This window comes from Diplotaxodon limnothrissa, linkage group LG6 (genome assembly GCF_057381915.1).
Source record: "Diplotaxodon limnothrissa isolate DT_005_m linkage group LG6, D_limnothrissa_male_GT1.1, whole genome shotgun sequence".
Lineage (NCBI taxonomy): Eukaryota > Metazoa > Chordata > Actinopteri > Cichliformes > Cichlidae > Diplotaxodon > Diplotaxodon limnothrissa.
This window is the reverse complement of record NC_140601.1, coordinates 6509760-6632928: the sequence shown is the minus strand read 5'-3', so window position 1 is coordinate 6632928 and position 123169 is coordinate 6509760. Positions and strand designations below refer to the sequence as shown.

The window sequence follows — 123169 nt, the reverse complement described above, 5'->3', positions numbered from 1 at the left end:
AATCGTAGGACAAAACTTGAATGATTTGTTTGTGCACTTTTATCTTTCAACAGAAAGCTCAATATCAAATTAGAGCATTAATTGTTGATTGAATTAAGTGTTGCTGATTGCGTACTTAGCACTTTGGTCCACCTAAGCAACTCTACAAACTCTACAAAACCTGACTTGACAAGGTGAACCTACATGGATAAAAAGTATCTCTATCTTTAGAAGTTGGTTTTGAAAGCAGGCAGTCAGGGAGCAACTCCTAGTAAGCTGGTAAGCCAGCCTGTGGATTCATTGTGAACCTGGTGGAGTCTCCCCCACTGGCAGCCTCCTCTAATAGAAGCTGACAGGACCACCTGGACTGGATTAGACCAGTTTATTTAGCCTGTGTCTCTTCACATGAAGGCGCGCCTCTCTCACACCTCAAGAAGCAGGAAAAGCAGATTGGTACACTTTCATTGGTTTAGCAAAATCTCATGTGCAAACTGTAAGTAAGAAAAACATTTACAGCACTTTACACACACAGACTGCTCAGCACACACACAATATGCATTTTGTATTTTCATTTTCAGGAGTTTTAACCCACTTTTAACAAAACTCTAAAAGTGACAGTCAGTCAAAGTTTACTATTGTAAATGTTAAATATATGCGTGCACACATATGTGTAAATATACAGCTATAGTTCATAAAAATAATTAATCCAGTGATCAGAAATGTGGGAACTACGGGAAAGAAAATGAAAGAAAAAATATACTTTATTAGAAAATTGTAGCATGTAACCAGAAGACTAAAAAGCTCAAATTAATACAATTCTATTAAAAGTTTATTGTCAATGTTTTTAATCATTAGGTAAAATAAAAGTAAATTTTTAGCATATGCTACCTAGATGTTTATTCGACTAGTTTATTGCCTTCTTTTTATTTCATTTACACCACTCGGCAGCATGCTGACCAGAAGTTTAACAGGTAGCCTGACCTGACCTGGCCTAAATTCCCCAGCACAGAGGCACAAACAGCTTGGGAGATTTTACAGGCAGGTGTTGTGATTCGCTCTCTGGAAATCTGGGTGCTAATGCTCATCCCCTGAGGATTTCTCTGAAGAACATATAGTCCTGATTCAGCAGACTGTATGAGACCTACCCATAATCTATTTGAAAATTTACACAACTTCCTGTTTCAGTTAGAAGAAGAAGAAGAAGCCTTTCAGAAATATCAAGTTTAGGTTTAAAAAATAATCCTGATTGAAAACTTTGCTAACTTTTTCAGGCTGTGATATTTATTAGGGGACACACAACGTTGGACAATGTTTGGCACCAGAGCAAACATGTTAATAACAAGATGCTAAAATATGTACGCATGTCAAGAACTGGACCCCAAACGCAGACTCACGGAGACAGACTGAACTCAAAAAACACCTTTATTGCTGAACACCAAAAATACAAACTAACTAAGCTGGGAATACACACAAACTAAATGAGCAAGCAGGCAGACAGAGACAGAACGAGACACACATAAGGTGCTGGGGAAACATGGAAAAATGTGATAGAAGAGGCGAACAGGGAATGAAACGCAAAGAGAGGAACATGGCAGCAGAGCAGGGAAGAAGACACAAGGACAGACCCATAAACACTGAACACACCGAGAGGGACACAAAGGACAAAGACACAAGGGGAACCTAATAGACAAGAACTAAATGGGGAGACAATTAAAAATATTGAATAAACTCGTGACTAACAAAATGAATGTAAACTATAATACAAAACAACATCAAAACACAAGAACTCAAAGCACTGGGTCAAATGATCCTGGACATTGACAATGAATGCGTTTTGTTTGAAAAGTCTGAGACTGGAACCAGCACACTTTAGAAATAATGATAAAAGGCAGCCCTGAAGAAGATATGCTTTTCGAAGTCAAGCCCAGTATCTAAAATCACACCCAAGTTTCAGGTGCTCAAGCAGTTTTAGTGTCAGTAGCATTAACAAGAAGTGAATCTGGTGCTTTGAAACCTTGGAATTTGCTGAAATAATCTCTGTTTTGTCTTCCTTTACCTGTAAAACAGAAGATTGTTGTTGCAAATACTTATAAAAATTATGAAAATGCATTTCAAAATCCTTTTATTTTGATTAGACGTTATTCTGACGTCATCTATAGATTATAGAGGATGTCAGGATGGTTGGAGGCCAGCAGATGAAGAGACTCTACTGAACAGGTGTCAGAGTAATTGGATGTTCTTCACTAAAGTTTAGTTGAGTGAGTAAAAGGGGGACGACATCTTGTGCCAAAGGCCAAGAGTTACACACTGACCAGAGAATGAAGCAACAAACTGCAGAGCCTTCAGTTCAGGCCCCTCTTCTGTGGAACCAGCTCCCAGTTTGGATTCAGGAGACAGACCGTTCTCCTGCAGCCAGTTAGGGCTCGATCAGGTGACCCTGAATTCTCTCTTAGTTACACTGCTTAGAGCTGGGTTTGCATCACTGCTACTTCTGCTGCCTCCTCGCAGGGACTCACCAGCAAAAAAGGAGGTTTCAGAGAATTTAGAGCAAACATGTTTAGAAAGATGATATAATTGAAGCACGATCAGTTATATTGTAGCCTCTAGTCTGATCATTTTAAATGTGCTCTAATAATAATTTGGCTCAACTTTAACAACTTGATATTTTGTCTTCCAGTTTAAACTCCATCAATAGTGTAAAAATTCACGATATACTTTTAAAACCAACTGGTAACTGATCTGCTGTTTACTGATGTACTGTTTACTTACACCGAACTTCTATGAACACAGACACAGAGAAGTAGTGTCTCTGCAGGTCAAGATTCCTCTTTCATTTGTACAAAGTGTAATTAGCTGCTGCATTAATGGCTGCCTTTAAAGCATGAACCTCTCACATTGCAAACACACATTGTTGACGTGTTGCTGGAGACACAGTGAAGTGAACTCACACACAGATGGAGAGCGGTAATCCTCATATCCTGTGAAAGCAAAGGAGATGATGTCTCCAGGATAAAAGCAGTCTGTATAAGTAGAAGTTTGAACTCTAGATCCACCTGCGTCATAAAATTCCTAACATGTTTCTGAAAATACTGTCAGTGTGTGTTCATCACTTCCTGTAACGGTCTGAGTTGTAAGCTTGTAAACTAATAAACTAATGGAGAAGACCTTCATTACACTGAGACAACGCGTTTTGGGCTGAAGATGGCACCAGAGCTCACTAACCTGAATCTCCTCTTTCAACTGGCCACTCTACAATTTGTTCGTTCTTTGAATTCTGTATCACAGCAATAAAAACACAACTTTAAAGAAGATACTTCCATGACAGTTAACACTAAACTGCCATATGTTTCTGGGAAATAAAATAGAATCCTACTGAAAATTTTCTAAAATGAGCTTTATGCTCATGGTGATGAGTTACATTCATCGCAGGTCGGGAACTCCCAAAGAAACACACAGCAGATCCAGGCTGTGTTCACACTCTGAGATGTTTGTTTACTGTGCAGTGCAGAGGCCTCCTCCACAGAGGCTTGATGTTTTGATCTGTGAAGTAATAAAGCGACACAACTACTGCAGAACAAATATTAAAAGGTTAAACTTGAGGTACAGTATAGAGTTTAAGAACAGTTCTCCTGTGTAAAGAGCTGCTCACCTTCTAGTACTGCTGACATTAGTGGTGGAAAATACAACACTTTCATCCTGGTATCTCTCACGCTGACTTCGGTTAAAGTTGGAGTTAGTAGAGTCTGGCTGGGTTGAAGCGAATTGTACAGCAGCGTAATGAATCTCATCCATCTGATGGACACATGGGTCTTGTTGACACTTGAAAGCTCCAGTGAGTAGCATTGTTAATTAAGTGGAGGTGAATAATATGGGTGAACAAAGTGTCCATAGATACAGTTGTTGTAATCAGCCTGTGTGATGAGTTTGAGCCGATGGGTGACACAGCATGACTCACCTGTGCTCTGTTGTCTTGCCTCTCTGCAGCCTCTGATTGTTGTTTCAGTGACCTTCTGAGTAGATAATAAAATACATGTTAAACAAAAAACAGGATAGATTCATGTTTTAAGCATGCGAATGTCCAATGACATAAGACTGGACAGTACGAAGAAGAGGAATGATTAAAGCTAACAGAAACTTTATACAACATTATTGTTGCAGTTTAAATTATTAAACCTACCTTATGTACAAAAAAGTGAAGTTGTGAGGATAAACTGTAACGTAAATATACCAGATAAGGTCAGGATAAACATTCAAAAGAAGTCAACATTAGATATGAGGCCATGTTTCATCTGTATGCAGCTCTCGCAGAATCTTAAAATTCTAGCCAGCTTCTCACGTAAAAGCTTTTTGCTCACAAATATTCTGTAGTTTCCTTGCTGATGGTGTTTTTCTTACATTGTGCTAAAGATTTTCAAAAGGAGTTAAATCAATGCACTGATATGGTCACTCATATCTTTTAGGCTAGAGTCTTTAACAAACTTTTGGCTAATATGTTTTTGTAGCAAGTACACTGATCATGTTCTCATAATCTGTCCTAATTTATCAGTTTCACGATATGTACTAGGATTTTTAAACTTGTGAATGATACTGCCAACTAAGCGTCAGTGGACTTTAAATTTCTCTGGATGAGAAATCAAATAACAAACATCCCACCTACTTCAGAGCAAGAGAAAGAGTAATGTGACGACCAGAGCAGTAGCAGCGACTGAGAGAGTGATGGGGAAGTTTCCGATTAAAATATACATTTGAAAATATACATGTGTATACATTATCACTCTCACTGCACTTTATGTACATAAAAAAAATAAAAAAAATAAAATCTATATTTTCATGCATAACCATTTGCCCATAGTATAGCTTATCTTATAAGTATATTTTAAAAACGTGTCTATGATTTTAATTTTTTCAAATTGTTACTTGTCTGTATTCAGTTTGAACCTGGACCATTAACACAACATGAGTCATACAAAACACATAGAACCAAAGTTACATTTTAAATCTACACCTAAGTCATTCAAAGTGATGGGAAGGCAAAATTCAAACTTTTGTATAATCAGCTAACATTTCACAGCTTGATCACTGACACACATTCTTAAGAGTTTCATATGTGATGAATGATGAACTTATGGATGTTCACAGAATAAAAAGCAAGAGTTCATGTTATCTTAAAGTCATCATATGTAAAATTTTGGTAAACTGCATTTTTTTTAGAACTTAGCTGATAGCTGGACTTAATAAATACACTCGTCTAACCTCCTAAATGTTGTGATTTCAAAGTTTGGATGGGTGAAACTGTACAATATACAAAACATGATCCTCAACTCAGATAGCTACTTAGTTTTGAAAGTGAGACTATAACTGTAATAAATGTTGTAAAGAGGAAGTGATCTTAAGGTATTTCTTCATTTTCAACTCACTGTTGGCATTTTAACAGTTTCATTCCAGGACAGCTGAAAATGCTGCAAATGTGTACTACGTAAGGGAACACTATAATCAAGTTTATACTGTTTAATGCTGGTAAATATCATTATAAGATCAAGCTAATGATTTGTTTTATCATTTTACTTCTGCATGTCCAGCCGCTGACTGTAGTGCAGCTCACAGGCAGCTTGCCATGTCAGGTCTTGTGTTTGGAGATCTATTCAGCTGCTGAAGCTTGGCAGAGTTAGTGTAATGAAGTATTACATTGTTAAGTATAGTCCTTTAACTAATGAAGGACATATGATAGGTTTATTAATTCCAACAGTTTATTTCAAGCTGAAAATTAAAAACGTGTTGGACGCTGTCGCCCTCTGCAGCAGGGATGTGGAACTAAAATGTGTGTGTTAAAAAATGAGTTTCCATCTTCAAAGCTAGACAGATAGCTTATACTATGAATTTTTCTGGTGAGCCATAACATTCTTAGTTCTTGCCAGACGACCTTGACTGCAGCTGTAATGCTGAACAGAGTTGCAGTACAAATCTGCCCTGCATGCTCTGCAGACTCCACTCCGAATCACTTTATCGTCAAATCCATCTCTCCTTCTTGATCTGAAAGTATAAGCATTTGTTGCATTTTGAAAATCCATGAATAATAATTCTCTGGACTGTCAACAAATTGCAAAGTAACTACATTAAAATGTTCTTCTGCAAAATATATTTTGTGATGTTTTGGACACCTTGACTTTGGGATGACAGCTCTCTTTAGGGATAAAATTGTGGCTGAGGTAATCTGGTGGCATTTGTTTTATCTATGAATTCATCTTTTTCTTTTTTTAATTCCAGCTTTGCCTTTACCAGGAACCACTCCTGCATTCATCGTCCTGTCACAGTGCTTACGTGCTCTCTTGTGGAAACTAAGTGGATCAACTTTGACTGAAATTTCCCCTGAATATCTTCAGAGCTTCAGAACATATTCAGATGTCTGCTGGTGCTCTAAATTGCTGCCACTGAGCTCAATTTTACTAGAGCTGTCTGCTTCATCATCAGCTGCAGCCTCAGCAGTATTAACCCTGATTCTTTTGTCCCCGTGATAGAACAGAGAAAACCGACTCATAGTGTGTTAAAACATTTATATTTCTTTTTATTCAGTCATCTTCCGGAAGAGAGAGACCCCTGCACAGACCAAACGCCAGTTGCAGGATCTCTAACATTAGAATCATAAACTGTGCCTCATATAGGTTTTATTTTGGTACTTTACAAAGTTCCTCTTTTCTGTGTCTTATCTATTAATATGCCTGTGCACTACAACTTCCTGTTTTTCAGTCTGGCTGAGCACTTAGTTTGTGAGTCAAAAGTGGCCTTGCTCTACAAGCCTTCATTATTAAAGTACATAAAACAATCTAATGAGCAGATACATATTAAAAATATCTCTCTATTTCTTAACAGCAGCCACCTCTTTGGCTTCTTAAAATATGAAGGTTAGATTTCAGCTTTCTAGGTTCTATTTCAAAATTATCAAAAGAAATAATAACAAATAAAACATTTTATTTTCATATGGAATTTGAAACTTCTTGCACATTATTGCCTTCTGCAGCAGTGAGACGCAAATGAAACACTTTTAATCAGAGTATAGCATCCAGTCAACTAAATTTGGGATATTGATCTGGTCAGTTAAGTAGCAAAGGAGGTTGTTAGTCAGTTTCAGCTGCTTTGATGTTCATGAAATTAACAACAGCTGCACTCTTATCCTGTTTAGTTTCTTATCCAGAAAACTGAACTCCAGGCTTTTCTGTGTTAATCATCATTTGATAACAGTTTTGTCATGATAGGAGTCATTATCTGTAGAAGAAAAGTATGATCCATGAAACACCCAGTTTAAATTGGTTGGATTTGGCTAGCACCATCCCTTTCATGTGAATGAGCAGAAGAGAAATGTCCCAATCATGCCCTCTCTCTTTAGTGGGCCACTGGGATCGGAGGAGGTAGGTCCTAGCTCCGGACTGTAACATCACATCGTTAGTATTGTTATTGCTGTGTAGGTGAATAAACGTACTCTCGTCCTGAATGGCTGCCTATGTGGTCCTCGTCACAATGTACTACACAAAGGAAGACAATAGAGTTAAGTTTAGTATTGTACGATGCAAGTAAATACCAAGATCATGGCTCACTCACTCTCATTCTCACCTCCATAGTCTCCACGAGTTCACATAGATCATTAATCTAGATTTAATACAAAAATAATAAATAAGTAAATTTTACATTTAAAACCTTTAAATCAGTTAGTAAAAGACTGTCTCGGAAGATGCTAGGATTTGTCATTCTGCTGAAAGATAGAAGTCAATCAGTCATCGTCAAATGAGGGAAGGTCATCGTTACAGAGTATACCTGCATAACTTGTCTTTGGAAAACCTGACAGGGAAAGACACAGTGCTAGTTTGTTCTTGGCATATCAGTGAAATATGACATGCATAGCTTTGTTCCCTTCAGCACCCTCTGCTGGTTATAGTGGGACTACTCACAAGCTAATATTTTGGTGGAGATTTTTTATGTTCCTGTTGGTGGAGGAAACAGGAAGCTGGCTGCGTTGCTGCTTTGCAGACTTGTTGCTTGTGAGTAGTAATGGTACAACATGTTTACAAGTTTAGTTAACTTCTAAACAAATCTGTGTGATAGAAATGCACTATTTATTCTATCTGCAGTCTTATTCTATACAGAAAGTTAAGCTAAGTATTTGATCATAGTCTTGGGCCCCTTCCTAATGCTTAATTGGCTTTTTTTCATTTTCACTCTTCATTCAAAGGCCCCATATCTACTCATAATGCAATATTATAGGTTTGTGAGATTTTGATCAATTTGAGGTGTTAAGTGTGAGCTGTGAACATCTGGAGTTGCTTGCTGCTGGCATTTTACCATTGTGCAAACAGCGGGGATTCTTTTGTAAGTTCAGTAACCACTACTGTTACTTGTTTTCTTTAAACATGTTTCACTGTTTCAAATGTGTTACTAGATTTTATCATTTTAATGAAGATCACATGTTATCAGATTTCAGACACCTCCACCAGCAAAACCATTCTGGGTAACTGATGCTTTCCACTCGCCTTCAAATTCTCCAGCTAAAAAGGTATTCCCCCTCATTTTCTGTTTTATAACCGTAGTTTAATTTCACTTTTCAAACTTCTTTTCTTTCCAATAATAGCCCCACTTTGCACAAGTATCATCACTTTGTAAATTGTGTCTTTAGCTGATCTCGTTAAAAAAAGAAAAAAAATTATAGCTTTGAGCTAACAGGAGCTATAATGGTTTCACACATCTATCTGATGACAATTCCATTTAACTCCTGATTTGAAATGTTGAAACCCAGTATAAGAAATTCCCACGTGTTAACAGATGGCCAGGACACCTCTACTATTGTAACACATCTGGAAAGTGGATGAAGCACCATCCTGCACCCATTTTCTTTCTGGAAAGGTATTTCTGAATATCTGACTGTCTCCATCTGCTTCTCTCTGTGTCGCTCTCAGAGGTGGCAAAGGTCAGAGGTCGCTCTCAGAGGTGGCAAATTACAGACACTCTGTACTTTAGTGCAAGTACAGATACTCGTGTTAAAAATACTCCTGAAATATACTTAAAGAAAAGTAGTTCCTTGAATTTCTAACATTTCTACAAACCATTTTATGCAAAGCTAACTGAACCTCAGGCTATATTCATGTAATGATAAAATATATTAGTAGATAGAATACACACTTTATTTCAGTCTAAATTTTAATTCTAATAAAGGCTCCCAGCTTGAATCAGTAAAGTAGAACATGAACAGAAAAAAGGGAAAATACATCTATTTTCTTTTGCCTCCATTGTAGAGGGTGACTTTGCCCCTAAACAGGAAAATGAGAAGGAAAGAGATGACTCACAATATATTGCGATATATTCTTTTCTGCTGTCAAAAATGACTGAACAGTACAGAATGCCATTTTAAGAACATTGTGCAAAACTTTTTTTTTCCCATTTAAATTACAAAATTATTCAAATAAATTTTAAGATGTAACAGATCTTTTTCCAAACAATGTAACACACACACAAAAACAACAACAACAACAACAAACAAACAAAAAAACCAACACACAAGTAAAATATCAGTAAAACAATTCTAAATAGTTTTTTGGGTTTTTTTGGTTTTTTTAAAAAGTGCAAAATGTGGCTTGGGAAATATCAGTTACTGGTGTGTAAGGCTAGGTAGGACTACCTTTTTTCTTTCCACTTGAGTGACTGGGCGTCTGTGGAGCGTGCAGTTTTTGACTTTAATCATATTCCAAAACAAGCTTTGTTATGAGGTGATAAAACAAATTACTTGTATTCCCTCTCTTCTCTATTACTGTCGCCCGGCATAATTTGCAGATGATATTTTTCTGCTCAACATCCGACTGCTTAAACCCAAACCAGGTCGATATGACAGACGTCGTACTGGTCTTTTTTATGAGCACCACCTCCTCCTCCCCACGTGCAATCTAACCCGTTTTTCCTGCACGAAACTACACAGTATTTTCATGCAACTTTTAAATATCACAGTGAGTGTGCCTCAGTTTGTTCACAATATGAAACATGTCATATGTCACACACACACAATAAATGAAATATACCAAAAGTAATGAGTCTGCTTTGAAAATGTAAGACATTTGAAACTTCGTTGTAACAAGAGAAAATACATTATATTGCTTAACCTTGAAACACATTTCATTAAATGCTTAAGAACAACATGTGCCCCCTCTATCATTCCTTGAACAGCCTCTCCACGACACAAATGAAGACCTACTGACGGAGGAGCTACAGAGCAACAAAGTTCAGCACTTTTGGTGTGTTAGTGCAACTCATTGTCAAAGTGATGAAAGGTTTAAATCGAGAATTCTCTAGAAATTATCAACGCACATGTAATTCCCTCAGATTCCTGGCCTACCACAATAAGGAATGACAATTCAACACAGCCCAACTTGATAAGGTGCTCAAACAGGGAGATGTACTCTATGGTTGGGTTAAAGCAAATCTTCTGCAGGAGGATCATTATATGCACAATCTGACAATAGAAGAACTACCCGATCAAGCTCCTACAGACACAAATGTCTACAGTGTGAACGTGGAAGATGTGCGGTATGGATACCTGAAAGCAGCAGAAAAAAAGTCCTCAAAAACAAAAGAGGTGGTTGCCTCAAGTGTCTGTCAACAGATGTGAACCATGCTTTGGTCTCACCTGAGTGCGTTGCAGTTTTCCATGACAGATCAAGGAGGTATGGATTCTTTGACTTACACTAAAGAAGTGAAGCAGGTTCACTTTCACTCATGAATGACCTGATCAACTCCCTGTGACCTTTAAATTTGTGGCAGTTATGAAAGATATGAGTTTGCACCAGTTCAAAAGTATCAGCACTCACAGTGAACATCCTGGACAGTCAACTCAGGTAACACAAAGAGCTACTGCTACAAGTGCCTCAACCAGAATCAGGCCAAACCTACATGACAATGTTACAAAGTACTTTAGACTCATCAGAAGACAAAAGGGCTACAAATCAAATCTGAAGACCAACTTGAAACATCTGTTGAACCAACAGGCAGCATCAGGAAAGAACAAGAACATCTTGAACTAAATGAAAGACAAAGTCACAGATAAAAACCCCAAAACAGCAGAAAATGTGTGCAAACTAAATAAACGACGTAAGTAAGCGATCTGCCAAGCCAAAACAAGTCAGAGGCAGCATGTACAACCTGAAGACAAATCTTCATCTGATGAAGAGGCAAAGACAAAAGAGAAAAAAATAAAAAGGACATGAGAACAACGATATGCCAGCTGTCCTGAATTTCAGATGAGATGGCTATGAAAACTCATTAGGCTGAAAACTGTCATTACCACAAACAAAAATTATTATTTTGCAAATCCTCATATTCAAGGAAAAATAAAAGCCCATAAGGTGACGAGGTACCAAACCGATCCTCATTTTCAAAACAAAAAGAGACTATCATCAGAAGATCTACCACAGATCCTGATTTTCAAAGCAGACAGAAAAGAAAATACATGGACCAGAAATACAGAGAGGATGGTGTCAGAGAAAGGAAGAGAGCATAAAAAAGAAGGTACGCATCTGATCCAAACTACAGGCACAAACAAAAACAATTCATGTCAGGTATCACAATGACCCACAATTCAGACTGCACCATATACAGTGTCCTGTACCAGAGACACAAAATGACCACAACTGGATTTTTCTCCATACATAATAAGTTGCACTGCGCACTGAGAATGAAGATAAAATACAGCTGGCTCACAACAATGCCAGCAAACTCCAGTCTGAAGCACAGCCATAGGGTGTAGTGAACACTGATGCAAGCTGCCATATTAGCTTTCCGTGAAAGAATTCGATTAGGGCCCACCCATGTCTGTACAGTGTGGCACAGAACTGTTTCCTGATCAAATTAAACACTGCAACAAGTGTTAGAAATAGTCACGTTGTTGCTACTTGCTTGACAGGGAAATGTGTCCATGTTTGTGACAGGGAAAGCGCAACTCTTTGTAATTTCCAAAACAAAGAATGCAAGAGTGGATCTGCCACAGTTGTGACAGCCACCTAAAAAAAAAGCAGTGGCACACATTGTAGCACTAGTACCCATTCCAGCTGAACTGAGTGAATTAAATATACTTGAACAACAACTGATTGCTAAAATTCTTCCATTTGCCAAAATCATCGCATTGCCCAAACGACAGCAAAGAGCAATACGTGGGGCTGTTTGTTTACCATCAGATGTAGAAACCACAGTAAACTTGCTCCAAAGACGCAGCAATGAAGGCCAACTCCTGCAGGTAAAACTGAAAAGGCACACCAGGTACAAAGGATACCAGCACTTCTACACTGAACACAAAGAATGTGTTAGCAGGACTATCAAAACTAAAAGAAATATATTCAGAATACAAAGATGTGTCAATTGATGAGGAAGCTACTTTATAAAATCCCACAGATAATCAGGTAATAGAGACAGAACATTGCACTCCTGATGCAGATATACAGGGTGCACAGCCCAGAAACTCAGAACACCAAATTGTGTCAGAAAGGAGAACCACTGAGGATACAGCAGCTGAGCTGCTTCAGCCATCTAACAACGTAAATGAACAAATAGAGCTTGAACAGTCAAATTCAAATGAAGAGCCATTAAAAGATATGGAGAAGGAAAAGGAGGAACTTCGACCTGGTCTTTCTCTGGATACCTGTATGCAACCACCAGATATAGCACAGGAAATGTTATCATATGGCAAAGGAATTTTTACCTTTGCACCTGCCCAAGGAAATAAACCTGTTAGCTTTTTCTCTGTTCCTAAACTTGAACCTTTCTTGAGCAGTTTGCAACTGGACAGAACAGATTAGATAAAGCCAGACAAATTAAACTGTCCCCAAGCATGTACTTTAATTCACGGATGTTCTCTGCAGATACACGCTTTGCAACTTATTTTTTTCACAGTTTGTGACAGAAACACACATGGCTACAAACAGCATGTCAATTCAATTGCACAAAAGTAAGGCAATCACCAAAGATGAATCTAAAACTCTAACAGAATGCTTCAGAATAAAGATGAAGTGGTGAAATTGATAGATAACAAAGATGAACACGCTTCATCAAACCTCTGAGAGGTACTCCAGTCTATTGGGAGAAGGTCACTGAAAGATATCCATGCTATGGTCAGACAGCTAGGATAGCCAACTTTTTTCCTGACATTTTGGACTGCTGAAATAAAATGGCCTGAGGTTGTTGAAGGCATAAAAACTCAACAAAGTGAACAAGTGGAGTTTTCAGAGCTTGACTGGAATTCAAAGTGTGAAATTCTCTGATACAAACCTGTCACTGTCATGCGCATGTTTGAAAAGAGAATCGATGCCCTAATGGCAAATCTGATCCTGTAGAAGGTGACTTCTATAGAATGGAGTTTCAGGCTAGAGGTAGCCCTCATATCCATTTACTGGTTTAGGTCAAAGATCCACCTGAATTAGGAAGTGACCTCAAAGACCATGTGTACAAATTTATTGACAAGTATATAACATGTAAGATGTCTGACCAAAATACCCAACTTGCTTCTGAGAAACACACTTGTCTGGATCCTCTCATTCTCCCTCCAGCTGGAACAATACAGCAGACACGTCTCTTACACAAACCATACAGACACGGCAAAGGTAAATGGTGGTGGATTTACACTGTACTATAAGAAAACTCTTAGAGCTGAGGCCTGAAAATACCTGCAAAATGTGACTGACCTTGAATTTGTTGTCCTCAAAGTTGAATCACCAGTCAGAGCTTTGATTGCAACTGTATACAGACCACCAAATTACAGCCACAACAGGTTTTTACCACAAATGCAAAACCTGTTGGACTCATTGAACATGACGAATCACCAACCAGTCATTGTTTGTGGAGACTTATGAGAAGAGGGAAAAAAGCATCTATGTCAAGAGGATATACGCAACTTATTGCTCCTGCAACTACTGAAAAACACATGCTGATTGATCGCCTTTACATATCACAGACATACGCCTGCCTCCAATCAGGTATTCTCAATACATATCCCAGTTATCACAGCTCCATTTACTGTGTTCTTCACTAAAATAAATCATCAATTTCATTTATACGTTTCACTTGTTCAGTGGTTCAGAGCGTAAAGTTGGTGGGTTTGTTTGTTTTGCCATTTGGTTCAATTGTTCACTATGACATTGTGTTCTACATGATGATGTTCTATTCCACATGATTATTTACCATGCTAGACAATGAAATTCCATTCTGCATGATAAAATGCCATTCTATACAATGACATTCCATTGTATATGATGACATTGCATTCGGCACTGTGACATTCCATACTTGAGTATGTTTCATTGGACAAGTTGAAATTTTCTTGCATATTTTGACATTCTATTTTAGACGATAATGTTACATTCTGCATGATAAAATATGATTCTTCATGATATTCCATTCTAAATGATAACATTCTATTCTGATCGAAGGAGCTTAAAGAGAAAAGTGAATCGACTTCTTTAGTTTTTTGAAGATGTTTCAAGAAACCTTTTAACGAGAAGTCTCTTCTGTCACATTTGCTGGTACTACACTCAATAGGCAGGACTCTGTACTGTGCAGTCAAACAGTCAGTTATACTTTATAAAGTCTCATTTTTCCCCATGTGACCTTTTTCCTAGCTGTCGACATTGTTCCAATATATGACCATCCTGTACACAATACAGACAGGAAAAAGCTTGATTTGACAGGAGACTTGTCATGTTTGAAAGAAGCAATTTTACAGTCATTCTTAAGAGAAACATGAGTGACAAAGGTGTTTCTTTTAAACTGCAATTTTATTTGAGATTTAATAGGTTTTATGATTCCCTTTGCAGCTGTAAATCCTGTATATCTCCAAAAACTGGGTCTGGTATAATCCTAATCTGATGTTCAATAAAGTTACCAATATCTAGAAGACATGCTCTTTGGTCAGTCCTCTCAAGAATCTTGTTTGTGTTTATTCTCCATTTTTCTCTCAGTTTGAATGGAAACTTCTGAATCTGAATTTTCATGTCAGCTAGCATGCTTAATTCTTCCAAGTGCTACAATTCCTCCATAGCATTGCAACATTCCTGAAGGAAGAGTCCATATGCTTTTAATGTTTAAGCATCCTCTCCTTTAATATTGGGCCAACCAGTGACCTAGTTTTAAATGCTCCAGTCCAAATGCTGTCAGTTGTTACCAAAAGTATTTTTTGCCACTGGCCTCATGGCATGTGTATTTGTCAGTTTCACTTTCAGGAGAAGAATATTTAAATTATATTTAAATTAAAGTAATTCCAAATAGGAATTAAAAAATCTGTGGCACACAGTTACCTTGAAAATTGTATATGTTTTATGACAACGTGATCCACAGACAATTTTGAATTTAGTGTGGAATTTGTCACCAGAAAGACATGCCATCCAACCACCACAATAGTGTTACTCTTTCAACAGTTTGCCTAATGCGCATTGTGACAGTGATTACTGCACTCTGCAAATGTCTCACATGGTCTTTACCTATGTAAATTTTAATAAAAGTGTGTTGAATTGAATGAATCTATTCTTTTAATTTTCATTTGTTCCGATCTTGCGCTCCTGGCTGGTGTAATTTGAGAGAGTTACTTTAATAGGTAGGGATAAAAAAAACAAAACTTAACAATGAATGGATTTGACTACAGATCCACTTTGTCACACTGTGGACATTAAACACACACTCATCAGAAGTGATGTCTCGAAGCACAGAAAAGCAGAGAAGTAATTGCATTGCAAAGTGCACAAATGCAACAAAACTAAACAGTCATGTTGCTGTGTCATAAAGACTTTTTATGAGAAGGAAATTAACTTCATAACTTAACAACTAGTTTGTTGTTCAGCAGCAGCTCTGTCACAGCAGAGCAAACCTCTGACGCAGCTCTTCAACAACAGCTACAAAATATTTTCAAATCTTTATTTGCATGTTCTGTGTAAGAAATATATGAAATCCAAGGTCACTTTTTTACTGTAGAAAAAATATATAAAAAAAAGTATAATCACGATCAAACATTATACAGAACACCCTAGATATAGAAGGGACTACATTCGGTGCTTTGCATTGCATTTAAGGCTTGGATGCTGCTTGGCCATGGAAACCCATTCTGTGAAGCTCTCTACGGTTGTTATTGAGCTAATCTGAAAGCCACATGAAGTTTGGCGGTCTGTAGTGATTGACTCTGCAGAAAGTTGGTGATCCCTTTGGCCACTAACAGTTGAATGTTTAGTAGCGAGGAAATTTCATGACTGAACTTGTTGCACAGCTGGCACCATATCACGATGCCACGCTCAAATTCTCTGATCTCCTGAGAACAACCCATTCTTTCACAAATGTTTGTAGAAGCAGTCTGCGTGCCTAGGTGCTTTATTTGATACACCTGCAGCCATGGAAGTGGCGTTTCTTTTCTTTCTTTTCATCACTTCCTGTAATGTTGCTGTCGGGGTTGTTTAAATGCACTTATGGAGCGTCTTAGAGACTGATAATGGATATTGTTGAATTTATGAAGACTTGTACCTGCTGCTGAATTATATGGAGCTGTTACATGCTGTTGCCATTTATGGAGAATTATATGGAGCACTGATATAATACTGCTCTGAATAATCCAATGGTTTTGGATTATATATACTACTACTAATACTAAATGGTTTTCAAAGAATTTCTGTCACTTCCTCATTATGTTTAATATGCACGTGTGTATTATTATTATTATTATTAATATTTACAGCTCATGTCACCCTTTCATTAAACCAAAATACAATAAATTTAGGTTGTTCTCTTTCCAACTCTTGTCCACTTAATTTGAGGTTGATACTATTACCAGCTCTTTTCCTCGTAAAAAACATTATTTTAGTCTTATCAGTTGAAAATTTAAACCCCCATTTATATGATCACTTTTCAACTTTTGTAACTGCTCCACATAACTTCTTCACAACAAACTAAATTTCTCTTCTTCTCCACGGTGCCCAATCATCTGGAAAAAATGAGAACCCAATCTGTAGGCTGGAGCCTATACCAGCTGCAATAGAACAAGAGGCTGGGTACACCAGGTTGCCAGTCTGTCGTGGCAGAGATCCATTCTCACACCTATGGGCAATTTTAAATCATATATATATACTACTACTAATACTATCACTACTACTACTATTAATAATAAGGTCATACTTGACAACGCAAAAGTAACTGTAATTTTTAAAAAAAAGAATTGACGCCTGGCTGATATTTTGTGTAAAATTTGCGGATATATAATAGCTGAATGAGCTGAATATTTAGTTCATTCAGCTCTGTTTGTTTACTGATATCGTTTTCCTCTCTATTAACCCCTACATTCAAACTGACCAATCATAGTAAGAGACATGCAAATCATGGCCCTCGTGTCACGCCCCGAGTTCGACAACCACCAATGGTTGACGACGTAGGCGGTGCCCAGAAGACAACAGCCGAGCATTCAAACTGAACATGGCTACAAGTAAAGCTGCAGATGAAAACACAGAAAAAAGAAGGTAAAAACGAAATAGATTTTTTATATTTTGTTGGTATTAACATAGACGAGGAGTTTCTTACGCTTATTGCTGAACTATGGAGTTTTTAAACTGCTGAAAACGCGTTATGTTAATGAGAGTGATAAACTGCCACTCACAAGCTTGGTCATTTTAGTGTAGTGGCACAGCAGCGTGTCATCAGCTTGTCGTCGTCGTAATGCAGTTTAAAACACCCACACATTATATTAGTTACAGTTTTGGAGCAATTTAAATGTATAGCTACGTCTAAAAATATTATCGGATACTAGTGGGAACATAAAGCACTGGCAATGTTAGCTGAGTTGCTTGAATGTACATAATGTGTTTGGGCTGATCTACTTCACATCAGCTAAAATGGATCTAGGTTAACATCTATAATATACACGCTATCACTGTCTGTGTATGCATTCAGCTTCTTCAGAGGGTAAAACGAGCTAAATAACAAAGTAATCTTGTTTGCCGTAGCTTACTGTCTTAAAGTTCTTATCAAACTTTGCTTGAGATGTTGAATTTTGAAGATCAGATCTATAAGACAGTTTGTGTACACCTTATTGCTGTTTATGTTAACATTTCTTTGGGTGAAACTGTGAATCCCACATAGTTAAGGCCACCTTGGATGGTGACTCACTGTTATGGGTGTATCAGCAAATAGTTGAATGAGACACCAATTCCAGAGCCCTTTGGATAAAAGTGCTAAATCTAAATGTAAAGTGTCCTCCTCACACTTGCATACATGTGTTAACCTTATGCATCTCCTCCTCAGCAATACAGTGTACAGTATGGTGATCAACCATGAGGAATCTCCTGGGGCTTCTCGTGCTGGCCGACCACCAGTCATCTTCAACCCAGACTTTTTTGTTGAGAAACTCCGCCATGAGAACCCAGATGTTTTCCTGGAGCTGGTGCTCAGTAACATTACTAGACTAATTGATCTTCCTGGGTCAGAGTTTGCACAGCTTCTGGGAGAGGACAGCCCCAAGACCCCAACAGGCGGAAATGGAGGATTTTTCCGTTCTTTCAACTTTCTTAAACGCAAAGGTCAGACACTCAGCTAGGTTACGACTGTGGTGAAAACTGAAAGCGCATGCAGAATATGCAAATTTGTTGAGAGGTCTTTAATTTTTAGTATCTCCTTTTTCATGCTTTCACAGATAAGAGCCTTGTGTTTGGAACCTGTCTGACAGAAAGCTGCATGGCCCAGATGTACAAGCTTATTGATTACCTGAGTAAAAGTGAGTGATTTAAATGATATTCGCAGATTCCTTAATCAGTTGTTAATACATCCGTGTCCTCTTCGCTCATGTAGAAAGCAACTACACTGGCTGCAACATTGGCCGTGTTTCATTTGTGAAGAGGCTTTCTCAGTTTGTGCACTCTTTTAGACAAACTCTCCTGAGGTCACAATCATGCAGTACATTTTTGGATTCAGAGCAGAATAACAAGATAATCAGTTTTGAAAGTTTAGCACTGCAAATTTTATTTGATATGTACTATATGTTAACTCTTACTACACGTTTGCCACAACTTCTTCATACTGTTCAGATACATTGACAAAACACACTGAGTGCAAGCGCAAAGAAAAAACTGACTTATTTTTAAAGCTTGAAATATCCTGCTAAATGTGGTGATTATTAAAAGACTTTAACAGTCAGCATATTTTCAAATTGAATACATGTATGCACCATATGCATTAACTGTTCCAATCAGCCATATTAAATAGGGTTGCACAATTATGTGCAAAACGATTACCATGATCATTTTGCATAGAGTAGAAGTATTTCCATTTTCGGAAAAATAATTACAGAACAGGATAACGTCTGTTTTGTCTGAGTACATTGACCATTTTATTGAAGCCTTTGTGTCTCTGTGTGAGTAGTGGACACATCTTTGGCCACGTGGAATGCAATTGCATTGGGGATTTCAGTTCATTGTTGCAAGCTAGTTGTTCTTGGTTAACATCACTTGCCCTAAATCCAAAATATTTCTGTACAATTCGGAAAATGATCTGTTTTGAGGGACAATCATTTTTCCTTCTGCAGTGCCAAACATTTGAATTCAGTTTTTTTGTAGCGGATCTGACTTTTATTTACTTGTTTTATTTACTTGTGTTATTTGTTTTGATGCCATCCAGGAATGGTGAATCCGTAAACTGATCCAGAATGATGACATTCGATTATTCTGGTCTTGCACACTTAGATCTGCACGTTGAGGGACTGTTTCGGGTGCCTGGAAACAGTGTTCGACAGCAGGCCCTGAAGGAGCTCCTCAACAGTGGGGCTGATTTCAACCTGGAGTCTGGGGACTTTCATCCCAATGATGCGGCCACGCTGCTGAAGACTTTCCTGGGAGAGCTGCCGGAGCCCCTGCTGACACACAGACACTTTCATGCTCACCTCAAAATAGCTGGTAGGAATATAAACAAACACACGTTTGGTTATACCTTTATTTTCTCACTTTAGAACAGAGGTACAATTCTCATTTAATAATTCTGTCATGTTTTTGGTGAAACATTTGTGTTTTTTAATACATAGCCACTCTAATCTATTTTGTCTGTTTTAAATAACTTTTTTTCTAGACATGACTCTGTTTGATGAACAAGGCAACAAGACCACGATACCCAACAAGGAGCGTCAGATTGAAGCCCTGCAGCTTCTTTTCCTGCTCCTACCTCAGGCCAACCGCTCACTGCTCAAACTGCTGCTGGACCTGCTTTACCACACCGCCAAGCAGCAGGACAAGAACAAGATGTCCTCCTTCAACCTGGCCCTCATGTTTGCTCCACACGTCCTCTGGCCTAGACATGTAAGAGTCATAATTTACTCCATATTAAAGATTCTCAGAAAAAGAAATAAAAACTTTGCAAATTATAGATCAAGAGTGTCTTGCTCATTTTGGAAGCTAAATAGTTTTTACATCAGTCATTCATGCAGTGGAGGATGGCGAGTATCCTGATGGATCCCACTGAAAACACTACGTTCACATGAATAGAATCAAATGTTTGGGATATGCTGATGGATTTTAAGGGAATGCACATGTTTTGTAACACAGACTAAAAAACCCACATTTTGTCTTTATTGGAGGGGCTTATATGTTGTTAGAACTTGGGCAATTTAAAAAAGCAGCATCAATGAAAATAATAAATTAATACATTGAGGCTGATTCAAACCTGGAAAAATGTAACATGTAATCAGATCTTATATTACAGAGATTTGAAAAGCTTGTTAAATACATTTTGTTATTGAGTCTACATTTTCATGACAATATCCTATGAAGGTTAAAAGACCTGCATTTTTACACTGGTAAGATTTATATTTTCTTCATTCTGTTCTCCTGCTCTAGATGACAGCTGGTGACCTTAAAGACAATCTGAAGAAACTAAACAGCAGCATGGCTTTTCTCATCAAACACTCACAGAAACTCTTCAGGGTGATTATAGACAAACGTGTGACTTAACAGCTGAACATTTTGAAAATGAATCAGGGTTTTAAAAATGTCATGTTACTGGTTTAGTGAGGCACATCTTTCTGCTGTATGTTGTTCAGGCCCCAGTCTACCTGCGGGAATACGCTAGAATGCATTTCATTGGGACCAAGGCTCTGCAGACCAAGGTTAGTGAACCAAGTTCACATTATGTTGCATTTCTCCTGCTTTTGAATTTTGGAACAATAAATTAATTGAAAAGACAATAAAAACTAAAAGACAACTTTTAAGTTGTTTTCTTCACTTCCTCTTACTTTTTACAGTCAGTGAAAAGTATGACGATGGTTATGCTAAGGTTTGGTTTTAGCAGGGCAGGTTTGATGTCAAATTGAGGCCCCAAATTGTACCTGATACATCCAAGTGTGATTATGTGTGAAACCTTAAAAAGCATTTAGAATAAATGGCTGCATTAATGTGCAGTAATGGCTCTAATACAAACGGTGTGCCCTCAAGTGTACAGTCTGACTTGTCCTGTGCTCTGTCAGGATGATCTGGAGCTTCTGGCGACCAGCAGCTCCCCTGCTCAGCGGACAGTACTACCTCTGAAGAGGGCAGCTGCTCTGGGCCCCGGCTCTCAGGAGCAGTGTCAGTCACCAGCTAACCAATATACAGAGGAGGCTTTGAAGGAGCTCTTCAGACACGTCCACCACAACATGCCAGACTCTGCCAAGAAGAAGAAACTTGTTAGACAGGTTCGCTTAAGGGTCTTCATACTATACTAAAATCTGACAGCTCAGTTTCTTTTGAAATAAAATGTAATGTGATGTTTTTGTGTGCAGTTAGTCAAACAGACAAACTCTGGGACACGTACCAATGAGGGCAGCCAGGTCCCTCCAGCTCCCAGCAAGAAACACCCGCGTTCCCGCTCCTTTGGTGGCTTCATCAAGGTAATAAATAATTCTGGGAAGTCTTGAGAAATGAAGTTTAATAATTAAACTTGATTTTTATGAAAATTTATATGCATTAACAAAAAGAAGGAAGACAGTTCAGAAAACCTGTGATCACCAAATATTATATAAATATTAAAAAAGGCATTACTGGAAAAATCAAAGAGCTTACAGGTTGATTTTTAGTGCTAATAATGAAGTTGTACATATCCATATGTAACTTTTGCTGTCTCTTACTGTTGCCCCGTGCTCCTCTGGTAACAGCGCAAAGCTCGAGGTGAGCAGCTGACTGCAGAGAGACGAGTCAGACACATCTCTCCTGATGCTCTCACCAGAACTGTAAGAAAATCTGATAAAGAGAACGACATCTTACAAGCAGTAAGTCTGTTTTTGTTTTTCTAACACTGACATTTTTGTATTAACCACAAAACGGGGGATCCCAAAATTTCACTTTTCCTTGGAAATATGATAACATCATGTGCTAAATGGTATTTAAAGCCAGGACTCTGTCATGTCAAACAGTGATACTTTTGTTTCCTGTGTGTGTGTGTGTGTGTGTGTGTGTGTGTGTGTGTGTGTGTAGGTGAACAGTCCTTTGTTGGGAAAAGCAGGACTGGTAGTAAAAAACCCAGATTTTGCTTTTCACAAAGACAAAGCTCTGAAGGTTTCCAAGGTATTTCATCATCCACTCGTCTTTGCTTAATATATATTTAAAAGTCAATGTTCAAATTTTAATTAATTATTTTTCTTCCAGGCACTAATGAAAAACTGTTTATTGCAAATAATTCAATTTTGTGTGTTAGGACTGTCATTTTCCATATTTACTTTTTTTTTGTTTTTGTAGGAAGTTGCACAGGCTTAACTTTAAATGTGTTTTCATTTCCTATCTTTAATACTATGTATGAAGATTTATTACGTGCATTAGAGCAGCGGTCTCCAACCTTTTTTGCGCCACGGACCGGTTTATGCCCGACAATATTTTCACGGACCGGCCTTTTAGGTGTCGCGGATAAATACAACAAAATAAAACTAGTACCGGTACCGAAAAAAAGATTTATTCATAACACACGTGAAAAGACCCAGGAAAACCGAGTTAACGATAAAAACGATAACAAAATAACGCTGAAAACCGATTAAAAACCCTGAAAACCATACATTTCACACCTGAGCCTCTCTCGCGGCCCGGTACCAAACGACTCACGGCCGGTCCGAGGCCCGGGGGTTGGGGACCGCTGCATTAGAGTCTGTCACGTCTAAATGGGAATTTCATCTGCTTGTCTAGTTCATCTACTCTTCTCCAACCTAAAAGACTGGGCTTTTTAATGCGGATCCATCAGTGTAAACAAAGCATATTGGGCTTCATTACTAAATTGGGCTGTGGAATTAATCATGTTTTAATTTCATTTATGAATTTGGCTTTTAGTGACTATAAAAATGAGACTATAAAGAGGACGTGTCTCTTCTTCCTTCGGTTGCTCCCTTTAGGGGTTGCTGCAGCAGATCATCTTCCTCCATCTCACCCTATCCCAGCCGTCTGCATGTTCTCCGTCACTACATACTTGACTCTTCTCTGTGGTTTTCCTCATTCCTGACAGCTCTATCTTTAACATCTATTGCGCTATACATGCACTATTCGTCCTTTGCACATGTCTAAACCATTTCAAGCTCGCCTCTCTTTGTCCAAACCACTCAGCTGGAAATGTCCCTCTCATACACTCACTACTAATCCATTCTGATCTCTCCCAATAAAAATCTGCTACTTCCTGTTCAGCCTCCTGTGTTTTTTGTTAGTGCTACTGTCTCCAAACCAGGTCTTGTAAACTCTTGCTGCTCTCCTTCTGTCATCCTTGACGTATGTGTTCACTCACTCCACCCTACCTGCTCTCTGATCTTCACCTCTGTCCACTGTCCATTGCTGTGGATGGGTGACACCAGTTAGACACGTCATCTACCTGCACCATCTCTGCTTCTTGCAGAGATAATACAAGAAGCAGATAATGAATAATCATAATCGAATCCATTTTAAACACTGATGGTTATAATTTTGTAGGTAATTGCGTTATTAGAAAATACTTATTAATTCATAAAGGCACGCATTTTGTTTTTGTAACGTTTCATTCTGCTTTTGCGGTTTTCATGATTCCTCTGTATTATTGGTGGTTGTATAGGTGAAATAGTATTATGATTGAATGCCAGCATTAACATCTTTTATCCTTCCACCTTCTTTCCACCTCTTTTTCTTCCATCCATCTCTCAGAAGGACTCGCCCTCAGATTCCAGGCTGTGTTGCTCTCCTTCTCAGGAGATCTCCGTGTAAAGCCCCACACCGCCTCATCTCAGACAGGACTTTGGCAGTATTAACTTTATTGTTGCTTTTTTTTTTTTTTTGGTTGGTTTGTTTTCAGAGCATTTTTGATGCATAGCAGTGAAAAAATTAGTCAGTACGGCCAAACCAATGTCAGAAAGTTTCTTTGTCTACTGCACTGTTTACAAACTATTACAAACATGCATGATAGGGTTTTTTTTTTCTTTCTTAGCTTCCATCAGTGAAAACTGTTGGTCCTTCAGTTTATTTGTTTGAATTGATTTCAACTAATTCAGGTGAAACAAAAGAGCTGAGATTAGCTGTTTATTTTGGTTATCAAGTGCAATATGAGCAGACTTGATAACCAGTTGCAATGTGTTACAATTTGAACAGGGAAAAAAAAGTCTGCTCCTTCCAGTTTGATCTGCTGAATAATCAAATTTGCACATAAGTTTTAAACCATTCGAACAGTGTCGCTTGCCACTAACCTCTGGGGTTATCACCCAGCTCTCCCTGAATGTGAATGGTATCAATCAATAACAGGATCCTGGCTTTGGTTTGGCTCTGCTGTTGGAGCTGCTTGTGGCAGTCATCACTTAACATTCTAGCTACTGTATCAAAATACATGACCACTAGATAGCTGTGTTTACAGTCTGTTGTATAGAATATGTATACATGTTGTACAGTATGTTGTTTTTATATGTTTTTAGGCTTTGTTTTTGTAAACTTCATTAACATGTTTGGTACGTCGTATTTTAACTCTTGGGTTACAGTAACTGGGTCATTGATTTTTTTTTTTTCCTGTGCTGTGCTGCTGATCCAGAATCAGTGAGCAGGTCACCTTATTTTTCCCCCCAAATATGGAACCAGTGACTGGGATACTTCTCACTGGTCAAATATGAAATGCTGCATTCTCTGAATGCTTTATGGGAGCTAAAATATATATTTTTTATTCTTCATATATATTGTGGCAGGTTCTTATTCTTAAAGGTGCTATACTAATTCTATTAACTTGAAAGTCCAGATGCTGCTTGCTTCATCTTGTGTTTTCCTACACTTGTCAGTGTGGTGGTCTCCTGCTGCAGACAGACCCCAAATCCACAGTTTGCAGGGAGGGAAACATGGGAACTGCTGAGCAGTCACTAAACTTTCAAAATAAAATATTTGCACAGCGCCTTTTAATAAAGGTGGTCAAAGATTTGTTGGTCTAAGGAAAGTTGAAAGGATGGAGGTTTTGGCTTTGTTTGTTTGTTTTTATTATTTTTTTTTAAGGTTATTCTGATTAAGATGAGTAGTAATCTTTTACAGTCAGGTTCTTATTGTAATGGGTTTAGTGTCTTTGGCCTACTCTTGGGAAAGTACTTACTCCACTATGACTCTTATTACAGTAAGAAAGCAGCTACAGTTCATTTCTTTACCATTTTAATATCACAAAATGCTAAAACATAAGACTGCTTGCAGTCACGTGCCAGCACATAAGTGTGATTTACAGATGATTTATTTATTTTAGCACCAACGAGTCTGTAAACATGTTCGTCTTCAGAATATTTTTAAAAATCTGTTTGTGATGTCATAACACACATGACTTAACTATAACTCACACAAAAGTTAAAAGTAAAATTTAAGCAATCTTATCTTTCTATAAACTTTTAAAAAGGGTTGGTCAGTGTTCAAAGATCGGACATACACAGGCAATAAGTAATGTTATTTGCTTTGCCTTTTATTTGAGTGCATAAGTTGTTATGTTCCTTTTATTGTTTATTCTCTGATCTGTCGAGACAAAAGGAGATCAGCTTAACTGCTCAGTTCATTGTATTGTGAGTACGAGCCCAACAGTTCCAGATTTTCAGATTACATCACTAGATTTTTTTCATTACAAGTGCTGGTTTAAAATTTAAAAAATGGTGTTGGAAAGCTGTTTCTGCTGTATCTTGTTTTGAAAGTACCGTGGATGTTGTTACAATGGGTTTGATGAAAGTGTATGAACTGTTGAACATCACTGATGGACACTGAAACCTTGCCTTCTCTTTGCTTTATAGAATTAACAGTCTTTAGAGACTAAATTGGGATTTCCATTTCACTTTTCTACAGTTTAAGGGGGGAACTCCATTGAATTTTTTAATATTTGCTTGTTTGTTTTGATTTCAGATATGCCTCTGTGTTGGAAGAGCGTCTTCATGATGTGAAACTGTTTTATATGTGAAACACAGCACAATAGATGTTTTAAGTCTCAGTGTTGCGTGTCTGTTAGATAATACATGTCACATTTACATCAGTCAGACAGCGCACACAGTCATATAAGATACACACACACTTAAGCCAAGCCTACTCATATTAGTAACTATGCATACACAAAGTCAGACTCAGGGAGCATCTCGCCACACATTTTTTCTCTCTCTCCTTCTCTTTATTTATGAACAAGTGACGTATTCTCTCCACCTGTCTAAGCGACGCACACAGCATACATCCCTAGTTATACACAAACATCTATGGGTACACTGAGGTTCATTACATGGAATATAAATGGAGCTGGCTCCAGAGAAAAGAGGTTAAAAATATTTAACCAACTCAAAAAACTACAGGCGGATATTGTCCTATTACAAGAGACCCACAGACCTCTTAGAGGTTCGAATGAACTTAAAACACCTGAGTTTCCCAATGTGTTCTCAGCTTGTTATAATTCTAGACAAAGGGGAGCAGCAATTTTAATACATAAAAATATTAATTTCACAGTACTCGATACAATTATAGATCCAGAGGGTAGATTCTTAATCATTAAACTATCTATACGTGATAAAAAGCTATGTATTGCAAGTGTATATGGTCCAAATGTTGATGATCCCTCATTCTTTCACGGTTTTTTCAGTGCACTCTCTGAACACTTAGATGGCACACTTGTTCTTGGAGGCGACCTCAACCTTGGACTAAATGAAGACATGGATAGGCTCAATACAGCGGGAACTCAGCGTAATTGGCAGTCCACAAATATAATCAAACAGTATATGAGCGACTTTGGTCTTTGCGATGCATGGCGCTCCCTTCACCCCACCAGTAAGGAATATACTTTTTTCTCACATGTCCATCACTCCTACTCTCGTCTGGATTATTTTTTGGTCAGCAGCTCACTGCTGAACGACATTTCAGACACTGAGATTCACCCTATAGCTGTCAGCGATCATGGTCCTGTATCTTTAACACTAATGCACAAGAATAATACTACGCCAAGAAAAAACTGGAGATTTAATATATCACTACTTAAAGATGAAGACTTTATTAAATATTTAAAAAAAGAGTGGACTTCATATTTGGACTATAATGACACTCCCGAAACATCAGCTTCTGTTCTATGGGAAGCAGGGAAAGCTGTGATGAGAGGTAAAATAATTTCTTTCTTATCACATAAAAAGAAAAAAGAAAACAAAAATATTCAGGAATTAGAAAAAAACATCAAATCACTAGAAGAAGCCTACGCGTCCCACCAAGATCAGGAAACATTGAACAAAATACGCAAAACAAAACTAGAATTAAATGAGATAATTGATAAAAAAAACAAAATTCTTAGTACAAAGACTACGCCTACAAAATTATGAACATGGTAATAAATCCGGTCAATTTCTAGCAGACCAGCTAAAAATAAAGAAAGAAAAAACAACTATATGTGCTGTTCAAGATTCATCTGGGAACACATTATATGAACCGATACAAATAAACAACATTTTCAGGGATTTCTATAAAACGTTGTATTCACCACAAATAAACCCATCTAAAAAATAAATTGATCAGTTTTTGGACAACATAACTCTTCCAAAATTATTGGACACTCAAGCAATGGCACTGGATTCACCACTGACACCAGGTGAACTCCAGGAAGCCCTGATAAGTATGCACAATAATAAGGCTCCAGGTCCAGATGGCTTTCCTGCAGAATTCTACAAAGAATTCTGGTCGATTCTAGCACCAGTTTTCTACAGAACGTTGTTGGAAATTAAAGAAAAGGGCAGACTTCCATCAAATATGAATTCTGCAAACATTAATCTCCTGCTAAAACCAGGCAAAGACCCTGTATATCCCTCAAGCTATCGTCCAATATCCCTTATAAATGTAGACCTTAAAATAATCTGCAAAGCTCTCTCAAAGAGACTGGAGAAAATAACCCCCCTCTTAATTCATCCTGACCAAACTGGTTTCATAAAAGGTAGGCACTCATCAACAAATACACGTAGATTACTTAATTTGATAGACTACTCATACAGTAAAAACCTAGAAACTACAATATTCTCTTTAGACGCAGAAAAAGCATTTGACAGAGTTAACTGGAAATTTCTATTTGCAACTTTACACAAATTTGGTTTTGGATCCTCTTTCATAAACTGGTTAAAAATATTATATAATTCCCCAACAGCTTGTGTTAGAACAAATGACCAGACATCCTCCAGCTTCTGTCTCTTGAGGGGCACCAGGCAGGGATGCCCACTCTCCCCTTCACTGTTTGCAATTTTTATTGAACCACTAGCAGCAGCAATTAGACAGAATTCAGTAATTAAGGGCATAAAATGCAAGAACGTGGAACATAAAATCAGCCTTTATGCGGATGATGTGTTACTCTTTCTCCAAAATTCACAAACCAATATCTCTGGGGTGATTGAATTGATAAACTCTTTTGCAAGAATATCAGATTACTCAATTAACTGGTCAAAATCTACAGTCCTTCTGATTAATTGCTCCTTCCATAATTCCTCTTCTACACCACTGCAATCGGGAAATATAAAATATTTAGGTATTAATGTTTCTCCCAAGCTTGCAGATCTAACTAAATTAAACCATATCCCACTTTTAAAGAAGGTAGAAGATGATCTGGCTAGATGGAAATGTCTACCCATATCACTCATGGGAAGGGTTGCCGCTATAAAAATGATGGTCTTACCAAAAATAAATTATTTATTCTCAATGATCCCAACTAAACCGCCACAAGATTGGTTCAGATCTCTAGATTCATGTATGTCCAAATTCCTTTGGAAAAATAAACCCCCACGTATAAGCTTAAAAACACTACAAAAGACCAAGGATAAAGGAGGACTAGAACTGCCTAACTTTCAGCACTACTTCTTAGCCAACAGGCTTCAGTTTATCTCAGGATGGCTAAAACACACCCTCTTAGATGAACCTTGGCTAGATGTAGAACAAGCACTCTGCAATAATCTAGAGATCTCAGACCTACCATTTATCAGCTCAAACATCCAACGACATGAATGCTTTAAAAGCATCAACATCAGCTCTTCTCTGACAGCATGGTGGGAGTTTCTAAAATTGACGGCGTCTTCATTAATCCCATGCAAACGTACACCTATCTGGAACAACCCTGACATATTACAAAACAATAATATGATAAACCTTTCAGATTGGAGTGATAAAGGAATCAAATATTTAGAACATATACTAGAAGGAACAGAATTTATTTCATTTGACGGACTAGTTACACAATATGGGATCAACAAGAAAAGATTTTTAGAATATCAACAAATTAAATCCATAGTAAAAAAGAAATTTAAACCGGGTCAAGTTGAACTACAAACACCACCAAGTGTGGTTCAATTTCTTACTCTTAAACCCCCCAAATTACTATCCAAAATATACAGAATGCTTTCTAAAACAGATGAATCAATATCACTTCCTATTGCAAAATGGGAAGCGGATTTATCAGTTAACTTAGACCTAAACTTCTGGTCTCAGATTTGCTTAAAAACCTTTCATCTAATTAGAAATCCCAGTCTTCAATTAATTCAATACAAAATATTACATAGAGTACACTATACAGGTCATCGGATGTTCAAGATGGGCTTTACGTCTACCAACAACTGCTCACACTGCCAAACCAATTCACCGGACAATTATATCCACGCTCTTTGGTTCTGTCCACCAGTTCAGAAGTTTTGGCGCGAGATATGTGAAGACTTATCGAAGTGTCTGAAATGTAACATTCCAACTTCCCCCTTAGTGTGTTTGTTGGGCAGCTTAGATAATGTCACTTCAGAAAAGAATATAGCCCATATGGTTTTCACTGCCCTATGCATAGCCAAGAAAACAGTCCTCATGAACTGGAAAAATAAAAATAATCTTAATTCTAACCAATATAGAAATTATCTATTAGATTACATTAGTCTTGATACAGCCTCTGCCACCACATCAGATCAATTGCTCTGGGCTCCTTTGATCAGCTCCATCACCTAGTGGGGGTGGGTGGTCATAGTTTGGTCCCGCCTTCACTGTTGTGATTGGTGTGGGGGTAGGGACAGGCTTAGGGCGTCGGGGGGTTCCCCGGAGGCATCTTCCTTGGGGGGCTCAACCCGGGGTAGCGGTCATGTCCGGTTAGGGGCTCTGTTGGCTCTCAGGTGACTGTTTCCTCGCGGCTGCGTGCAGCGGGGCTAGGGGAGGGTCTGTGCTGACGGACGTGGGTTACTGACCTGGTAGCCTGGCTGCCCCTGGGTGGGTCCGGGATGGGCGTGAGGTTCTGGGGGCGCTCCGTCTCTGGGCTGGGACCCGGACCGGGCCTCGGGGGCTTGGGTCCTGGTTGGTGTGTTGCCGGGGTTGTGGGCGGGTGGGTGCATGGGGGCCCAGCCCTGGAGCAGGGTGCCGCCGGTGCATCGAGCCACCTGGGGGGCTCTTCAACTGGTGGGGGAGATTGTCACATCTTGCAGGAGCTTTCCTCTCCTCAGGAGCTCCCTCTGCAGGAGGGGGAGATACAGGAGAGGTGGAGGAAGATCTCAGCCTGGGTGTTTATTGTCTTATGTAGTCTGGAAGATGAGTGGATGGTGGGGTAGGTGCAGTTTTCTCTGTGGTGGGGTTGGGTGGACTGTCCCGGGCTCTGTGGGGCCGGGCGGCGCTGCTGCACTGGGCCCCGGTCTGGATGGGCCTGGGCCCCCTTTCCCTGGCGGGTCGCGGAGTGTGGGGGTGCCTACTGGGGTCAGCGGGGGAGCTGGCCCCAGGGAGGGGTCACTTGCCCCTCCCTTCCTTCCCTCCCCATCTCCAGCTGCCTCCCTCTTCCCGCTCCACCACAACCACCCACACATGCAGGGCCTTGGAGTAGGGGTATGTCACCAGGGTGCAGAGGAGGCTACCCCCCCCCCTGTCCCCTTCTGGCTGCCTCTGCCTCAATTTTATCCCACAACTTAGACATTCACATTACTCACACTCTCATTACACATACATATAGGATCTTGGGGGTGGGCACGATACACGGAGTCCAAAGTACCATCAGGGTGTACACCCCACCCCTGGCATCGTTGCCCACCTCTCAATTTTAAATACACATAGACATTGAGGGCTAGCAGGAGGGACCATGCGCTTACCTGCTGCTCTCTGGCAGGTAGCTCCAAGCCCTCCTGGGTTTTAAATGCACCTTAAAACACACATGCATCAACACTACAATGAGCGGGTGGAGGGAGGTTTGGAGTCTTCTCTCACCCCCATTCTCTGCGACCTGCTGGAGCAGGGGGGCTAGGAGGAGGAGTTGGCCGTCCGACTGCGGTCTGGAGTGTGGAGCCTTCCTGCTGCTGCGGAGTTGGGGCGGTCTGCCTCCCCCCACCGCAGGGAAAAGGGAAACACCACCTGGGTCTGGGTGCAGTTCCCCCCTCCAGGGGCGGGGGCACCTAGACCCGGTTTGTAGAGTACGCTTAGGGAGTGTGATCGTGTGTACAACGTCTCTTTAGGTCTGTCTCCACGTTGGTTGAGTGTGGAGTAAGTGCATATGAGAGCATGAGGGTGGGAATGGATGTTTGTATCTGTGTGTGCCTGTATGTCTGTGTCTATATGTCAGGTTGGGTGTCAGGCGCCACCTCTCTGGGGACATCTCAGGCCCTCCAAGGTTTGGAGGCCTATCTCCCCCTACCACCACTTCCCCTGCCAGTGGCGCCAGTGCATTTTTTTTTCTCTGCCCGTTCTGTTGGTTTTTGTCTTTTGCCCTTCTCCCCCATCCCTCTTCTCAGCTGTTTCTCTTTCCCTCTTTCTTTCTCCCCTTCTTTCCCCCAGTCAAGTCTGTCCCGTATTCAGTAAGTGAAAATAAAATAAACAATAAAAGGTGAATCAAATGGACCATTACGGCAAGGCTGGGATGGTCAGTTTGGTAAAGTAAATCCGTTGGGCATCTTTCTTTGCCTTTAGACAACAATTCTGAGGGCAAAAGAGCCAAACGGGACAGGCCAAAAAAAAAAAAAAAATACAAAAACTGAGCGAGAGGGGCTGCTATTGTGTGTGTGTATGGATAATAGCAAACACTGAAATACATTTTTTGCACGCAGCAATGAATTTTGTTCACTCAAATTCAGCTTTTCTTCGCTCAAAATAAATTTCTCCTCAAAATGCAACACTTGCACCTGCAAACTTTTTTTTACTTGCGCTCAAATTTTTTTTACGTGCGCTCAGAATAGTCCCCCCTCCATCTGTCAGACACTTGAAAGTGACCCGTGTGTGCTTCGCAGCAATCACAGCAGTACAGACACCCAGCCTTCCGTTTCCACTATACTCTTTCATTCACATACATTATTCTCTTGCATACATATATTTTCTTCAGACATGTATGCATTCTCTTCTTACATACATATATTATTTGTGAGATTAAATGCATATTGAATGTTTTGCATGTAAATGAGAGCAAAATGTAGGAATGCATAAAAAAATGCATGTATGTTAGAGTGAAAATTTGTAAATATGTACATTAAAATACATGTATAAGAGAGCACAATATTGCAATGTGTGTGTTAAATATGTGTAAACATGAGAATAAAAATATCTAAATATAAAAATTAAAATAAAACTATGTGAGAGTGAAAGTATATGTGTGTGAAAGAAGAATGTATGAAAAAAAAAAGACAAGAAAAAAAAAAGAGAAGAAGAAAGAAAAAAAAAGAAAAAAAAAGATAATACATGTGAAACATTTAGTTGACTGCTTGCTTGCGGTGCATGGTCACTGATGAGTTCTTTGTGTGCTGTGAGAAAGCTGGAACACTGATAAATCCAGGTTTTACTAAAGTGGGTGGAGCTTTAGTTTTTACTCCAGAAGTTCGTGTGCACCTTATTCCTTTGTAATGGGGTGGGGGCAAACACACACACACATGGTAACAGGTTACCTTTTCCTACTGAATTCATTATTGGGTTAAGTTTTCTCAGTTGTCCAAGCGCTAACTAATCCATGACTATTGTTGTATCATGTGGTGTAAACTGTGGTAACCTGATTGTTTTTGTATTTTAGTGTAAAATAAGCTCAGCGTGTACAGTGGGTTCCTTGGTGGATTATCCACTTTGCATTAAAACCTCTGTTTTCTACAGAAAACTTGTCTGAGTTAATGTTTCAATTAGTGTTTCAGTTTCAGGCTGGAATGAATCTGAAATTGAAGCCTTCGTTGCCCAGCAGCAAACACACAGCACCCTTAAATGCAGTGACAGTATTTACCCACTGAAGGGTGCTGTTGAATAATGCAGATGTCTGTCTCCAATTATGTTTTCAGATTAATGACATTATAATAGCTTCTTGTGTCTTGGAAGGACTCATGAGCCAGTTAAGTTTTTTTCTACATACAAATACACTTTAGCTTGTTACATATTGTTCACTGTTGCCATGAACAGTTTTTTCATGGCAGTATTACCTAGTATATTTCACTTCCTGCCCTCAGCGTACTCGGTAATCAGTTGTTGTTATCAAGAAGTAAACGTAAGCCCATATTTCCCATGAGATTGCCCTTTAACATAAGATGAACTAAACAAAATGTTAGTATGGAAAACTAACCAAGCTTATACCTGCAGTAATTATTCTATTAATTACAAATACAGATTTGTGATTGAAGATTACGACAAATTGAAATACAAAATTCTCAGTGCCATCTTCAAAAGATGTTTTAATGCAGTTTTATAGTAGAAGGATTTCCTGTTTGCATGTATTTCGTTAACTGCGCAGTGTGCTCCTTTAGTCCTGCACACAGATGAGTCAGAATATCACGACCGCCTGCCTATGTTGTTCATGTCCCTGATGTGCAGTCCACACAGTTTGGATATGGGACTGCTGGGGGTCCTGTCCTGTTTCCTGACCAGTGTTGGTCAAGTTACTTGAAAAAAGTAATCAGTAATTAATTACTGATTACTCCCCCCAAAAAGTAATCCCGTTACTTTACTGATTACTTATTTTCAAAAGTAATTAATTACTTAGTTACTTAGTTACTTAGTTACTTTTTAAAAACACGATTTACAACCTGAAGAGGTGATAAAGTGATAGATCTTTCAGCCCAATTCTACTTTTTCTACATAATCCATCATACAAAATGTAATCAAATGGAAAAGTCTCTTTTTTTAACTTGTTTTATCAGTTTTAATCTTTTAACTTTATGCATCAAGCAAAACATTTAATTATATGCAACATTCTCTGACTTGAATAAATTAGTTTAACATTTAAACCTATTTTCTACACATTCCAGCACATAAAATAAAATATTTTTTGTGTTTTCACTCACTCTTTCAAACAGATGCAAGTAAAACACAGCAGAAAATAAATAAAGTCAAAGACTCAGCGGTCCTTTTGCTCTATTTTCACCTGTAAAGCAGGAGCAGGGTAGGCGGAGGGTTACCCTGGTGTAGGTGTGCTGCGGTCAGTTGAAGAATCCGCGTGAGTGTCTCTGTGAGTTTCCCATCACGTCGTAGCTACTCGGTACTTGCTCGGAAGTTTAGGGGTTTTTTTCGCTGTAAAAAGAAGTTTTCTTCCCACGCACGATGGACGCTAATGTTTTTGTCACTTTTTATGGAATCAAACTCAAAGTAAGGTCAGTACTTCCACACTTTAAACGCTGCACGCTCATACTCTCTCCCGCACTCGATATATTATCCATTGTTGATCTGCACACAGCTGCTGTCACCAACGTCGCACTTGCTTACGTCACTGTCATGAGACATTCTCGCAAAAAAAATCACGGTTTTAGTAACGCAGTAACGCAGCGTTCCTACGGGAAAGTAACGGTAATCTAATTACCGATTTTGCAATAGTAATCCCTTACTTTACTCGTTACTTGAAAAAAGTAATCAGATTACAGTAACGCGTTACAAGTAACGCGTTACTGCCCATCTCTGTTCCTGACACCAGGACTTTGGCAGTGTATCTTTTGGCTCAGTCGAACTAGATTCTGGTCATCTGGACGGTTTCAGTGGGAGAAACGTTTCGTCACTCATCCAGGTGACTTCTTTAGTCTCAGCTGACTGCAGGTTTCCCCAATCTTATAAACAGTATATTTGCAAAATGACTGAAGCTAGACCACTAAATGAACAATGGGCTGTGAGGTCAGTTCCTTGATCATTAATATGCAAATTGTCATGACCATTGATCAACAACCACTGATCAAAGACCATTGCTCCATGGCCATGAGTACCATTCACAGAAAGTTGGGGAATGGCTGCAATCACAGCATTGTAAGATGGCAAAAGATGCACCCTTAGGCCACTTCCTCGCTTCAGAGATGGTCTTTCCCTTTTCACGTAAATGGTTTTCCCAACCATTTACGTGAGACTGAAGAAGTCACTTGGATGAGTGATGAAATGTTTCTCCCACTGAAAACGCTACGTCCAGATGAGCAGAATCAACCTTTTGGGATTTGCTTCGCTGGATGACTGAGCATGCATCAAGACATAGATTCGGGGAAATTTGCCTTTGTTTCCTGTCATTTCTGAGCAGTTTTGTTGACCCACCTGAACATCACGTTGTAATGAAATAGCTGATGTTGCTTCACCTGTGAGTTTTATGTGAATGTTTTGGGGACTGCATCATTTATACCACCACATATTCATACATTGATTTAGATTTCCAATGTTTGTGCAGTATGTGTTCTCTAATTTATCAGATTTACCAAACAATTTAATGGGCAAACTAATTTCTTCAACATTTAAGTCTTCCCTTGTTTTCAGGATTAAAACTTTTATTGACAAATTGCATTACATGTAGGGAAAAACACTAGCGCTTTTGGGAATTGATGCCTTTGAGACAAAAGCATCTGCTCTTTACTTCCAGAAATCAATTCAGACGCGTCTGCAGTAAAAGCTCCCTCCCTGCCTCGACACCCACCCCTGCCTCAGACAGCTATTATGACCCTAGAAATAAGGGGGACCACCCCCTCGAGATGTCAACATCTTGTCTCCCTCTCTTTGTTACCGAATATGGCCAAATGAGTCATTCAATTCAGTTGCACAAAGGAAGCAGCCGGCCTCTGCCTGTGGCCAATTTGTTTTCCATCACTTCTGAAGTGCAGCGGGTTAAATTAACCCGTCACTCCGAGTCTGCCAGGAGAAGACAAAGTGAGGCCACGAGCAATAATCACTCATGTATAGTGGTAAATAAAAAGCTGGGTAAACTGTGCCCTCCGGGTGTTAGCAGTCACACTGAAAAGTAATAACAAACCAGATCTATCTCTGAGAGAAGCTCTGACTACACTCCACAAAACTGTTGTATAAAACAGTGTGAATCAGGAATACATTTAAGAAGGGATACAAGCCAAAGAACAGATTTTTTCTTCTTATAATGCACCAATAATGCTGTGCCTGAAAACCATTTAAGACTAACTTATAATACAGCTGATTGGCAGAATATTACATTTAACAACAACTTCTTCTTCTCCTTTTTAACATTTTTTATTTATTTTTTGCTGTAGAAATCTGGGGTTTATTTTACTGTTAAACTGAAGACCTAAATAATTCATAACTTAGAAGAACAAATCAATAAATGAGCAAACACTGTTTCCTTGTGGATTTAACACCTTGTCACTGGTTTTACTGTAGATTTCCAGCTGTAAGTGGTTTTTCTTCACGGTATCCCTGATAGCTTTTTTTCCCCCGCTCCTTTTTTCCTTGGTAGTATGGTGATCACAAAAAGCTGAAGCCAGGGTTTCTGTGGAGACTGGGGAAAAAAACTCTGCCAGGCTCCATTTGAATTTCAAAGCCTTGCCAGTGAATTCATAATAGACTTCTGAGTAAGCTCTGGCAGCTTATGGCATTCCAGTTATGCCAGTCTCACCCCCCCCCCCCCCCCCCCCCCCCCCACTTTCCCCAACCAACCCAAGTTCCTGCAGCTCAGTGTGCAGTCTTGGCACTGAGCCGTGGCCAAAATAAATAAAATAAAATATCCCAATTAATCCGCAGTACAACTTCCAACCTCTCCTTTTATGTCACATCTATTGTTCTTCCTCTCCACAAATAGTTTCTCCTTTTCGGTTATATTTTCTCGTGCTTCGTGGTGATCACAATTTACTCTTCCTCTCTCCTTTCTCATCATGTTCATGCAGCCTCGGGCTCTTTTTTTTCCCCCAAGGGAGGAGACCGCATGTGGGCGAGCGAGATAGACAAAAAGAAGGAGAGGGCAAGAGAGAGAGAAAGGCTGCTGTCACCTTCAGTGATGGTGGCGGCTCCCGCTACGGCTGCCACTGAATAGATGTGAGGTCACTCTGGGTACTGGTGTGTGCGTATGCGTGTATGTGTGGAGTTGGGGGGGGGGGGGGCATAGGAGGAGTCTTGCTGCTGTTATTTGTAAAAGCTTTTGATGGATGATTACTCTGTGTGTGTGAGATAGAGGGAGTGAGGGAGTCCCCCCTCCACACCCCCTTTCTTTTTCTTTTTTTTCCTAGTGGCTCACTGTTCAGTGCACAATGACTCAATGAAAAGTAGAGGGGAGAGGCGAGCACACTGTACAGCTGCATGAGAGAGAGAGAGAGAGAGAGAGAGAGAGAGAGAGAGAGAGTAGAAGAAGAGAAGCCAATTGGAGGGAGCTCTAAAGCTGGTGACAAGTAGAAGAAGAGGACATACTCGTATTTTTTCCCTCCTCCTTTATTTCCCTGAAAGGCCACTCCAGGATCAAGTGGCAGTCGTTCAGTTTGAGCTGAACTTCACTTGGCTATGCTGCTGTCTCAGCCCCTTTAAACACTCTCCTGCTGGTTCTCACTTCTTTAAGGAGGTAGTACTGGTCAGTCATCCCGGGCAGAAGGAAGAGGGTAGGATCTGTTGGCTGGTTTCTGCAGTGTTGGGGAGCTCCGCAGGAGAGCAGAATGCCTGCTGGAAAAAGAGGGGATGGAGCTGGGTCAGGAGGCTGTGGGATGATTGCAGTGGACACAGGCCGGGCTCCTCAATCTTGGATGCAGGTGGTGTTGGCGTGGAGTGTTACGGTGCTGTTGGCAGGTCACGGAGGTGCAGAGGCGTGCCCCACTCCCTGCAGCTGCCTGAGCAACACGGTGGACTGCCATGGCCTGGGGATCCACACTGTGCCCAAAAACATCCCCAGAGGCACTGAGAGGCTGTGAGTACATATGCATTTATATTCTACTGCATCTCCGAGGACCAAATGTGTATAGACACATAGTAGGATGAGGGGAATCCTTCAAAGTGACGGCATATAGCTGCTCTTCACTTAAATAAACAAGGAGCTATTTAAATCTATGTTAATTATGAGTTTGGGTAAAGGTTTGCTTTATAGGTCAACATATCAGTATCTGCAGGAATATGATCTCACGTGTATAATTGTTAAAGGGCAAAAATGAGAAAACAAGGATGGAGTTTCAGAGTGAACAGGGTCTACAGTGGATGATTTAATTATCAGTATAGCCCACTCTTTTGAGGCATTTCACAGTACGCGTTGCATATTATTTCTTGTTTGTGTCAGTGTATATTCTGTTGTGGTGTCTCTCTTCATCTGTTGCCTGTTTAACCTCAGAAAACATGCACACATGATTGATCCACTTGAGTTTCAGGATTCAGTTGCTGCTCAGCAGCATAATTTCTCCACATCTCATGTTTCCAGTTATATGTTTAACTTTTTTTTTTTTTTAAATCTACATCTTTTCAAAAAGGATGTATCGTAAAACTTCAAAAAACTTCTTCTCTTCCCCGGGACTTGTTTTTAATCCATTTTCTTCTGTTTCTCTTTTTATTTACTATAATATCGTGTCTTAATTTTTTAGTGGGTTTCTTTTCAGTAGGGCAAATGCACTGTGGAAGGAAAGCAGTGATAAAGAGTTCTCCTGAGCGCTGCACACATACCTCAGTCTAATGCAGTCAGTGCACAAATGGTAGGCAGTGGTAATGATGTGCTGGCCCACATCACATTAAAATTTACAGATTTGCTCAATATCGAGGCACCTGAAAAATAAGCACAGGAAGAAATTTGATAAATCTGAAAATTTGTCCTATGCTCCTCGCTTGCAAGTCATAATCTGCACTGTATTTTCAGACCAAATCTATCGTTTAGGCCTCTGTAATTAAAAGTATGTATTTTTAGCTTTAATAGAGTGTCAGGGCTGACCTACTGATCTGATTTTGATGAAACCAAATTATAACGACCCTTACATACTTACATGCTGTACAAACCTTCCTCGAGTGATTGTGGTTTCGTTGTTGGTTTCTTAGGTTTATAAAAATGTCTAGAAGTGTCTGTTTTACAACAGCCTGTGAAACACCATGGTAGGGTTTATCTTCTAATGCAGTAGATGATGACTGCTGGTAAAATATTGCTGCATATCTTTGCTAATGCCGTCTTGTGCTCGGTGTCTCGGTGTGTGAATGCTACATGGTGCAAATTATCACCTTTACCAATGAGCCCTGTTTTTGCCTTTGATGGACTGCCTCTGCTATGACTCTATGGTACAGTCAAATATTAATTTCTGACATCAGGTTTGTGGTCTGCCTTTTTTGGCAATTATTGGTGCAAATAAGCACAATGCACCTCAACAGTGGACCCATGGATGCAAAGCAATGCTCCAGTATCAGCAAACAAACTCCGCCGCAGTGAGGACAAATAAATTAGGAGGTACTTAATCTGTTTCTCTCCGCCTCTGAAGGTATGAATTGACTGGTTGTCTCAGTGCCTGGTGAACATGTATGTGTTTGTATATGGTGAGTGTATGTGTTTATTTCAGGTTGTTGAGTGCCTGTGTATGAATAATTGATGACTTTCAGGGGTGCCAGTAGAGAGATACATTATCCTTGGTCCTCTCTGGTTTACTGTAGCGTGGAGGATGTTTTCCCCTCTAAGGCTAATAGCTTTATGATCGGGAATGGGGGCTTGGGCTCTCGGTCAAAGAGAAATGGCCTGGAAAAAACTGTGAGCCTGTAGACACACTTGCCCATTTTTCTATTTATGTGAGATGGTGAGATATTAGATGGTGCTCTGCAGGGTGAGAGTAACTGACACAGTGGTGAAACTGAAAATTTTCACATAATTTTATTGCCATGAATGCCGGCACAGGTTCATTTAGATGAGCAGAAATGGGTAATAATATAAATTCTGCCTCCAGCTTGGTAATGTGGAAATGAATGCAGCTGTAGAGTTTTTATCTTCAAATGTAAAGCATGTTGAGGCAACTGTTGTTGTGATTTATATACTTATATGCATAAATGTGTAAATGACACTGGTGCTCTGGATAATATATGGAACACACTGTTTTTTACTTTCCATAGAGATTGTGTGTTGGACAGAAACTGATAGATACTCATGGTGGGATCTATAACCAGAGTAAAACAAAGACACTTTGATGTTTAGTTTTTCAGTCTTTGACTTCCAGACTCAACATTTTACATCTATTTTCTTTGGAAGGAACCCAATTGTTTTCTCTCCTACTGGAGGTGGGATAACCTGGACAGCTTCTGACTCAGCTTCACTAATGCAATCTGATCAATAGGGTTGTTGGTTTAACCTGTGCCACTGTCTGAAATGGGTATCATGCTCTTATTTCAATCAATCAATCAGGCTTTCTATACATAGCCAATGTGACCTTTTGACCCCTGAGTTGCATCTTTATTCCGCATTCTTCCCATCACGTGGTTATGTAGACTCAGGAAGACCCTGCCCTGCAGTGGAGAGGAACGACTCATTAGACAGCTATTTGTTAAAGGTCTTGTCGGCCAATTAGCATGTAAAGTGATCTGAGTGTGTGTGTATCAGCTGGACAGCTAGCCACTGGGGGAAAGAGAGTCGGCGTGATTGTGTGTGTGTGAGGGAGCAAAAGAGGGAGAGAGTGTATACAGTAATCCCTGGGCGACAGCCAGCAATAAGAGGGTCATTTATCAACGTGACTGCACCAGTCAAACTAAACACCCCTCCTCACTGGGATTGTCATGGCAACACTGAAAAATGGATGCCCCTTTGGGCCCTGATGAGCATGGTTATTTGAGAAGAGGAAAGTGTGTGTGAAAGCCATAGAGAGGAAAATCTGTGAAGAAATGCCGATGAGTACAGGAACGTGTGCGCTGGTACTAGACAAAACACTGCACTTATGAGGTTTTTGTGAAGGACTTTACTGAACACTTACAGATTGTTTTTGGAGTTTTCTGGTGCTGATCCGTTTAGTTTGTGTTTAATCCAGATTAAATTATCGTCATAAATCATAAAAACAAAACTTGTGTTTTTCCTGCTCTTGCTTTCATAACCAGGGCTTAGAGTGAAGTGGATCAACTTATAAGAAGGGCAGCATGATAAAAATAACCTGTCTGACAAAAATAAATAAACAGTCAGTTAGGTACAGTTAGTCAGTGTGATTCCTGGCTCAAAACTGATCTCTGGGGGCTACATATAAGCAGAATCGGTGCATGTACATTAAAGCCAATAAGCTACCACACAAGTTAAAAAAAAAAAAAAAAAATGTTTTCATGTTTCTTCTGATATGAAAAAAAGTCTGTTGTGCTTGAGTTCAACTGTAATTAACAAATCTCACTAAGAAGATAATTTATTTGTATTGCTGTTCATTTTTAAAGGTGTCTAAAAATTCTTTCTTTACTAATTTCACTGTAAAAAGTGTCTCTGTGAAGTCTTTAAAAGGAATTGTGTGTGATTTTATGGAGAACACAACTGAAGTAAAAACAGAAATTGAGAAACAGCATGATTACTTATAAAGGTCAGGATGGTCCATTAAATATTTCATGGCACTGAAAAGTCAAAACTGTCGCTCCCTATTAGGAAATTTACTTAAATGTAGCAATTAATGCACTTAAAATGTCCGCTTATACCTTAATACATGATGCAATATTAAATAATGTGTCAAATGATCAGTTTAACCCTTGTATGGTGTTCGGGTCTGTGAGACCCGTTTTCAGTTTTTTTCAAAAGAACAATTAAACAATGAATTATTTTTTCAACCTGAAATTCATTGGCTTTGGCTTATTTTCTGTGAAGAACATAAATCCGAACTAATTTTCAATGACCTCATACTGTACCTCCCCCCACGCATTTACATTACATACAAGGTGTTCGGGTCCACTGGACCCAGGTCTAATAAAAGTGTTGAAAGTGTAGGTCCTGTGTTCCCACACTCTGTCTTCCTCCTTTCTGGTGCTGCTGATAATGTTTTCTTCCCCTCCTGCTCGCGCACAAAGTTGCAACATTGTTGAAAATTCAACAATCAACACTGTCTGCTCTTACATTCCTGCACATTTTACCCTCTTTCTTGAGGGATCCCAATTTTATTTTCTCATACCGTGTCCCACCTGCAAATTAGGGGCATAATACTATAAATAAGACTTTGCCAGTGTGGTTCTTTATCACAACTGATCAAGATGGCAAAAGATTATCTGCTGCGAGGGCCATCCAATTGATTTTGGAAGAGAGAGGGGCTTCGGATGATGATGTTGACAAAGAGGGTTCAGAATATTTCACATTTCTGAAAATTCAGAGTCTGACAGTGACTTTGAAGAAGAGGATGAGGTTGAGCACCATTTAGTAACAAAACAAAGACGAGTACCCCATCTGCAGCCAGCTCCCGGACCAGAACAAGCCCACCAGACAGCAAGTGAAGAAATATGGATGTTAATAACTGGTGAAATTGAATGGTCTTCTTGCCCAAGAAATGAGCCACCCTGCAGAGCTGTTACTGTGATCAGCCAGGGCCAACACGGCTGACAGTTACTCATGTGCAGGACATCAAGTCTTCATTTGAGCTTTTCATCCCAGATTCCATCCAGAAAATTATTCTGGATTGCAGATCTAGAAGGAAGGTGTGTTTTTGGAGAGAGGTGGAAGGAGATGGACCAAATTCATCTAAGAACCCCAAAGGCCTACTTTGGGGTTCTTATCCTTGCAGGAGTTTTCAGGTCCAAAGGGGAATCCACAGAATCCCTGTGGGATGCAGAAACCTTTCCGTGCATCAATGTCTCTGGAAAACTTCCACAAAATTTCCAGGATTATCCGTTTTGATAACCGAGACGACAGACCAGCTCGACGGCAGAGAGACAAGCTATCTGCTTGGACAGTGTGGGATAAGTGTGTGCACCGCCTCCCCCTGTTTTACAACCCTGGGCCTAATGTCACCATTGATGTGCAGCTGATCCCATTTAGTTGTGAAACATATTGCTTCACGTGTAAATGTGTTGTCTTTCCACTCACTCCACTTGATTATAACTTATTTATTTTTTTATAACATTTTATAAAAAAAAACCAAAACACGAGAAGCACATTGATTCATAAATGTGATCTAACAAAGGTAAAGGGAAAAAATTAACCATGTTTGCTGTTCATTTGGCTTGTAATTGGGATTAAGCAAACATCTGTTGAGTAATTTAACATAAAATTGTTTGATAGTGTTAATTTGGAAAGCCAAAACTCTAGCGGGTCCACCAGACCCATGAACACTGGCTGAGTAACAAAAATATGAACACCACACAAGGGTTAAAAAAAACAAAAAAAACAAAAAAAAAAACTAAATTGAAAGGATGGCTAACTTGTTTGACTGGACAGAATGTGGTGAGTTTATGAAAATCAATGGTCCAGTAATCTAATAAGCCACCACACCAACTACCTTGAGTATTTCTCGTTATGTTCCTTGTGGATATTTACAGTGTGGACATCACTCCACCTTTTAGTTGTTGGCATGAAACTGATGTTCATGTGACCGAACTTACTATTTTCACGAGTCATGACAGAAAATGTATCGTAATATAAAACACATTATATTCTTTGGCAACATCAAGGTGTGACCTCACTGAGTTTGTGTCTAGTTTGTCTGTAACACTGAAAAGAGTTTGTTCCAGGACTGGCATTTCTTAATTAGAGATAATGCACATTTCTGCTGGTTTAATCAGCCAAACAAAAATGGTCTACACTCTTTAAAGTGTCTCCTTGTGTCACTGCTAATGAATCCAAAACACAATTAGAAACACGAAATCTTAAAACAAACCTTAACTCAGTGTGCTTGTATGTGGGAGAGAGTGTGAGAAAGTGCAGGTTAAGGTCTGTGTCAGACTCAAGTTGATGGTCTTTGTGTCTAAAGGAGAGAGAGAAAAATAAATGTGTGTGTGTGCGCGCTCACAAGTCAAATGTAAACAACTGAACGAGCCAGTCTCCTGCCACGCACGGCAGCCAGTCATGCACTGCAGATTTAAAAAGCACACTCCTGGTCTGTTCATTTCTTTTCCTGGATGGCATCATTATATAAATTGGGCATAAATCACTGATGAAAATGTTAATCAGAATGTCTACTTTCATAAGTATGTGTGTGTCATTACGGGTAGCTGCCAGCAAGACTGCTAATTGAGTGTGCGCAGGATTACTGTTAGTGCCCGACGCAGTGAACAAAGAGCAGGAAACCAAGACTCACACACCTCACACACCACGTGTGGCAACTGGTTTTGCCACTAATGAGGGACTCTAACACTGATTCAATGAAGATTTACCTCTCACCATAAATCCAGATAGAGATACAGATTTAGCTCCAATGACCCTAACCTAACCTGGATAGCTACTTACTTTAGTTACAAAGAAGTGAAGAGCTTAATTGTGACTAATAATAAAACTACTTACAGGTGGAATATTTTCCTGTCACGATGAGTTGTGTGGCTGTCAGTGGCTGGACCCACGTGCAGGACTTGGAGACAAAACATTAACTTAAACGACAGCTTTATTTGCTGGAGAGTCACCCTTGGCGATAAATAAACAACAACTTAAACTAACTAGACAGGAGATGCTGAAGGTAGACGACAATGGATACACACAACAAACGTGGAGGACGCAACAACTGACAGGGAAAAACACAGGGCTTAAATACATACTGAGGTGATTAGGGAATGTGAAACAGGAGGAGAGCACAGCTGGGACTCATCAGACGTGACAAGACAAGGGGAGGCAAAACTCAACACATTGACATAGTACACAGACTTTCAAAGTAAAACAGGAAACTAAACAGACGTGGACTAAACTAGGGGATACAGTGACAGAACAAAAGACACACTGACAGAGACGACTGTATACTAACAGAAGTAACACAGAACCACGACCTAAGAAGGAGAACACAAGAAATGCCCAGGACCTAGGGGTTAGGAATACTAGCGACAGAAATCAAACCCAAGAAAATCAAAACACATCATGAAATCAAAGATAACTAATACAAACAGAAAAACACTAAGTCCACAGACTCAGGACCGTGACATTTCCCCTTCAGTATTTGTTCTGTTTTACTGTCAATTTCATATTTTCCAGTCCTTTCTTTTTCATTTACACTGACTGCCACCTCAGCTTTTCCCACTGCCCCTCTTTCTCTCTCGTTCTCTCTCTCCACATCTCTCATCTAACCATTCTTCCTGCGGCCCCTCAGTGGAAAAGGTGCCCCTAATGAAGTGCCATTAGACCTGTGCATGTATGCTTGACTCTTAATATTAGTCTCATTCACCTTGGTGTGACTGAGGAGAAAGAGAGTTAACAGGAGAAAGGAGCAAAAGAAGTGAGAAGGAAAGCAGGACGAGAAAGAAAGAGTTTTTTTTTAAAGTTGACAGTAAAAGAAGAGAAAATGTGAAGGACAAGAATTGGTGAGGATGGGAGATGATGAAAGGCATAAGAGTGATAATAGAAGAGGGGAGGAGAGAAAACTGAAATTGCCTTTTACATCTGCAGTACAGTTTAGTGTTGACTCGGTAATCTTTCACAAAGTTGGTTTTAGACAGATTGTAATTTATCAATAAAAGCTGCCTGGTTTTCTTTTCATGTCAGGAAATGACTTTGTTCTGAACAGCAGAATTTTTTGCTGCCACTCTTTATTTCATGTATCCGTGAGTCTCTGGGTGGAATATTGGTCATGGTCAGATCTTGGGCCAAATGAAGCACTTGAGGGCTGGCTGGAAACAACCCGTGAAACCTGCTCCGTAGCATCTTGTACAGATTGTTCTGTTTTCATTTCACCAACAAAAGAAAGAGCCCACCCTGGGTTGCAGTGAGAAAGGCAGGAGGGGACATGCTTGGAGTTCTTCCAAACTTCAGTTGATTTTCTACTTCTACCTCAGTTTTTTTTCAGCTTCTCTTGATGACAATTAAGCCAGTTTGATGTTTGTTTAGACTTATCAACATCAAGATCCTGACAATTCAAACTTAGCTTGATGGATCCCTCCATTTCTAATAGAACTGTGGTTTGTACATGGCCAGCTGAATATGATCCTAGTCTGTAACACACCATTGGCACCAGCCTAGTCTCACAACAAAACATGAAACAGTCATGAAAAAGCAATATGATTTTCTGCATCCATGTACAGAGCAATCACACTGTATAGCCTAGTGTTCACAAATTTATAAGTAATTGTTTCAGTGAGCCCCGCTTAGCACCCCAGGAGACATAATAGCAGTTGTATTTTTACCCAATTTTTACCCAAGTTGTTGCTTATGTCTATGTTTAATCCTAACCAAGATATATACTACAAGATAAGGGGCGATCGTGGCTCAAGAGTTGGGAGTTTGCCTTGTAATCGGAAGTTTGCCGGTTCGAGCCCCGGCTTGGACAGTCTCGGTCGTTGTGTCCTTGGGCAAGACACTTCACCCATTGCCTACTGGTGGTGGTCAGAGGGCCTGGTGGCGCCAGTGTCCGGCAGCCTCGCCTCTGTCAGTGCGCCCCAGGGCAGCTGTGGCTACAATGTAGCTTGCCATCATCTGTGTGTGAATGGGTGGATGACTGGATATGTAAAGCGCTTTGGGGTCCTTAGGGACTAGTAAAGCGCTATATAAATACAGGCCATTTACAAATGATGTGTGAGGTGTATGACTTGACCTTGGGTGTTTGATGTAAGTAGCAAAATGATTCGCCTGACCTCTGACCGATTGACCCCTGTAAACACTTTTCGACTGTGTTTAAGTCCTTCATTCATCTCTTTTGTAAATTCTGCTCATATGATGCTTTAAAAGGATCATCTGTGGTATGCTCATTGGCTAACGACTTGTGATTGATAAGTTATTTGCAAGCATTTTCACAGTCAGCCCCACTCTTCTTTATCACATCCATTTGAAAAAACGTGTTTTGGCATTAAGGAAAACAGTTATTTCAGAGGTTCAGAATGGGACTTCATACACCACGAGAACTACATTTCTCTTTTATACTTTTAATGATTGAGATGACACAACATCCTTGGAAACGCACCTGGCTTAATTAGCTCCTTTAATGTGATGTTTATCTCTAATAAGGTCTGGAATTCAATCACAGCTAACCTAAAACAAAATCAACAGACGAGTTTAAACCAGGACCAAAATGTACAAGAGCAATAACTGAGGACAGCAAAGCAGCAGTATATTAATAAAAAGCAAACAATAAAAAACAACAACCCCAACTATAAATCTGCAGCCACAAGTCTTTTTGTGTCAGTGTGATATAAATGTCATAATCAGACACTGGACTTGAGGGTCTGTGCAGATACCAGTACACCTTTTTTTTCTGACTGCATGGGCTTGTCCATGAAGATTTACATTACAGTCCACCATTGAAGGCGCCGGACTTCAAAGATGTATAACAGGATTGGCCAGTGGGCTGATGTGTCTCCAGTTGTCCGCGTCTGTGTCAACAACATTTATGATCAAGTCTGAAAGGGGGGCTACCTGGCAGTACACAGAAGCAACCTCATGTGTTGGGTTCTGAATTCCAACTCATAACAGCTGCACTGAAAAGATGAATTTAGCGACCACGTTTTCTTGGGTTCAACGACAATAACAGTCTAACAGCATAATGTAAGGCTTGTACCACTGAAAATCCTCCAGTGGACCATTAGTTTCTGCTGGGTAAATTAAAACGGTGCCCCCTTAATTGCACTGCAAAGGCACAAATTCTAGTAAATTATTGCTCACATATTTTAAAAAATAAAATGAAAATGAAATTCAACTACCGAAAAATAAGAGAATACTTCTTGGAGTCTTCAAAATTAAGCATCATTGGCCCTAAATTTGCCTTTTCGACCAGTACCTACTCAGATCGTCTCGACAGGCTTTTCTGTTGGGTGGCTAGGGTTCCAAGCAATCAGAAAATGTGATGCCAATAGACTAGATGCCACCGATTGGCTAGTAAGTGGGGTCACTTGATGAGTCACGAGAGCATCTCCTTCACAAAACCCAATATCTTTTAAACTCGACAACATTACAGGACTTTTGGCCGTGTTGCTATAATTGTAATGCAAAACGATCGAAACCAAGTAGAGTCGAGTCACATCGAGCTAAGTAGGTACTAGTGGAAAAGGGCTATTAGCTATCATGCTCCATCCACCTGGAAATACAGTTTCTGTTAGTTTCTTTTAATTGGTTTGGTACTATTTTCACAACTAAAGTGTGCATTTTCAAATCTCTCAGTACAAAACTCACATTTGAAACACCACTAGTCATTCTTTCAAATCTGATGTCATGAGTTCATTGTATTTGCACATATTTTCATTCCAGTTAATCATTGTTGCAGAACATATGATCATTGTGATATATTCTGAGAACATTTGCTTTACTCACCCAAACAAAACAGTAAGATCTTTTTTCAACGTAGTACTTTTACCAATCATTTCATACAGGAGCAAATAATACAAGGTAAGCGTTTCAAATTGTCCTTGGTGATGAATGAGTGTAACTGAACTGTAAAACTTTACACAGCAAATATTACACTTATGTTCAGTGTTACGACCCGGCTCAAAAGCCGCAACATAAAAACAGAGATGAATAACAGAGTGTGGGTGAGAAGAGGTTTCATCCTAAAATGGAAAACCAGGTTGGCTAAAATGGCTGGTGCCACCAAGGCAAAGACTAGTGCACTGTCGGGAAGCTTGCCTCAGGTATGCTTTTATCCACACCTGACTAGGTGTGGCCAATTAGCACCAGCTGAAAACACTGAGACGATTAGAAGCTGCAGAGGGACGTAACATAACCAAAATTTATATATATATATATATATATGCTCAGTGAATACCTCAGGCAGCAGAAACCCAAGAAAGAGGAGGGAGACGAGGAACCATCATGGAAGGGCAGGCCCCTGCACGGTATGTACCACCGGCAGATAGAGGAGGTGGCTGATATCCAGAAATCCTACCAGTGGCTGGACAAAGCTGGACTGAAAGACAGCACAGAGGCACTAATCATGGCAGCACAAGAACAAGCTCTGAGTACAAGATACATAGAGGCTGGGGTCTATCACACCAGGCAAGACCCCAGGTGCAGGCTGTGTAAAGATGTCCCAGAGACAATCCAGCACATAACAGCAGGGTGCAAGATGCTACCAGGCAAGGCATACATGGAACGCCATAACCAAGTGGCCGGCATAGTGTACAGGAACATCTGTGCCGAGTATAACCTGGAAGTCCCGAGGTCAAAATGGGAGATGCCCCCAAGGGTGGTGGAGAATGACCGAGCTAAGATCCTGTGGGACTTCCAGATACAGACGGACAAAATGGTGGTGGCTAACCAACCGGACATAGTGGTGGTAGACAAACAGAAGAAGACGGCCGTAGTGATCGATGTAGCGGTTCCGAATGACAGCAACATCAGGAAGAAGGAACACCAAGAAATACCAAGGGCTCAGAGAAGAGCTCGAGAGGATGTGGAGGGTGAAGGTAATGGTGGTCCCTGTGGTAATCGGAGCACTAGGTGCGGTGACTCCCAAGCTAGGCGAGTGGCTCCAGCAGATCCCGGGAATAACATCGGAGATCTCTGTCCAGAAGAGCGCAGTCCTGGGAACAGCTAAGATACTGCGCAGGACCCTCAAGCTCCCAGGCCTCTGGTAGAGGACCCGAGCTTGAAGGATAAACCACCCGCAGGGGCGTGCTGGGTGTTTTTTTTTTTTTATATATATACATATATATAAACACCCAGCACGCCCCTGCGGGCGGTTTATCCTTTATCCTATGTTGGTTAGCCACCACCATTTTGTCCGTCTGTATCTGGAAGTCCCACAGGATCTTAGCTCGGTCATTCTCCACCACCCTTGGGGGCATCTCCCATTTTGACCTCGGGACTTCTAGGTTATACTCGGCACAGATGTTCCTGTACACTATGCCGGCCACTTGGTTATGGCGTTCCATGTATGCCTTGCCTGCTAGCATCTTGCACCCTGCTGTTATGTGCTGGATTGTTTCTGGGGCATCTTTACACAGCCTGCACCTGGGGTCTTGCCTGGTGTGATAGACCCCAGCCTCTATGGATCTTGTACTCAGAGCTTGTTCTTGTGCTGCCATGATTAGTGCCTCTGTGCTGTCTTTCAGTCCAGCTTTGTCCAGCCACTGGTAGGATTTCTGGATATCAGCCACCTCCTCTATCTGCCGGTGGTACATACCGTGCAGGGGCCTGTCCTTCCATGATGGTTCCTCGTCTCCCTCCTCTTTCTTGGGTTTCTGCTGCCTGAGGTATTCACTGAGCACTCGGTCAGTTGGGGCCATCTTCCCAATGTATTCTTGGATGTTCCTTGTCTCATCCTGGACTGTGGTGCTGACACTCACCAGTCCCCGGCCCCCTTCCTTCCGCTTAGCGTACAGCCTCAGGGTGCTGGACTTGGGGTGAAACCCTCCATGCATGGTCAGGAGCTTTCTTGTCTTTATGTCAGTGGCTTCTATCTCCTCCTTTGGCCAGCTTATTACCCCAGCAGGGTACCTGATCACGGGCAGGGCGTATGTGTTGATGGCCCGGATCTTGTTCTTACCATTCAGCTGACTCCTCAGGACTTGCCTGACCCTCTGCAGGTACTTGGTGGTTGCAGCCTTTCTAGCGGCCTCTTCATGGTTCCCATTTGCCTGCGGGATCCCCAGGTACTTGTAACTGTCCTCTATGTCTGCAATGTTGCCTTCTGGTAGTTCAATCCCCTCAGTTCTGACTACCTTCCCTCTCTTTGTTACCATCCGACTACACTTCTCCAGTCCGAACGACATTCCAATGTCATTGCTGTATAGCCTGGTAGTGTGGATCAGTGAATCGATGTCTCGTTCACTCTTGGCATACAGCTTGATGTCATCCATGTACAGGAGGTGGCTGACAACTGCTCCGTTCCGTAGTCGGTATCCGTAGCCAGTCTTGTTAATGATCTCACTGAGGGGGTTCAGGCCTATGCAGAACAGCAGTGGGGACAGAGCATCTCCTTGGTAGATCCCGCACTTGATGGTAACTTGTGCTATGGGCTTGGAGTTGGCCTCTAGTGTTGTACGCCACATCCCCATTGAGTTCCTGATGAAGGCTCTTAGGGTCCCATTGATCTTGTACAATTCTAGGCATTCCAGTATCCAGCTGTGGGGCATTGAGTCATAGGCCTTCTTGTAATCAATCCAGGCAGTGCACAGGTTGGTCAGTCTGGTCTTGCAGTCTCGGCTGATTGTTCTGTCTACCAGTAGCTGGTGTTTTGCACCTCTGGTATTCTTGCCAATTCCTTTCTGTGTCCCGCTCATGTATTGACCCATGTGCCTGTTCATCTTAGCCGATATGATGCCTGACAGGAGCTTCCATGTAGTACTGAGGCAGGTTATTGGTCGGTAGTTGGAGGGGACCGGTCCCTTCTTGGGGTCCTTGGGGATCAGGACCGTCCGGCCTTCAGTTAGCCATTCCGGGTGTCTTTCGTTAACTAGCAGCTGGTTCATTTGTGCTGCCAGACGCTCGTGGAGTGCAGTCAGCTTCTTCAGCCAGTAGGCGTGAACCATGTCGGGCCCTGGTGCTGTCCAACTCTTCATACTGGAGACCCTTTCTTGGATATCTGCCACTGTGATGGTTACTGGACCCTGTTCAGGGAGGTCGCTGTGGTCTGCCCTCAGATCCTCTAGCCACTGAGCATTGCCGTTATGGGTTGCATCCTTCTCCCATATGCTCTTCCAGTATTGCTCCGTCTCCAGCCTTGGTGGTGCTGTTCTCTTATTGTTCCCTTGCCACTGAGAGTACACCTTTGCTGGTTCTGTGGAGAACAGCTGGTTTATTCTCCTGCCTTCTATCTCTCTGGTGTACCTCCTCAAGCGGCTGGCCAAGGCTGTGAGTCTTTGCTTGGCAGTTTCCAAGGCCTCAGGTATGGACAGCTTGCTGTATTTCTTAGGCACCTTATTTGTCGCACCTTTCTGCAACTCCGTTAGTTGGCTAACCTCCCTCCGTGCTACTTTGATCTTGCCCTCTAGCCTCCTTCTCCATGGAGGGTACTGCCCCTTGTGGCTGTTCAACTTGTAGCCAAGCATCTCACTGATCACTGCTGCCGTATTGTAGATCAGCTTGTTAGTGTCGGTAATCGTGGTTGTAGGTATTGCCCGTAGTGCTGCATTAACATCATCTAGCAGACCTTCTGAGGGTACTTCACGTAATCTTGGTAACCGGCTACGGGGGATCCAGGTTTCAAGCTTGGCCATGATCCTATTTTTCAGGTCAGTTCCTCTCGCACTCAACGATCCTTCTCCTATCGCACTTGGGGCTATGTACCCAATCTCGGGTGGGGGTGATGATATCTCCCCCCTGACCTGGCGTCCTGACTCCTCCTTGCCGTAGCATTTGTGTTGTACCTCGTCAATCTCTAGCTGTGAGAGCAGTCCCTTCTTTCGAATGTTGGAACACTGAGCTACTAGTTGTTTCGCCGTCATTGTGGATGTTGGGTATCGAAGAATCCATAGGTCCCTCATCCTATTCATGTAGCCCCTTCCGCCGGGGTTACTTGCGTAGTAGCATTCCAACAACGCCCTGTTTTCGTCCCTTGCCCACCGATGCCTTCTTGTACATATATACATATATATATACGTACATACATATATATATACACATATATACATATATACATATATATATACATATACACATATATATATATACATATACACATATATATATATACATATACACATATATATATATATATATACATATACACATATATATATATATACATATACACATATATATATATACATATACATATATATATACATATACATATACACATATACACACACACACACACACACACACGAAAAAGGGAGAAAAAACAACAAGTCATTTACATAAGCACAATATATTTTGTATTTTATTTTCATCACTTTTACACAATTAATCAAGCCGGTCATTAACATTGGGCCATAAATTTTCATCAACATCACAGTGGATGTCTTCGTTGTTCAGGCACCGTGGGAAAAATCTCCTGGCATGACGAATCCAGGCTTGACATTGCTCAGCAGTTATATCACCACAAGCTTCACACATGGCTTGAAGAAGGGAGACATGCTCATGGGGATGGCGATCATACACCTTCCACCTCCATGTAGAGAAGAATTCCTCAATTGGGTTGAGGAAAGGGGAATATGGTGGAAGATAGAGTGTCATGAAGCGAGGATGTGTTTGAAACCATTCCTGAACCAGCTGTGCATGGTGGAAGCTGACATTGTCCCACACAACAACATAGACAATGTCTTCTCCCTGACAGGCCTGCTCCAGTTCATTTAAAAAAACTATCAGGTGTTCAGTGTTGTATGACCCTAGAACTGGTCTACAGCCTACCACACCATCTTCAGATATAGCTGCACCCATTGAGATGTTTCCTCCACGTTGTCCAGGGACTTGGATGGTAGCCCTTTGTCCAATAAGGTTACGTCCTCTGCGTCTAGTTTTTGCCAGATTGAAACCGGCCTCATCAACAAAAATATACTTGTGATGATTCACAGCAGTGTCCAGCTCCATCACCCTCTAAAATGATAATTTAGTTAGTTTTTTTTACAACTAATAGTTGTCAGTACTGTTACAGTAATTGCATGCCAGTTTAGTGTTGTACCTGAATATATTCTGAACGCAGTTGTTTCACCCGGACATTGTTCCTCTCAAAAGGAACCAAGTAAATTTGTTTCATGGAAACCTGGTGCTTCTTCAAAAGCCGGGCAATCGTTGGAAGGTTAATTGATGGCACATTGGCAAAGGTGTCATTGTTGTTCTCAATAGCCTGTTTGATTTCAGACAGCCGTATGTCATTCCTTGCCCTGACCATTTCCACCACAGCCAACTCCTGCTGGTCAGTCAAAACACGTGGGCGACCACCACCAGGTTGTCTCCTGTTAATTCTGAGGACAATCATATACTGTCAATATTGAAGTATTACAAATTACATTAGTGTAAACTGACAATTACATGTTGTTCATCTATACAATAGAGTACTATATTTTAGAAGGGAAGTTGCTATAGCAGACATACCGGTTTTCTTGGCGAAAAGTTCTGATGATAGAGCTGACAGTTGACCTTTGTAAATTAGGCTGTACCAACCTGGCAGCCTCAGCCATGGTAAGGCCTCTGTTAACCACATGGTCAACAATGATGGCCCGGACTTCATTAGAGATGATGGTGCGTTGTCTTCTGCCTACATTTCTCTGAAGACCACCTCTCTGTCGAGGAGCACCACCACCTCTTTCTCCTTGTCTGTGTCCACCTCTCTGTCGGGGAGCACCACCACCTCTTTCTCCTTGTCTGTGTCCACCTCTCTGTCGAGGAGCAGCACCACCACCTCTTCGATGAAGGTTTCCTCTCCCTACGAGTCTATCCTGCTCCATATTTGAACAGTGCAAAGTCTCAAACACAGTTCTACTTACATGGTAACTAATTGTGATCATCAGGGGGAAACAATTAGCAATTAGTATTTCTAGATTGAAAGCTCTTGCAGCAATGTGTAACTTACAAATGACCAGACAACAATCAGTCAAGTTGAAAATCCATGGACATAATGGATGATTCATTGATTGAACATTAAGATCAGTTGAATTAAATGATAGACAAATGTATTAAACTGAATAATAAGAGATGCAAATCAAAAATTTGATAGTGATAACATTATGAAAGGCAGTAACTGTGAACAAAACATTTATTTAGATGAAACACTTATTTTGTGTAGTGAAAAGGATATTTTGTCATTATGTGTATTGTACTGACACAATTGAAAATATGCTGAAATGTTTGAAAAACGTGCACTTTTGATGATCTGTTGTGATATAAGTACTAAGAGTTTTGAAAATGTACCAATTGCTTGTGAAAACTGCGCCAAACCAATAAAAAAAAACTGTAGTGGAATACAAAAATGGAGGCTTGCTAGTCCTGAGATTTTTATTTTACATTTAAAAAGACAAAGCAACAAAAACATATTTGACTTTTTAGCTAATATATGCCTGTTACCTAGTCAAGGTAGGCAAAACAATTCATAGCTGCATTTAAATAACTTAAGTGCATTTCTAGGTGCAGCAGTTTTTTGGTTACAATGCAGGCTTTTGCATTGTTTTATTTCAGTGCTGTTTTTATGGTGTATCTGATATCCTGCTGTTAGTGTTGTTCCTGTGTCATTAAAATAATGTTAGAGGATCAACATCTGACCAATTACGTTGTGATGTCATAGCTTTGGAATTTGGAGGGGAGCGAAAGCCTTTGCCATACGACAACTCTCTTCTAGAACAAATGGTTGGTATTCCTAATGTTTTCTTTATTATTTTATATATAATATAATAAATATATTATCAGATTTACTGTTAGTCAAATTCAGGTTACTAATATTGGTTTGCTAGAGATAGTTTATAATACCATTTGCTGACTTTATTGGCTAATGCTAACTGAATACTCAGACATGACTAGTCAGTTGCAATATCTTGATGCAGCTCAATCATCCAGGTAAGTAAATTCCAAAAGGCTGATTCGGTTCATCTGGACGTAGCATTTTCAGTGGGAGAAACATTTCATCGCTGATCCACATGACTTCTTCAGTCTCAGCTGACTGGAGGTTTCCCCAACCGCAGTCTATTTACACTTACAGGCCAGTGGACACTCTTTCAATGATGAGGATGTACACATCCTGGACAGGAAGGAGCGCGGAGTCAAGGAGGCCATATACGTGAAAAGGGAAACACCGTCTTTGAATCAAGGAGGAGGCCTAAGGGTACATCTGTCACCATCTTACAATGTTGTGATTGCAGCCATTCCCCAACTCTCTGTGAATGGCACTCATGGCCATTGATCAGTGGTTATGATAATTTGCATATTAATGATCAAGGAACTGACCTCCCAGTCCAGTGGTGCTGGTTTCAGTCACTGTGCAAATGTACTGTTTATAAGATTGGGGAAACCTGCAGTCAGCTGAGAATGAAGATGTCACTTCGAATAGTGACGAAACGTTTCTCCCACTGAAAATGCTACATCCAGATGAACAGAGTCAACCTTTTAGGAGTCACTTGCAAAAACACTTTTATGATGATGCAAAAATAACAAAAACACAAGCACAGAGTTTCTGTTTGCATACTGGTTTGCAACTTCTTTTTCTTTCTTTCTTTCTTTCTTTCTTTCTTTCTTTCTTTCAAATAAACACAGTTTTATAAATTTGAGGTTTTCACGATTTTTCAAACTAAAATGACACCCACACCCTCTCGACGCCCCCCATCAATCATTCGTTAAAATACATACAACATTTAGCAGCTGTTAACTTGCTTTTGCTGTGTGTCATGGTAAACGGAGATTGATGCTGACACTTTGTTGACAGTGGTTTTAAACTTACCAGAAATAACAAAACAAACTTAATGTAAACTGCAGTCTTTAGAGATTTAGACACATCCATTATTTGGGGTGAAATTTGACTTGAGATTGATTTGTTTTCCGTTTCTGGACTCCATCCATTAAACAAGTCGGTCCTTGGCTGAGACGTGGCTAGGTGGATGTCAACAAAACAAATGCAGTTTCAGTTAAATACAGTTTTGCACCACAGTTCCAAACAAAGAAACCCGATGAGATGGAGGTTTAGGATGGGACTGCATTGCAGTGTTGTTTAGTAAACAGGTGATGGAGCAGAAAAAGTCTTAGATTTCCTTGTTGTTTATTCCAGTCTGTTTAGACTGTATGCTGTTACTCTCTCTCTCTCTCTCTCTCTCTCTCTCTCTCTCTCTCTCTCTCTCTCTCTCTCTCTCTCTCTCTCTCTAATGACTGTGTGTGATTTTGTGAGGAGGAAGATTGTGTTTGTGCTCGGTGTGTGTAGCTTGATACTTCACTGGCCCTTCCGTCTTGTACGGATGCTCAGTTGACTAGCAGATTAAAATGACCCATTTGCATTGACTGGCCGAGTGCCTGCTCAGATGTATCTAACGGTCCTGTGCTTGGGCGCACGTCTAAGTGTTTGTGTTTTATTTCTTTAATTGTTTTCTGCTTTATACCAAAGCTTACTGGTATGTATTGCCATTCTTCTTATTTACTTATTTGTCATATTTTTTTCTTTTTAAATTAATTTTTAGTTTTTAGCCACTTTTGAGTAGTTGGAGACGTTACTTTTTTAAAGTAGGAAATCTCTGTGTAAAAACTCAAGTAGAGCGCCAGAAGGAGGAGAATGTGAAGAGTATTGTAGTCGCTGATGTGTGCTCAAATGAATCTTAAGATGTTTGTTTTTGACTCCTGGCATTCTCACAGTTTGCCAGTATTTCTATTCAACGACATAAAGTGAACTCTAATATATCTTATATCTTTACATTGTTCGCGCCATCCACCAAACATACCCCATCTCATTGTCTTATTAAGTCGCCCCAATTACTGCTCTCCTACCATGTCAGATGTGACAGTGGAAAGCAGAGCTGAGCGGATCAACTGCCTCATTGCCCATTAGGGCGGTGATGGTGTGTGTGTGTGTGAGACGCGTTCTGCTTTAATGAGATATTGTTTGGCAGAGTCGCCACTCGAGGGGAGTCTGTCGCTTAACTGACCCCTGACCCCGACATGCTGCACAAAACTCAATTAACCACGTATCACTGAGGCTGTATTTGTGCTCGTCTCTCCCCTCGTGTCCCTTTCCTTTTTCTTATACAAAAAGACAAAAACAAATTATGAGCATTTTCACACTTAGCACCTTATCATTTCTACCTTGGTGTTTTTCTGAGCATCCATACATGTGAAAATGGTATCATCATCACCATTGTACTGTATATGCCACTCTGCTTCCTGATGCTTGGTTCGTCTTTGCCGTTTAACTGTCAGTGTAATTTCACACACATCCAGGGAATTATTCTGGACCCCCTGCCTCGACCTGTTGCCATCCACCCCTCCCTCCCTCTCTTATAGCCAATCCCCTGCTTTTTCTTCCCTCTCTTTCTCTTCAAATGACCTCATCCACAAAAATTATATCTTCGAGGAGACTATGCTCCTTATATATATATATATATATATATATATATATAGATAGATAGATAGATAGATACATACATACATACATACATACATACATACATACATACATACAGTGGGGCAAAAAAGTATTTAGTCAGCCACCGATTGTGCAAGTTCCCCCACTTAAAATGATGACAGAGGTCAGTAATTTGCACCAGAGGTACACTTCAACTGTGAGAGACAGAATGTGAAAAAAAAATCCATGAATCCACATGGTAGGATTTGTAAAGAATTTATTCGTAAATTAGGGTGGAAAATAAGTATTTGGTCACCTCAAACAAGGAAAATCTCTGGCTCGCACAGACCTGTAACGTCTTCCGTAAGAAGCTTTTCTGTCCCCCACTCGTTACCTGTATGAATGGCACCTGTTTGAACTCATCATCTGTATAAAAGACACCTGTCCACAGCCTCAAACAGTCAGACTCCAAACTCCGCCATGGCCAAGACCAAAGAGCTTTCGAAGGACACCAGGAAAAGTATTGTAGACCTGCACCAGACTGGGAAGAGTGAATCTACAATAGGCAAGCAGCTTGGTGTGAAAAAATCAACGGTGGGAGCAATCATCAGAAAATGGAAGACCTACAAGACCACTGATAATCTCCCTCGATCTGGGGCTCCACGCAAGATCTCATCCCGTGGGGTCAAAATGATCATGAGAACGGTGAGCAAAGATCCCAGAACCACACGGGGGGACCTGGTGAATGACCTGCAGAGAGCTGGGACCAAAGTAACAAAGGTCACCATCAGTAACACACTACAACGGCAGGGAATCAAATCCCGCAGTGCCAGACGTGTTCCGCTGCTGAAGCCAGTGCATGTCCAGGCCCGTCTGAAGTTTGCCAGAGAGCACATGGATGATACAGCAGAGGATTGGGAGAATGTCATGTGGTCAGATGAAACCAAAGTAGAACTTTTTGGTATAAACTCAACTCGTCGTGTTTGGAGGAAGAAGAATACTGAGTTGCATCCCAAGAACACCATACCTACTGTGAAGCATGGGGGTGGAAACATCATGCTATGGGGCTGTTTTTCTGCCAAGGGGACAGGACGACTGATCCGTGTTAAGGACAAAATGAATGGGGCCATGTATCGTGAGATTTTGAGCCAAAACCTCCTTCCATCAGTGAGAACTTTGAAGATGAAATGAGGCTGGGTCTTCCAACATGACAATGATCCAAAACACACCGCCCGGGCAACAAAGGAGTGGCTCCGTAAGAAGCATTTGAAAGTCCTGGAGTGGCCTAGCCAGTCTCCAGACCTCAACCCCATAGAAAATCTGTGGCGGGAGTTGAAAGTCCGTGTTGCTCGGTGACAGCCCCAAAACATCACTGCTCTCGAGAAGATCTGCATGGAGGAATGGGCCAAAATACCAGCTACTGTGTGTGCAAACCTGGTAAAGACCTATAGTAAACGTGTGTGAATGTGTGTGTGAATGGGTGGATGACTGAATGTAGTGTAAAGCGCTTTGGGGTCCTATGGACTAGAAAAGCGCTATACAAATGCAGGCCATTTACTATTTGACCTCTGTTATTGCCAACAAAGGTTATGTTACAAAGTATTGAGTTGTATTTTTGTTATTGACCAAATACTTATTTTCCACCCTGATTTACGAATAAATTCTTTACAAATCCTACCATGTGGATTCATGGATTTTTTTTTCACATTCTGTCTCTCACAGTTGAAGTGTACCTCTGGTGCAAATTACTGACCTCTGTCATCATTTTAGGTGGGGGAACTTGCACAGTCGGTGGCTGACTAAATACTTTTTTGCCCCACTGTATGTATATATCCACAGACGAGGGGCCTATGCTCCTCATATATATATATATATATATATATATATATATATACATAGATAACACAAGTAAACACAAAATGTATTTACTAAATAAAGGTGTTTTTTATTGGGGGTAAAATAAATCCAAACCAAGAATAGAGAGTATGAATTAATTTATTTTTTGAGAAGCTGAAATCATATATTCTAATACTTGAGATGTTGTATTTGATGATACCGTATGTAACTATAAGCCATAATGAGCCATATTAAAACAAAAAGGCATGAAATATTTCACTTTGCATGCAATGAATATAAAATATGTTAAAGTTTACCTTTTTGAATGAAATTACGAGAAAACTGAATTTCATGACAATTTTTTCAGTTTTATTTGATAGACTCAGTGAAGAGAATGATGGGAAAGTAGGGGCAGCGAGAGAAGGGGCAAGACATGCAGCAAGGGGCTGCGGGACGCACTCGAACTATTAATTAAAAATATCATGCATGCGGCTCTACCACAGTTTAATTCTAACAGAGAGACCCTTCAGTAATGTGTACTTTAAAAACAACATAAATGGCCTTCTGGCTTTTCTGTGTCATGAAAGTGGCTCTCTTTTTACTCGGCTAAATTCATGGTAATTTATGATAAACACATAACTCAAGAGTAAATTATGTTCAACATTTCATTTTAAAAATGAAGTTTCTTTAGAAAAAGAAACATTTAAATATTTGGGAATAAATGTAACCCGCACAATGATGGAGTTGCGGATTCATAATTTTGACACGTTGTTAGAACAAACATCACAAGATTTTAAAAAATGGGCAACACTTCCAATCTCATTAGCAGGCAGAATTAATATAGTTAAAATTGCAGTCTTACCAAAATTTCTCTATGTTTTCCAAATGATTAAGACAGATTTAGACAGATTAATAGCAACATTTATTTGGAAAAATTCAAATCCCAGAATGGAAAAAACATATTTGGAAGTACCAAAAGAGGCTGGGGGGCTAGGGTTGCCAAATTTTATCTTTTAACACTGGGTGGCTAATATCACCAAACTATTGCACTGGAAATATGTTTATGAGAATAGCGAGGGTGAGGGTAAAAATGGAACTGATGTCTAATCCACTTCCCCTCCTAACCTCATCCCTAGCTCTAAATCAAAAACAGAAAATAACAATTCCAGTTGTAAGAACATCTATTCGAATATGGCTTCAATTCAGAAGGCACTTCTGTTTGCAACAGGTTAGTACATTTTTGCCTGTTGCTTTTAACCCTTTGTTGCCATCCATTTCAGATAAAGCATTCCAAATTTGGCATAATAATGGTTTGAAGTTTTTTTTACAATTTATTTTCAGGAGAAACTTTTAACACCTTTGACGCTCTGATGAGAGATTACAATATACCCAGCTCACATATGTTTAAATACCTGCAAATATGAAGTTTTTCAAAAACATTGTTTCCTTCATTCCCCTACCTACCTTCTAAAAATCAAGTGGATACTATTTTGGAAATAGATCTTTTGGCAAAAGGAGAATCTCCGTCATATACAAACTGATACAGAGCTTAAGGCCTATTACTTGGGAAAAAATAATTGGGAAAAAGACATTGTGGTGGATTTATCTGATGATGAGTGGAGATCTTGCTTGAATCGTATACATATTTCCTCCCTTTGCATTCGCCATGGTTTAACTCAGTTTAACATTCTTCATCGTCTTCATTATACAGGAGAGAGGCTTTCAAAAATTTTCCCAGAAGCCGATCCTGCCTGTCCCAGGCGTGGACATAATCTAGCAAATGAGGGTCACATGATGTGGTCTTGTCCTAATCTGGACAATTACTGGGGAAAATTCAGTGCTTGATTTCCACATTGGCATTTTTGGAGTTATGCCACCTCAATACGAAATCAGTCAATCTCAGGAAAATGCCATAGCATTTGCTACATTGCTTGCCCGTAGACTGATTTAGACCGCTACAGCATGCTGCTACATGTTTTAAACTGTTTGGGTGCCGAAAGAAGACTGCACATTTATGTGTAAACACATCACAGATCCTTTCATAGTCATTAAGGACACAAGAAATTATGATAGTAAGAAAACTTTGAGTATTTTTTCAGTATAGATTTGCATTAATGTGAACCTTCAACTAAAAAAAATGCAGTGTGAGGATCAAAAAACAACTATTTAAAGCTCAGTCTGAGACCAACATCGGCTGACTAATGGACATTTGGGCAGTTTTGTCGTTGCTACTCCATCAGGTCTTTTTGTTAAAGTTCTGTGAGTGGCCTGTAGCTTCAGTTCACACACCCAAACCACAGCATCCACTGTCTCTTGGTTTTTCTTTCTCTTTCATAAGGCACAGGACAAGGTCAGGCTCTGCTCCACCCATTACAGTAGCACAGGAACATGACACTCTACACGCACGCACACACATACACAGGTACACACACACATCTCATTTTACTTGTCCTTTCACAAAGCCTCGTGGGAAGAGTGACATCATCCCTTTCTTTCTTCACAGATGTCAATCAAAGTAGATAATGAGGTCACAGGGTTAAACCCCTCCCATTTAAGAGAGCCTCTACAAGTGTGTTGAAATGAGTGCCTGAAATGAGTTCAGTATCAGGTAACACACAGCAGCGACAGTTCATACCTAAACCTCCTTGGGTGACTTGGAACAGATGCAACAGTAGAGCAAAGCAGCTCAAGGCTATGCTCGTGTGAGCTGAGGACTCGCTTGTCAAACAGTAGCTGTTGCATTTGAACAAATATCTGGAAGAAAGCAATTTTTTTCCAAGGGACAACCTTTTACAATTTAATAAAAGGTTGTCCTCAAAGTGAACTCCCAGTGAGGAGACTTTGTTGACACTAAAGTGAATGAAAATAACTTCAAAGAGCAGCAACAAAGTGCTGCACAGTATTAGGATATTAATAGAGTGAATAAAAAAGATCTAGTTTTTTGGACTTGAACAAGAGCCACACTTGTTAAAAATAACAGTAATAGTATATGAACAGGAAACAAGTTCCATCTGAATTTTGTAAGACTGAGTTGGCCAAAATAATCAGCAACTGAGAGAACAAAAAAAGGCTGAAAAGTCTCGATATCTTATAGTAAAGTTGAATTTAATTACTGCCTGGTTGCCTGTCGGATCCAACTGTTAAGCACACAATATAGAACTATAGCATCACTATTTATATTCTAGTCAAAGTCAGTACATGTGTGAACATTTATCTAGTACAAACTAATAGTTATGACAGCTGAACAGCCAAATCCTACACATAGTCAGCAGGTGTTCTTTGTAATGTAGATAACACAGTTTGTAATGCTCAGTGCAGTGGCATATAACCTTCATAACAAGCAGGCGAGACACAGTGAAAGATTCTGATTTAGTTATTTATTTATTTGATCGGAAGGTCGGGGGTTCGACTCCACTGAACGGCTACCCTGAGGTACCCCTGAGCAAGGTACCGTCCCTACACGCTGCTCCCCGGGCGCTGCACTGGTGGCTGCCCACTGCTTCACTGGGTGAATGGGTTAAATGCAGAGGAACTATTTCCCTATGGGGACTAACACGCACACTTTACTTTTACACTGGACTGAACTTAGTAAAAGTTTCTATAATATTTAATTTCTATATAATAGTTTCTTGTCATTTGTCATGAATAGAACTGAGTAGATGTGTGTGAAAGGCTTCTTGGAAAGACTGAAAACCTGGGTGTAAAAATGAGTACAGCACAGAACTGTTGTGTTTAACAGATTTGATAGTTGTGTGACTAATTTGTGCCTTCCTGGAATAGGCACTTTGTCACACAGAAGAAGTGTTTTAAGAACATAACTGGACCTTAGCCTGTCTCTAGTTCCCGCCTCTGTGTGTGAATCTGCATACTTCAGCCAGGGGAACAAATTCAAATTCCTTCAAACCAGCTTGTTTACATATTTCACTCAAGATGTCTTTTTCAGTTTCATACGTATTTGTGATGACTGGAACCGAAGCCTCCAGCCCCCCGTGGCTCTGTGAATTGGCTGAACAGAAGAAAATGGATCGTTGCACGCATCTATCTTCCAAACAAAATAATTAGTTTGTTAATGAAATTGATAAGTTACACTCTGTTCCTAAGATGTTCTTTGATGTTTTTAAAGGTTTGACTTCTTTATGTCAGCAGTTCCTTTATGTGCTGTTTTCTCTTTTGTTTTCCAGAGACCTGAATGGAAACAACCTGACAGTCATCACCAAGACAGACTTCTCGGGTCTCAAACACCTCCGAGTCCTGTGAGTTATATCTGCCTTTACTCTTATAGATATATTTTATGGGTTACAATTAAAGCATTCATCCCATCCAGAGTGGCTTTCACACCATTTCCTTCTCTACTTTCATTGCCTTCAGGCTCATTGTTGACAGGGCAACAGCTTGTATTTATTACGACATTCTTTCCCACATTTCTGTCCTTGTTTGAGGTCTGAAGCATAGCTGTGGTGCCACGTAAAGCTGACATAAGGTGCTTGTCTGGTGTCAGTTTCTACAAGGAGGGTTTATCTATGACCCTTTGACGTGGAAGCACTGTGCCCTTGGGGAGAAACTGCATGAGCAGTAATTTCCTGTGTTAACTTGAGGACTAGAACTGCAATGAGTGTCAGTGATGGACATGATGACATGTCCCGGACTGATTATATCTCTGGAGACCTGATCAGAACAGATTAGCAGCCCACTGGGAGCCCTGGGCATACTGCTGTCAGGAGGGTAAAGTGTTACAGCAGTAGGGATGGGTATCGTTTAGGTTTCATCCGATACCAGTACCAAACCGGTACTTTTGAAACGGTACCGGTGCTTAAACGGTGCTCAAACTGGTGCTTAAAGAATGGAGAACACAAAATTGGTCCAAAAACCTTTAGCTGTTTTTTTGTGTGTTAGCTTACACACGAACAACATTAAGCTACTCACGCAGAGAAGAACGGCTGCTGCTGCCATCATCATCCGTCATCATTTCTGCTACACTGGCAGGGCTAGGGGCCAGGACTCTCCTCTTCGGGTTCTTGGGGGATGTTGTTAACTCCGGGTCCGATAACAGGCATCACCCCGCAGTAGATGTGCTCGGTGTGAGGTCTTGCAGCAAGCTATCAATACAGCGCATTTCTCGGCTTTTAACAAAATGCTATACGTCGCCAGGTGTTTCATCAGATTCGAGGTGTTACCTCTTTTGCACAGTATCACCTTAAAGCACTTGTTGCAGGCTGCTGAGTTTGCATCTTTTACTGTGAAGTACAGCCAGACTTTTGACCGCTTTGCCTCGGGCATTTTTAATCTGTAGCTCTGCTCTAATAGAACGTACATACCTGGACCCGCCTACTGTGCTTGCAAAGGTAAAATGATTGGCTAGAATCCAAAGTGTATGACAAAAAAGCACCGAAATACAGCACCGAAATAAAGCACCAAAATGTGGTCTGGTCACTACCGTTTATGTCAGAACCGGTGCCATTATGGCACCGGATACCGTTACCCATCCCTATACAGCAGTGGTATATGAGGTGGAAGACGGCAGTATGTTTCTCAAATATACAGATTCAAGTGCAGACAGAGTCAAAACCAGTGTCTGAAACCAAAGCCTCATCCACATATTCAGCTGCTGACAAATAAAACTCTATTTTCATGTACATGTTATTTTTTACCCAAATTCATCAACACACTCATAATTAAAGATTAAGTTAAACAAAGGCAGAACATATCCTTGTAGAAAAACTACTGTATTTTCACAATACTCAGACTGAGATCGACCAAACAAGACTCATGTTTTACGAGGAAGGATTAAAGCGTGTTACCAATTTATCAAATAGAAAACTGACTGTGTTATTTAATATCTCTTGATTTGTTTTTAAAGTATGTGCTTAAACAGTGAATCTTAATGTGAGTGTTTCCTTGCAGTCATCTGATGGAAAACCAGATCAGTAACATTGAGAAGGGAGTGTTTGATGAGCTGAAGGAGCTGGAAAGACTGTGAGAACACATTACAAAGACATTTACAAGTATAAACCAAATTAATTTTCCATTCAAGTGTTTTCTTTCACAGGAAATGATAGCTTTTTTTCCTTTGTCTTTTTTTTGTCCACACAGTCGCCTGAACAAAAACCGTCTCAGCCAGCTTCCAGAGCTGCTCTTTCAGAAGAATGAAGCCCTGTCTCGACTGTGAGTACAAACTCCAGAGCTCTGCGTATTTTCTCTCCATACCCTGCACCCTCTATTTGAAATCTCAGGACTTTGCTCTCCTTAGCTCAATGTCTCTGTTCTACACAATGCACTTTACGGGTTTTTGCACAGTCCCATATTCAACTGATTAGAATGTGTTTATCTTGGCCATCAGGTATGTCCGCCATGTTCACACATGTACATGGTCCATAAGTACTGGCTCATACTTGTCTACCACCCTATAGCAGCATCCAGTGTCTATATCCATCTAAGTAGTTCTGTCGGTCTTACTTGGAGAATATCGAACACTTACAAATTGCAGAGTTCCCTGAACTGGCAGCTCTTCTTATCGACAGGGAAGGTCATTTAGGATTTTTAAAACAAGCAGAAGTGGTCATTGGGGTATTTTTCCGCACTATCATGTGCATTCAGAACCTATTAAGCTGAAATAGTCTGGATTTCATTCAGATACACACTTAATTTGCATCTGTTAAAAGTGTGGTTCATTGAGCTCTAATCGCTCTGCATGTTTGTTTTCATTATTTTATTTTTCATTCTTCTTCTTTTGCTTTGATGGTCCTGGTTGCTTTTGTGATGTGTGTATGTATGATTGGATTTGAGCGAGTGTATGTTTAAAGGTGATCTGTTGTGATTTTCCATATTTTCTTTCACAAATATACCGTTATGTAATGGATGCCCAAATTTCAGAAAATGAGGTCAGCACATGTGAATCAAAGGTCAGGGTTCAGACTGCAATAAATCCACTGATTCTTGGCTCTGTTTGATATCAAAGATAGGTCATCTCTGTAGCCCCACGAACCTTCTCTTCTGTTCTTTTGTTTGCATTGAAGCCATCAATGAGGAAAAGGGTTTTCTAAAGCGAGGCAAGTTAAATCACAGAGAGGGTGAACTGGGTGAAATCAGCTCATCATCAGTAAAAAGAATCAGTATAAGATTATTATGAACTGTGAATCATGCAAAGTTACTCTATCGTAATCCAAGAATCTGGAGCTAAAAATAATAAATATTTTCCCCTTCATTTGTGGATAATGGATTATGTCTGCAGGTCTTGTTACGTCAACCCAGTTAAAAAGAATATATCCAGCCTTCATCCCTCCAGGCTGTTGTCTTAAATTTGTCTGTACATTAGCTAATACACAGATGTCTTGAATCTGGATATATTTTTGGATTATAGTGATCAACTACAATAGTCTAACATTGAAAATTTCTGCTACTCCAAGCTGTTTAGTCACTGACTTTTCTGATAAAAACAATTGACCTATTTTTCCTCACCCAGAAAACACTGCAAATAACCTCCCTCTAGACAGCAGAGGCACTGCAAATAACTTACAGGCTCCCACAGGAGCTGTAGGAACTGTCTAGCTTTAATTCAACATTTGAACACACGCATAAAGAGCTTATTTTAATAACTGAAAGCTTGGACACAGTTGGTTACTGTGTGGATAAATGTGACTCTCTCTCTCACACACACACACACACATACACACACACCTCAGACGCTTTTGTTATAAATGCATGGTTGTAGTGTGAGATGGGGAAGGTATCTGCTACTGCCTGGAGATGCCTGGAAACACATACACAAACATTACTGCAGAGAAAGAGGAAAAAGCAAATATAAGAGCTCTCTAATTAAGTTTTTCCTAATGATTGATCTGTTCGTGACAGTGATGTGCTTTGGTACCTGTTTCTGCATGTTTGAGTGCGGTGATTTAGTGCTTAACAGAAAATGTGCTGATACAAAGAGATTTACTTTTCCCCCGAGTAAAGAAGGAAGTGGACTGAAGGGGGTAGCAGCCATGAAAAATACCAGTAATTACAGAAAAAAGTGGAGACAAACAATGTGTGTGCGTGTGTGTGTGTGTGTGTGTGTGTGTGTGTGTGTGTGTGTGTGTGTGTGTAAAAGGGAGGAATGAAGAGAAAGTATAAGATGAGTAGATGGTAAAAGACAGTGTGTGTTTGTTTCAATCCGTGTGTCTGTTCTGATTATTTGCTGCTTTCTGTTTTGGCAATTTCACACTCTAGCTCCCATTAGGACGTGCCGAGATGGACTTGGCATGTTCGATCAATCAGCAAACACACACACACACGCACACACAGTGACACACTCATAGCACAGAGCCATTAGCACTTCCTCTAGCAGGAGCGATTTCTTTTCCTCCTGCTGTGATGATGGACTGTATAAAGCCTGATGTCCCTGGGAAACACACACTCATGGCTTTTTGCTTGTGTGCATTTTTGTCTCTTCAACAAAATTGCCTTCCATACTTTAGCCTATTTCCTGTATATTCCCCTCTCCATGTATCAGTCTGTCCTCTTCTTGTAGATTGTGATACACTGTCTTCTTTTTAAACTGAGCTTTTACTGGCTAAATATATAGGTTTATTCATTTGCAAAGAACTGAACAGTGTGTAAAGACTAATACATACATACATAAAATCTTTTCATTTAATTAATTTGCACGTCATTGAGTGAAATAAGTATTTGATCCCAACTATTCTAGACTGTCCACCACCATGGACAAGACCAAAGAGCTGTCAAAGGATGCCAAGGACAAGACTGTAGTAACAAGCTTGGTGAGGAGGTGAAAACTGTTGATGTGATTATTCAGAAATAGAAGAAATATAAAATGACCATCAATCCAGTCTGGAGGTCCATACAAGATTTTGCCACATGGGGTGAGAATGATCATGAAAAAGGTGGAGGATCAGCCCAAAAATACATGGGGGAGCTTGTTAATGACCAGCAGGTAGTTGGGACCACAGTCACATTGGTAATACACCATGCTGTAACAGAGGTGTGGACTCACTCGAGTCACATGACTTGGACTCGAGTCAGACTCGAGTCATTAATTTTATGACTTTAGACTTGACTTGAAAAAATGTTCTAAGACTGTGACTTGACTTGGACTTTTACACCAATGACCTGGGACTTGAATTGGACTTGAACCGGTTTACTTGAAAAGACTTGATATTTCACCCCATCTCTAAAATTTAACACACATATTATATAGAAAATGTGCACCATTAATTCAATTCATTCATTCATTTATTCCAACCACACTCCGTACGTATGTGTGCATGAGCTGTAGCACAGCCAATCAAATTAACCAGATTTTTTTTTAAGAAGAAAAAAAAAATGCTCAAAAATGCTGCAAGGAGTTATTTTTTTCAGGTACATAAACTATGAAATAGTCAACAAAAAAACGAAATGCAATATGCAAAACATGCAAGCAGAGAATCACAGACAGAGATGGAACAACTTCCAACTTTGTCCGACAGTTGAAGTTGCATAAAGAACGGTAGGTTCTCTTTTGCTACAATGAGATAGCTGACTTCATCTAAGTAGCAAATGTTGTCCAGGCTACGTTGATGATACTGTTTGGTTTTAATGTGTATAGTTTTTTTGTCATGCTATTTTAAAGCCGGTCCTACAAGCGCATCCAAGAATAACATGCAGCTTATCTCAGAATTGTCGGTGAAAATTATTCTTGGAGCTAAGTTTAATTGAGCTGCATTTTATAGAGGTGCAATTTCACAATTTGTGTATATTTTCTAAGTTCACTATTTTGTCATGTGTTGAGAAAAACAGATTTAAAAATCACATGGTCTAATATTTACATTTCCATATAACTGCAACTTTTTTTTTGTTGTTTTTGTTTTTTAAAGACTCGAAAGGACTTGAAATTCAAAGTTTCAGACTTGTGACTTTACTCTGACTTTTACACCAGTGACTTGAGACTTGACTCTGACTTGCCTGACATTACTTGAGACTTGACTTGTGACTTGAGGATAAAGACTTGAGACTTACTTGAGACTTGCAAAACAATGACTTGGTCCCACCTCTGTGAACAACTAAGGAGAGATTTTAATGTCAGTTGAAGATGCTGCTCGGTTTTCCTCTCCTCTGTCCATACCTCTGTGTTATTGTTCCATCCTCTTTCTTTTCTCAATTTTGGCAACTTTCATTTTTCATTCTTTCTGTCTCCCCTCAGTCTTTTGTTGGCTCTGTGTGGATGGGATCGCTCCACACCCAGTAATAGTCCTTTGTGTGTTTTGATGATACCTGGAGGGTGACTGAATGTGTATGTTCGTGCACCAGGGTGCCCCCTCCCAGCACCTCCCTTTAGCCCAGGGGAGCTAAAGAATTATGGGTGTAACTAGGTGTCTCTCTCACCCACGCACACAAATTCACCTTGACCTGAAAATGAACTGTGTGGTTAGCCAGTCAATACTGGGCTCCTGCAGGTCTTATTGGGTGCTTGAAACAGTACTCAGTAAAATGTAACCCAATGATTTTGAGCTGGACAGTGCACAGGCAAATGCTTATCTGAACTTGATCCCATTTGAGATAGGAGAGAAATTCCTGTTCACAAATATCTCTTTATGGCATCATTAGCATCTTGCTATTATTTTATGCAAGACACATGTAAGACCACAGAGGAAATGGCATCAACTGGAGCACTGACCACTAGCACTGTAAAAAAAAATGTGTGCAGGGGTCAGGGAAAAAACACTAAATGTGAACATTTTGTCCCTCATTTCTAATGTTATTATAATTTGTCATATGAAATACACCTTTATCTGGAATATGCACATAGATTATTTCTAAAGATTGATATGGATGGTCTCAAAGTGTACCTCACCTAAGAGCCTGGCTCCGACCACTGCATAACTTTCAAATATGCTCAAAGGTTTAAAAGAGGTTAAGTAAGGAAATTCTGAGAATGAGACATAGATGATGCAGGAGTTGTTCAGTGATCTTTAGGCCCATTTAAAATTGAAGAACAATACAGAATAGCAAGTGTTAGCTAGAGGACAACGGTCATCAACTGTAGCTGCTGGCTTTAGTACCCAAACCATGTTGTCTTTTTCTCTCCCTGATGGCCTGTCCTGCCATCTGGAACTGTGCTGATATATAGATGGGTGTGAAGAGAAATAATGCAGATTGGCTATAATTCCATTGATGTCAATATTAATGAACCATTGTTTCATTTCTTCTTCTTCTTTTTTTTTACAGTGCAATCTTTGCATTACTGTAAAAGCATAGCATGTTTTCACAGACTTCCTCTGAATGAGAGTTTTAGCAACTTTTTTCTTTTTCTTTTTAAATAAATTCTGCATGTACATGTGGACTCAGTTGTTACCACAATGGAGATCAAGTGCACAAATAAGCATGAATGAAATATGAGCAGTGGGAAACAAAATGTGTGTGCAAAATGAAAAAAACAAAAAAACAAAACACATACATGGGAATTAAAAATGTGTGGCCGTCTGCTTTAATGTGTCTTTTCGTGTGTGTCCTTGCAGTTAACTTTCCCCTCAGACACTTCATGAGTTTTTTCTCATTAGGCAGAGTGGTAGAGCTGTCCTCATTAGAGCAGATGATTGGCATCTGAGTGCAGCTAATTAACGGTGTGAAGCTGACAGAGGTGGTGATGGCAGCTGCCTGGTTGCACTTTAGAGGCTAACCGGAGTGTGACCTCGACGTTTAGAGGCAGGAAGAGCACACTGGGGTAATAAGCCTGTATGTGTGTGATAATTACCTTTATTTGCATTTGTTTGTTTTGGGAGATTCCTTGCATATAATCATGTGCTAATTACACTGATTAGCATCGATACCAAAAAGGATGTTAGAGACACTTATGACTGAGTGTGTGATCATAGTTTATTGCTGTTTCTCTGGGATAAAACAGCAAGAAAGTCCGTGCCTACATAAGTATGAAATAATTTTGCATGATAATCTCATTGCCATTGAAAAGTTTATAATAGTTTTGCAAGCAGCAGTAGATACAGATTATGATGACCTTTATCTTTACAGCAGGGTAAACGAGCACTGCATTCGACAGCCAGCAATTCATTCATCATGCAGTCAATCAAGTCTTGAATTTTGGGAGCTGTTTGTAAAGTGTTAGATCTGAGGAAGTGAGAAGTGGGGTCAGTTTGCTGATAGTACAGATCATTTCTTTCTTTTAACAAGACAGCTGGCATGTGTAATTAGGTTGTAATTAATGCAAAGTTGACTGCTACTTGTAATATGCAAAATGTCACTGCCTGTCATTTAACAAGTGAAAGTTCACTGATTCAGCCTGCAAGATATCGTATACATCTATCTTGCAGGCTGATGATTAAAACACAAAGTGTCTTCAATTATCTGCTTATTGTTGAGAACAGAAACATTAGCTCGGATTCCTACAAATATGCAATTTTTAGTGGCAAGTTTCTTACAAGTGTGGTAGTGTGGGATTCAAATGAAACCAACCAAGTGCTGATGAGATAAACTGGATCACATTAAAACATAAAATACATACTGTTTCCTTGTGTATTTATTTATTTGTCGCGTACATATTTATGCATATTGTAAATGTCCTACTTCTTCATTCAGTCCTTCCTTGCTGAAGAAATGTAACTTGTTTTATTATGTCAAGGTTTGTTATTAAAAATCTCCACCATTAGCTGAAAATGACGAGTTTCTTTAATTGCAACTTCTTCAGAACTGCTTTGATGAAAGCAGCTATATAACAGAATGAAATTACGTATTATTATAAGTTCATTGCTGTGTTTGCTCAGGAATAATCTGTATTCCCTGAGCGACTGTTAGGTGACAGGTGTTGATGAACTTGTAAACCTGGTCTTGAAATGGGTTCTGCACCATGAACCTCTTTGAACAGATAACTGTGGTCACCTCTAGTTTGCATGAAAGATGCCAACTTGTTTGCCAACACTTGCTAATGGACCCCAACCAGCTGGGGAACATATATTTGTCCCTAGCATTAAGCTAAGTAAGCATGTTAAATCAAAACCGCTGATTACCAGGAGGTCACTGAATGGGCTCCAAGCGAGCAGCACTGGGATGTTAGTAGTAACTTTTCACTACTGGTGGTAACTACCAGCAAACACTTTGCTCCTACCAGGAAAATGCTCACTTTTTCCTACTAACTGGTGGTTGCCAATTGCTGCCCAGTATGACTGAGGCCTTACTTGAGTTGTCAAAAGAAGTATTATGTACTTAATCTGCAGAAAACTTATATGAAAAAATATTAGTGCTGCAGGTGGTAAATGCTGACCTCTTTTTAAGTACGTTTTCTACAGTAATACATCATATTCCATAATGTATGAATATGGAATATGATAAATATGTAGCATGAGTCGAGGAGGAGAATTATCTTGACAGCAAACCTTAACAGCTTGTAATGAGCTCAGAAAAAAATGCTTTTGCCCCCCAAAATGTAAAAGTATATTAAAATATATATTTTTAAAAAGGACTTTACGCGAAGCCATGCGATATCAAAACCATGATACTATTTAACTCGAGCCTTAAGCCATGCTAAAACCTAACACATGTCTCTTCAGCAAGGGGCCACAGTAGATGTTTCTGCATATGTTCAAATACATTTGCACATGCACGCAAATCTATATTTACATTATCTGCAGGATTCGAATCTGTCACTGCAGAACACACAAAAGAAGGATTTTCCCAGAATTTTAGTTTTCTTAAAGCCGGGACTGTGGGGCTCTTCCTGCTGTGTGTGGTAACAGCTTCATCCTGGATAATAAGATCAGTGGTGCGGACAGACACCCCTACTCCCTTTACAAAAAACCTGCTCAGCTGTTATTTTTCTGCTCAGATTGTGTGTCTGCGAGTGCGTGCATTTGTGGGAGGTCAGTTCACAGACGCTGACTTCTCCTGTCATGTCCATCCAAAGTAAAGCTGGCACACTGAGAGCAGTGGAAAAGCATTATGGGAACTAAAACATACAACTGTTGAAAGAGCCAATCGCTAACCTAAGATGCAGACTAGGGTGAGAATTACTGCGAGACATCTGACGGTCACATTCAATTCTCACATTCTTCGTCCTTTGTTTCATCCACCCACCATTCCTCACTGCCCTCTATTGTCTGCTCCCCCTTGTTTTTTCATTTTCATATTTCTCATCACCTTCCCCTCATGTGTCTTTTGGGGTTCTTCAATTAAGCGCTATTCTCCCCTGTGGGTGGAGGGAAGGAAGAGAAATGAAGGATAAAAGGAATGAAGGAAAGACACAAAGGCAGAGGAAGGGAGGTCAAAAAACTATGGATGAAGATCAGCGGTTTGACAGCAGGCAAAGAAATAAAGATGGCATGATGGAAAGAAAAATGGGAAAAGATATTAAATCAAAGAGAAAGTGCAGAGAAGGGTTTTTAAAAAGGAAAAAAATAATAATAGAGTATACAAATGTAAAAAAGATACAGTACTATAAACACTGAAGGTGTAATGCATGGGAGTAAAGTAGGGCTGAACAAAAGATGCCAGATGACCAGAAATAAGGAGACATTTTCAGTATTGCCTGCTATGCTTGAGTTTGTGCTGTTGCCATGGTCACACCTTTACATGCCATCAGGTCATGAACTTTTCCAGAGTTCAGTGAGTGTTGGTCAAACACTAACGCGACTGTGTTTCTCACACATAGGCCCTGTGTGCTAAGGGGCAGCCATGTGTCCGCTGGATGGTGTGTGAGGGTAATATTTAGCATGTGTGTGTGCGTTTGTGTATAGATTTTGTTGTTAGCCCGTAATACTGTGTTTTGTCTGTGTTAGTTTGCCTGCTGAAGCTCCGTGATTGACACGGCTTTGAAGTAAAACAAGAAAATATGTTCTTTTTGTCTTCAAACATGTCTCCTTATATTACGAGTGATGTGGCCTCCAAGTAAAAACATTGAATATACTGATGGTTCTGATTTTGTATTGTTTATGTTTTTGGCTTTTGGGGTTTTTTTTGTTGCATATTTCCCTAAAAATGACACATTAAATGAGAATTTTTAATAAAATAAAATGGTGTAGAAACGTGAAATACTTTTTTAAGCTCATGTGAGGGCCTGTACCATGAGACAGATGGTATACATTTAAGGGAGCACTGCATAAGAGCCTGGATATTATGTCGTATTGAATAACTGTTTTACAAGTGGTGAAAATATCATGATGAAATAATTCTTTATAATGGACCATATTGCCTGGTCTGATGAGTACGGTGGTCAAAGCCAGTAAAACTTAAACACCAGCAAATGGAAAAAGCAAACATGCCAAATAGGAAGTATAGTCTATAGTATAATATGAGTCATGCGAATCAAACATATTAACTTTTATCTTTTCTAATTCACAACAGTGATGAACTTTCTAAGTTTAAGGATATAATTCATCCACTGTTAGCTCCTCAATGCCTTATGCTAACACAGTGCAGAGTAGGGCTGCTCAATTAATCGAATTTTAATCACGATTACGATCTGGGCTTTCAACGATCATTAAAAATGACTGAGCCGATTATTAGCCCCTCCCTCATTCAATTGTGTCTGTTTGTGCGTCATGCAAATAAACCTTTGAAAAGAATGAAATGATATCATATATTCCTTATTCGCCTACATTTGTACAAAATTCCAAATTATATACACAGACACAAACAGACACAATTGAAAGGTACAAATGTGTTGTGCATGACACGAATTCAAACGTGGTGCAGATGTGTGTCACAAGTTGATCTGGCTGTAGGCTGTGGCACTTGGCCAGAGGTGGCGCTGGTTGACTCGAGTCCATGTTAGTGCACAAAGTAAACTGCTCGCTGTAGTTGTGAAGCAAAAACGCTGAATTCGGAGAAACAAACCATGCGAGGGGAACGATAACGATGACAAGAGTCTCCCGATCGTTTAGTCTTGCTGTCCTGTGAACAACATCGGCGTGGTGTTACTTGTTTGCTGTTTTCGCGATCGCGTTGCGCATGAGGATATCACCAGGTAAACTCACCACATTTTTATACATTTTGTTGTTCAACAGCATCAAGACTGACGGAGTGTGTTTGAGACAACCTCACAAGTGTCACAGGTGACACATTTGCCGTTTTTTTGCTGGTTTGTCGGTAGCAGCTCCTGAAACGCAAGACTACCACACATCTGTTCGACCAACGCCAGTTGATCTAAACGCCAGTAGATCTGGAACACCGGTCCGTGAAAATATTGTCGGGCATAAACCGGTCCGTGGCGCAAAAAAGGTTGGAGACCGCTGATTAAGAGGACCCGAGGGAAGCTCAGAAAGCTAAGCAGAAGTTATTTGAAGAGGAGAGTGACTGCTGTTGGTTGAAAAGAGAGGTAAAAAGAAAACTTCAGTGGTGTTGCACACTATTTTATATTATTTTTTAAAGTCATTGTTAACCCTTTAAATCCGGTCAGAGCAGCACGCTCCGTTTTGTGTAACTATTTTTAAATCCCTGTAGAACCTGAACCGCGTAAGCTAGCGCAATAATTTGTTTTGCATATGAAACCGGAGGGGTTGTACTTACATCTTATGCCATCAGCTTGTCCTCGGTCACGGTTTACTTCCACATAAAGCTTTGCAAAAATTGCATAAAAAGCGCTTGCAGGAACAAAAACATAACATTCCAGAAACACGCTTTGCCGATCCGATCAGCTATTCGTAATACTTCCCACAATGAAACAGACGTCAGCGCGAACGATCGCATGTCCGCCATTTCCTGGCCGAAACCGGAAGTGACGTCATTTTCGCGGAAATGTAGTTTTTTACTTGTAGGCCTTAAAAAACTATACTGGTCATGTTTGACTTTTCTGAATAGTTTCTGGGATGCTTAGAACTCAAATTGCACTGCTGGAAATAGTTTATTTTGATGCACATGCTGTTTTCTTTGCAAATTTGCATCATAGGATTGTTTTTTTGTTTTTCCTGCAGTGTATATAAAAATTAGTGTATCTCCAAAATAAAACTATGAAGACACTCAAAATAAATTTCCTGTTGTTGTAAACTATTTTTTTGCAACTTTTTTGTATTTAAAGTTTTGAGGGATAAACCTCTTAAATTTCTCCAAGTAGAAATATATATGTAAAAAAAACAAAAACGATTTTCAAGTTTTTTGTAGTTTATTGCACTTTTTCGCAATTAATGTAGTTACTATGGACTTAATGCATACATATTATTAAAATATGGGCTATAACAGTTGTATAGCAACTTGAAATGCTCCCACAAATGGCACTACAACATGTAAAAAAATAATATAAGCTCTGGCGGACTTGGTTCTATAGTAGGTCTTAAAGGGTTAAATAAATATCGTCAAATAATCGAGATCTCAATTTCAGTGAAAATAATCGTGATGATCATTTTTGCCATAATCGAGCAGCCCTAGTGCAGAGCAGCTACCTGAGCACCACTCCCACAGACGTCGATTATCTTGTCAATATTTTTACTTCTTTAATGCGTACAAGTCTATATACAGGGCTGCACAAAAGCGGTCCGCTGGTGCGCATGCACTGTCAAAATAAAAAACGCACACCAAAAAAGAAGTTGCAACGCGCGTATGTGTACGTAAGATTTTCTGGAGGAGGACAGACATTTGTTTAGAAATCTTAAAGATGTCGAAGAAGCAAGCTCCTTTAAGCAATTACTTTGGTTTTCCTCCACCTCCAAAGAAATGTCAGAAGGAGTCCGAACCACAAAAGAAGCACGTATTCTCGTAAAAGTGATTGCAGGAGGTGAGCTGGCTTCAAACAAATGATAAACGCACAAAGATGTGGTGCAGAATGTGCTGTGAAAATCCCTCAAGAAAATCTTATGTACGCAAATGTGCGTTGCAACTTCTTATCTGGTGCGCCTTTTATTTTGACAGCGCATCCACACCTGCGGAACACTTATGTGCACCCCTGTCTATATACTGTAGCTCCTTTGAAAAAGGAAAACCTTGAATCAGAAGTACTTCACTCCCTGGTGTAACTCTCAAATGTGCACCTTAAAGCAGATAACTCGTAAACTGGAGAGGAAATGGCATCTCACAAATTTAGAAGATCATCATTTAGCCTGTTTTCTTTGTATTATTGTAGGGTCTTAACCTTACAATATAAAGTGCATTAAGACGAATGTTGTTGTGATTTGGTGCTGTATAAATAAAGCTGAACTAATTGAATACCAGCTAAACTAACATATGACTAAGGTGCAAAAAAGAAAACTGCTCACTTAAACACCTAATTTGTAATTGTGTCACTTCATAGTGGTGGCTTGGTGTTTCATATTGGTTTGCATTAGGTGGCAATAAAGTGACTTAAAGTGTATGAAGAAAATAAACAGCAGTCCATGCAAAAGTTGACCAAAGGCAACTTTTGGTCCAGAGTCCTCATTTTAACAACCCTGAACTTCAGCTGAACAATGTGACTTCAGAGGGGCACCAGTTTGTCCACTGGCTTATTAAAGCCACAATGTGCTAACAGAGCAGGCATCGCCATCAAGTGCAAACATTAAACTCGCTAAAAAAAAATGCATGACGGCATCCTGTAAGGGTTTTGTTAGTCTAACTTCTCAACCCCAAACACAATTAAAAAAAAACTGCATCTCTGGAGAAAAGCCATGTTTACTCATTAAACAGAAGTCAGACTCTCAGCCGGTTCAGAAGCAGCAGACCAACCACCTGCCAACAGCAGGCCACACTGGCAAATATCAAAGACCTCCATAAGCTTATAAATCTGATTAGATACTAAATCATTACAAAGATCTCCACCAATATTTTCCATTAATCAGTTTAATGAATGAATAGATGTAAATGTTGTTGCACTAAATACTATTGCTACTATATATTACACGTATGTTAGCAATGTGTATGCACTCGGCATATTTGCAACTTTACCTCTTAATGCTGCTGTGGTTAATAAATGCTTCCACTCTGAAATAACACCACCTACAGTTAACTGGGGAACCAGGAGGGAAGAAACTTTACAAACTGACTTGTTACAGTGGTTTAGTAACCAATACTCAAAAAATCTTGTCTTGTACAGTTGTTCTATTTATTTTGATTTATTCTTCTTCTTCTTCTCGGATAAATTTCTCTTTGTCTCTTATCCTTCATCTTCCTCTGCAAATCCCTTGGGATGGATATGTATCACAATTAAGAGAGTTTATTCACAGGGTATGTCTGTGGGTGGTTGGGTGTGGAGGAATATGTCAAAATATGCGTGTGATCTTTGGATCAGCTTCCACTGGTGTGACATTTTCAGACATGTTGGTTCATTCTTCAGTGTTAGCTTGTGTGCATGTGTGGTTGAATGTGCATTTAACACAGAGTGGGAGATTCCCAGTGTTATTTAATGTGTGTAGGTATGCAGGTCATTTTAGGGTTATCTATTCCATATCCGTTCTTCTGGTTGACCACATTAGCCTGTAATACATCTGGTTGAACTTTCTTTTCTATTCTTAATCCACTGGTTCTCCTCTTCAACGTCATTCCTTTTTCGTGAATTGTCTTTCTTCCAGTAAACACTTCTCTTAACTTAAATTCAAATTCAAATTCAAATTTTATTTGTCACGTACACAGTCATACACAGTACGATATGTAGTGAAATGCTTGGACAACTGCTCGTGACCTAAAGAAAACAAAAAAGGAAAAGGCTATGAATAAGATAGGAAATAAATATGAAAAATTAAAAAGGGTAAATTTAACTAGGAAGGAATAAAATATAAATTAAGGTTAAAAATGAAATAACTGTACAACACAAATTAGAATGAAGGGTAAATTTAACTGGGAGAATAAGATAAAATATATAAATTAAAGTTGAAAATAAAATAACTGTACAACAAAATACACAATATAGAACTATATAAGAATGTATGAAGAAATATAAATAAATATATACACAATAACAGCAGCATATACACAATAACAGCAGCGTGATTTAAGTAATGAAGTGAAACAATGTCCAGAATGTCCAGTGTGTGTAACAACTGTATGTGTGGGTCAGTACTGTGTGGTGGTGTGATTGAGAGACCGTATCGCCTGCGGGAAGAAGCTCCTCCTCAGTCTCTCTGTGTTGGTCTTCAGGGAGCGGAATCGCTTTCCTGACCTCAACAGAGAGAACAGTCTGTTGTTGGGATGGCTGAGGTCCTTCACGATCTTCCTGGCCTTGGTCCAGCACCGCCTGCTGTAGATTGAGTGCAGGTCATGGAGCTCGGAGCGGATGGTGCGCTCAGCTGACCGCACAACCCTCTGTAGAGCTCGTCTGTCCTGCATGGTGCTGTTCCCGAACCAGGTTAAGATGTTTCCCGCCAGGATGCTCTCTATGATGCAGGAGTAAAAGTTCCTGAGCACCTTGGAGGGCAGTTGGAAGTCTCTCAAGCGTCTGAGGTGGTAGAGACGCTGACGGGCCTTTTTCACCACGGTGTTGATGTGACAGGACCATGACAGGTCCTGCGTGATGTGAACTCCGAGGTATTTGAAGCTGTCCACTCTCTCCACTGGGCACTCGTTGATGACGGGGGTCTGGTAGTTCCTCTCCTGCTTAGTGCTGAAGTCCACTATCAGCTCCTTTGTCTTACTGACGTTTAGAAGGAGGTTGTTCCTCTGGCACCAGTTCTCCAGATTCCAAATCTCCTTCAGGTAGGCCGTCTCGTTGTTATCAGAGATCAGGCCCACCACGACGGTGTCGTCAGCAAACTTGATGATGGTGGTGGAGCTGGTAGTGGCCACACAGTTATATGTGTACAAAGAGTACAGCAGGGGGCTCAGAACACACCCCTGGGGGGCTCCAGTGCTGAGAGTGGTGGAGGCTGAGACATGTCCGCCCATCCTTACTGCCTGTGGTCTGCCAGTTAGGAAGTTGGAGATTCACTGACACATAGATGAGCTGAGTCCCAGATGCTCCAGCTTGGTGGTGAGTGTGGAGGGAATTATGGTGTTAAATGCAGAGCTGTAGTCTATGAAGAGCATTTTAACATAATTCCCCCTTCTAGTGTCCAAGTGAGTAAGTGAGGTGTGGAGGAGATGAGAGATGGCATCGTCTGTGGAACGATTTGGACGGTAAGCAAACTGTAGTGGGTCCAGTGTGTCTGGTAGTGAAGAAATGATGAAGTCTCTGACCAGGCGTTCAAAGCACTTCATCACTACTGAGGTGAGGGCTACAGGGCGATAGTCATTGAGAGAAGCAGGGTGGGGTTTCTTCGGGACAGGAACAATGATGGACTCTTTGAAGCATGTGGGGATCACCGACTGAGATAGAGAGATGTTGAATATCTCAGTGAACACAGGAGCTAGCTGGTATGCGCAGTCTCTTAGGATACGACCTGGGATGCCGTCTGGTCCTGCTGCTTTCCTGGTGTTCACTCTCTTGAAGGCTCTCCTTACTTCATGCTCGGAGATGACGAGCACGTTTCCGGTGCTGGCAGTATCTTCCTGTCTGCAGCCGTTAGCGCCGCTAACACTAGCATTGTTGGAGTCCTTAGCTGCAGCCTCGAAGCGAGCATAGAAAGTGTTCAGCTCGTCTGCCAGAGTCACGGCCGCGTTCGTCATACCGGTTGTTGGTGCTTTATAGTCCGTTATTGTCCTTAGTCCCCGCCACAGGCTCCTAGAGTCACTCTGTTGGAGTTGTGACTCTAGTTTCCTCCCGTAGCGCTGCTTCGCCTCTTTCACCGCCCTCCGCACGTTATATGACGCGGCTTTGTACGGGTCCATGTCCCCCGTCATGAGTCCCGTGTTGTAGGCAGCGGTGCGGGATCTCAGAGCGTCGCGGATGGTTTTATCCACCCACGGCTTCTGGTTGGGAAACGTTGTGATAGTCTTTGTCTCCACGGTATCATCCGCTAGTTTCCCGATGAATCCCACAACCGCTTCCGTAAACACGTTGACATCATCATCGGAGCTGTTTCTGAACATGCCCCAGTCTGCGTCATCGAGTGCGTCCTGTAACGCGGCCACCGATTGATCCGTCCAGCACGCGACCTTCCTCTGAACCGGAACTTCCTGTTTCAGCCTTTGTTTGTATTTTGGGATGAGGAAGATGGCGGCGTGATCAGATTTGACAAAAGGAGGGCGGGATTGTGCCTTGTAGCCGTCCTTGACTGTAGTGTAGCAGTGGTCCAGTGTCCTTTCACCTCTGGTGGGGCAGGAGATGTGTTGATAAAAGTTCGGCGCTGCGCGTTTGAGGTTGGCGCTATTAAAGTCCCCCGTCACAATAAGCGCAGCGTCCCGGTGTTGTGTCTGGTGCTGTGTGAGTGCCTCATGCAGCTCGCATAAGGCGGTGACCGTGTCCGCTTGTGGTGGAATATAAACGGCACTTATAATGACCGATGTAAATTCCCGAGGTAGATAAAAAGGACGACACATGATGGACAGTAGTTCCAGATTTGGTGTGCAGGAGCGTGTGAGAGGAACAATGTTCGCACTGTTGCACCAGTTGTTGTTCACCATTAAACACACGCCGCCTCCCCTTGACTTCCCCGAGTCCCGTGTCCTGTCCATGCGGTGAACCGAGAAGAACTCGGCCGGCTGGATGGCGTGGTCCGGCACCGCTGGGTTCAGCCATGTCTCGGTGAAGCAGAGGAGATTGCAGTCCCGAATGTCTCTCTGGAACTTTACCCTGGCCCTGAGGTCGTCAAGCTTGTTCTCCAGTGACTGGACGTTGGCGAGCAGGATGCTAGGCAGAGGTGTGCGGTGTGCACGAGCTCTCAGCCTGTTCCTGACGCCGGCTCGCTTCCCTCTAGGCCGCCGCCGCTTCCCTTTGTTCTCCCTCAAGATCTCACTCGGCCAGCTCGGATCCGGAGTTAAAAACTTCGAATTGTGAGTACATTGTAAACCAATAGAAACAAGAGTGTCACTGTCATACCTAATGTACCCAATGGTGGTGATTTTGCCGATTTAGAAACGCTGAAAACTAACTTAAAAAACAAAGACAAAGAAAAAGTGGTCGGAGCAGTCGTGACGGCAGCCGACCTCACTGGCGCCATCTTTAAATCGTCTTATTTATTAAGTTACTTATTGAGGTTGTTTGTCCTATGTGTGTCTGTGTGTGTCAGGTTGAGGAGTGGACCAGACTACAGAAATAAAATATTAACCATGTTGATGCTCTGACTCTGTCTGCTGACCTGTCTGGACAGAGTTTAACAAAACAAAGAAAAAAAACGAAAAAGGTGTGCATGAGTCAAAAAAGCAGTTACTCGTTACAGATAACAGGCTGTCTTCAGAGTTTGTTAACTCTGTGATTTTAGATGGGATTGCCTGATATTTCTGTCATGCAGTGAAAACATTCAGACCAAAGTTAATAGAGCTATATTAGTACGTTATGAAGTTTTGTTTTTCAGGGGAAGTTAAATGTTGGACTCTTTCTGCATTTAGCAAGATTAACTCGCTGCTAGGGACAGTGGCACAAATCCAACTTTTTCTAGTGAACAGATACCCAGGATTTGACTTTCTTCTGATATTGCATGCTGATCTGATGGCGCTGTTAGATTAATAAGCTGTTGTCTTCACTTTGAGCTAAAGATGAATCATTCTTTTACATGTGAGGTTCTGGTTTCAAGCCGGTTGGTGCTTTCTGTGTGGAATTTGCAGTTCTCCTTGTACCTTTATGGTTTTCCTTTGGCCGCTCCGGGGGATCGTGGCTCAAGAGTTGGGAGTTCGCCTTGTAATCGGAAGGTTGCCGGTTCGAGCCCCGGCTTGGACAGTCTCGGTTGTTGTGTCCTTGGGCAAGACACTTCACCCATTGCCTACTGGTGGTGGTCAGAGGGCCCAGTGGCACCAGTGTCCGGCAGCCTCACCTCTGTCAGTGCGCCCCAGGGTGCCATCACCAGTGTGTGAATGGGTGGATGACTGGTTGTGTAAAGCGCTTTGGGGTCCTTAGGGACTAGTAAAGCACTATACAAATGCAGGCAATTTTACCATTTACTCCCACTTCCTCCCACAGTCCAGGTTATCTTTGGATTCTAAATTCTCTGTAATTGTGAATGTGAGGATTAATGACTGTCTGTTAGCCACGTAATGGACCAGCAACAAGTCCAGGATGTAACCTACTCTTGCCTACTGACAGCTGGGGTGCGCTCCAGCTTTCCTGCAAGTGGCTGGATAGAAATAAATGTATTAAACTGGTGTTTATGAATCACTTCAACACAGTTTGTGGTTTTGTCACAAACTGCTGCAAACCAAGAAAACTGCAAAAGTCTTAAGCCACCCCCCATCCCCCATCCCCCCCTTTTTTAAAATTAATTATTTTGTGCTTCGTATTGTAGTCAAAAACTGCTGGATAGTTTTGCTGTACTCTGAGTGTTTCTTCTACATACTGCTTGCTGACACAGTTACAGCTTGTCTTGCTTGGACCCAAGCACAAAACTGAAATCATAGCACCCTTGGAAGGACTAGAAAAGCATAGTTATTGATTCATTTAACATATAGCTGGATGGTTTTGATGACTTGTACTATCAAACTGCAACAGGGACACTTGGAGCTGTCACTGGATAATTCTTTCTTTTGCTGCATGACGTCTTTCGGGAAATCATTGCTTTAAAGCAGGGGTCTCGAACTCCAGGCCTTAAGAGCCGGTGTCCTGCAGGTTTTAGATGTGTCCTTGATCCAAAACAGCTGATTTAAATGGCTAAATTACCTCCTCAACATGTCTTGAAGTTCTCCAGAGGCCTGGTAATGAACTAATCATTTGAATCAGGTGTGTTGACCCACTGTGAGATCTAAAATCTGCAGGACACCGGCCCTCGAGGCCTGGAGTTTGAGACCCCTGCTTTAAAGCATATAACAGCAAAATAAAAAGACCAAGAAACATGAAAGTAAGTGTACATCCTATACAGATGTATAAAAGGAAATACCTCCATAGATGGAATGACTCTATGACGAATAAGAAGGTAGCAATAAGCGAGACTTAAACTAACCCATGTTTGAAGGAGACAGATAGACAGAGAGGTGATGTGTTGTCAACGAGCAGGAAACGAGTGGGAAAGTTTACCTTTCTCACCCTCCACTGTGAGCAGGAAGGGAGGGATGGAGGGATGAGGAGGATATTGAAACGACAGGAGACAGCGGAGAACAATAAGAGGATGAGGAGGAGCGAGGAGAGACAGATCCAGAGACACAACGGATGAAAGAAAGGATCAGAAAATGAATAGAGGAGGTAGCAGGAGACGGAGAGCAAATATTAAGAGACTGCCTACTGTCCACACACACACACACACACACACACACACACACACACACACACACACACACACACACACACACGCTCACACATCCAGCTGTGACCAGTCTGTGTTTCCCTCCAGTAAACATCATATTCAGCCTCTTTGTGTCCTGGCAACAGAATCTCGATGACCTGATGAGGAAGCATCTGTGTTATTGAGTGTGAGCACCAGCGTGTGTGAGCCACAACACGAGGGTGCTTTCTGTGATCACTTTCCATATGTTTAAGTTTGTATCATGTATTTAGAAAAGCATTTTATTTTTCATTTATTTTTCTTTGTTCCACTGCTTTCCAAGTCCAGTTGAAGGCATGCATGTCATACTTGTGCAGTTGATGGCATCTTCTTTTCAAAAAGTCTTTTCTTAAAAAATATTTACCTCCATTAATTATTGCAGATGTTCTTTATAAGTTGAACTCCATCCGTTTGAATCAATTCAATCTGGAAACTCTTCAAAAACAAGCTGAAAGTCTTAAAATATTGTTTTTTCTGCAGCTTGTATTAAAGAGTGGATATAAAGATTACTGGATATGAACAGACGACAGAGAGGAATAATGGGTCTGTGTGGCATGTTGGCCTTGAGCACTTTCTGAAATGAAGCAGAAAAACTGTATTAACAACTGGACTTCATCTTTCCCCTCCTCTGTCTCTCTCTGTCTACATCATAACAGTCCATTGTTATTGGTGCTCTCTCTCTCTCTCTGCCTCTGACTTATATGACTCACATGTCTATCTTTTTTTCTTTTAACCCATTTCTGTTTCTCTTCATATCTCCCAAACTTCCAGTTTGTCATATCACATACTGAACTACTTCAACTCGATTTAGCCATATCGTGGCTCAAAGGTTGGGAGTTCGCCTTGTAATTGGAAGGTTGCCGGTTCGAGCCCTGGCTCCGACAGTCTCGGTTGTTGTGTCCTTGGGCAAGACACTTCACCCGTTGCCTACTGGTGGTGGTCAGAGGGCCCGGTGGTGCCAGTGTCCAGCAGCCTCGCCTCTGTCAGTGCGCCCCAGGGTGGCTGTGGCTACAATGTAGCTTGCCATCACCAATGTGTGTGTGACTGGATATGTAAAGCGCTTTGGGGTCCTTAGGGACTAGTAAAGCGCTATATAAATACAGGCCATTTTACCATTTATAACTTCTGTTCTTGTTTCTCTCCATAATCACTCTTGTGTCCTGCACCACCCATCCCCTTTTAACATGTCCATCCATCATCCTTTTCTGCATCAGTCTGTTCATTTACTCTGTATATCCCCCATCATCTTCTTCACTGCTGGTTTCATGTGTCAGACACAGTTGAACTTTATACTTCAATAAAAAGTCTGCTTTTTCAACTGGCCTCAGGGGTGTCAGAATCAGTTTTTCACTTTTCTAATGTACTGCTCTATGTATGTCTACAAAGAGCTGGTCTAGCTAGGCCATAGCTGTGCATCAAGCGGGTTACAGTATTGTGTGGCACAGTGTTCGTGAATGCAGTAACAGAAGTTCTAAAAGTACAGTACATTAGTATAAGATTAATTTGGTTAGCTGGTTTGTCAATTACTTGACTCTCCTCCTGTGTTCAATCTGATTTAAAAGATATACTTTCTTGCTTAAAGGCACTATACTGGCTGTCTAGTTCTCAATAAGTGGGTGTTTCCTCCTCTGTCAGCCTCTGGTTTGACCCTGACATTAATGGACTGTGTCTGAGGACCTGTAGGGCAGCCAGAGATGATGTACATCCTCTTCTGTGGTTTGTCTAACACACACACGCACGCACACACACGCACACACACATACACACGCACGCACACACACACACAGAGTTTTGCTATTATTTATTGGTCTCCGTTGCTGTGGTTCACCTGTCTGTTTCTATGATGTCTAATCGTGGCATTGCATTTCTACTTCATATTTTTTTATCACCAAAGCTAGTCAGTAAGTCCCGTGACCTTGGTCTGTAAGCAGTCTGCCTGCTGCATCTCAGACACCTTTTCTGGAGGAACTATATTAAAATAAAGAGGACTGGTGTTTCCTTAGTTTATCAAAGAGGAAAAGACCATATGTTTTATTAAATGCATGTAAACATACACTGTGTTGCCAAAAGTATTCACTCATCACACCAAATCATTGAATTCAGGTGTTCCAGTCACTTCCATGTCCACAGGTGTACAAAATCAAGCAGCCAGGCATGGAGACGCTTCTGGGTTTGCTCTCAGGAGATCAGTTAATTCCAGCATGGTACTGTGATAGGATGCCACCTGTGAAACAAGTCCAGTTGTGGAATTTCCTTTCTAGTAAATATTCCACAGCCAAGTGTTAGTGATATTATAAAAAAGTGGAAGTGAGTGAGAACGAGAGTAAATGAGCCACAAAGTGATAGGTCATGGAAGATCAGAGAGCAGGGTCAGTGGAAGATGAGGCACATAGTTTCAAAAATTTCAGAACTCAAACAAATTCACGTTTTTGACCATTTCATGCTCCCAGCTTTGTTAGAACAGTTTGGGGATGGCCCAGTACTGTTCCAACATGCCTGGACACATGTGCACAAAGACATGGATGAGCAAGTTTGGTGTGGAAAAACTTGACTGGCCTGCGCCAACCTGACAGAACACCTTTGGAAGGAGTTAGAGTGGCGGCTGTGAGACAGGCCTTCCCGTCAATCAGTGTCTGACCTCAAATGTGGTTTTGGAAGAATGATCAAAAATTCCCATAAACAGACTCCTAAACCTTGTGGAAATCCTCCCCAGAAGCGTTAAAGCTATTCTAGCTGCAAAGGGTGGTCTGACAACATATTAAACTCTATGAATTAAGAGTGGGATGTCACTTAAGCCCATTGTATGTGAAGGCAGACAGCAAGCATCCAAAGCTCAGCTCGACTGGTTTGGTCAAATGTAATACCATGTAGAGCATCTGCAAGAATTGCCATGTGCTATAGCAAACTCCTGGATGTGGAGTCAACAAGTTGTATCATTGCATCTCTTAGCAGAATGAATTTCCCTCTTTTCTTTGTTTTTCAGAGATCTAAGTGAAAATGCCATCCAAGCCATTCCGAGGAGAGCTTTCAGAGGCGCAACAGACCTTAAAAACCTGTAAGTGAAGATAAAGTGTTAAAGGAATGGGTGCAGTGGAGATAACGGTGCAATTTGCTACTGTCAAGAAATATCACGTCCGTAATTAGAAGACTGAGTGGTTGGCTGGACCGAGCCATTAACTAAATCTACATCATATTGGCTTTGTGTTCTTTTTATTATCAGTCAGCTGGATAAAAACCATATCAGCTGTATTGAAGAGGGGGCATTCAGAGCTTTGCGATCTCTAGAAGTCCTGTGAGTAATCTAAGAAAAATAATTTCTTTGATGCTCTTCTCAAAACAATTTAATCTCTCATTAAAAAAACTTTGTTTTCTTCTGCTCTCTTCATCTTTTCTACTGCCATCATTTTTCCACTGGCTTCCGTGCCTATCAACTCTCTCTTGCTTTTTATTGTTCCATCTCTTTGTTCTCACACCCTTCCTTTCTGTCCTTGCTGTTATATTTAGTGTTGCCTCTTCTTCTCATCATTGCTAATTTCTCTCCTATTTTTTCTTCTAGCACACTGAACAACAACAACATCAGCAGCATTCCAGTCTCCAGTTTCAATCACATGCCAAAGCTCCGCACCTTGTAAGTGCCTCACCTTTTTCAACTTTTTTACCCAGAATGCCACATTGTTAAGTCTGATTTCATCTCTGTCTGTGTATCTGTCACCTTATGTTTTACCCACCCCTCCACTACTTCTCAAATGTATTTTCCTTCCCTCAGCCGTCTCCACTCTAACTCTCTGCGCTGCGACTGTCACCTGGCTTGGTTGTCTCCATGGCTACGGCAGCGGCCAGCTTTGGGCCTCTACACTCAGTGTAGCTCTCCTCCCACGCTGAGGGGCCTCAACCTGGCCGAGCTGCGTAAAAGTGACTTTGCCTGCTCAGGTACAAGAGCCCGGCGATACATGAGGCTTTGATCCAAATGTGGATGATGATGCAATGTGTGAGAAATTTTTTTCTTCCTTGTTTTTAGGTCACAGTGGCAGTGCCTTCGTTCAGCCATGTAGTTTAGCATCTGGGTCCTGTCCTCCAATGTGCTCCTGCAGCAACAACATTGTGGACTGCCGTGGGAGGGGCCTAACTGCAATCCCTGCCCACCTCCCTGAGGGTATGACTGAGATGTGAGTATCCCACAAGAATTATATATAATGATACAAGAATGACAAATTCTGTTATTTTGTAGCTTTATAGTTTGCTTTCAGAACTCAGATAAAACCTACCAGCATAAAGTGGGTTTCTTACAAGCAAAATTGTGAACCATGTAAAGCTGCTCCAGAGGGGTCCCAAAAGAGAGTGAAAGTCCCCACAGGTTTATTAGATGGAAAGAAATACTACAGTACATGTACTTACTCTATGCCATGTAAAGGAAGAAATGTTACTTATGTCATTTTGCTGCTTCATCACATTCTTTCCGGTTACTTTTAATATATCCAACATGGAAAAGTGTTTTTTTGGATGCTTAACCACACTCTCTCTCAATTCTGCTGCTCCTCTGCCAGTAGCTAGAATGCAGTAGCGTAACAAGCACAGCTGGCGATAACTTGGACAAATCTTATAGATAGATTTTACAGGCCATTACATGTACTTTACGTCTCTGCCAATACATCAAATGTTCTGATGTGCAATCCACCATTCAAGGATGTGATTGTCCTCACTGCTCGTGTGCAGTGTTTCAATGTAGCCTCTCTGCTTTTCTACCCAGACGTCTGGAGCAGAATGGCATCAAGTCGGTTCCCCCAGGCGCCTTCACATCCTACAAGAAGCTCAGGCGAATGTGAGTGCTCCTACAAAGCTTTATATCGTCATACTTGCAGTTAAACACTTCCAAGTGTCAGTTCAAATTGAAATAACACTAGCAATGTTTTCTATTGAAATTTAAATGTTTATTACAACAAATCAATAAAGTACTAAGATCACGGAGGGGATCAATAAGGGATCAATCAAAAGAAGCCTTTTCTATATATCCTAAACCATATATATCCTAAACCATACCTGCACCATACCTGCACACACATGACCCATTTTAGTCCACTTCATTTAACTTTTTTTTGCTCCACCTTTCTTTGTGCAGAGTACTTTTAAAGTCAGCTATGCCAACTGCAGCAGGCTACAGAATTCCTGCCCCTGAGCTCCAAATCAGCCAAAGCCATTACATTTTTTCTGCCTCCAGAGGGACAATGCTTCAGGGAAAATTTTAATGTTCTAGAGTCTGATTTGCCAAGTGGATCTCTCTTTTCTTCTGTCTCCACTGCTCACTGAGCTGTGGTTTTCCTGCTCAACAGAACATACAGCCCCAGTGGAGTTTCAGCATCGAGGAGCATTTGATTTATATCAGCCTGCAAAGACACAGAGTCCTCATTAGAGGCTTTTTAGGGCCCTTACATGATAAATCAAGTGCATATCCATGTGATGTGATGTATATGTTTAAAAAATGCTAATCTGACCACAATAATAATGTTCCTGGCTTCTTGACCTTCTATCCTGTTTCACATTTCTTTCTTTCTTCTGTCTTTGCGGTTTTTGTTACTTCCACTGTTGCTGTTTTTCTCTTCTTCCTCTTCTTCCTTTGCCCATTTCCCTCCTCAGGCATTCTGTCTCTCTCCATCTTTTTCTCTCTGTGGTTTTCCTTTTCCTCTTAATCTTATCCTCTTTCCCCTCCTTTGCCCTCTTCCATCATCACTGCGAGACCATCCCGAGCACCAGGAGGGAGGGAGGGGGGTTTGATTACATTACCAGGCTGGTTTAAGTGGTTTGTCTGAAAATTTATCATGACAACTGAACGACTGACGTGTGGCAGCAGAACAAGGATTTTATAATCTAACATATTATGGTTTGGCATGCCAGACCGAATCAAAGATATAAAAACTTCAACTTGGCCAGAAAAATAGCTCCTCTGTTCTGACATGAAAAAAGTGAAGCTCTTAGCCAGTCAATTCAGAAAGTGAGGTTTCTTATTTTTATAGGGGATTTTTATATAACCTGCTTTCATTTCGAGATCAGAAAAGAGAACTGTTAAAGTGCTGCATCACTTTTTTGCCTTTAATCCTTTAAAAAATAACACAAATTATTTGCTATGTACATATGATGCTTTTGGCTAAATGCGTTTACAACAAAACAAAATCTGTATACATGAGTTTTTTCATTTTCTCCCCAAAATAAATCTAATCACTAAGTATTTAAAAGTGTTGGGCATTCATTGTCTTTCATTCCCAGTGACCTGAGCAACAACCAGATATCTGAGATAGCTCCTGATGCTTTCCAAGGCCTCCGAGCTCTCAATTCACTGTGAGTAAGCACTCTGCATCTGATTGTGTAAACTGTTGGGTGTGTTGAGAGTGTCTTTACCAACACGTGTTTACATGTGTCTGTCCACTTTATTGGCTATATCTCCATATGTGCCCACTGCGTCCATGTGTTTAAGCATCTGTTGGTATGAATAATTTAAAAGTGGCGCCTGCTCACTGTACAGAGAATTCTCAGGAAACATCAGGACATGCAAACAATCACAGCAGGCGGTCAGCCAGCATTATTGCTGAGTGTGTGTATGTGTGAATAAGTTTGCGTGCATATACTATACACGACAGCAGTGTGATGTAAATGTCTTCTCTTCTGTTTATGGACTGTGAACGTGTGCTTGTGTGGACTGAATAAGACTTACTTTTGTTTTGGTGATGCAAATTTTGGGGCGATCGTGGCTCAAGAGTTGGCAGTTCGTCTTGTAACCGGAAGGTTGCCGGTTCGAGTCTCGGTCGTTGTGTCCTTGGGCAAGACACTTCACCTGCCGCCTACTGGTGACGGCCAGAGGGGCCGATGGCAGCCTCGCCTCTGTCAGTCTGCCCCAGGGCAGCTGTGGCTGCAACTGTAGCTTGCCTCTACCAGTGAGTGAATGAATAGTGGAATTGTAAAGTTCTTTGAGGGCCCTGAAGAGCGCTATATAAATGCAATCAATTATTATTATAAAATTTTGCGTCTTAGTAACTGTTCACAGACTGATGAAGCACTTTTGATTGCAGAACACAGTTAAAGACTTTTTTTGTTTGTGTGCAGAGTTCTGTATGGCAATAAGATCACTGAGCTGCCAAGCGGAGTGTTCGATGGTCTGGGGTCTCTGGAGTTGCTGTAAGTCCAAACCACAACATGCATATATTTGTCTGAACTGACTGTGTTTTAAACAAGGTGGCAAATATTTTAGAAGGAGCTGCATGGAAACTAATGCGGAAACTAGTTTTTGCCAAGTTAATTACCGGTATGTAAATCTGCTTCTCATAACTGACTTGAATACCCCCTTTGGTAAAACACTGCTGTACCTATGATGAAGTAGGTAAGGTACCACGAATGAGGTGATTAAGTGAATCATTTGATAATAGTCGAGAGGTGGAGCTCAGTATGATGACTGAATAATCTGGCAGTTGTCATCTTTCCTGAACATTATTTCATTTTTTTTTAAATTTAGTAAGTATTTGAAGATTCCTTGTGGTAATGTTTAACTCTAAACCGCTGGAACCAGTGACAAAAAGGAAATGGAGAGGAATCTGAAAGTTAGGGACAGACTAATCCTCATCCTGGAGACATATGGATAGACTTCAATGTAGGTTTTTGGAAAAAATAGCAGTTAGTCATTTTGTAATTGTACAAGTGTGCATTTTTATCCATGACACTCACAAGAACAACAAAGGAGTTTTAAGGAGTTTTACCTGTGGTTGTACTATTGGTTGTTTTACGCACACATCCTTTATACATCAGGCTCCTGGTGTAATTTAAAATACCTCCCTCCTTGTTTGGTTTCTTATTTTGGAAAAATCAGGGCTCCAATTCTGGGCATAAAACACAAAATAGCATTGCAGCAGTTTTGTTTTTAAAATAAGAGACGTTTGCAAGTATTCAGATGCTGGTGATGAATCAGCTCATCATAATTATGTACACTACTATAGAAAAGTCTTGTTAAGCCACTAAGCCCCAAACTCACCTATGAGTCATAGAAGCATAAACAGGTACCTAATTCCAGGGATGAACCAGTGTTGCATCTACACATACCACAACTTAGAAAGTAACCTGTTTTAAAATTGTATCTTTAGACACTTTGTTACTAAAGTGTAAATTGATGGATTTATTTATAGGGCTTTTGTACCCAGGCACTCAAAACACCTTATACAACTCCATCACCTGTTCACACACATTCAACAATCACTTTCTTTTCTAGCTCTAAGTGCTATCTAACATTCACACTCCATCGAGCTAATCAGGAACACCTGGGGGTTGTCTATCTTGCCCAAGGATACTTTGGCAAGCAAACTGGAGCAGCAACTTTTCAATTTTTAGTCGACCTGCTCTATCTCCTGAGCCTCAGCCAACCACAAGCAGCCTGTTACAGGCATCTTTTGCAGGCCTAACAAGGTGATTCCTAGATAGCTATTAGGTGTTAACTTGGCAGATATTAACATAATGTGCAGCTTGTTGTTTGAAACCTTGAAGAAACTGAACAAGTGGAGGACAAAAGAAGAAGTGGTTGGCCTGAAAAACTATCTCCAGCAAATGAAGAGTTTGTGAAAATCATGTCCTAATAGTAAAAAGAAAAAAGGCTCACTATCAGGCAAAACATAGAAAAAGGGTGGCTCAAGACTTGCACAGAACTGCATGTTAGATGATTTATTCAGAGTATTTTGTTATGATAATTAAGTGTGTCTACTGTATTGCTTAAGGTTGCTGAATGCAAATAAAATCCACTGCATCCGAGCCAACGTGTTCAAAGATCTGGAGAACCTGGCTCTTCTGTCGCTGTACGACAACAAGATCCAGAGTTTGGCCAAAGGCACCTTCAGCTCGCTGCGCAGCATCCAGACACTGTGAGAAAATACATGCGTGCTATTTCAAGTTCTGTTACACTCTATTCAGTCTGATCTGACTGATGTTGTTCCCTTTTGTAATTTCTCACCAGACACTTGGCCCAGAATCCCTTTGTGTGTGACTGTAATGTGAAGTGGCTGGCCGACTTCCTGCGTTCAAACCCCATAGAGACCAGCGGTGCACGCTGTGCCAGTCCTCGCCGCCTTGCCAACAAACGCATCGCACAGATCAAGAGCAACAAGTTCAGATGCTCTGGTCAGTCAGTGCCCTCTGTGTGTGTGCGTGCGTGTGTGGGTGTGTGACTGGATGACAAAGATGGAACTGAGACGAGGAGTGAAAAGTCTGGATATACTTGCTGCATCTGATAGTTTAAGACTGCCAGGCCTGGAAAGCTAAGCGCAGCTTTGCATTGTTTCAGTCCTCCTTTCTGCTGTAAGTGTCCTGCTGCCACCTACAGCCAAGTCAATTATGTGACGTGTGTATGTGTGTGTATGTGTGTGTGTGGCTATTGCTCCGTTGAAGCGTTCACACAGTTTTGTTTGCTTACTTTTCATGACAGCCAAGGAGCAGTACCACATCCCAGGTGATTTTGTGTTTGTATATTCATATATATTCTGTGTATGTGTGTAGTTAGATACATCAGTCTCTGATTGCCTCTATGTATCAGTAAGAACTTGTCTGTCTATCCTCTCCACATTTGGGTCCAGGCACTGAAGACAGACGTCTAAACTACGAGTGTAACAGTAAGCCAGTGTGTCCCGCTAAATGTCGCTGTGAAGCCAATGTGGTCGACTGCTCCAACCTCCGCCTCACTAAGTTCCCGGAGCACCTGCCGTCCTCCACTGAAGAGCTGTGAGATCCATGCCCACAAACACACAACCCACGTTAATAATATTCCATGCAGTCCTGGATTGTATATGCCAAACAGACTTTGCTGCAAATGTTCCAGTGCAAGAGGGCTTTTAGAAACAAAAGTATTATTTACCTTTGACCTTATTTTTGACCTTATTCCCTTTTACTCTTTACATCCACCAACCAAAAGAAGCACACAGCTAATTCACCTTATAGTTCACACCCTGTCATTAACGGTGTGGACGGGAGTGCCTGTTAGTGCACCAGCCTACTGCCACTGACAGGCGAATGCTTCCATCTCCACAGTAACAAGCCTATACAGTAATAGTTGGTGGGCGTGGTTATTTTTTAAATAAAATACTTGCTATGTGAACCTGCTTTTATACAACATGGTTTAATGATTTTTTTTAAATGTTTTTTAATCAGCCAGGTCATGATTTTTGAATGAATGAATATTGCTGCTGATGTTTTTTTCAAATGTCTTCTTTTGTACCATAAGGTCATCTAGTCACATTCTATTTAAAAGACGTGGATATCACTACAGACGATCTTTATAACTGGGAAACTCAAACACTCCAGATGGACAAATAGCACTTTGTTCCCAAGGAGAAAAACATGTGGTTTTTGATTTTGGGGTCAACCGTCCCTTTGAGCATTACGTTGATGATGATGATGATGATGATGATGATGATGAAATTTGTCTTTCCGCTGTATTAGTCAGCTGTCACATAATTTATCTGGAATAAGCTTATATTTAAAGTGCATGCATTTAAGTTTGGGATCATTTAGGATTCATTGTTCTCTATTTACCCTCATAAGTCACACCCACACAAATTCAAATACATGCTCATTCCCTGTACTGAACATAAAAACACACACACTGTGCCAAACTATGACTTGGATATCCGTGTTGACATGTGTATGTGGATTCCTGCTGCACGGATGAGCACTCAGCACGAAACATGCACACATACCAAAGTCACTCTTCCCCTTGTGATGTTGTTTTCCTCCATCCTCTTCTCTGTGATCTCTCTCTATGATTGTCACAGGCGTCTCAACAACAATGACCTCTCCGTGCTGGAGGCCACAGGAGCCTTCAAGGGCCTGTCACAGCTTAAGAAAATGTAGGTCACCATGAAAAATGACAAATACTGTGACGAATGGCTGCTCCATCTTCAAAAGAAACTTTCAAGAGATCTTATCTTCTGGCATTTTCCAAGACCTTAGTGGGAAAAGGGGTTCAGAGAAAACTGTATGTAGTGACTTTGCATGACTGGATATTATTAGAGAAAATGCACAGCTTCATGTAGAGTGAAAACACTGGACACATTTTCAAAGTAGTAAAGGTACTAAAAGTTGTGTGAAACTTAAGGCTGAATGATCATGCTCAGTTGGGTTTCTGGCAAAGAGCTGTCAGGAAGCAGCTGTTATGTTGTGTGCTATCCTTCTCACTTCAGTAACCTGAGCAACAACAAGATTTCAGAGATTGAGGACGGCGCATTTGAGGGTGCTTCCTCGGTGGTGGAGCTTCACCTGACAGCCAACCACCTGGAATCTGTGAGAGGGAGCATGTTCAAAGGCATGGAGGGCATGCGCATGCTGTGAGTTTGATACATACATAGAATTAGGTCACTGTGTATACTAAGCTCTCAGCTTTATTTTTAGGGGTTCAACAGTTCAGAAAGTTGCATCACCTTTGAGAATAACAACAACTCTACTGTGCAGTCCTATTTTCAGGGACTCAAACATAGCTGGACAATTAAAGAAAAGACTGTTTCACAGACAGGTGTAGTCTTTAGCTTTTGTTATTTCTCCGTGAATTGAGCATGAAATTCAAAGTCTGGCAATCACTGTTGCTGTGAACTCACAATCTGAGCGCAACAGTGATTTCAGTCGCAGTGAAATGGGCCATCTTCAGGCTTTAAAAACAAGCCAGAAACATCGGAGGGACAGAAGAAATTTATGAGTGGCCAAATCAACAGCTTGGTGCACTGAAGGGGGAAAAAGTTAAGAACAGAAACATGAAAAGCAAGAAGAAGCGGCTGAGTTGATCTTAACCCAAAGGAGCTGCATTTACTTTGCTGAAGATAAAACTAAAGGATGAAAGCCAAAGCTCATTTTATTTATCTTATGAATATGAAATATCATATTTGAGGGAACTTTGCATAAAACATGTCTGTCCTAAAATGTCTCTCTCGCTGTGTAGGATGCTCAGGAATAATAAGATTAGCTGTATCCATAACGGGAGCTTCACCGGGCTGACCAACGTCAGGCTGCTCTCACTGTATGATAACCAGCTGAGCACCATCCTCCCTGGAGCCTTCGACACACTGCCCAACCTGTCCACACTGTTAGTGACACACCCACAAATACGTGCAGACACACTCTCTGTTTGTTTCCATTTATCTTACCTACCTACCATGTCGGCTTGCCCATCAGAAACCTTCTGGCCAATCCTTTTAAATGTGACTGCCGTCTGTCCTGGTTTGGGGCGTGGCTTAGAAGTCGGCGAATCGTGACAGGGAATCCTCGCTGTCAGGGGCCCGCTTTTCTTCGAGAAATCCCACTGCAGGATGTAGCTGTGCCTGATTTCCGTTGTGAGGATGGTATGATTGGCATTTTATCTATAAGCAGAAATCTAATAAATGTAACAAGCATCGCCTAAAAATGCATGACAGCAAAGTTATCACGCCTTGCAATTTTTTTCTGAGAAGCACTGCCATTGAAAGGTTGTTGTTTGTTAAGTGAAATTTGCCCCCCCCCCCCCGTCTGTTCAGGCGCTGTGCTCGAGGACAGCAGCTGTGGTCCGGGGCCTCAGTGTCCCAGCCAGTGCACCTGTATGGACACAGTTGTGCGCTGCAGCAACAAACATCTGCAGGCTCTGCCTAGAGGACTGCCCCGCAACGTCACTGAACTGTGAGTCTGACTGCACGGCCAAGACAAAAAATGTTATTTCTTAATTTGCTTTGAACATTTAAACTGCAAAACTCACTAAAATTGGCATGCATCGCAATTCTATATTAAATAAAATATAGAATAATTAAAAACAGCCATAGTAAATAATGCAGTCTTGCCAGCTTCTGTGTTGGCCCTAAACTGGCTCGTTCAAGTTTAAACAAAGGAAATGAGCTTCATTTTTTCAGTGCAGATAAATTGGAGACGTAATTGATTCTACTTAATAGAGTCACAGATTTATAGTGTAAAACAAGCATATACAAAACATTTATGTGAATTATCTGTGGTATCACTGTTTTTTTTGTAGTAACCAGGCTTTTTATAGCAATTGTGGTTTTCTTATTATTAAGTGTCTCCCTGAAATTAACTAAATTCATTGAGCCAGAAAAAAATCAGGAACCTTGTGACTTTGTAATTATGTCAGAATTATTCACGTATTTGCATGGATGTTATTTACCAAACAGGCTTTTTTGCAGATGTTGAAGTATGTGAGGGCTCCTAAACAAAAGTTTTATTTAGCCTTGACTTTATTTGACCTTATTCCCTTTTACTGTTTACATCTACCAACCAAAAGAAGGTTGTCAAACACAAGGCTCAGAGGCCAGAAGTGGCCCGGCAAAGACTCCAGTCCACTGGATGACATTGGAAACTGTGAAGGAGGACGTAAACTTTGGAATTTTCAAAACCTGTTTTACAGCTGTTCCTACTGATAAAAACCTCACACATGCCAATACATACTACATCAAATTATTTAAGTAATCAATAAATAAACCATTAGAAAACATCCTGTTTTCTCAGTCTAGAATAGAAATGTCTGTTTTTTACAAAGGGTCGTTAATGCATAGTTAAGCGAGCTTCTTTGGTCTGGCTCACTGAAGATCGAAGTGTGCCTGTGAGTTTGACATCCTTAACTTAGAACCTTATCTTAGAATTTGTTTGATAATCTCTGTGCATTATTATTGTTCTGTAGAAATGCACAACAGATCTTTGTGTTTTGTCCCCTCAGGTATCTGGATGGTAATCAGTTCACCAGCGTTCCCAAAGAGTTACCTGCTTTTAAATACCTGCAGCTTGTGTAAGAAACACTTGATTGAATCCTTCATTCATCCTCACGTGCCTCCTCACACTCAGTTTACCTACAGCTACATCTGCTATCACACATGCTTACAGCCTCTCATGTTGGTAGTGAAAGCACTTTTCTTCTCTTCCACCAATGAAAACATCTACTACAGTGAAGAGGTTAATGCAGTAATATACAGTCATGCTGACGCACAAACTCTTGCTATTTTCTTCTTTGCTGTGGAACATTACATTCTAGGCGAAGCACTGAGGTTTAGATAGTGACCAGTGAACAGCCGAAGACTCGTACCTCATTTTTAAAAACAAAGGACGGTCAAAGATTCTCAACACACAGACTGAGGCACATTTTAGACCATGGTAACTAAATGATCCTGACAGTCACACACTGCTAGAAATGCAGCTGAAATCAGAAGCCAAAAAGAAGAAGCAAAAGTAACACTGGTTGCAGAGCAGAACCAAATATGAATTAAATAGTTTTTACAGTTTTATGAAGAACATGTGACAGTAATATCAAAACCTTCAAAGGAAATTTGAGAATAAGGTTGCACATTTTGTATGTTTGAACACTTGTACAGTTGTTACAAAAAAAGCTGCAAACTGTGCTCAGCATCTTCTATTTGTATAGTCATCCAGCAGGGGGCGCTGTAGACTGTGTAGTGAATTCAGTAAAACACGCACACAGCTGAGGATGATGTGATCGGTTCACTTTAATAATGAGCAGCATTTTAGTTTTGTGTGTTACTATGTTACAGTACGTGTGCTAGTGTGTTTGCGCCTGTATGTGTTGTGCAGTGGGACCTCTGCAGTACTCTGTGTGTATACTGACTGAAACTGACCTTTGCCTTTCCAGTGATCTGAGCAACAATAAAATCAACTCCCTGTCTGATGATTCCTTCTCCAACATGAGCCAGCTCACCACACTGTGAGTTCATACACACAACTGTTCTTGGTCAAGTGTTACAAGACAAATCAGCACACACACAATGGGCATCAGAAAGATGTCAGTTCACTAAATCACTTCTGTTACAAAACAAAATGCTGAAAAAATGAATCACTTTGAGAAAAATATTAGCTTATTGTAAATTTGATGGCAGCAATAAATCTGTTTATTACTGTGCAGCATCCGGTCTGTCTGTAAACATGTGGAAACTGAGGAGAGCAGCTGCTGGACTTCTGGGAAAGTTGCCATTTTTGTAGCTGTGATCACTGTCATATTGGGTTTCATGATGCTCCAAATGTCTTTTCCCTTTGTTAAACATGTGGACTGCCAGTTCAGCACTCAGGCATTTCTACTATGAAGCCATGGTTGTCAAAGGTCAGCTGTCGGGGAAGCAGGAAGTGGACCCAAATGCACTCAGGAGTCTGAATTTAAACCCAGAATCCAACTTTAATGCTGATAGTTCACTGGAATAAAAAACAAACTCAAAAAACTGAGGCAAAGTATCTTTCTGTATTGATGGTGCCTTTCCTCATGTCCAAGCAGCCAGTTCCATAGGTACTAATGCGCCTGTATACTGTCAGAGACGCAGACCTGTAACTGTTTGCTGATGACAAGACATAGCTCTTCTCTTTAGTCACAGCACCCAAATTTATTTTAGAAGAATTCAAAATTTAGATTTTTCTGACCACGGAACAGTTTTTTTCCTTAGTTCATTTTAAATGATCTTTGGTCCAGAGAACAAAGTGGTGATTGTGGATCATACCACATCTCTACCACATCACATCTTCTCCTTGACATTATAGACCTTTATCCTTCATGCAAAGAAAACTGTGTTCACTGACCAAGCCCAGCAGTGATGACAAAATTAAGCCTGTTTCTAGTGTAGTGTCCCAAGCATCCAATTAATTCATTTTTCAGCCTTGTCACATGCACACAAAGATTTCTCCAGATTTTCCAAATCTTTTGAAATTATTATGTACTGAAGGCGATGTGATATTCAAAGTCTTTGCAAATTTACATTGAAGAACATTATTGTGAAATTGTCAGAAACAGAAATTTCTGATAATTTGAAATACTTTGATATCCAGTCATGTTACCAGTTAATCCAGTTAGTTGGAAAATCCATCTGTTTCTCTTTTTAGTACCACTTGTGTTTCCAACCTTATGTTGCCACCATCTTTTCTGAAATGTTTTTGTGGACATCAAATTCTAAATGAGCTGATATTTTTCTTAAAATGGTACATTTTCTCGTTTTAAACCTTTGATAGGATTTCTGTGCTCAATTGTGAAAGAAAAGTGGGTTTGTGAGATTACCATGTTGCTTTTATTTTATTTTTTTTTAAGATGTAACCCCTTTAAAATGTGGTGCGTTTGGAGAGACAGATTTTTAAAAGCTAGAATGCCCCAGGCTGCCACAACACTGGAGCCTTTGCTTCACACAAAGCAAAACAAGAGTAATATTGTGAACTCTAAAAACAAAACGTTCTTCTGGTTTGCAACACATGAAATGTAATGATATTGTGCTTCTTGTGTTAAAATGAAAATGCTTGTTTTCAAATGTTCATTTCTTCCCAAATCATGAAAAACCTAAAGTCGACCAACTAATGGTGCTAAAAATATTTATTTCACCCCTGAGGAAAGGTCATTGGGTTGTAAAAACCAGACATGGCAGTTGTCAGCACATTTTTACTCTGCTTGTGTACAAAGTGGAAATCTTAACCTAAGAGAAAATTGTGGCCAGAGAAAGAGTCTTGGAGGCCATCGAAAAAAGATGTAGTCACTGAATTTCCACACCATGTTTCAAGGATGTGGCCAGAAATTCAATGAAATGATTTTTGTTTTGGGGTTTTTTTGAAAGCAAACCGATTTTAGGCCTTAAAGTCTGTTTAAAGGTCCCAAACAGAATAAAGGTAGATAGAAATGTGTTACATCTCATAAAGCACCTCAAGTAGACTCACAGGAGTCAACATTGGGTGGATGTGAAAAGTTTGAAAAGTTAAAAGGAGTTCAAAACAAGCAATCTTCCCAGACCTCTGTTTTCCACTCTTCGTCTCTAGTTGAGGCTAGAGGGTTCAGACTCCAAATCTTCAGCCAAACTGTCACTGTCCATCCATTCATCCATCCATTTTCTACTACTTATTTGGGTCACAGGGCAGCAGTCTAAGCAGAGATGCCCAGGCCTCCTCTACCACTGCCCTCAGCTCTTTCAGAATGAAACCACTACGTTCACAAACTAGCAGAGAGACAAGATCTCTTTACCACGTCCTTGGCCTGCCCCAGGGCTTTACCGACAGGCTACTGAGGAGCCCCAGCATCCTAGTCACACGCCAGAACTACTTAAACTACTTAAACATGTTGATTTGCAGGAGCAGTGGCTTTAGACACCCTGTGGAGGAAGCTAATTTCTCCCACTTGTGTCTGCAATTTTATTCTTTCTTAGTCCATTACCCACAGATCATGGCCATAGGTGAGGATAGGAATGTAGGTCTGTCTGACCTGTCTGTGAATCTTCAATTTCACTCTCGTTCAACTTCCAGTGCTGCAGCAATTTATATCCATGCATTCATGCAATTTCTTAACTGCTTATCCAGTTCAAGGTCACAGGGGGCTGGAGCCTCTTCCACTGCAAGAGCAGTCAGACTTTACCAACTGCTGCTGTGTGGGTTGCATTGTGGAGTAAAACACACACCATCTTTGGTTCTGCTGCATTTAATTTGATCTTTTCTTCTCTTCCAGGATCCTCAGTTACAATGAACTGCGCTGTATCCCTCCTCTGGCACTGGGTGGCTTGCGCTCGCTTAGACTGCTGTGAGCACACACACACACACACGTGCTCACGCACATACACACACAGTATCATACGTGCGACATGCCAAACCACATCACTGTAACTTCTTCGCTTTATAATAAGCCATCATCTGTTTTAGGACTTTAAATGTCCCTCTGTTGTTGAGGTGAATGAGAGTTGCTGTCAGAGTCACTGTGGTCACTGAGTTTTCAGTTTAACTATTTATAACCTTTTCTGACCCGTAAGTGTATCTGTCTTCCAGCTCTCTCCATGGCAACGACATCTCTGAGCTGCAGGAGGGTATCTTCAGTGATGTGGTCTCCTTGTCTCACCTGTAAGTCTTTATAAATGCAGTCACACATCACACACAGGCTTACAGTACATACACAATGACAGCACCAACTGGCTGCAACAGTAGGAGAGTGGGGTCTGTCCTTACTGACAGAATGAGGTCTGTGTGTATGTGTATGTGTGTCCATGTGTGCGTGTGTGTGTGTGTGTGTGTCCGTGTGTGCGTGCGTGTGTGTGTGTGAGAGAGAGAGAGATGCATGTTCATTTCCCTGCTTTTATGGTTCCACTCAGATAAAGTCCAGTTCCCAGAGAATGAGTGGTTTCAAGTGAAGTGGTTTGCTGCTGGATTTAATTAGCTGAAGAGATCCATTGCTTCCCATAGCTCTATTGATCTGAGGCCTGTGTGTGTGTGTGTGTGTGTGAGAGAGAGAGAGAGAGAGAGAGAGAGAAAGAGAGCATATACAGCATAATCATCTTCATGCAAGTATTACACGTGATGATCTGCAGAGATAGTGGATAGAGGGAAGAGAGGCAAAATGGAGATGGCTCGAGAAGGGCAAGATAAAGATAAAGAAGGAGAAGGAAGGAAAGAGAAGGATGATTAAATGTGAGCAAAAAGGATGTAAAATGAGGTGTGTGTGTGTGGGGGCATTTTGACTTCTGAAGCATGGCATCATCTCTGCAATAGGACCTTGCTGACTCCCAGTATGTAAAGAGAACAAATTGGGCTGTAAAGTGATCTCTCGTCACTTATTCCGCTGCAGAAACCGACTTTAGCTTTGCTCTGTGATGATTTCTTAATTTCTTGAGGTAGAGCCTGCATTTGAATCCTTTGTGAATTTGCAGCAGTGCGCTACCTGAAACATAATAGCTAACATTTTGCATTTAAAAACCCCCCAGTAAGGTCTACAGAAAATTTTGAATTGCACCAATTCTGATTTTTCTCATTTTCTGTCATGGATAAGGTGGTGGTGATGATGTGGTACTAGAACAATGCAGTCTTAACAAACAACATGAAGAACCCCCGTCACCCTAAAGATCCCCATAATGGGTCCAGGCTTTATCTAGTATTCAAGCACAAGTCACACGTTAATATGCGTGTGACATTCTGAGTGAAGAGGCTTCCTATTTCAAAAACCAAAACCAAAATGGAAGCAGATTTTATTTTTCATTTCCATTTCATTGAATTTGGTTGAATTGCAGATTTTCTCTTACATTTTCAACTACATGAGTGTTACAGTTCACTGCTGTAAGGGTGTTTAAATCTCACTGTGGGCTAGTAACACATTGTCTTCATTGTTCTTTAAGTGTTTCTGAGCCATAGAGTCCAAGAGATTTCAGGCTCACTGTGGCTTTACAATTGCAAAGCTGCTGCTAAACCTGAAGTCTTTGTTTATTTTCCTGATGAAAATTTAAAAAACAAAAAAGCCCAGAGCTTAGGAGGTTAATCGACTGATAAGAATTGACTTTTCTCTCACATGACTTGAAATGCTCTGACCGTATTCTGTGTCATTGTGGGGACATTTTTGCATTGAGTAGTATTTGATCCCACATTTGTCTCCAATTATTTTATCAAGTGGACCACTCATATATGAATACATTTTTAGAATTTCACAAGCATGTCAGTATGTGTGACACTGTCTCTGTGTGAGCACTGAGGTCTGAGAGCTCCACCCTGTGGCTTTGAAAAATATTGCAGTGCATTTTGTTAAAGGTCAACCCTCCTTCCTCTCTGATATCAGCGCATTCGTCCCTGTTTTCACTCATTTTAATTCCCTCTTTCTACGTCTTCTCTTCTGCTATATTCTCCTGATACTTTCATTCCCCACTTCATAATCCTACTTTTTCTAAAGTTATTCATTGAGAGCGCTTGCAGTCACATGAAATAACAATGGCTGTTTTCTTTTCTTCACATGCATACACACAGTCAACAGACAAAAATCTAGTTCTCAGATTTCTATCCCAAGTAAGCTGTCATTATCACAGGAAGTTATCACGCCAGGTTCATTTCCTTTCTGGAATGTCTAAAAGCAAAATTACTCCAGATCTTACTGTGAGCTATGAAATGGCTTTAGCCTTATTTCTAAAATTTAAATCTATACAAAAGCAGGGTTCAGTATGGTTTTATTAAATCAAATCACATCACTTTTAATGTCACGTCACATCACTGGTACAGCACATGTGAGTGAGATCCTTGTATGCAAGTGTCACAAGCAACAGTGGTGTGCAAAAATACAAGAAACATAAGAAACAAGCCAGATGTAAGAGCAGGAATGTGAGAATTATAAGAATAAATATATGTACAATTATAAGGATGTACATGCACGTGTGTGTGTGTGTGTGTGTGTGTGTGTGTGTGTGTGTGTGTGTGTTGTGTGTGTGTGTGTGTGTGTGTGTGTGTGTGTGTGTGTGTGTGTGTATACATCTATGCAAAATATACAGAGGTCAGCAGTTTGAATATTGTGCAAAGAAATGGCACATATGTACAATATGGAGTGCATAGTGTTGAAGTGAGAGTGAATTATTAAAAGGATTTCAAACATATGACATCATTTTTTAAAACCTTAAAATGTTTATTGTTAGTTCTCAAACAAGTGAAACAGTTGTGTAATGCTGACAAAAAAAACACCTGGTGAAACATGACACAGCTGGTTAGTAACAGATCAGCAAGGAGCAGGAGTATAAGAGCATCCCAGACAGGTAGAGTTACCTGCATTTGAAAAAGTCTTCACCAGTAAAGAGTGCCTGGGTCAATAGTTCAGCAGCGATTCTCACTGTGAAACTACAAAGAATTTAGAGATTTCATTCCCTACAGATCATAATATCATTAAAAGATTCAGAAAATCCAGAGAAATCCCCCCCACACTAGAGACAAGGCGGAAACCAATTTTGAGTGGTCGTGATCTTCAGGCCCTTGGGTAGCCCTGCATTAAAAACAGACACAAGTCTGCAGAATGTGAATCAGTCTGTATTAGTTTACACACACATGGGCAGCCTAACATGGGGAGAGACTGTTACAACAAGCTACGATGGATAAATGTAAATATGAGCGGAAACAACTAGAATGTGAAAGCACTGTCAAATACATTCAGGCAGATCAAATTGTTCCAGCTGTGGAGTGTGTAAATGTCCACAATATTAAGTATTAAGAAAATATGCTTTAAGTAGGGAGAAGAGTCTGGGTAAAAATGTTAATATACTCCTCCCATGGGTTTGCCACAAATCCATCTGCATGCCTCAGGATCCTGAGGGTGCACAGGTCCTGGAGAAATGGCAGATTGCAGTCTGCCTTTGTCCTTGGCAGTGGCTTCAGAGTAACAGATGGTGATGGAGGAGGTGAGGATGGAGGTGTAGAAGTGTAACATCAGTGTCTTTGGCAGATTGAACTCTGTCAGCTGCCACAGGAAGTGTCGTCTATTGTGTTTTTTCTTTTCTGTTTTTGCAAAGGTATCATTAATGATAAATGATAAATGTGCAGTTAGGAATAATACAAGCTGTAATCGAAGGTTATAGTCCTGGATCACCTTGGTTATCACATGTGGACATGATGTCAGGGAGGTGCCAAGGTGTATTCTGTATGCATTCCAGCAACATTGCTCCATTAAAAACATGTAAATAAATAAATAAATACTTTTTAAAATAAAGTATCAGTGCCTGCACTCAAGATCTGTCACCCATTTTGACATTCAGAGCATTAGAAAACAACAAAAAACCCAAACTGTGGAGCAGCTAAACTCCCAGCAAGAGTGAGGATAACGTTTCACTTTCATGTAGGAACTGGACTCCTCACCTACCAAGCACTTTAACAGAGGTCAACAGAAGAGGTGATGCAATGCAGTGGTTAACTGGTTAAATCCAGCATTAGTATAGCGTTCCAACTGTTAGAAAAGGCGTGTAACTCTAAAACCTCATCGTTCTAACATCACTCTCCTTTTTTCTCTTCAAACCTTACCACTCAATCCAACTTTTGTAGTTTCTCTCTTGCCTCATTTTCTCTTTTCGTGCCTTCAGTGTACTCGCTTCTGTTCTCCCATCCTTCCTCCAAAACCTGTTTTCTGTCTCACTATCTCCATCAGTGAGCGGACTCTTCATCTGCTTATTTCTTCAGAGCAATTGGAGCCAACCCGCTGTACTGCGACTGCCGTCTGCTGTGGCTGTCAGAGTGGGTGAAGAGCGGCTATAAGGAGCCTGGTATCGCCCGCTGTGCTGGCCCCCGCGGCATGGAGGGCAAGCTGCTGCTCACCACGCCTGCCGACAAGTTCCAGTGTGTAGGTAAGCTGGCAGTGAAAAACATGCGCACCTTACAGCAGCTTTAGTTTTATGCATCTCATAAGACTTTGTAGCTGAATAAAATATTTTACTTGGTTTATAAAATTGCTCTTTCACCAAACTGGCTCAGCATTCAATCTAAAACTGTTCACATGAAACACTAATATAATTTGTTGTCTGTAGGGTGAATTGTAAAGAAACAGTTAATTGGCTATTTCCATCATATATGATTTTTGCAATTGAATTTGTATAATGATCAACGCCCACATACTGTTGCTTCGTAATAGATGATATTTAATGAAAGGTTTTCTTTTCTGTTTGACCTTCAGAGGGTGTTGACTGCTGTTACTCCCACACACTAACAGCTAAAGACACTATAGTGGATCGTGTCTTTGACTGTGAAGTTAAAGTATGCAGAAAATTGCTTTAATAAAAATGTGCTAAATTTCGCTGGCAAGCTGTTTGTTTTAGACTCACAGCCTTCACAAACACCAAATATTCCACAATGAGCAATAATAATTCAAAATTAAATTAGAGTTAAATTAAATTAGTAAAATCACAATTACAGTTTTAATTATTGTAGATTTAAGAAAAAAAAGAATAATTATCATTTTTACTAAATGTAGTAAAAAATAAATGTTTTGTATCCGTATATACACTGAACAAAAATATAAACGCAACACTTTTGTTTTTGCTCCCATTCCCCATGGGATGGACGTAGAGACCTAAAATTCATTCCAGATACACAATATAACCATCCCTCCCAAACAGTGGTCACAAATCAGTCCAAATGTGTGGTAGTGGGCACATCTGCTATATTGAGATAATCCATCCCACCTCACAGGTGTGCCACATCAGGATGCTGATCTGAGTAGTGCACAGGTGTACCTCAGACTGCCCACAACAAAAGGCCACCCTGGAATGTGCAGTTTTTTGCGCTATTGGGGGTCTGGGGACCCAGAACCGGTCAGTATCTGGTGTGACCACCATTTACACTGTGGTGTTGTTACTTTTATATAAGTAAATGTAAAACCATCTTCCCGCCTTTATTCAGCTATAATACCATCAGTATTAGGACAAAGGGGAATACACAAGAGTCTGAAAAAATGTTAAGCCAATTCTCATTGCTTAGTGTATTTGTGATTTCCCATGGGGCATCCCTAACCTGTTCACATCAAAAAATCTTGAAGTCGCCCCTGGTGAAATAATCGTCTCACTGAAATTTGACAGCATTCGTCATTTTTAAATCCCTTCTATGCCTTTGTTGCCCTTTTAATGTCTATTTAATCTGTTTCTAGAGGTTTTGCCTATCTCTCTTTGCAATTTTATACTCTTTGTTTTTAATTTAATCTCCTTTCTTGGAGTATCTAATTTGTTTGCATTTGTCTTGCCTTCACTGTTTGTTGTTTATCTTTTAGAGCAGAAGCATACTAATACAAATATTAAAACAAGAAGTTGTTAAGAAGGTGCATTTAATCATCATCAGCTGGTAATATCACTCAGATGGCTTTATTTGTTAATCAACATTTGACTTTTGAATGACTTGTAAAGCAGTGGATAGAGGTTAGGGATTCAGATTTCTCCTATGTTTTTCTCTAGCCTTTTTCTGCTTATCAAAAAAACAAAAAACAAAGCAAAACTACTGACTTAAAGTTGTGAAATAAAAGGCAACAAAGTTACTAAGAGGAACAGCAACTGCTGTAAACAAGAGTGCACGGAGTTAAAGTTTAATTTAAACATGGCACCGGCGAAAAGAAAAGAGGCCCCAACATCATCAAGCCCAGAGGTTTAATCGCACTCTCTTTCTGGTGTGAACATAGTGTGAATTTTCCTTCAGTGGCTTCCTATCAGACTTTGTGTGCATTAACACTTTAAATGATGTATTTCTAAAATACTATTGCACTGTAAAATTTATTGTGGCGGTTCACTCTAATTAATTATTTCTCACACCTTCTGTGAAGCCTTTTGCAAACAGGGTGGAGCTTCTCTTGTCATTGCACAGGAACAATTTTTCATTTCACTTCTTACGAGTCTTGCACATAGTAGGAAATGTCACTTCTGTAAAGAGTGCAAACAAGCAACCGTTTAATAATTTGTCACTTGTCATGCTGGCACACAACAGTAGGAGTATCCAAAATAATAAAGTAGACAGGCTTTTTTTTTTTGTATTACATTAATAAACAGTGGTTATTAATGCGTCTGTCACAGCTGTTAGTGGATCTATTTTGAACCCAATTAGTCACTGTGTCACAGCCTTATAATCCCAACAGGGTTCACATAACACAAACCTGTTCTGCACCTCAAGTTTTGCCGCGTTGCAGAATGATCACGTAGTCAGTCCAACCCAACCCTGTATCTCACATATGTGTAAAACTTGCTATAAATCAGATGCAGATACTCTGGCCTGTGTGCTCAAACCAGAGTCATGTCAACCAACACACCAGAATACAAATGTTCCTCAGGCTTTTGCCAAAGCAGAGCAGTTTAAATAAAAAAAACAAAAAACAGACACAACATAATAGATGTTTTTCTTTAAAAAGAAATACATGTGTTTCATTCTGATTGATTCATCTAACAGCAAAATAATTCATTATAAATAAATGTATCCATTTACTGTGCACTGGACTGTGCACCAGAAATAATTATATCTGGAAATTAAAGAAAAATAAAACATAAATGTTTTGTTTCTAAATTTAGGATTGGTCATTGCGTCTTGCCTGTGATTGATACATTTGTGTATTTGTCATGTGTGCCTCACATGTGTGTTAAAATGACTTGTATAGATTTTACAGCTGTGTATGTTTGTGTAAAATCAGGTCTGGTGGAGTCATCTGTTCAGGCCAAATGTAGTCCGTGTGTGTCTTCCCCCTGCCAGAACCAGGGCATCTGCAAAGTCCACCACACACAACAGTACACCTGTGTCTGCAAGTCTGGCTTCACGGTATGCAACTATGTGTGTGTGTGTTGCTTGTTGCAGTTTGAGTTTGAGTTTGTATTGTTTTCTTAAGCTTTATCATCAAAATATGAGCTCTGGCAGTCCCACAGTAATATATTTACAGAGCTAGATCTGATGTTTAAAGCCACTGATCCAATATTTTATGTGTTCGTGTGTAGTCTGTGATTGTTTTGAGATCACATCTGTCTCTGATAATCCCATCCGGTTACTCAGCTTGGCCTGATCTGTTTGTCTATGCTCATCAAAAATATGCTGTCAATTCAGTTTGCATGCATGTGGTGTGTAGGGCAAACACTGCGAGACTCCAGTCGACGCCTGCGTCAGCAATCCCTGCACCAATGGAGGAACCTGCCTGAGTGATGAGCAGACTAGAGGATTCAGGTAACAAAAATTTGGTGAAAGTAGCAGAAAAAACCTCTTTACCAACCCCACCAACAGATTTGGTCTAGTGGATGGATGTGGCATCATGTTGCAGAATCAAGCCCACCTGCTAAGATTCAAACATTAGTATGCTAAAATATATACCATGCGTTTGATATTAGCGCGTTAATGCATTTAGCACATGGAAATATTTGAATTTGTCTAAATGTTTCGTCTTCATAGTCAAGTTTCTTCTTTTGTTCTTTTTTAAGCTGTGCATGTGCTTTTGGTTTCCATGGCACTTTTTGCGAGGTGAACGTGGACGATTGTGAGGACCATGGTTGTGAGAGTGGCGCCACCTGTGTCGACGGAGTTGGCAACTACACCTGCTTGTGCCCTCCAAACTACACGGGTACAAAAGCAGCATCTGAATATTTATTACATTTTACAAACTGTTCACTTAGAAAAATGCTGCATAGCTGATCCATCACAGTAACATATTGAGGATTCCTGTAACAGTCAAAGGAGCTTGCAAAGAAGTCCAGACGCTTTTCTTTGCAAGCTCCTTTGACTACGATGACCTGGATGACTGAGAACCTTCACAGACAGATTCCTGTAACACCTGTTTTAGGTCTGCTGTGTGAAGAAGAGGAAGGTGTTTGCTCTCCTGGTAGAAACCCCTGTCAGCATCAATCCACCTGCGTCAGCACTCCAAACGGCCCCAGGTGAAAATGCGCACACACGCACACACACAATTACTTCAGACTTGGCTAAGTTTGGGATCCCAGATGAGAGAGAAATTACAGACACATGCAGATAAACATATACAGAGTTAATTTTTTCTAATGTTTCTATTTACTTCCCCAAATCCTACACCATTTGTTAATTAGTATTTATGCATATTTGTGTGTGTTTGTGTTCCAGGTGTGTATGCATCCCAGGGTGGGTGGGGCCAGACTGCGGTATTGATTATAATGAGTGTGTGGATCATCGATGTCAGAATGGAGCCCAGTGTGTTGACCATCTGGATGGCTACAGTTGTGTTTGTCCGCAGGGATACAGGTGCTGGCAACCTTAAAAAACTATGAACTGTGCAGATACAAATCTAAGAAACTGGGTACTGTGAGTTTCCTTTATCATCATAAGACCATAGTGCTGGTTTGATTATCATGGTAGGAAGTGGGATCATTGTATTTCTTTGTATGTCATGTCTGATATCCTTTATTATGACCTCTTTTTCCTCCTCAGTGGTGAGTTTTGTGAGGTGGCCCTTCCTGCCCCGCTGCCTTGCCAGCTTGCTCAGTGTCAGAACGGTGCCCTCTGTGAGGAAAAGCTGGGAACTGCAGTGTGTCAGTGCCTGCCAGGCTTTGAGGGTCAGAACTGTGAGAAGCTGGTCAGCGTCAACTTTGTTGACAGGGATTCTTATGTTCAGCTTCAAGATGTCAAAAACTGGCCTCAAACGAACATCACGCTACAGGTGAGAACATGCTCACAAGTCCACACCTAGCGAGAGCACGTGTTAGGTGACAGACACGGAAGAGTGTCAGAAATCAATTTCAGCAGCAGCAAGTTCAGGCACACACACACACAGACCTTTATTGGTGTGTTTTTGTGCGTGTCTGTGCGTTAGGTGTCAACAGCAGAGGAAAATGGTATCTTGCTCTATAACGGGGACAATGAGCCAATCGCTGTGGAGCTCCATCAGGGTCATGTCAGGGTCACATATGACCCAGGGAACCAACCTGCCACTGCTATCTACAGGTAAACACACACACACAGTGGTCAGAAGGACCACCCGTCACCCATGGCTGATGGGTGGTCCTTCTGATTCTCATGAATATGCTTAAATAGACATATTAGGGAAACATTTAGAAAAGCAGGGTAATATGTTCTAAGCACAGTGTCAGAGGTTAATCTCACACACAATTTCCTCACACAACACAATCGCAAAAATATTTCCAGAAACAAAATCAGTAGTATATTGTAGTATATCCGTAGTAATCAGGGGTATAACTTGAAATTAGATTAAATGTCTGTATAACTGGCAAACTGAAAGACAGTTTCACAGTACTCTAAAGCTGCAATGTGCAGCATCCCTCATTTAGTGCTCAGTAGCAGTTCTGGATCTTAAGCAATGCCATTTTTGTTTTTTTAACTTGGCTGCCTGTCATTTCTATGGGTGCACGGACAATAGAGTAACCAGTGTTTGCATTTACCAATGCTGAACTTTGCTACAGCATATAAATCACCCAATGAACAACCTGAATAATGATCTTCTCGATGCTACTTGATTTCAGCTTGTTGGACAGACCGTGCCTGCAGGTCTTGGTGTTGCCTGACGCAGCTGGCTAGGGGGTGGGCATGGGGAAAAGAGGTGCTTTGCTGGCAGGCTTTCATCTCCATCCTGCCAAAAGCTTCAGCTGGTCTTTTGTTTGTTGTCGCAGTTTAATTCACTGACTCCTTCAGCATGAGTGAGAAGTGGTCAGAATCATAGACTGTCTATAGAAAAGAAGTTTACTAAGCACAGCTACTTCCTCTCAAATTGGACTAAGTGACTTACTGCCACATCTTGAGGTACAAAGTGATATCAGGTGACTGCACAGGCTGGTGCACGCTAGTTAACTTGGCAACGCATTACTTAAAGGTTTTTCATATCATGACTATGAATTCTCCACACTGTGTTGAACAGTTTGATTCAGTGTTCTAAAACATCCATCTATTTTATCTAAATCCCCCTTTTGTATTACAGTCTCTCATTTGTAGCTGAACCACAGAAACACTTTCAAATGAATTATAAAGAGAGAATTTTATACTACAAATAATGTTTCCTTGAAGACATCCAGTTGATCCACCAGGCCAAAAGCTGCGTTTTATTAAATCTGGTGACACAGAGAGACCAACAATGAGGCAGTGCAAATCTGAAATAAATATCCTGTTTCTACAGTGGATTTTGACAAAGAAGACATTATCAGGCTGATTTTCTGGGAATGTGCAAGCTTGGGTTCATGCTGTGAACTAAGGACATAACACTTTACTAAAAACCAAGCATTCAATCAAGCACATCTAAGAATAACCATGGTATAGTTCTGAAAAATATGAATGACTCCCTCTTGGTAAGAAGGAATCGTTCATATTTCATATTGCATTCCCAGTAAGAATGCTTAAACTTTATTCACTAGTTTACTAATCTCATATGTTAGCAGGAAAAATGGAACCAGACATTTGTTAAATTTAAAGGTAAAAAAATGTGGGTTTCAGTTGTTTTAATGCAGTAAAATAAACAATCAAATGCTTCATTTCTCCTAAAGACAGGAAGTAAATGTGCACTACATTTAGACTAAGCACTGAAGTTGTACTGTGTGAGGGTCATGATTGGCACCTGAATTTGACCAGCTCAACATGTTTAACATTACACTCAACCCTCTGATTCACGCAAACTGCTGCATGTTGATTACTGTATTCTGATCATCAGAAGTTCAAAAGCTGAGAGTTTGTTGAGCTGAATAATCCACTGGACTCCTGTCAGGCCCTCATCATCCTCTCAGCTCACTGTAGCTCAGCAACCATGCTCAGCGCCCGTTAGGTCTGTGTCGTTGCTCAGAGACAGTCCTGCTTTATTTGGGAATGTGGACACATGACATCAGCGCTGTGGGTTTTCTGATTTAATCACAGATTCAGCCAGAGGACACTTTATAGTTGAGAGTCCACTTGATCAGGTATCAAGTGCTTAAATGTTTGCATGGTTCAGTGTTAAGAAGGAGGAGGCACGGCCAGCTGGCAGCCTCCCGCACACACGTGCTTTGGGCAAATCTGTGTGATGTGCAGCTGCAGACGAGAGGGCTTTGGGACCAAGATGTAAAAAAAGAAACGAACAGATAAAGACTTGAGAAGAGCGATGAGAAAACTGGAAAAAAATGTAACAAGTGACTAAAATTAGAGACAAAGAAAATGATATAGGGATAGTGTTAGTGTCTAACACTGGGTCATGTGACCCAGTGTTTGAGTTTCATTGTATTTTGTTTTCTATTCGTGTTCTGGTTTGAGTTAAGTTTACCTTATTAATCCACGCCTTTGTTAGCACTCGGCTGGATTACTGTAATGCACTTTATATAGGGATCAGTGCTTCATACATTACTCATCTACAGAGGGTGCAAAATGCTGCAGCGCGTCTTTTAACTGGCACTGGAAAGTTTGCGCACATCTCCCCTATTTTAGCTTCACTTCACTGGCTGCCCATTTCTTTAAGGATTCATTTGAAATTTCTTTTATTTGCTTTTAAAGCCCTCCATGGCCTAGCCCCATCTTATCTTTCTGAGCTGCTACAGATTTATACACCCAACCGCTCTCTCAGGTCAGCTGATCGGCTATTCCTGAATGTACCCAGGACTGAGTGGAAACTTTTGCTGTAGCAGCTCCAAAACTGTGGAACGATCTGCCTTTACAGATAAGACAGGCCTCTTCTCTGCCTGCATGATAGCAACCTTTCATGGCCATTATAAACTGACTGGCATGTTAGTCATCATCAATGTTCAGGGAATAGGCTGAGGCCAGAGTTGTTGTTGATATTTTTTTAGTTGCTCTAGTAATCATCTTTGAGTTTAAAGCTCTTAACAGTCACCAGGCCGATTTTGGATTTGGTTAATATGCACAAATTATTACACAACTCTTTTCCTCTTTTTGAACATCCAAATGGAAAAGTCTTGAAGTTACTCGTCCAGCGAATGCAGGGACAGGCCCCACTTCCACGAGGCAAATGTTTAGTTTAGGGCACTGTACATTAGTTCACCAGCTTCCTGGATTAAAGGTTAGACTGATCATTAGTATCTAAAAGAGAAAGAAAGACAAGTTGTTATTCATTTGAATAATACCAGCAAAAATCAAAGTGGAAACAGTCACTGACAAAAAGACGTAGCTGCTCCACTGTCCTTCCGCTCAGTTACATTTTTACATAGTGCCTAAAACATAATGCAATGTTGTTGCCTCCTCCATAATAGCACAGAGACTGTCAACGATGGGCATTTCCACACGCTAGAGCTGGTGACCTTTAATCGGATGGTGAACCTGTCAGTGGATGGAGGAGAGCCAACAACACTGGACAGTCAGGGAGGAAGTCGTCCAGCAACAGGGGAGGCCCGTCTGTATGTGGGAGGTAGGACCAGGGCTTCACACCTCAGTTCAGACATGAACCTTTGTATTCATGCTCCACAGTTTTGTGGAATATTCTGACATAACCAATTGATTTTCTGTCTGTCCAGGTATGCCTGAGGAAGTGATGCCAGCCTCTCTGGGTCTCTCCTCTCAGACCCTCAACATGTCAAGCTTCCACGGCTGCATCAGGAACCTTTATATCAACCACGAGCTGCAGGACTTCACTCGCAGCCACATGAAGCTGGGGGTGGTGCCGGGCTGCAAAGCCTGTCGCAAACTCTACTGCCTGCACGGCATCTGCCAACCCAACGGTCCACAGGTAGCAACACACTGTCAGCAGTGAAACCTCTTGCAAACGTAATAATGGCATAGATGTTAAATTAAAGCATATTTTTTACATAAATTAGGAGACAAACATGTAATTTACAAAGAATGTTGTCAAAGTGTCACAGTGTGATTATGATTTAATTTAGCTCTAGTTTCCAGATCACTTTTAAATTTCCTGTTTTCCTGAATGAATGAATGCTAGCTCAGTGCTTCTGGGTGTAATCAAGCTATTACTGAGCTAATATAAATTAGGTTATACACACAGTTTTTTATTTGTCCTGTCTTCCTCCCATTATCCCCAACGAGTTGCTGCAGATGGCTGCCCCTCCCTGAACTGTGAAGGGAGTTTTTCCTTCCCACGGTTGCCAAGTCCTTGTTTGTAGGAGGTTGTTTAATCATTGGAGTTTTCTCTGTTATTGTAGGGTCTCTACCTTACAATATAAAAGGCCTTGAGGCAACTGTGGTTCTGATGTGATTCTGTATGAATAAAATTGTATCGAACTCAACATAGTGTATTAAAGAACTGCAGTTTCGTAGAAAACGAGTAAAGCACAGATGTCTTCTCTCTCACAGGGCCCTCAGTGCCACTGCCAGCAAGGTTGGACAGGACAACACTGTGACCAGCCAGTAACAGGAGGTCTTACTAGAGTGGATGTTGTCACTCTAGCAGCTGGTGCCAACCCCTGTGAAGGCAGCAAGTGAGCAGCACTTATCGTGGCATGTTACGTGCTTAGTACAGGACGTGTGCTTCCAAATGTCTTCACTCATTACTCAAAGTGGTTTTTGTAACATTTATAAAATCCTTTTTTAATACTGATTCTTTTCCTCATCTGCTTCTTTTAATTCCAGGTGTGTGAAAGGTGTGTGCGTGGTGCTGGATGCAGAAACATACCGCTGTGACTGCGAGGAGGGATATTACGGTGCACTGTGTAACCTCCAGAAGGAGCCCACGGGCTCATGCCGGGGTCTGAAGTGTCTGCATGGCCAGTGTCAGACGACAGAGGATGGAGAAAGGTGCATCTGTGAGCAGGGGTACACTGGAGAGAGCTGTGATATAGGTGAGTCGGGATGAGCAGTCGGTATTTGAAATTGTTACAGGGTGCTGAGAGGTTTATGTATTTAAGAAAATAATGCCAGGCTATAAAACATGTATCATGATTTCATGGGTATTAAATTATACTCTACTTGATATTTTAAAAGTTAAGTTTTTACTTATCATTATATATATTTCATGTGACAGCCATAGTCTCAAAGTGCTTCCAAAATAAAAAGGCCAGTATAGCTCACCGGGCTGAGCATGCAACCATATGCTGAAGTATCCCAGGTTTTTCCTGCATGTTGTTTCCCCGGCTCTCTCGCTTTGCTCGCCTGTCTGCTCAGCTGCTCTGTTACAAATAAATAGTTAAAAAGATTTCAGATGTCACAACACAAATTAGAAAGTCTTACCGTAATAAAGGATTCAAATGAGAATTAAAGACAATTATACTGATTCACAAATAAAATTTCACAGCTTCAAAATTAAACATCGCAGAAATCTGCAAGATATTTATAGAACAAATTTGTTATAGAGCTTATTTTAAGAAAGAACCCCAGAGACTGTGGTCATTAGAAACTGGACCTGACAAGAGAGCTGGGTGAGAAAAAACTGAGGGATGCTGCACGCTTACAGGTAGCAACTTGTCCTTTACAGGGTGGACCCAGTTCAAAGCATAACCTATTTCTCTACCACTGTTTCTCTTGACTCATTCTGTGAATCATAATTTACTAAATGAATAACATAGTGTAATCGCTCACACGTCAAACTACCATAAACTGTGTTTATGGTCTCAGATGGTAGTTTCTGTGCAGTAGAAAGACGGTAGTTTCTTTTAATCAAAGACAGATGAGTTAAACACTATGAAACACTAAAAAAATGATTTCTGTTAATAGTTAGTTTGGCCACTCTTCAGTTTTTTGCATTTTTCATTTTTTTATTTGTGTCTCACACTTTAAGAAAAAGTTCAAATTTAAAAGTTTGATCACGCAAAAGGTCAAATATTTTTCATCTTTACCTTATGGAAACACAGTTGGACCCTCTTTTATCCATCTGCCTGTGCTACCTCCCACAGAGTCCCCATGTCGAGGCGAGCCAGTCAGGGATTACCACCGGCTGCAGCGTGGCACCATCCTCTGCCAGACGTCAAAACCTTTTTCCTGGGTTGAATGTCAAGGTCGCTGCCAAACGACAGCGAAGCCGGACATCAGCGCCACCTCCTGCTGCGCTCCTCTGAGGGTGCGACGCCGGCGGCTCACCTTCGAATGCGACGACGGCACCTCGTTTACGCAGGACGTGGAGAAGCCTGTGGAATGTGGCTGCAAGGAGTGTGTGTAGTACCAGTGGTGCACACACGCACACATCCAGACACATAGTTTCAATCACAGCAGACACACACCAAGCTAAACAGGTACACACACTGTAGGATTTGTTTCACTGAAAAACAGACATTTTTTGGTGTTTTGTGCTCAGATGCAGTTTTGTAACATAAGACACTTCTTCCCTTTCGAGACATGAAATCAACGAGTCGACCTCATCATCATCAACTTCCTTTTCTTCACCTGCTGTAGGAGAACCTTCTCTAACTACCAAACTCCAGCTCATTAGTCATACTTGTGTGGTGAGAAGCCTCTGTATGCCTTCTCTTTGTTACCCCAAAAATCGCAACAGCAAACAGTGATTTGTTGGAGGAAGTAAAGGCGCTAATTATTTCAGGACCCATTTACAATAAAGAAGCTTTGACATTCAAAATTGATGAGAGAATTACTCCATTTTTTCAGCAATGCAAAACATCTACCAAACCAGATTTAATTATCTTACAATATCACGTTCAACAGTGTTGTTACAGAACTTTTTACGATGATCTACTACTGAAATTCTCAACCTGCCATCAAGCATAAACTCAGAAAAATGCTCAGTTATTTCTTCACTAAAGCTCAGTCTTCTGTCATATCAATCTGTTTCCTTTCAAAGTAGTCTCAATTTAGGAAAATAAGCACAAATTTGACCTTTTTATGGTCAAGTGCAGTTATTTAATTTATATGTAAGAGCTGTGCAAATTTCCACTTCAGTCTGGCATCTAAATTTACAAAACTATCAAACGTCAATCATCTGAATAATATCACCTATAACAATTGATTGACAGGATCACTAGACACTTTATAGCAAAAGCTTTTTAAAAAATACTAAATAACACTAATGCTAATAAAACAGGCGTTTATTTGTGGCTTTGGATATATAACTCTATAGTGCTTCAATATATGGTCTTCAGATTTATCTTGTCAAGAAAATTTTTTTGAAATACTGCACAATACTAACATTCTCATTTCACAAAATTACATTTCACAAAAAATTACGATTAATCACAACACGTTTCTATGTCGAATTCAAGAACAAAAAACAAACACACTATATATATATATATATATATATATATATATATATATATATATATTAGGGGTGCAACGATACACAAAATTCACGGTTCGGTTCGATACTTTGGTGTCACGGTTCGATATTTTTTCGATACAAAAAAAATGTTCATGCCTTTTTAATTTGTCATTTATTAAAATTATAAATATATATTTTAACTCAAAAGTACAGTTTTTAAATTTAACCCTAACCCTTGTGCGTGTTTTTTATTTTGACAGCGAATGCGCACCTGCGGACCACTTATGTGCAGCCCTGGTTATTTAGCTCGTCATATTGCAGCCACAGAAATTCTTTTGTCCATGAAACCATAAAGCTGCACTTTCTTTTTGCCTTATAGTCTGATTTGTCATAACTTCTCCGTTTTGTGGTAAGCTTTTCTTTGGCTGTCACTTCTTCACCCTGACCTGTCTTATTTGGCTCAGCAGAACTAAAATATATATCTGTCTGTGAAGGTTCTCAGTCATCCAGGTCATCGTAGTCAAATATAAATCCTGCTGCTTTTACACGCGCACTCACATAAGCTCAGCGATTCTCTGCGCGATCAACCTCTCACATGTTTAAGCTGCGGGAGATTTCACTTGTCATGTTTGATAGTAAGCTAACAATTAATAAGACGATGTCAGAGGAATTGGTGCGCAAATTATCATCACTCACAGATCAGTGCTGTCGCTCTCTATACACAGTTCGCACGATTGCAAAGTGAAAGCAAAAAAACAAGCGCAAATTCAAACGCGATTTCAATATGTCACATATTGACAGTGGCTCACCGATGCCAATGACATAATTACCCAGCTACATTTCCGAACGAATGCAAAAGCATTGACATATATTTTTCCTTCCTACAATAGCCCGACGGGCAGGGCAGAGATAGATTTTGGTACCCCGACTGAAAAAAATCGCTAGCTCCAGGACGTTGGGCTAGCGATATTGCAAGCCCTGTATCTGATTGAGGAATCACTCATCTTTGGAAAAGAGAGTTTATTACAGAGAAATGTCTCTGCCTCTGTATATACTGCTATACTATCCGCTTCTTCTGGGCTATATTCTCAGCAGCATATATTAAACAGCTGTCTAAATGACTCGGCTAAAGTTAGTAGCATGCTTGCTTGTTTTTTTTCTGCTTCCACTTGTCTTTGCACTAGGATGATGTCGGCGTAAATGTGCAGTCATATTCGTTGTGTTCCCACTAGTGCTTTCAGGTTAATCTCGTTGAAATGACCTTAACGCCACAACACGGCAAATCTCCGTTAACGTGCTACCGCCGATCGCCCGTGCATGGGGCTAGACGGCCAACACGTTAACGAGCTAACTGCGCTAACACACTAGTTCCCACCCATGTAATTGAGCATTGCATGGCACATCCAACATACTGTTTTACTTTAGTCCATGACTGGCTTACCTTCAGGGTCATACGTCACATGAAAACCAAAACAATTCCAAACGCCAGATCTGAATGAGGGTGGGGGAGGTCCATGTTGTAAGGAGAGCTTAACTTCTGTCTCGCTAGCTTGCCCTGCGCTCTTCCTTCTGACGATGCTGTCTGTGTTGAGCGCTCAGTGAATCTGCGTTCGACTACTCCGCCTAGGCTGCACTGTCGACCCTAGGCGGAGTAGTCGAACGCAGATTCACTGAGCGCTCAACACAGACAGCATCATCAGAACGAAAGTTGATAAAATAAATTACAAATTTTGTATTGTTCGATACATATGCGTACCGAACCGAAAGCACTGTATCGAACGGTTCAATATCGATACGAATATCGTTGCACCCCTAATATATATATATATATATATATATATATATATATATATATATATATATATATATATATATGTGTGTGTGTGTGTGTGTGTGTGTGTGTGTGTGTGTGTGTGTGTTCACACGTGCAAACACACCAAAAAGTAACAAACATTTCTGTTGATACATGTGTCCCGTTGGTAATGCAGATGGCAAAGATGGCAGCAAACTCATTGTTGTTTAAATTGGTAAATAAAATAATCCGAAGTTCCCACCTACTTTTTGAAAGCAGTCCGGTAAGAAACTGTCGTCTTCAATCTTAAATCCACAATGATGTCGAAGGTCATCTTGCTCCATTTCTTGACATGAACACACACTAGAGGTTAAAGGTGACAGAGGCATTAGTTAGTGTGTGATGTATTCACTTTGCTGCTTACCAGACTCACATTTTCACAGTTTAGACCAGCAGTATGTGTGTGTGTGTGTGTGTGTGTGTGTGTGTGTGTGTGTTCTTGTTCTTCTCATTTGTGAGGACCTCTTAAAATCTCTTTAAAGTGAGGACATTGCACTTTGCGAATTTAAAGGGCTGATTGAAGGTTAAGACTTTATTTAGGGTTAGGCAGGGTTGAGGTTAGAGCTGGGGATTAAATCTCAGAGTTGTGAAACTCTGCATTAAAGAATACTTTGCTCTTAAATTTATGCTTAATTTGAGCAAACTTCCTATTCCCAGGCTATTAATTTACAAAATACATGAAAATTCTTTGAAATTTTTGATAATTTGTTTCCGTCACATAATCCATGACAGTGAAACTTGAAAGTAATTGTTGATTATTTTTCTGCTAAAGCAGTTAGAGCAGTCTAAGATGCATTGCACCTACTACTATAATAATTATTTTTAATAATAATAATGATGAATTATCATTTGCCTAAATTTCTCAGCTTAGTAAGGCTTTCAGAATTCACCACAGCCCAAAGTGTTGCTTTCTAATGTCATAATAGCCCAACAAAGAAACATATCAATTCCTCAACAAAATATTTCCAATTTTTGCTGAAATTTCCTCTACTTTTCCTTGCAGCAATAACGTAATTTTTAGATTTGATCTTCACTGTAACAAATTGGACAATTAAAACCAAATTCTTTAGCAACATGTTGTACTGAACAAAAAAGGAAAGGAATACTTGGTTGGTTGTGTATAGTTTTTAATACATGGACTGAAACATTAGCAATTACATTTGTTTTCGGAAATTGTCTTTGTTTAGGTGGAATACTCCTATACTGGCAAAAGTATTTAAAAATTTAAAATGATATCCAGCCAGCTGGAACAGCTTGGTGTCATGAAATACCATGATAATTTAATGTGTTATCACTATGCATTTTTTGCTTTTCGCACATCAGTTCACACCATGATTGACAACCACACCCTGACCTTAACCCTGGCGCTTCCTCGTGTCATTTAGTGAAGCAAAATGACACCCGAAAAGTTAAATACGTGACATGTGGAATCTGTCCTGATATCATGTTGACTGGAAATGTTTGGCGTGTGGAGAGTTACAGAAGGTGTTATTGTGTGAAGGAGGATCCTTACATGTGTAGAAGTACAAAAACCT

The 123169-nt window shown here is 40.5% G+C and overlaps 2 protein-coding genes across 3 annotated transcripts; both read left to right on the top strand.

Moving 5' to 3' along the window:
- The first annotated feature begins 17442 nt into the window (after nucleotides 1–17442).
- On the top strand, nucleotides 17443–24188 carry arhgap19 (Rho GTPase activating protein 19). Of its 2 annotated transcripts, none has more exons than XM_085355548.1 (12): nucleotides 17443–17486; nucleotides 18283–18542; nucleotides 18656–18736; nucleotides 19701–19910; nucleotides 20080–20306; nucleotides 20844–20930; nucleotides 21047–21112; nucleotides 21470–21676; nucleotides 21764–21871; nucleotides 22136–22249; nucleotides 22455–22544; nucleotides 24132–24188. In XM_085355548.1, the coding sequence occupies exons 1-12, from the start codon at nucleotides 17443–17445 to the stop codon at nucleotides 24186–24188; spliced, it is 1551 nt and encodes a 516-aa protein (XP_085211674.1). The 2 variants fall into 2 exon arrangements, with proteins under 2 accessions (XP_085211674.1, XP_085211673.1); XM_085355547.1 differs by having other exon boundaries at nucleotides 18268–18542; nucleotides 24129–24188.
- A 14048-nt stretch (nucleotides 24189–38236) lies between these two features.
- LOC146630024 (slit homolog 1 protein-like) lies at nucleotides 38237–118729 on the top strand. Its single transcript, XM_085355546.1, has 38 exons — nucleotides 38237–38484; nucleotides 64525–64596; nucleotides 66245–66316; nucleotides 66434–66505; nucleotides 88487–88558; nucleotides 88724–88795; nucleotides 89060–89131; nucleotides 89270–89433; nucleotides 89522–89669; nucleotides 90251–90322; nucleotides 91762–91833; nucleotides 92596–92667; nucleotides 94248–94391; nucleotides 94484–94647; nucleotides 94952–94975; nucleotides 95100–95244; nucleotides 96294–96368; nucleotides 96702–96845; nucleotides 97451–97594; nucleotides 97684–97850; nucleotides 98022–98160; nucleotides 99206–99274; nucleotides 100130–100201; nucleotides 102956–103027; nucleotides 103270–103341; nucleotides 107407–107570; nucleotides 110384–110508; nucleotides 110810–110904; nucleotides 111156–111295; nucleotides 111515–111608; nucleotides 111808–111945; nucleotides 112132–112360; nucleotides 112514–112644; nucleotides 115878–116032; nucleotides 116139–116350; nucleotides 116932–117056; nucleotides 117208–117416; nucleotides 118467–118729. The coding sequence occupies exons 1-38, from the start codon at nucleotides 38237–38239 to the stop codon at nucleotides 118727–118729; spliced, it is 4719 nt and encodes a 1572-aa protein (XP_085211672.1).
- The last annotated feature ends 4440 nt before the right edge of the window (nucleotides 118730–123169 follow it).

Coding starts and splice junctions, on each gene's coding strand:
- arhgap19 (XM_085355547.1), top strand. CDS start 17,443: ATGGCTACAAGTAAAGCTGCAGATGAAAACACAGAAAAAAGAAG. Junction 22,250..22,454: donor AGAACGACATCTTACAAGCA/GTAAGTCTGTTT, acceptor GTGTGTGTGTAG/GTGAACAGTCCTTTGTTGGG. Junction 22,545..24,128: donor AAGCTCTGAAGGTTTCCAAG/GTATTTCATCAT, acceptor TCCATCTCTCAG/AAGGACTCGCCCTCAGATTC.
- LOC146630024 (XM_085355546.1), top strand. CDS start 38,237: ATGCCTGCTGGAAAAAGAGGGGATGGAGCTGGGTCAGGAGGCTGTGGG. Junction 95,245..96,293: donor CCGTCCTCCACTGAAGAGCT/GTGAGATCCATG, acceptor TGATTGTCACAG/GCGTCTCAACAACAATGACC. Junction 103,342..107,406: donor GTGGTCTCCTTGTCTCACCT/GTAAGTCTTTAT, acceptor TTATTTCTTCAG/AGCAATTGGAGCCAACCCGC.